The 111,453-nt window shown below is 53.6% G+C and overlaps 6 protein-coding genes across 7 annotated transcripts; 3 read left to right on the forward strand and 3 right to left on the reverse strand.

Moving 5' to 3' along the window:
* Positions 1 to 4,418: 4,418 nt before the first annotated feature.
* C14H1orf174 (chromosome 14 C1orf174 homolog) lies at positions 4,419 to 10,457 on the forward strand. Its single transcript, XM_068986434.1, has 4 exons — positions 4,419 to 4,509; positions 8,114 to 8,224; positions 8,979 to 9,452; positions 9,875 to 10,457. Exons 1-4 carry the CDS (start codon positions 4,495 to 4,497, stop codon positions 9,986 to 9,988), a joined length of 714 nt encoding a protein of 237 aa, XP_068842535.1. The 5' UTR covers positions 4,419 to 4,494; the 3' UTR covers positions 9,989 to 10,457.
* A 2,880-nt stretch (positions 10,458 to 13,337) lies between these two features.
* Positions 13,338 to 26,337, reverse strand: DFFB (DNA fragmentation factor subunit beta). Of its 2 annotated transcripts, none has more exons than XM_068986333.1 (7): positions 26,147 to 26,337; positions 24,443 to 24,569; positions 21,290 to 21,478; positions 20,446 to 20,525; positions 19,208 to 19,378; positions 17,848 to 17,948; positions 13,338 to 13,916 (listed from the first exon to the last, which is right to left on the reverse strand). In XM_068986333.1, exons 1-7 carry the CDS (start codon positions 26,267 to 26,269, stop codon positions 13,682 to 13,684), a joined length of 1,026 nt encoding a protein of 341 aa, XP_068842434.1. In that variant the 5' UTR covers positions 26,270 to 26,337; the 3' UTR covers positions 13,338 to 13,681. The 2 variants fall into 2 exon arrangements, with proteins under 2 accessions (XP_068842434.1, XP_068842433.1); XM_068986332.1 differs by having other exon boundaries at positions 21,290 to 21,530; positions 24,405 to 24,569.
* A 4,134-nt stretch (positions 26,338 to 30,471) lies between these two features.
* CEP104 (centrosomal protein 104) lies at positions 30,472 to 64,414 on the forward strand. The gene is made up of 21 exons (XM_068985993.1): positions 30,472 to 30,584; positions 40,056 to 40,229; positions 40,604 to 40,742; positions 41,818 to 41,880; positions 42,165 to 42,241; positions 44,797 to 44,965; positions 45,406 to 45,561; positions 46,336 to 46,563; positions 47,671 to 47,868; positions 48,517 to 48,684; positions 49,285 to 49,458; positions 51,048 to 51,224; positions 52,801 to 53,007; positions 53,446 to 53,553; positions 57,577 to 57,613; positions 57,826 to 57,892; positions 58,906 to 59,014; positions 60,354 to 60,492; positions 60,650 to 60,717; positions 62,852 to 62,942; positions 63,796 to 64,414. The coding sequence occupies exons 1-21, from the start codon at positions 30,472 to 30,474 to the stop codon at positions 63,909 to 63,911; spliced, it is 2,778 nt and encodes a 925-aa protein (XP_068842094.1). The 3' UTR covers positions 63,912 to 64,414.
* Positions 64,415 to 70,826: 6,412 nt separating this feature from the next.
* On the forward strand, positions 70,827 to 81,810 carry LRRC47 (leucine rich repeat containing 47). Its single transcript, XM_068986091.1, has 7 exons — positions 70,827 to 71,444; positions 77,260 to 77,712; positions 78,413 to 78,529; positions 79,068 to 79,183; positions 79,474 to 79,576; positions 79,809 to 79,898; positions 80,040 to 81,810. The coding sequence occupies exons 1-7, from the start codon at positions 70,827 to 70,829 to the stop codon at positions 80,286 to 80,288; spliced, it is 1,746 nt and encodes a 581-aa protein (XP_068842192.1). The 3' UTR covers positions 80,289 to 81,810.
* A 1,890-nt stretch (positions 81,811 to 83,700) lies between these two features.
* SMIM1 (small integral membrane protein 1 (Vel blood group)) lies at positions 83,701 to 87,355 on the reverse strand. The gene is made up of 3 exons (XM_068986530.1): positions 87,228 to 87,355; positions 84,890 to 85,016; positions 83,701 to 84,635 (listed from the first exon to the last, which is right to left on the reverse strand). Exons 2-3 carry the CDS (start codon positions 85,000 to 85,002, stop codon positions 84,509 to 84,511), a joined length of 240 nt encoding a protein of 79 aa, XP_068842631.1. The 5' UTR covers positions 85,003 to 85,016; positions 87,228 to 87,355; the 3' UTR covers positions 83,701 to 84,508.
* A 1,548-nt stretch (positions 87,356 to 88,903) lies between these two features.
* Positions 88,904 to 104,929, reverse strand: CCDC27 (coiled-coil domain containing 27). The gene is made up of 12 exons (XM_068985748.1): positions 104,744 to 104,929; positions 104,065 to 104,197; positions 102,807 to 102,917; positions 102,122 to 102,279; positions 97,322 to 97,501; positions 96,557 to 96,649; positions 95,857 to 96,286; positions 95,514 to 95,644; positions 92,444 to 92,521; positions 92,004 to 92,216; positions 90,588 to 90,692; positions 88,904 to 89,047 (listed from the first exon to the last, which is right to left on the reverse strand). The coding sequence occupies exons 1-12, from the start codon at positions 104,927 to 104,929 to the stop codon at positions 88,904 to 88,906; spliced, it is 1,962 nt and encodes a 653-aa protein (XP_068841849.1).
* Positions 104,930 to 111,453: the final 6,524 nt, after the last annotated feature.

Below are 111,453 nucleotides of genomic sequence, written 5' to 3' on the forward strand. Positions count from 1 at the left end.
GGTCATAGAGTCAGACATGACTGAGCCACTTCCACTTTCATAATGATACGGGCTTCCCTGGTGGCTCAGACGGTAAAGAATCTGCCTGCAAAGCAAGAAATGTGGATTCAATCCCTGAGTCAGAAAGATCCCCTGGAGAAGGAAATGGTGACCCACTCAGTGTTCTGGCCCGGAGAGTCCCATGGACAGGGGAGCCTGCAGGCTACAAAATCCACAGGGTCACAAAGAGTCAGACATGACTGAGCAACTAACATTTTTCACATTCTTTTCATGACACGCAGCCATCGTGATGATATTGTACAGAGTATTTTCAGAGCCCTAAAAATACTCTATGCTCTGCCTACTCATCTGTCCCCTCCCCAAGCCCCTGGCAACCACTCATCTTTTCACTGTCTCCATAGTTTTGCCTTTTCCAGAATGTTATATTGTTGGAACCACACAGTATGCAGCCTTTTCAGATTGGCTCCTTTCACTTGGTAAAATGCATTTAAGGGTCCTCCTTGTCTTTTCAAGGCTTGGGAGCGCATTTCTTTTTAAACAGTAAATAATACTCTATTGTCTACCGAAGGACATCTTGGTTGCTTCCAGGTTTTAGCAACTGTGAATAAAACTGACATAAACATCATGTGCAGGCTGAGTGTGGACACAAGCTTTCAGCTCCTTTGGTTAACTACCAAGGAGTATGGTTGCTGGGTCGGATGCTAAGACGCTGTCTGGGTTTGTTGGAACCTGCCCAGCTGTTTTCCAGTGGCTGCACTGTGCTTCAATCCCTCCAGGAACGAATGAGAGTTCTTGCTGCTCCATGACCTACTGAGAGCTTTATTTTTTTTCATCTTTCTTTTAAATACAAAGGGTCAGGGTATCAGAGACAACCCCTCATCATATAGGCCAGCATCTGCTGGGAGTAACTAGACACACTCCAGATTAGGGGTGGCCTCAGATAATGAACCGATGGACTACTAATCAGTGGAAAATTCTCTTCTGATTTCTCGCCTGCCCTGTGGTGTTCATAAAATGCAGACACTGAGCTATGGACACACAGGTGTTTCAGCAGTGAGACTGTGTCTTCATTGAGAAGACAAAGTTTCCTCGGAATCTTCCATCCTCAGCTTCTTCTGATATGTCACACCACCATCCATCTTTTGTCCAGTGCTTCCCAAGTCCCTGCCAGCATGTCCCAGCCATGGGCCAGGGTCCTAGGACATCATTGTGAGCAAGACACAGTCCCTGCCTTCAGGGAGCTTGCGATCCACCTGGGGGACCAACCAATGAGGACCAGCATCCTGCCATCATGAGACACCCCTCTCAGTGCTTCTAACCCTGACAGGGCAGTGGGTACAGCTGTTGAGCAAGAAAAAGAGACACCAAGGGCACCGAGGAACCCAGAATGATGCTCCGAGACATGATTTTGGTTCCGTGTTCTCTGTGCGCCCTCCAGGATGGATTACATCCCGACATGGCAGCTGGGGAGGTGGGGGAGAGCAGAGAGTCCAAGCACGGCTCCTCCACCAGGGCAGAGCCTCAGTGAGGGTGACCCTCTGCCCAGGCGGGGGCTCCTGTGTGATTCATCCTGGGGAACATGAAAAGGGCTTGGGTCCTGGGGGAAGAGGTGACTCCTGATCCACTCCCACTCTCCAAGGAGTCTTACTCGACCCCGTGTGGGTCTGACATCCCAGCTGCTGCCCCTGTGTGGCTTCTCCCTGTGGCCTCTTGCTCCAACACAGACTGATGGGTCCTTGTGTGATGACTCCACCAGTGCCCAACCCCCTGCAGGGCCAAAACACTAAAAGGCAGGCTCCGTATGAGCTCACCACCACTGCCACACCAGGCCCAGCTTGGTGCCGGCCACGAGAGGAGCACAGCAGACACATGGAGTGAGCAAGTGCAGGAGTGTGCCATGTGGTGCTCCAAGAGAGGGCCAAGCCAGCTGGCACTGTGTCCTGGAGCAAGACTGCATGATGCTAAAAAACAACTGGCAGGCTGACTTTCAGTGGTTAAGACACCAAGCTCCCAAAGCAAAGGGCACAGGTTCAATCCCTGGTCGGGGAACTAAGATCCCACATGCCCACATGGCATGACCAAAAAAAAAAAAAAAGATTGGCAGACTTAATTTGGGGGTTTGAGGGGGGACATTTAGTAATGTCCCCCAACCAAGACACTGAATCTGAGTTGAGGTTTAAGGAATGAATTTGCTGAACACAGTGGGTGGGGGCTGGGGAGAAACTTGTCCAGGTAGAAAGAACAGAGCGTGCAGGGTGGGGGCACACAGGGGAGTGGGGTGCACAGCACAGCGGGAGCGGGGGAAGCAGGGCTAGATGGATCCAGATGGGGGCAGCGGTGGGCAACCTCACAGGGGCTCCTGTGCACTTATTCAACCAACATTCTTTGAGCAGCCACTGAGCCAGGCACTGTGCTGGGCCATGCAGGTCAATTAGGACTGTTGGTCTTCATCCTAGAAGCGGTGAGGAAGAGCTGAAGAGCATTAGCAGAGGGGCAGGTCACCATGGATCAACGACCATTCTGGCTGCCAAGGCAAGAGGAGAAGGGAGACCAGAAACGTTCACTGAGGGACTCGGGCAGTAAGGGCCTCGGGGTCAGGCCTGAGCGGCTGCTGGGCGGCTGGAAGTACCACTCACATAGACTAGGGGCAGGAGCGTGGTGAGGGAAAAGCTGAATGTGTCAGCAACAAGAGCCCAAGAGCACCTTAGGGAGGTTAAACCAGGGTGACACTGAGAGGATGTGGTCCAGCTCATCTCAACTGACATCAACCATAACCACCTGGAGCCAAACCCTAGCTTGTGACCATCAACCCCAGGTTAATGAGAACTCAGAGCCCTAAAGGAGCCTTAAGTAAAACCACAGAACCTAGCTTATTATGAAACCCACTCCAGTGAAAATGGGACGTTCATGCTCAGTCCTGTCTGACTCTTTGCAATTCCATGGGATTTCCACTGAAGTGGGTTGCCATTTCCCTCTCCAAGGGATCTTTCCTACCCAGGGATCAAACCTCCATCTCTTGTGTCTCCTGCATTGGCAGGGGGAATTTTTACCACTGTGACATCTGGGAAGCCTGAAAATGGGACAGGTTAGGTATTTAACACTGTATCACTTTGCTTCTTTCTTAGCAGCTGACAGTGATTATGTTAGCTTCCTCTTCAAATGGATTTCCTGCCAGTCTGCATTAGTCTTTTTTCCCTTCCCTGTGCACCATGGGGAACAACTCGGTGAGAAGCAGGGGACTGGGAAGGAAGATGGACAGGCCAGGTGGGTTAGCTTGTGCAGGTGTGTGCAGTGTGTACTCTAGGACTTGATGCACTGCCGAAAGCAAAGCCCCAAGTGCAGTCTATGGGAAGGGGCTCCCCCTAATTAGCAAAAGTCAGATTTCTAAAGACGGGACAGTCTGCAGGGCTTTTAGGAGGATCCTGAGGAACCCTGCTTTTTATGTACTAAAAACGGGCATCGACTGTTTTTCCAGGCTTCGAGGGTCATTCCGTCAGAGCAGAGCATGAAACCTTTGGCAGAGCCAGGGAACCACATGAGTGAGGGTCCCTCAAGCGGTACACACTTCAACCTTTACACTTTAAGTGCAAAACCTAATGTTTCTGATAAAACTGCCTGATGTAAATGTTCTCACCTGTTAGAACAGTAATAACAAAAGTACACAGCACTGTCGTTTATTCTGCGTCCCTGACGAGAAGGTGGGCGGTTCCCGGAAGGAGCCTCCCGCGGGCACAGAGGCCGGTGTCTCCCGGCTCTGGAGGCCCGAAAACCCGGGGGACTTCAGCCACGTCCGTGGACCTGGCCCCGTGGCGCCGACGCCCGCGCCCGCGCCCCGGGACCCAGGAGGCAGGTTCCCGCCCGTCGGCCGCCGCCAGGTGGTGCGGGCCAGCGCGGGGGGCTCCACCCGGGATCCGGCGCGCTGTGCAGCCCCGGGCCCGGCCCGCCCCGCCCCCGGCGGCGGGCAGGGCGAACACGGCCGGGGACGGCCTCGCGGGCCCACTTCCAGAGACTGTGTAGCATCGCGCCCGGAGCCCAGAAGACAGGGCCGACACCGGGGAAATTCAGCTGCCCGACTCGCGTGAAGAGACCACCACGCAGGACCTTTCCGCCCACCTCCACGCACGTGGCCAGGGACAGCAACCAGGGTCCCTCAACCTAGTCGCCACCGCCCCACTTAAACATGGGGACCGCAGAAACTACCAGGGAGGTGCCTCTTATAATCATGGCCGCCGCCCCACTTAAACATGGCGGCTGGAGAAACCGCAGGGGAGGGCCCCCTCACAAACATGGCCGTCTCCCCGCCCATACGTAAAACGCCGACTCTGCTGGGTCACATACCTGGGGACGCCGAGCTGTGATTGGCCAGTCTTCTGGTGGCGTCACACGCCGCGGCGCGAGCCAAGGGCCGCCGGATCTCTTCTCCGGTGGAAAGGATCAAGCTGGGCGCGGGGCCTTGGCAGCGGGGCTGAGAGCGGCAGCGCGCCGCTCACACTCATGAGGAGCCGGAAGGTGAGGGGGGGCGGAGGCCGCGTGGGAGCTGAGGCTGAGCCACAGGACGCCTCGGATGGAGAAGGGGAGGGGTCTCCGCCTGTGTCTCGACCCCCGGAAGGGGTCTTCCAGGCCACGCCCCCCGGGAGCGGGGTTCTCCCAGGCCACGCCCTTGGGCGCCCCCACGCACACACCAGACACACAGACGCACGTACCCTAACCCCCCCGGCTGGGGGCCTCTGAGAAGCATGTTCCCAGACCAAGTTCTGGAATGGGGGGCTCCCTCTCCAGAGCTAGTCTGAAACCCCGATACTGCTGCCTGGCCCGGGGTCTGTCAGCCCAAGTTGGGGCACACGATGAGGGGTCCACCCCGGAGGGTGGAAAGAATTGAGGGGCTGTAGCTCCTGGTACTGGTTGCCGTCGGGCGGTCTAGGGCCCGGGACTGGATACGCCCTGCCTGGGGAGGTGGGCCTCTTGGGGATGGGAGCCGCACCTGGGCTCTCCTGGTCTGCTCTCCTTTTTATTGTTTGTACCTTTGACTCAGAAGTGGGTCTCCTGAAGACCCCATGTGGATGGCACTTTCCCAGTCTGACTTCCCTGACTTGTGATGGATTGTTTAGCTACGCCGCTTGGGGATTCCCAGGAATCCTGCAATGCAGGAGGCGCGGGTTCCATCCCTAAGTGGGTACGAGCCCCTGGAGGAGGAAATGGCAACACACTCCAGTATTATTGCCTGGAGAATCCCATGGACAGAGGAGCCTGGAAAGAGTCGGACACGACTGAGTGAGCTCTTGCTGTTTGCAAGATCTTCCGTAGTCCTTGACTTGCAGCATTTGTAGTGTTGCATCTGATTATAGATCTCTTTGCACTCTTCACTTGAAATTCAGCTATTTGATATTGCTGGGTTTGTACATTGTTCTTCAATAAATTTGGGAAGTTTTCAGCCCTTATTTTTTCCAACATTTTTTGTACTCCTTTCTTCCTGGTACTCCCACTACATGTATGATGGTTCATTTAGTGGTCTCTGAGGCTCTCTTCATTCTATTTCATCCTTATTTCTCTTTGTTTTTCGGTTTGTGTAATCTAGCAATCTATCTTCAAGTTCTCTTATTCTTCTGGTCCATATCTATTCTTGAGCATTGCCCACTCCAAACCCACCAGTGAATTTTTAATTTCAGTTATTGTAATGTTCAACTCCTGAGTTCCCATTTGGTTTTTTTATAATGTCTATTTTTTTATTGATAATCTCTATTTGATATGATGTCATTAAATCTTTAATCATGGTTTCCCTTAGTTCTTGAATGTGTTTAAAATGGCTAGTTTGAAGTTCTTTTCTGATAAATCCTGGATCTGATCACTGTCACAGGCAGTTTCTTTTACTTGCTATTATTCTAGTGTTTGGGTCTGCATTCCTGTTTCTTTGCATGCTTCCTAACTTTGTTGAAAACGACATTTTAGATACTATAGCAACTCTGGGTACTGTGTCTGCCACGCCCGCCCTGAGTGGTAACAAGCCATCTGAGGAGCGGTTGCACCCCAGTATTTTAAGGACTATGTAGAAAATACCTAGACGCACCTTGCTGCTACTGGAGGGCCTACACAGCACACGCCCCAGAACCGGGCAGGGTCTTGGCTCAGTCCTCCTGACAAGCCAGCAGGGCTTTCACGTGGTAACTCTGGTGGCAGAGCAGGGAGAGGGGCTCCGATGAGTGTGTGACCCCAGCAGGGTCCTCTCCCGAGTTTGAAGTGGGAGTGCTGCTCCTTTTAAGGTTGTTCAGCACGAGCAGAACCTAAGCAGCAACACTTGGGTGATGGCAGCTATCATGAGGGCCAGTCCATTTCCCCACACCCCACCTTGAGAAAGCCAGTATGACCCGGGATCGATACATTTGGAGTTGGACTCTTAACGGTGAGACCTACTGGTGTCATATCTGGGGCTGCAAAGAGCTCCAGTACCACTGTCCTTTATGTCTCAGTGCAGAAAAGAATTCAGCAAGAGCAAAGTGATGGATAAGAAGAGATTGTTAGAATGGATGCTTGTGCGGTTTACGAGTGGGTGGAAGAGTGGGTGCTGCACCCTGAGAAATAGTAGGCTTCAGTTTCATAATCAAAGGAAAAGTGGCCAGGGGGAGAAGAACTTTGTCTTTCTTGAATAGACATCGTGCTTCCATCATCAGCTCCTCCTCCAGGCTGGGCAGGGGAGTTTTCTTGTCCCTATATGGTCAAGGAAGGTCCACAAATTATTGTTTTGTGTGTTCAGAGAGCACATCCTAGGGATCGTTACCTTACTGAGCTCACTGGGCAGGACGTGGGGCTCACGTCACCACTGTTTTATTGTTTGAGGGCATGTCTTATACTTCTGTCTCATGGTTTTGTTGCTAAGCAAGCCCGCTTTCTCAAGTAATTGCTAACTTAACAGGGGTCTCCCATATTTTTTCCATTTACAATCTCCTAGTGGGATTCTCCGGAGAAGGCAATGGCAACCCACTCCAGTACTCTTGCCTGGAAAATCCCGTGGACGGAGGAGCCTGGTAGGCTGCAGTCCATGGGGTCGCTAGGAGTCGGACACGACTGAGTGACTTCACTTTCACTCTTCACTTTCATGCATTGGAGAAGGAAATGGCAACCCACTCCAGTGTTCTTACCTGGAGAATCCCAGGGATGGGGGAGCCTGGTGGGCTGCTGTCTCTGGCGTCGCACAGAGTCGGACACAAATGAAGCAACTTAGCAGCAGCAGCAGTGGGATTCTCCAGGCAAGGATACTGGAGTGGGTTGCCATGCCTTCCTCCAGGGGATCTTCCCAACCCAGGGATCGAACCTGTGTCTCTTAGGTCTAAGGCTCTGCGGGTGGGGGCGGGGCAGGGATGGGTGAGAAGCTGCTATTAAAGGTTTCTCAAGGAGCTTGTGTGATTTCTGATCTCTCCTCTCCACTTTGGCACGTGTTGCTCCCCATCCAACCGGTCTGTGTTTCCAGGTCTCAGTTACTGTAGCTTGCCCTCCACGACTCCCTTCTCCCTGTCACCCACCTCTTTCACTTTCAAGTTCTCACTTGAGCTTTCGTGTGTTGTTTGCTAAGTGCCTGAGTGTCCCCATTCTGCAACAGAGAAAGCAGTTAGTGAAGAAGCTGGTGAGACTCGCATAAAGCGCGGTCTCATCTTCATTTTGACAGACGTGCGGGTTGTTGGCTCCAGGGAAGCTGAGGGAGGCCCGGGGCGGGAACTCCCTTGTCATCTTTGCTGCTTTTCTGAAAACCTAAAGTTACTCTTAAATAAAATGATTGTAAGCTTTATTGTTTTAATTAATCCCTTCCTTGTTACTAGAAGACTTAATTTGCCTTCTGAGCAAGGTGGCAGTAGGGTGGTTTGTCAGCATCGAGATCTGTCCACCAGCAGCTGGAGCACCTTCAAGCTAATGGGATTGGGACCCCTCCCCTGAGATTTCAAGGAGGGGGCATGGAGGGGTATCTTTTGGTTTTTTCTCTTTTTATCAAGAACTCGGGACACCCTGTAAAAGTTCGAGAACCTTCTGAGCAGGGACACAGGCTGCCGTCTTTCCACAGTCACTAAAAACATGGGCGCGGGAGGGGCCATCTCCGGGTGTCTGACTGGCTTCTGGTCTGGCCCAGCTGGCAGGTGGAGTGCGGTCCTCAGCGCGCCTCCGAGCTCGGAGCTGCTCAGCTGCGTCAGCCTCAGCCCAGGACACCCACATCGCCACGTCTGCCCAGACAGCATGTCAGGTAAGCCTCACCCCTCGGAGACAGGACTGGGCAGAGTGTCCACCTTCCCACGAGACGCGTTGCGTTAGAAAGCCTGGGGCAAGGCCAAGAGACCAGCATGAAGGTCATGGTGCTGGGACCGTGGGAGGACCCACCTCAGGGCTTGTGCTGCCCTCTGAGGGCAGTGGGCTCAGCGGCCTCTGCCAGACAGCCTGAGTGACATGGGCATGGGCTGTGCTGCTCCCCACTGTGGGCAGGTGGGGAAGGAGGGGCCCCGTGTCTGCCGTCCAGGGTATTGCAGGCCTGGCAGCCAGGCAGCCCTGGCTCCTGGAGCTGCTCCCTGAGCCACAGCCTGGGGTCTGGCTGGACTGTGTCTCACAGCCGCACCGGCCTGTATCTCCCAGGGCACTGCTCCTTAAAGCTGCGCTGAGTCAAGTCCCATTCTTGTGCCAGGACACAGAGCTGTCTCCTTGGAACCCGCGTCCCAGCAGAGACAAACAGAAGCTGGTTCTTGGGTTGTCGTTTCACTTGTCACAACACCCTTCCGGGGACAGCACTGGGCGTGTCTGGAGTCTTTCCCAGCCATCCATCTGGACACTGCCCCTTCACTGGAAACAGTGAAAGGACCCTGTCCTCAAAGCTGTGGTTCCAGCAGGGACACTGTCGGCCAGGAGCAGGACGATCAGCCTCCAGGGTTGAGGCATGTTAATTATATGCCATCTGCTTCGTATCCCAAGACATGTCTGGTGTCCCCTTGCATGTTCTCTCCTGACAGACTCCCTCATCACACAAAGCCACCGACAGGCGGACGTCCAAGAAGTTCAAGTATGACAAAGGTCATCTTGTGAAGGCAGAACTCCAGAAACACCGGAGTGACAGCGCTGCCACGCCCTCCGAGACCCCGGGTACACACGACCCTCTGGCGTCAGCCGAGGATGGGGCATCGCTTCTGGGAAACGAAGCTGGTGGCTCCGCTCCCCAGGGGACAGCTGGTCCCCTCCCAGGGCGCTGCGGAACCGAGAGTGATGCCAGCCCGGCAGAGACTGAGGACGAGCCGCTCCCACCGAGACATGGGGCTCCTGTGGGAGGAGAGTCCAATGGTGGCTGCCCCGCTAGGGACGGGGTGGCGCTGGACCTGGAGCAGGGCCCCGCGGCCCCACTGCTCATGGACGGCAGCGCCCTTCTGGACGACGACAGCAACCAGCCAATGCCTGTGAGCCGCTTCTTTGGAAACGTGGAGCTCATGCAGGTAAGGCCAGTGCTTCTCCCCCGCTCAGGATGGGCATCCCCAGCAGACTGCGTGCTCGGTCCTGACCTCGGTCCACATGTGTGCACCCTGCTCGGTGCAGATCACACACAGTAAGAACTGTCACTAGGGAGGAGAGAGCAAAACAGGTGCCAATTTGGGGCCCCACGCCCCTACGTCTGAGAACTGATGCCCTGGTGAGCGCAGGTGTGGGCAGGCCTGGCCCTGTGTGAGTCTGGGCCCTGCTGTGCAGTGGGAAGTCATGGCTGTGGCCTGTGGTTTTCTGGGCACCTGCCCACACTTGCCGGGCTGGCTCCTGCCTTTAACCTGCTGCCTCTCCTTCCTTCCATCATGCAGTGGGGAGTTGAGCCCACAGTGGCGGCTGGAGCCAGGGGGCTCATGCCAGGTGTTTTCTTCCCTCCAAGGACCTCCCGCCAGTGTCCTCCTCCTGCCCTTCCATGAGCAGACGCGAATTTAGGAAAATGCATTTCAGAGCCAAAGATGACGACGAGGATGACGCCGATGGTGCGGAAACGTAGCGGGTGAGAGGCTCACGCTGGTTCTCTGCACGGCTAGTACCACTGACAGTGATGATTTTGCAGATTACGGGGTTTATTCAAAACACATCTCCAAGAGGACGTGCTCGTAATCAGCACTCAGCGCTGACCCACACAGGTGGGCAGTCCCTGCGGGAGGCTGGTGCACAGGGGCTAAACGTCCTCAGGTATAAAGCTGCTGTTTCCACAGTGATGTGTTTTCTCCCATCTCTACACGTGGTGGTGGGTTGAGCCAACTTCTCTCATAAATGAGAGACATCTCTGTCAAGAAAACTCTTCACTCAAGCTCTCTACTTTTGATAACATGCAGGTTTAGTTTCCATAATCAAAATTTGATCATTCTTATGACTGATTCAATGCCAGTTCTTAAAGAACTCTCCTTTATTTCCATACACAAAGTTTATGTTTACCTTGGACATTTAGCAAAATCCATATGGAAAAGAAATAAAATATATTTTGAAAATGCTTTTAAGGAAGTTTTCTGTCCCTTGAGCTGTATCCCTTCAGTGAGAAAGCTCATTCTGTCCTGTCTTCTCTGCTCAAGGCTGGCTTGGCCCTTGGGTCCATTCAGCAGCCGGGGGTCGGGGGAGGGGGTGGGGGTGGGGGCCCTGGGTACAGCCCCCTGAGCTGAGAGCACAGGGCTGTGGACTGGAGAGGACACAGCCCCTCTGGTGAGGTCGTGGGGTCTCTGAGGAGGCAGGTGTTGGGTGCGTCCCTCCCCCGTTTGGTGGGGGGCTGCTGTCTGGCGAGGCCATGTTCTCTGTGGTGCAGGGTTGCCGGGCACCGCTGCCCAGCTGAGCTAAACTGCCAGGGTCCTCGTGTCACGGGGCACCTAGGTCACATCCCTCCCAGTGGGCTCTGGAGAGGGATGGGGACTGCTTGTCTGCCACCACCTCCTGTCACCGGCTGCTGGCAGAGGACACCAAGGCCAGGGACAAGGAAGGCGTCCAGGAGGAAGCCTGTCCTGAGTGATGGGCACAGGAGGGGAGTGGCCTGCAGTCCCAGAGGCCGAGCTAGGTTTTCATGAGCAAGTAGCAGTCTTGCTCTTTCTGGGCTGGTAGACACTTCTGGTTCAGTCATGATGGCCGCTAGACCGCATCCCCCTCAGATGTCCTATGAACCACGTTTGGGAGCAAAATGTAGTTGAAGTGCCCAGTGAGGCGCCACAGTCCTTGACAGTCCACAGTGCTGCCCCGAGGTGCCTGTCGCTGCAGCCACTCTGCCTCCGTGTGACCGCTGTCCCGTCGGCAGCCGTGACGGCCCCTGCTCTAAATTGTTCTGTGATTTACTGATGACAAACTGCTTTAATGATGGGACGATACTGCTTGTGAGGCACTGTGGCAGCAGCCAGGGAGAGTAATTTACAGGTATTCTGCAAGAATGACTGTTGTAACTGCAGCGCTGGGGTGCCTGGGGGTCGACCAACTTGCTTCCGATTTCAGGGGACTTTACGTTTCACCCACACTGGCTCCCAGGAGAAGCGTCACCCCTGCAGGACATGTGCCTCCTCATGTTCCCACCAAAATGCAAAATGTCACCTTTAGTCTTGGAAGCCCAAGGTCTGGCAGCTTACGGTCCTTGGGGAACCTGGAGAGGCTCCTCCCCAGCCCCTCAGTCTGCCCTGTCAGCCCCAGGCAGCGTGTTACAAATTCTGAGCCTTTCTATCTCTAACCCATGGTAGATAGTATGGTGGGTCGTCCTGCCTACCCCCTAGCGCCAGTTGGCACCCCTAAGTCACAGCTGTGGTCTCTTGTGGCGACTGGAGGGTCACACTGAGCACAGGGAATGCCCTATGGACTCTGCTGGGTGTTGGAGGTGGCAGGTGGCAAGTCTGTCTGTGGCAAGTCTATGTCACCAGAAGAAAACTTGCGCTGTCCCTGTAAAGAGGCGGGGGACCACTGCGACGCATCTAGGGACCCTGTTCTGTACTCACACGTCCAGAGAGCACACCAGCCCAGGGTGACAAGCAAAACAGGAGAAACACGGATCAGGCCCGGGACGAATTAAAGTTTCAAAAGGCACATTACAGTGCATGTTAAATTGCTCTAATTGTGAGTAATCTGAGGGTGCATCCTGCCCAGGGTGTCTGGGGTGGGTAGAATAAGGAGGCGGGTCCCGAGGAAGCTCTGTGGAGCTGCTTTCCAGAAACGTCAGGAAGAGGCTGGAATGAGTGCACCCCCACAGCGCAGGGTGTTGGGGAGTTGCGGGGGGCAGTCAGTGGAGCTGGAGGGACCAGGGCTCCTGGGTGTGGTTGGGACTCCACTGCACAGACATGACCGCCGCGCTCTGGGGCCTCTGGCCCCTCCCACGTCCCCACTTCCCATCAGACCAGGTCAACACCAAGAGGTGACACAGCACGTCTCAAATCCCACACAGGACTGGCACTTTGTAAAGTGTGCAGAAGGACTTCCCTGGTGGCCCACTGAGACTCGAGTTCCCAATGCAGGGGGCCCAGGTTCCAGCCCTGGTCAGGGAACTAGATCACACATGCCACATTTTTAAAGTTCTTTAAAAATAATAATTAAAAAAATTAAGTGTGTGTATGTTTCAGTGACATACATAGAAAGATTTGGGTCAGTTTTTTAAGTCGTTGACCCCTTATTTTTCTCATTTTCGTCATTCTCAATGAGGGCAAACTTTTTTGACGTGTATTTTTAAAAAATCTTTATTGCTTTGTGATTATACAATAAGTATAAAAATTTAAGTATTATAAAATATGACTTCAAAAAGTGAATTTTTAAAAATTATGAAATAAAGGATCATTTAAAAATCTTTAAGTATCATAAAATGCATGGTTTAGAACATTGGTCCTTTGTGATTCAGTTGCACCCCACTCCACCCCCCAGGATTCCTGCTGTTCACATGCTTTGTGTCCCTTTGTGACAGGCTCTGCATGACCAGCATGCGCTTGTGATACACACTCATGTCACACTGGACATGGCCAAACCACCTTCCTCGCCTGTACACTCAACAGCCAGCTTCCCACATCTCACAAAACGCCTGAAACTGCTACAGTGTTTTGCATTAGGTAGATGTGTTGGGTTGAATCATGAAATTAATCTGACCATTTCTGACCCATAAAAACAGCAATTTCCTCTGGTTCAACGTCATGCCACAGTCAGCTCTCTGGACATTTGGAGGGTTTCCCACTGTTTGCTGTTGGAAACAGTACAGCAGTGGATATCCTTGTATTTTACCCAAAGAGTCACAACTCTTTCAGCCATTCAGAAGAGGCCTGAGGAGGGGCGCTGCATTGCCTGGGGAGTGGAGGCCCGTGGAGCTGGAGGTTCCCCGAAGCCCGCCCAAGTGGCCAGGCAAGGGTGGAATCTACCTGATGAGGGACACTGCACTCACACGGGTGAAGCCTCAGGGCCACCACTCCTGACCCCGGGCATCCTGGGAGCCCCTAGACTTGTCCTCTGGCAGCTGAGCTCGCGGAGTTCAGAAAACAGCTTCAGAAATGTGCTCCAACAAGAGTCTGTAGGACGATGTTATCAAGTTTTTTCCAAAAATATTGGAGTGGCCAAAAGAACCGAGACTTCACTGGTGGTCCAGCAGTGAGGACTCCACTTCCGACGCAGGGAGCACGGGTCCAACCCCTCGTCAGGGGGCTAAAGTTCCCCCATGCTGTGTGAAGTAGCAGCTGTTGGAAGGATGCCAGCACTCCGGGGCGCGTCATGGGCGCTGGCGGGCAGGCCGCTTCCTCCGCGATGCCGCTGGGGTGCAGTAGACCCTGCTGGGGTCGCAGTGGAGTTTGTGGGTGGTCTTCTTGTGGCAGGCGATGTGGACTAACTTGAGGTTCTCCAAGGTGAAGAGCAGGCGGTAGAAGTACTCCCAGTCCACCTCTCTCCCCTCGGCGGCATGGACGGCCGCAGCCAGCGTGGGCACGACCGCACGCTTCTTTTCTATCCTGTAGAGCAAGGTTAGGAATGTCATCTTCTGTCCTCACAGTGCCCCCCCCCCACCTGCCCCCGTTCAGCTAGCGCCTCATCTTCTGCTAAACTACAGAGATGGGTGGACATGGTGTCTACTCAGCTGAGCCATCAAACAAGATTTGGCTGCATCCAGGAGAGACAGGTGGAGAGGGTGAAGCTCTCCAGAGGAGCCGCCCTTGGATCATCCCAGCCGGAGGGGGGTGGGCACTGGGAAAGGGCTCACCCACCAGCCACTGACGCGCTGGGGACACCCCTTCACAGACTGACAGGGACACCATCGCTGTACATGGCCCCCACCCACCGGGCCGGCCATCTCACATTGTAAAAAGTACATGGTGCGTAGTTAAAATACCGAGAAGTACACCGGAAAAAATGAGAGTCAAGCAGAGTCTCATCACATAAACAACAACATTCTGACTTCCTTGGCTCACACTTTATCTATGTGCAAATTCACTAAAAATTTACAAGATGATATATGAACATTTTTTAAATAGAACCTTACAAACAAAGCTATAGTCACCTCCAACTACAGCCTTTAATCTCACTTCCCAGAGACAATCCCTGTTACGGGTCTGACATCTGCCTTTCCAGACCTCATCCTATAATCATCTGCAGACACGTGTCCATTTAAAACAACCATGACGTCGCTTTATGTGACCCAATTTCACGTATAAACAACAGTTCATAAGACCTCACGGCACCCAGTGGAGAAGCTTGTACACTGATAGATGGGACCGGAAACAGCGAAGCTGGGGGCTGGGGGCCACTAAACTGGCACAGAGGGCCCTGTTCCCATGACACAGAAACGCTGAGCACCAATGAGTAAGCATCTGGGAATAAAAGAAAGAAGGTGGCTCCCTCTGCAGACACAGAAACCATGGCTGGACCACAGGACTGCGCTGCACTCCACAGCCCCGCAGGGGTTCCAGTCCTGGTGGGGTCCCAGGGGCCTCGAAAGCCAGGTGGGGTGGGGCTGAGACCCCCTCCCTGGCCATTAGTAGAGGAAGAGAGAAGATGCCAAGGGTCGAGGTCTTCTAGAAGAGGAAGGAAAAGCCTCCGTATGAATTACCAACCCCAACTACTGGTTCTGTGGGTCAGCCTGGCCCACTCTCAGGGCTGTGCTCTGCTGGTGGGCTGGCTGGGGGCTGGCCCTTCTCCCCACAGGGTCTTTCATCCTCCCTGCGGGTCGGGTTGGGCTTCCTTGAGTGGTGATGGTGGCATTCAAAGAGGATGTACCCATGTGCGAGCCTGCACCGGGCCTCCCCGGCTCCCTGTCTGCTGAAGCAGGTGGCCAAGTAGGTGCAACGTGGTGGTGGGAAGGAGGCCCGAGGTAAAGACACCCACAACTGCTGGGCACAGGGCGCCATCAGCACCCTGTGAAGCTCCAGTCACATGGAAAACCAGGCCCTCAGCCCACCTCTCACGCAGACACACATCCAACTTCCACACATCCCACCACATACCGCTGCAGGTGGTATGGAAGCTGCCAGCAAGGAAGCAACATGCAGTTATCTGACAGCCTCCGACTGAGCCTCACCACACAGGCAAAGGATGGCAGCTGTCAGCTCAGATGGGCCCGTCTCAAGCCCGTGGGAATAAAAGCAATAACATGGCCAGTGGGACAGCCCTCAGACCAAAGGACATGTCAAGGTTGACAGGACGGGCCAGGAGTGGCAGATCAGGTTAAATCCAGCCGCGCATATCTGAGGCCACGTGGATCTGAGTCCACCAACACTCACACCGCCACCATGCAGGCTCGGAGGAGTCATGAGTGGCTGCGGCATTGAACAGGCACCAGGAGAGGCAGCCAGGAATCCAGCAGCGACTGAAGACATATGCCTACCTCTACACCTGGCTCAGACGGCAAAGAATCTGCTTGCAATGCGGGAGACGCAGCTTCAATCCCTGGGTCAGAAAGATCCCCTAGAGGAGGAAATGGCTACCCACTCCAGTATTCTTGCCTGGAGAATCCCACGGACAGAGGAGCCTGGGGGGCTAGTGGAGCCTGGTGGGCTACATACAGTCCACAGGGTTGCAAAGAGTCAGACACAACTGAGCAACTAACACTAACACCAAGCAGTTCACAGAGCCGCCATAAAATCGCAACGGAAATGGCAGAGCCCTTAGACCCAAATAAAAATACAGTCACCCAACTCACAGCAAGTGGCTAAAGCGGACACTGACCTGAAATGTGTGTGTTAGAGGACAAGAGAGATGCAAAGTAACTGATAAGCAAGACAAACACCTCTAAAATAGAACAAATGAAAAATAAAAGGCAAATGAATGGAGTTAAAGAAGAGGCCGAGGACAGCTCTGAAGGGAGGGAGGGAAGTGCTGGTTCCAGAAGGAAGACCTGTCACAACACGGGGCCCTGGGGGGGTGCCCTTGGGGGTCCAGCCCCATGCTCCCAGGGGCCCCTGCTGCAGGGAGCAGACCTCTGGGCCCAGAAGCCCTGCCCCCCTGAAGCCCACCTGGACCCCTGCCCCGCCACCCAGCCATCACTCCCAGGACAGGCTGCAACCTGGTGCACGCACCCTCGTGGTGTGAGGGGGCCTGAGGGTGGGGGAGGAGGGCAGACTCTGGAAGCCAGCCACCGCAGCCGCATCCCAGAGCCCTGAAAAGGCCACCAACTGGGACAAGGAGCCTGCACACCGTCCAGGAGGGCGGACGACGTACACTGCATTGAGAGTCGGTTACTCCTCTGCGTTTCACTATTTAAACACATGGCTTCAGCCCCACCAGAGTCAGGGTGGGCCTGCGGCCATATCTCAGGAAAAGAAGCCGATGTTTTCAGACCCTGGCTGCCTCCTGGTCAAAACCACATTTTAAATTAAAAGCCAGTATGTGTATCTATGTGGATGTACATACGTTTAGAGAAAGAGCGGAAATGTAACCGTCGCGTTTCAGGAGACGTGCCCCTGGCTCCAATGTACAAGCCCAAACCGTAAAAACGTACCCTCAAAGAACCAGTGTCCAGGATGTAGAAATAATTAGGAGACCAAAGCCAGACAGAAAACGAGCAGGGGCGGCAACAGCAGCTTCACAGAATACGAATGGCCAACAAACTCACAGACAGCCCAGCTTCCTAGTAGCCAGGCAAACGACCTGTGACCAGAGAAGCTGCTCCCCACCCAGCAGGCCAGGAGCACGCAGAAGACCCGACACCAAGGGGGACAGGGCCGGGGCCCGAGGACTCTCCACTCTGCAGGGCAACCTGAGACTCATGGGGGCAGACGGCGACGCTAGGAGCTAGCGCCCCATGCAGGCGAGAACCCGAGGATATCTTTATGGGGAGCTCTGCCTGCAGGTTCCTCCGTATCTGTGCCTCCTTCGTATCCGTGGATTCAGCCAACGCGGATGGAGAACTGTAGCATTTCCTACTGAAAAACCTTGTGCGTAAGTGGACCCGCGTGATTCAAACCCCATGTTGTTCAAGAGTCAACAAGAAAAGCGTCTTGGTTAAAATAGTAAAATTTTCCATTTCTTTTTTTGAATGAGCTAACATACACATAAAAGCAATCCTGCCACCCAAGACGCACTTACACTAGCTAAAGCAGGAAACGCCCTGCACATCACCGCCCAGTCCCCCTACCCCCAACCCTGGGACAGGCAGGGATCCCACCAGTGCCAAACTGACTGGGCCCTCGGCTGCCAACCACCGGCTTGGCCCACTGGTGGGTGCTGGGGGTGGGCGAGGGGACGTGGAGGGCTGCACTGGTATGGATGGGGGCCTGAGCCACCGCACTGAGTGACACCACCACGCAGGTGACAGTGGACATCCGGGGGTCTGTGGTCCATGAGCCGGGCGTGTGGAACACCAGGCAGCCATCAGCTCCGGAGCCCGGGCAGGGCCAGGCCAGCAGGCGCCCTGCAGTCTGTGCCCACACCCCCACCCCACACACTCACACGTGGTCCAGGTTCCAGGTGCTGAAGAGCACACGGCTCTCCCGGTTACTGTAGGGGTTGATGGAGTGTCTGGAGGTACAGTCGTCCACATCAAAAGGACCCTGGACAGAAGAGAAGAGGTGACGTCCCCGAGGCCAAAGAGCCGCACCCCCAAGTCGGAGGCACCCGAGTCGGGGGTAAGGCCCTGTACATGGTCTGTGCTCAGGAGGCAGACACTCTGTCCTGGCAAGGCACCCCGCTCCCTGGTGACCCCAGTGATGCACTGCATCTGCGGAGGGGACCAGTTAACCCGTCAGCCGCCAGGAATGCTAGGCTCCCTACTGTGTACCTCCTGTGCCCCCAGCCCTCGCCACGCCGCTCCATCACACAGCTGCTCCCTTTCTGCCTCCTCCATGGCATCCCGGCATTTCCCTGTTACTTGCACAGGCTGGGCCATGCAGACGTGCTAAAGTGTCACCTCCCCCTGAAGCCCCAGCTGCACCCCACCCAGAGACCCGGCCAGTATCCTGAGGGCCCCCACAGCCTCTCTGCAAGAAACCCACCACCCAACTCGCTGACAGGCCTTCGACCCAGAGCCTGCCCAGACCTGGGTAGAGGTGCTGATCACTGTCCCCGCCACACATACCGCCGGGCTCAGGAACACTGCCCGGGAGGGAGTGGTCAGGTGAGAGTGACGTGAAGCCAGGTGGGAAGGAGCAGTGTCTGGGTGCTTAGGACATCACCTTTGGAAGGGGCTGCCTGAGGGGGGACAGAGGCACGGGGGGCTACAAGGGGAGACTGGCCCACTGCCAGTGGCAGGGAGGGGCTTTCACTGGAAGTGCTACATGCAGCTCACGTCCACCCACACCTTGCCTGCGAGCAGCTGTGCACAGCAAGCAGTGCCCCTGCGCTGTCCCCACGGCTCAGAAGGCTGCTGCCAGCTGATGCCGCCCCGCCAGGGCGCCAAGCTCTACCAGCGCCGACATGTCGCGTCCGGCCATGACCCTGAATCCAGGCAGGCTCTCTCATCCGGGCTTTCCCACAGGGCAGACCACGCATCAGCCACCACCCAAACGCTTCCCTCCTCTGAGGCCAGGACAAGGTCTCTGCTCACAAGCAGTTGTGTCCTGACCCCTCCCTGCATGGGCATCATGGGAACTCATCGGGAAGGCAGGTTCTCAGGCCCCATGGAGCTGCTGAACAACAACCCCGGGAGGGGCCCAGCCGTCCTCACAAGCCCTCCAGGGGTTCCGACACCACTGAAGTCTGGGAACCACTGGTGGGGCTGACCATTCCCTCACCCTGTGCAAGCTGGCTCCCAAGGGCTGCCCCAGCTCACCAGGCCTTGGCCAGGCTGGCCCAGGAGACACTCATGACTCACCTGGCAGGAGAACCAGCCTTCGGGGGTGCAGAGCCGGCGGCCGGCCTTTGCCCCTCGGTCGAAGTAGCTGCTGTTGTACTGGGCGGCCTGGAGCTTCTGCTGCATGGACCCCACGAGCCGCAGGTACTCCTCACGAGCCTCTGTGCCCACCAGGGAGGCGCCAGAGGTTACCTGGAGAGGCAGGAGCATCCCTGAGCACTGGCCACACACCCTAAAACCCACCACTGCCCGGCTCCCAGTCCCCTGAATGCCATGGCCCTCAAAGACCCTGCCCCCTGGGGTCCCAGCAGGGCCCTGAGGTTGGGGGGGGTGGTCTGAACTCTGCCCCCTGAATTCCCAGCAAGGCCCTGAGATTGGGGGTTCTGGATCCTGCCCCCTGGAGTCCCAGCAGGGCCCTGAGGTCAGGGGGTTAGAGCTCACACCCACCATAACTGTCTGACTCTGGGAAGTTCCTCTGAGCCCATGAGACGGAGCTTTGGTCACAATCAGATAAGAAGCTCAAGCTCTAGGCACACTGGCTGCTCCGTCTCCCGAGCGCTACCCGTGCTTCACGGCAAGAAACCGGAGAAAAAGAGTGCAGGTGAGAAGCGACCTCCACATCACCACCCACTGGAGTGCAGGTGAGGACTCGCACCCATGGGCCCACACTGAGCACCAGGCAGAAGCAAGGGGACCGCCTGGCCCAGTGGGAATGACAGCAGGACAGCAGACAGGTCATTGCAGAATGGGGCTGGCACCCAGCGGGGTCTGTGGATGATGCCCTGGAGACACCCATCAGCCAGCCTGGGAAGAGCACTTCACCAGCAGAAGGAGCCTGAGGGTGGCTATGGTCAGCAGGGGTGGAAGCAGGGATGAGGGGGAGCTGGGTCAGGCCCCAGGGCCTCAGATACCCCAGCCCTGAGGTTTCCTCTGTGCTCTTAACAGAGCACATGTGGGCAGTTCTGCACCATGAATGATAAACTCTAGTCCAGGACACACAGCCGGGAGCAAGGTCAAGGTGTGGGGGTGGCGGGTGGTCTGCAAAGAATGGAACATGACACCTCCTGGCTGACGTCCGACCATGAGGTATAGGAGCAACGGCAGGGGGCTCCCGGGGCGAGCAACTCAGTGCTGGCTCACGTTCACCTGCACCCACACCCACACCAGCCCTCACTCCTCTGACATCCACGCCGGTCCTGGGAGCCAAGTCCCAGAGGCAGAGCCGGCTTCCTAAACCTGCCCAGCACACCAGGACCTACTTCTCTCAGATAGCTCCGGATCCGGCTCTCGCAGCTGTATCTCAGATAGCCAGACTTGCTCCTAAAACGGGACTCCAAGCCTGCCGGAAGGAGAGACAAGACGCCTGGAGCCTGGGGCTGTGATCTCCTGGGAGGGGCGGACAGCAGGGCTCTTGACTCGGCTCCATCTAGAAACATTCTGACGGGAACCTGCTCCTTCTGCAAAGGAAGTCATCTCTGGTCCACCAGCACAGAGCACCTCAAATGCCACTGGGGAGCCGCTTTCCCAAGGGGGCTGCTCCACCTGGCTCAGAAGACCAGTCCAAGGTTCAGGTGACTAGATAAGGAAGACATGGTCCACCCATGAGATGAAATATCACTCAGCCTTAAAGAGGAAGGGAGTCCTGACACCTGTCTCCACACGATGAACCACGAAGAGGTTATGCTGAGTGAAGAAGGAAGATGCATGAGCTCACTCATACGAGGTCCCTGAGGAGTCATATTCCACGGACAGGAAGATGGGGGACCAGGGGCAGGGGAGAGGTGGGGAGTGATGCCCACTGGGGACAGAGCCTTAGTTTGGGAGGATGAAAACCTCTGAGAACAGGTGGCAGGGCTGCTGCACAACACTGGGAATATATTCAATACCAGCGAAGAACTACATGCCCCAAAAATGGTGAAGATGGTGAATTTTACTTCATCACGATTGAAAAATAAAACGGCCAACTCCAGGGCTGCCTGGACCCTGGCCCTGTGCTTGGGAAACCCCTGGATCTGGGAACTGACGGAGACCCTGGGTCTCAGAGAGTCAGTCCCAGGGAAGCCCTCCGCACCCGCTCCCTCCAGGCCAGAATCCATGAGGTACCTTCAAACCACGGCGGGTCCTCGGCCCTGGTCTCGGCCGCGATGTTCTCGCTGACGGTGCCCAGCAGGTCGGCCAGCAGCTTCTGCCGCAGTGGGGCCTGCTCATCCGAGAGCAGCTGCCGGGCGGCCTGGATGACACCCGCGTGCGGCTCCTGGAACACGCTCAGGAAGCGGCTGATGTCACTCACGACTGCCACCGAAGAGGACAAACAGAGAGGCCACCAGGCCTTAGAGCACGGCCTCTGGGAAATCGCCTCCTTCCCCTGCCCCGACAGCCACCAGCCCAGTGCTCCAGGCCTGGGGCCTGGCCCCCCACATTTAAGGTGGCAGTGGGGAGGACAGATGGGGAGAACACGGGAAATGAAACACACCAAAGAGAGTTGCTGCCCTTCCCCGTCGGCCTCGCCTCCTCCAAGTGAAACCACCTGGTCTTGGGCCCTCACTTGAGACCTCAGGCTCCAGCTCATCCCTTCACTATCCGGCTGTCTCCCCACCTTTCCACACGCACCCAAAAGCAGCCAGCCCTCCAGGTAAGCGTGAGAAACTAAGGGCTTCGTCCTATAAGCAGAAATCCAGACCCACACGAGGAACAGGCCCCACAGTGGCTTGGGTCATTTCAGGGACTTGCAGCTGCTTGGAGTTCAAACATCAGTACGATCCACTCTCCACAGGCTAAGCAAGAAAAGCCATGTCATCATAGCAACTGGTGCAGAAAGACAGAGAAAATCTTCAAGACCTAGAGCTTGTCAAAGGAGTCTCAGACTGAACCGCAAAAGTATATGTACAGAAACATAAAGGGGCTTCCCTGATGGCTCAGTGATAAAAAATCAACCTGCAATACAGCAGATGCAGGTTCAATCCCTGGGTTGGGAAGATCCCCTGAAGAAGGAAATGGCAACACACTCCAGTGTTCTTGCCTGGAAAAGTCCATGGACAGAGGAGCCTGGTGGGCTATATAGAGCTGGACATGCCTTAGTGACTAAAATAAGAACAAAGAAAGATAAAAAGGGACAAGAAGGACTTCATCAAAAGTAAAAATTTCTACTCCATGTATAAGACCTGGTTAAGAAAACAAAAAAGATGAGCTACAGAGAAACTATCTGCCAACCACACATCTGACAAAGACTCATGTCCAGAATGGACCAGGGGAACCCGCAAGACTCAAGCAGGAAAAATACCCAACTACACAGTGGACAAAAGATGCTTCGCAAGAAGGTTTACAGATGGTAAATTGGCCCAGAAGATGGCCAACACCATCAGCTGGCAGGGACATGAGAATCCAGACACCACCACATGCCTGCCGGAGTGGCTAAAGCAGAAACAGCGGCAAGGCCAAGAGCTGGTGAGGCCACAGGCACCTGCTCCTGTCCTTGTTGTGGAAATAAGCCAGGACTGCAACTCTGGAAAGCAGTGTGGGGCTGCTTCCTTTTCTTGGTAACAACGTTATTCAGATTTAATTCTCTAGAAGGATAAGGCCCGACAGAGGAAGGATGCTCGCCACACCATACATGTCACCTTCACTGCTGCCAGCAAAGTCCCAACCAAGGGCCGAGGCCACATCCACATTCCTGTCAGTCTCTCTCTCCCCATCCTTTCAGCAGAGGGGGCAGGACCATCTCAGTCCTCGGAGCTCTACTGCCTTCCCATAGCACCTGAATTGGAAGCCCCTTTCTACAGGGGCCAGACGACCTTCCTGGGGGACATGCCTGGCCAGTGGCTTACGGCTCCAGCAGCACTTGTCAACCAGCAAAGATTCCACTAAAGACCCACCTCCAAGGGCACTGGCTCCAATAAGGCAGTGCCAACAGGAACCTGAGGATGGATGGATGTCCACAAACCCGACAGAGATCAGACACTAAGCGTAGAGTCAGTCGCCTGCCCGTCCCTTAGAAAACAGATTAAGGAAATGTTTGCCAACTGAGACACAGGGAGTCGTTTGGATGTCTACATAAGTTAACTTGAATTTGATGCTGACTAGAACAGCCTGTCTGTGGTAGATCATACATACGGTGTGCATCTGCCTCAATTATTAAAGAAAAGGTGCACTGACCAGAAGTAAAGAATGTCCATGTTAAAAGTAAAGATTGGGGAATTCCCTAAAGATCCCATGGTTAGGACTCTGAGCTCTCACTACCAAGGACCGTGGTTCAATCCCTGGTTGGGAAACTAAGATCCCACAAGCTGTGCAATGCAGCAAAATAAGTAAATAAAGTTTAAATGCCCCTGTTCCTGGGACGCCAGTGATGGTTACTCCTTTGATGGGCAAGACTCTGCCGGTGCCAAGGCCATGCTGACGCTCTGTGCACATGCTGATCTGCTGTTTCTGAACCCTTAAAGGAAGGCATCCCTGACTTGTTTAACAGTCTTTGTCCTGAAGACACAAAACTGTGCTGAAAACCCTGCTTCTCCGGAGCAGATCCTCGGAGTGATCTTAGAGACTGTCTTCTGGGCAACAGTCCTCAGTTTGGCTCAAATAAAACTTTTTTATTCTTATTATTGACTGTTTATTGATTAGTTTGGTCAACAAAGCCCAGTAAACAGGACAACCTTGCTCTCTGGCTCTGCTTCTCCTGTAAAACTGGGCAGCCTCCGAATCCCAAAGCCCACTCTCTGCCCTTAGGAGTTACTGCTGCTGCTGCTAAGTCGCTTCAGTCATGTCTGACTCTGTGCAACCCCATAGACGGTAGCCCACCAGGCTCCCCCATCCCTGGGATTCTCTAGGCAAGAATACTGGAGTGGGTTGCCATTTCCTTCTCCAATGCATGAAAGTGAAAAGTGAAAATGAAGTCGCTCAGTCGTGTCCGACTCTTCGCGACCTCATGGACTGCAGCCTACCAGGCTCCTCTGTCCATGGGATTTTCCAGGCAAGAGTACTGGAGTGGGGTGCCATTGCCTTAGGACACCTCAAATGAACATAAATAAAACTAAAGGAATTTCCTAAAGAGACACATACAACAACAAACTGGACAGGTGGGCTCCTGGCCAAGAAGATGGACAACTGCCATCTGAGTGAGCTCTGCCTCCGGGGGCTTTTTCCTTTAGGGACCAGAGCACAGGGACCCTCCTTCCCAGGGCTGGCATCCCCTAGCAGACCCTCTGCACCTCCACGACCACACCCACTTCCCCATCAGTCTCCAAGATCCCCAACACTTACAGCCCTGCCAGGTCTGGCCCGCAGTGAGAAGCACAAGCTCTGAGTTGTCAGGGACACTCCGGAAGTAATCTCCAGTCAATTCCGTGCCATCCTCATAGAGACACAGGCGGGAACCAGGGACGGGGAGCTGGGGAGAAGACGGAGGTGAGATCGGGGTGGGATGCTCACTTCCTGGGTCTTAGGGGGGCCCAATTTTGGGATGGCCAATCTTGGGCTCCCATCTGCAGCCCTCACAGAGAACAAGGAGGAACCATGTTGTAAAGAATCCTGCCAGAGATGCAGTCTGCACGTAGGGAGCATGTCCATCCAGGGCCCCTACTGTAGGTTGTTCTAAGACTTGGAAAGTCACAGAGATGAATATACACTGGTGACCCCTTTGCAGGATTCACCACCACTCAGACCCTTTCAAACAGAGCTCCCCTAAGGGACTTTAAAATCCAAGCCTGTTTCCAAAAATGACGCTTGACTGCTTGCACTAAGCCTGTAAATGCATCCCCATCAATGAGGCACATGGCCTGACAGGTGTCAGCATGCACTACCTATGGCTCAAGTCTCTCCCTGGCACTGATTAATTAAGGAGAACCTTACTGAATAGGACTCACCTCCTCTGTCTACAGAAGTGTGACCAGTTCACGGGACTATGAACCTGCTGAGGTTTACTCCTTTGCCACGCCACATTGATCCATTTTATAAGTTTTTATACCCAATTCCTTCCCTTCCCCCATGCCATGCAAGTACACACACACCCAGCGCTGGTCTAGGCCCAGTGGAGGAAGTTTAGACAAGGGTAGGAAGGATGGCTGAAATCCCTAGAACAGTAGTGCCTAAGGGCCATGAGAGGCCTCAGAGCCTGACCCTTCATGTTACACGAGGGAAACCAAGGCAGGGAGCATGTGAGCCATGAGCTGATGGGCACCAGAACCAGGTCCCTGGGCATCAGGCCAGAGCTGTCCCGAGCCTGGCAGTCAGAAGGGAGGAGAGCCATCCCAGTTCTCTACAAAGTCCCCCTGCTCTGACCTGGCCCAGGCACCAGACAGGGCACTAGGGACTTCTCCATAGCACAGGAAATGAGGATCTCTGCAGCTCAGACGTCTCCTACATCCCTGGTTTGGAAGTACAAAAGCAGTGCCTCTAATTCTCCCCAGATATCTCCCAAACAGGTGGGCTCCTAAGCGCAGGGGCAGAGGCTTCACTCACTCTGCTGAGACCCAGCACCAGGACCCAGAAGCCTGGAAGGACCCCAATCACAGCCCACCCCCTATCACACACACACCCCTCCCCGCAGTGCCCACACCATCAGCGGCTCGGCTAAGAGACTTTGGGTGGACCTAGTACTGGGTTGGGTTTAAACACCAGCCTTTCCTCGGTGGCTACAGCAGATTACTCAGTCCCTCCGAGTCTGTTTCCTCATTTGTGAAACGCGGTGGGAGCATCCAGTTCAGAGCAGAGCACCTGAACGCCACCAAAGCCCAGGACAGAGCCCGGACAGAGCCCAGGGTGGGGCACGTGGCCATCGGCAGTGGTCAGGCTCAAGCTCTCTGCCCAGAGATGGTGGACAGCGTCCTCTCCCACTGTCAGGACTCGGAGGCCTACTGTGTGGCTTGGGGCAGCCTGAACTCGGCCAGTCCCGACGCCGCAGGACGATGGATCAGCACGGTCCCATCCTGCAAGTGGAGGCTCCCACCCCGCGGCCCCACGGGGCACCTGCAAGTGTTGGCACCCCTTCCGCAGCACTTCCTCACAGCTCCTGCCCGCCACCCCAAACTTCTTCTCGCTATGCAGGGACCGCAGCTTGAACGTCTTGGGCTTCCGGAGCACCGCCGACATCCTCAGAAACTCTGGCCCCGCGGGCGGCACCTGCTCGGCGGATCGCAGTGGTCTCCACTCCAGGTGGTCTCCACTGGGAGAATCAAGGCCACGCGCCGCCCTCGGAAACTACATTACCCAAAAGGCCAGGAAAGCGGCGGCGTGCCCCTGCCTTGTGCGCAGGCGTCGCCGCCGGAAACTTCATTACCCAGAAGGCCGGGAAAGCGGCGGCTCACCCCCGCCTTGTGCGCAGGCGCAGCGCGACGGGGGCGGGGTCGCGCACGCGCGGCGGCCCGGGCGGGCCCGCCTGGTTGTCATGAGAGCGGCGGCCGCGGCCCGGGCGATGGGCGCTGGCCGCCGCGGCTGCTCCTCGACTGCCACCGCCACTGCGGCTCGGGGGTGCGGGCCGGCCCGGGGCGGCGGTGGAGGCGTTGCCTGAGCTCCGCAGAGGGTGCGGCGCTGCCGAGGGCCGGCGGAGATCCTGAGTCTTGCGAGTGTCCTGACAGGTACTTGAGCGGGCCAGGGCGGGACCGACGTGCGGGGTTTGGAGCGGCGGGGCCGGGTCCACACGGGCCTCCGTGGGCGCGGCCCGCGCGCTGCGTCACCGCCCGGGCGGCCCGCGGCGCCTGCGCTCGGTTCCTGCGTTGGGCGGCTGCGCGAGCCCAGCGACCCCGACTCCGTGCGGGCGAGGTGGGAAGGAGTCGGCTCTTGAACCTCTTCTGCTCCGAGGACTCTCTGCGGCACTTGCGAACCTTGAGGTTGCTGCACCAAAAGCCATTTAACTGTGTGCCATTTACCATAAACCGTTTAACTGTGTACTAACATTTTCGTAAGAAAAAAGTGAGTACAAGTTTGTCTCCTAAGCCTTGTAGCAAGACATTTGGAAGTTGCTGAATTGTTTCAGCGTAACGTAGCTATCCAATTTCCCTGGTGCAGAGTGAAAAGCTGACTCCGCAGGGATGCCGGAGATGGAGCTGGCGCTGGTTGTGGGGAGAGGACCTCCGCACCCGGCTAGCTGGGGCCCGACCGAGCTCCGGTTCCCCCCAAAATGTTAATGATGAATTTTGTAGTTCCTGATATTAGTGTCCTCAGTGACACCCCAGGTCTCTTACAGAAGACTTGAAGGATTATGCGGAAAAGATTCTAGGGTACAGGGTGGAAGGAGGTGGCCGATAAAAGAATCCTTTTCAAATACCCAAACCGAGGTAATAACGTTGCCTCTGCCATTCCTCTTCACTTCTCCTACCTGGCTCCTAGATTCCAGGGCTGTGTTTGGGATTCATTGAAGCCGCATTGTATAGTGGACACAGCCTTTATTCCGATTTAAAGGGCCCCATTTCTGAGTCTTAGCGCCATGGCCGAGGGTATTGGTCAAGATCAGAGACTGGAGCTTGAGCAGCCTTAGGACAAACCCTGCCTGCGTGGCTTCATAGCTGATGATCCTGGGCCAGGCCTCTCTGTGCCTCAGATTCATCTCTACATCAGGACTGTCAGAACTGTCATGAGGGTGTAAACGTGTATCTGCATGGAGACACACGGTGTGAGGATGTCGGTCTGTACGCACATAGCAAGATGAATAAATAGCATTTCAGATCTGCAGAATTTCAGGGTACATAGTCACACTCAGGTGAGAATATTGAATAGATAACCTCTTTTGTTCAAGGTGGGATAGACAGTAACAGCACCTTTAAAGGTGCTGGAAGGATGTGGGGAATCCCCAGCACAGGGCTCTCACTCTGAGCTTCAATAAGTTTGGCTGGACTTTAGAATCTACCACAGGAAGAGAGGGTTAGAAAGGCAGATTGGGCTTGAGTAGGGTCCCTCAGGCGGGGCAGTGCTCCAGGTCGAGAGGCCTGGCCACTGTCTTAAGAGGGGATGTATTCAGTCATCCTTCCAAAGGTGGGGCCAGTGACACTTGGCACAGAGGGTGGACTTAGAAGTAGATGGGCTGGGGGAGGTATGGAGACTGATGGGAAAGTCAGCCCTGGCTGTGAGCCTGAACCCTAGTGCGTGGGAGGAGCTGCAGGCTGGGCGAGACTGGTGCCCGTCTGGCGCTGGAGCTGGAACACAGGCCACGCTCTGCAGTTGCTGTGGATTATGTCACACACGTCCATTTTCTGTGCCTGCATTTCATCAGTTTCTGGGTTAGTTTGATGTTCCTCTACTATCCTGTGACATCCTTCAGCGAGCTTTGTATACCAAATGACTGGGATTTTTAATAGTGGTATCTCTTTCTGTTTTTAATGCATTTGTTCATATAGTCCAAGAAACCTTAGCAAGTGCCTCCCAGTAATTAATTTGTCGACATAGTCCTTTTCAGGGTATCAATAACAGTCAGAGGAGGATCCAGATCCATCCCGAGCACGTTAAAACAAGCGTGTCTTACGTGGGGTGTGCTCATGCGTCACCGCCTCCTGAAAATCTCAGTTAATAGTGTGTCCCACCCCAGAGAACCTTCTGGAGAAGCCTTTATCCTCTGTGTTTTTGAGGGCTCTTGGTTGCATACTGACCCTTCAGCCAAACTGGCCAACTGCAGAGCATCGACGGCCTTAGTAACTGGGGAGTCAGTGGGAGTCTGTGAGTCCTTTGGGCTTTAAGTCCTGATGCTTACAAGGTGGGGGTGCCTGCCTCTCTCAACACTGCTTCCCCATGTCAGCCCCACCCCCTGCCCAGAGCTCCCCGCTACTCTAGCAGCCACCCTCCTCCCAACTCTTACCCCCTACCCCTGATGCTGTGCTGCAGCTCAGCCCCTGCAGCAGAGTCCTGGGACTGAGCAGCTTGGTCCTGTTCTCATGGCTCCTGAGGAGGACGTGGAAGTCTTGAACTGGCCGAGCTGGGAAACATGCCCCACAGGCAGGGGCTGAGGGGTGCAGGGTGTGGGGAGGGCGGAATCATGGAGGGAAATAGGGATTGCGGTGCTGTTTTCAAAGGAATGGGCAGAGCTGGACATCATTACAGCCACGCTCAACATGATGGTAGGTAGCTGTGAGCCAAGCCAGGTGCGATTTTTTTCTCCTGAGAGAAAAAAATCATCCAGGCAATACTTACCCATCTCCCCACCGCTGGCCACACACCCTGGCTCCAGGAGCACGGTTGTGCACGGAAGGTTCTGTCTGTGGTTCTGCTCTCCCTCTGCTGGTCAGCGTTTTCATGTAGCAATGATTATGCTGTTGATTAAACGGCCCCCTTTCCCGCTTATCTTTGTATAGCTGTTTAACACACTGATTTATTAGTTTTCTAACTAATTTGAAAGACTTTGTATTCATATCTTAGCAAATGACCTTGTTTTTCAGAGTAACACAAACTGGATGAATTAAAGCCACAGAGATACATTCTGGAGGCCAAAAGTCCAAAATCAAGGTGCACGTGTGTAGGGCCACAGCCCCTGTGCAGATCCTCCTGGCCCCTCCCAGCTCTGATGTCCAGGTGGTCCTGGTGCATGTGCAGGGCCACGCCCCCTCTGCAGATCTCCTGGCCCCTCCCAGCTCTGGTGTCCAGGTGGTCCTGGTGCACTTGTACAGGGCCACAGCCCCTCTGCAGACCCCTTCTGGGCCCTCCCAGCTCTGGTGTCCAGGTGGTCCTGGTGCACTTGTACAGGGCCACAGCCCCTCTGCAGACCCCTCCTGGCCCCTCCCAGCTCTGGTGTCCAGCAGGGCCACACCCCCCTCTGCAGAACCCATCCTGGCCCTCCCAGCTTAGGTGTCTGGGGGTCTTGATGGCCTTGGCTTGTAGGTGTGTTGCTGCAGCTGCTTGGCCCTTGTCACTTGGCTCCTGTCTGTGTGTGTCCCTGTCTCTTTACTGATAAGGACACAGTCGTGTTGAAGCAGGGCCCTCGCTACTCCCATAAGACGTCCTCTTAACTTGCACACTGTTCCTAGATGTCCTGTCAGTGGTCCTGGGAGTGAGGGCTTCAGAGCGCTTTGGGGACACAGTGCAGCCCACAGTGCTGCTCAAGCTCTTTGGACATGTTAGTGTATTTGGGAAAAGTCATGGTAACTTGAATGATACTCTTAAGTAATATCAGAGGTGCCTTAGAAATTACATAATGGGAACTAGACTGTTTCAAAGCAATGGGACAGTCTGACTGGGCTGTGAATTGCTTATGTGTTAGCGAGGCGAGAACTAACACATAAGTGACACTCGTGACGGTGTCACTGTGTGCCCCCGAGCCCCCCGATTTTGAAGCCATCTCTCCTGCTCTCGCACACAGCCTGGCTCACAGAATGCCCCACAAGATCGGATTCGTCGTCGTCAGCTCATCTGGACACGAAGACGGCTTCAGTGCCCGGGAACTGATGATCCACGCACCGACCGTCAGCGGGTGGAGGTCACCAAGGTGGGCGGGATGAGGGGCCGTGGAGGGTGGGTCATCAGGGGTACGTGGACTCTCTTGGTCTAAGTGCTAATGTTGTTACAACTCAGACACAGGACCATGCAAGTGTGGGGTTGTGCTGCCGCCTCAGCCATCTAGTTACATGCTGGACTCTTTTCTTTCTATTTTTAATGAAAATTTGTTAAAACTTTTCCTCTATAACTTTACCCCACATTCACTTAAGTGTGCACATACAGAAAAGTAGAAGGAGAACTGCCTGCACACTCCGCCCCCCACCCCCCTGCCCCCCACACACACCCAGTTCCCTGCTTGAGGGCCAGTCTGCATTCTCTGTGCTGGGTGGTAAGGATTTTGCATCTCACTGCTGTTGTGTAACATAGGACCTCAACCCAGAAAGTCTCTTTAAGATTCCTCTGGAATGTTTATTTGTACACCTTTAAAAATGCTCGTTACTTGAGTGATGTAACACTAGTGAGTGTTTTTCAGAAACGTATTCCCGAGAAGCCTTCTTTCTTCCCCAAAGGTGGGGCAGAGTTGGTTATTGGGCTGCCCTGGGGCTTGGTCGGGCTTCCTGGATGTTGTCAGCGTCAGCCGCCTGAGGCTGCTCGCCTCCAGGGTCTGCGCTTCTCGAGCCTAGTGTTCCAGGTGCCAGGAGAAGGCTGACTGTTGCTCCTAAGTCATGAGCGTGTGAATCTGTGTGACATTTACACTCAGTCATGTGCTCGTGACTTACATTTACTCAGGAGGTATGTTGCTGAAAAGTTGAATGCAAATCCCATTTAAAATTCAGACGCATTTTCCTCTCGGAGTTTTTAAGAAATGATTATGTAAAACAAAATTTAAAGTAACGTGACAGTTCCAAATTGTATGACGGTTCTGACCCACGACCCTGGGCCTGAAGGTAGCCAGCTGAACAAATGAAAGGACCAGGGAATATCAGGTGAAAATTTTTTGCAACCAGTGCACTTGCTCCCTGATTTTGTGTAATTGGGTTTCTACCTCTCCTGGAACATTTTTCCATGTGCAGTAGGCGGTATTTGCTGTCGTTCCAACACCTCCTTACTCAGCAAATCGGTAACTGGGGAATATGTACTCTTTAGCCAGTAAGTTAAGTGATCGCCACTGGGTGGCTACTCCTGTGGCTGTGGAATCGGCCAGCTCTTCTAATGGTGGGAAGAGGTTTCTAATCATGTTCGTTGGCACCTACTCTGATGGGAGGAGAAGGACCCTCCCTACAGAGGCAAACCCAGGGTCCTCTACTGTGCCTCCGAGAAGCTCCATGTAAGGCAGCTAAGGAGGTTTAATGGGGTGGACCCATTGGGGGTGGGGGGGTTTATTTTGTTATGAAGAGAAAGTAGAACAGCGAATATAGCAAAAGCGCACTGTTTTTTTACACTCCAGCTGTGGAGACGACGAGGTGTCCAAGCACAGGGCCATTACCAGGACTTCCACATGTGAAAGAGTAGCCAGGAGGAGATGTAGGACCCCCTCCTCAGGAGCAGCATTTGTGGACTCGTTTGTCCATATCAAGGAGTCATTAGCATCATTCAGCCAAGCCTCAAATACGACGTTATCACATAGTGAGAGTCTTCCTAAATACAGGGGTATGACAGCCAGCTTACACACAGTCTGACTCGCGTCGGCTGCTCCAGTGTCGTCTGCATGTATATCCAAGAGAGCTTGAATTAAGCCACAGAACAGGGGCACATGGATTTCGTATTCTCACCTTATAAGAGGGCCCTACAGAACAGTTAGGTACAGAGTGGCATTGGGATTCCAGAGAAGGTACATACAGGGTGAGTAAGGGGTCGCTGCTGTCATGGACAGGTCGTTTCTGGTGATAACTCCAGCAATCAGAGAGCACCCTTCTTTCACAGTAGATTGGGAAATGCATACACAAGTCTGTCCAAGAGAGAGAAGGGGAAATGAAGTAAGAAGCAATGGTGAGAAAAGGGCATATGGGCCTGGCCAGTCTTGGCCATCCGTCTCGTCAGATGTTGTCTGCTTCCATTCCTGGAAATTGGTGCTTTCACATCACCACTCGTTGGTGTGCAGGGCCATCCACTCAGGGCTTGGTGCTCTCTCTAGGTGTGACGTGAATCCAGGAGCTTAGCCGCACAAGGGTTGGTTAGCAGTACCTGATGGGGCCTTTCCAGTGAGGTTGAAGGGAGTCCTTCTGGGGTGTCTTTTCCAGAAGGTGAGATCTCTAGGCTGCAAGGTGTGACGCTCACAGCAATCGTCTCCCGGGAACCTGCTGTGAGAAGGCTATGCTATTAAAGCACGATCACTGTCAGTGGGAGCAGTAAGGCTCGTGCAGTATTGAAGCACGTCTCTGTTTATCAGCTGTAGGTCAGAAGAGGCAGGACTGGCTGTCCTGGGCATCCTCTGACCATCTCAATGGGTGAGTGTTTGAGTTCCCAAAGGGGTTGATCTGGGGGTTTATAGGGACCAACAGCGATGCTTTTGGCCAAGGTATTTGGAAGGTCTCTAGAAATGAAGCTTCCCTGATGGCTCAGGCAATAAAGCGTCTATCTACGATGTGCGAGACCCGGGTTCAATCCCCGGGTTGGGAAGATCCCTTGGAGAAGGAAATGGCAATCCACTCCAGTACTATTGCCTGGAAAATCTCATGGACGGAGGAGCCTGGTAGGCTACAGTCCATGGGGTTGCAAAGAGTCGGACATGACTGAGCAACTTCACATTCATGTACAAACGTTGCCAGTTGGGTCTTAATAATGTCATTAATGCATTAGATTAGCCCTGTGGATTGAGAATGGTAAGACAGTAAAAGTGTAAAACCGACCAGACAGCACAGACACACCTGTCCAAGTGTTCAGCTACTGAAGTTCAAGGGGTTCCCCAGGTGTAGATGGTCTTTTCTAACAGGATCTCAGTCACAGAAGAAGCAGTAGCCTTTCTACAGGGGAAAGTTTCAGTCCAGTGAGAAAACATGCAGCTCATAACTAAACATGTTTATGTCCCTGAGATGGGAACAGCTGAATAAAATCCCTTTGCCGGGCCTCACATGGCCCATGAGCAGTTTAATGCAGTGCAGACAGGCTTTCCTGGATTAAGTTTCAGACAGATGAACAAGTAAGGGGGTCGCTTTTCACAACCTTATTAATATCGTCCCTCCAATACTGGCTCGTGAGCTCTGTCATTTTTGCCAGTAGACCAGTGGCATCATGCGTGTACAGTGGGCAGTGATGGGGACTCTGGAGCTTCTGCTAGGACCAGATTGTGGTTTGGCCCAAACCAAGAGTTCTCTTTTTTATCAAGCCAACAGTTATTCAGTTCCCAATATTGTTTTTCCTTTTCTGGGGCCAGTTGTTGGGCATTTCTAGTCAGTGTTCCCAAATTGTCCTCTGGGGCACATGGGGCTGTCTCTTTGGACCACGATAGAGGTTTAGCCAGAGGTTCCTTTGAGAGCAGCATTTTGGCAGAAACGCCAGCAAGGTCATTTCCTTTTACTTCCAGGGAGTCGAGTCAGGAATGCCCAGGGACCTTGACAGCAGCCAGAGCAGGTGGCATGAGTATGACATCTAATAAATCTCAGACATAAGAGCCATTTTAAACTTTATTCCCATCAGAGGTAAGTCAAGCTTGCTGTTTCCATATCGTCCCAAAGTCATGGGCAACTGCACAGGCATACAGGCTCTGAGTATGAACGCCGGTGGTTTTGCCCGTGGCTGCACCACGAGCTCCAGTGAGAGGGTGTGCTTCCTCCTGTTGGGCTGAAGCAGCCACGGGTATCGGTGCTGCCTTGACAGTTTCAAGAGGCGCTGCGACAGCAGCCCCACGTGGTGATGCCTTTTCATCCTGTGAATAAGAACCTTAGTAAACCATGGAAAATCTGCGTTGGTCAGAGGAGTCTCCTGTAAGTTACTACAGAGTCAAAGGGGATGTGTCGGTGTGAGCCGTCTGAAGGAGTTTTGTCGGTGAAGCGGGAGAGGAGTAGCAGGGGTGAGGTTATTACAGCAACAGTGAGTTATTCAGGAGCAGTCAGAAGGAGTGTTTCCCAGGAAGTGAGACGGCTAGCAGGCCAGCATGGTGAGGATTCGGGAGAGCTCAACTGCACAGGCTACAGAGATGGTTAGAGGAACCCGGGGATTAGTTTTTGTTGCCCGGAGTGGCTCTGAGACAAGGGGGCTGTCCCCATGGCACAGGGTCCAGCTGTCGGCCATATACCCGATGGGTCGATGATGGTCCCTGTGTTTTGGGGCAAGTACTCCAAAGGTATTCCCCTCCCCCTCATGTCAGAGAGGAAGAAAGGAAACTGAAAGCTGGGATGTCCAAGGGCAGGGCCCTTATTAAACTTCTCTTTAAAGCTCCAAAGGCAATATCATCCTGATCTCCACAAATAAAAGGACCAAGTTTGTTGGTTTTTAGAAAACATATAAGGGCTGGGCCTTAAGAGGGAAATTTGGAATTCAGTTTTGACAGTAGCCAGCTATCCAGAACACCTTGTAATTGGACTGAGTTTCAAGTTTGGGGAAGTTGAGAATACCGTGAACCTTCGGGGATCTAAATGTAGCCTCATTCTAAGATCAGGTGCCCTAAATACTGAATCTCAGTTTGAGCAAATGGCAGTTTTTCCTTAGAGACCTGGTGTCCCTTTAAAAGGTTTAACAAGTGAATGCTGTCTTCCTGTGAAGTTTTAGAGGAGAGCACAGAAGCAAACCGTCCATATGTTTTAACAAAGTAGGGCCTACAGAAAACTTGATTGTCCAGATGAGCCTTTAAGGTTGGAGAAGTAAGGGGGACTTTCAGGGCCTTCCCTGGTGGTCCAGTGGTTAATCTCACCCTCAGGAAGCAGTCCACAGAGCAGTCACAGGGTGATTCTGCTCCTGGTAGGAACGGATGCTGGTCTTAGATGGGTTTAGGGACCACAGGGTGCCAGGGGTAACGACATTGTGGATTCCAGAGATTCTGGACAGACCTCCATCCTCAGCCATTGCATTTCTCATGGGCGAAACAGAATGCTGCAGGGACTGATATGAGCGAGCATGTGGCCCTGGCTTTGAAATCTTCTGCTATGGACTTGATGCCTCTAAGGACCTCTATTTAATTATAAGGTATTGATTAATTCTGGGGAGAAGTTTTGAGGGATATGTTTAAATATTAATGTGAGAACACTGGATTCTGTGAATTTCAGTTGGAGATTTTTCATATAAGGAGAGCAATAGCCGATCCAGTGGTGACCAGTGGTTAGTGTCCTTGAAATCAGCTCTAATACATCTGAGACCGAGCAAGTAAAAGATAGTGGAGGTCATTCAGTTCACCTGGTTGGCTATTTTGATGGCCAACAGTTCAAATTCTAGACCTGTTTCTCCTTTCAGGAGAAAGAAATTCCAGGATGGCACTTTCCTAAGAAATCTCTGCTCCTGCTCGAATAGGGGTGAAAGAACTGAAGGAGAAAAGAGTATGTGTCTCTCAAATGGCCTGAACGAAAGGGAGCAGGTTCCAAGATGGGAACCTTCTGGGGTTCATTAGACATCCCCCGCTTTTTCAGCTGTTCAGCACTCTGAGACAGAAGCTCCCTGAGAGCAGTGGGCTGAGCACCGAGAGTGTGGCTCTGGTCATTGAGGATACAGATTCCTTCCCAGTCCAGAGGGTGGTTTCTCCAAGCCAATTAGGAGGTTTGGGAAGAATCCCTGTGGTTCCTCAAAGCCTGGTGCTTGGGTTAGCAGGACATGGAAAGGTTGTTTGGAGCATGGAAGGCGCCTGCAGTGCTTAAGCCCTAAAGGTCTTCCCCCCACTCCCCACAATGTCCTGGCTTTTTGCAGTAATAGCAGAGACTAGGGTTTTTTTGTTTGTTTGTTTGGAGGTGTGACGGGGGCTCTATTTGTTGAAGATTAAGGATGTTAGTGGCTTTCCTTTTGGTTGAATCATCCAGGGCTCAAACAAGCTGATCTACCAAAGTAACCAGACCTGGAGTGGACATTGTTTTCCATTCTATTCTGGTCCTTTTAACTGAAAGAGAATCCCCATTCAGCCCATTCATGAATACAAAGTTGGAGGCAACCCAAGTGGATTCAATATCCAAAAGAAGACCCGACATTCTCAAGTCAACTATAGTGGTCGTGAGCAGGGTTTATAAGTTTCTGCATGCAAGCCTGAATTTTGTTCCAATCATCAGGATTAAGAAAACCTTTGGAAACTGTTCAGTGAAAATTTCTAGCAAGTTCTTGGGTTTCCTGCTGTCAGTCAGCATCTGTTTCTCCAAATCCTTTTCAGGATTTTCCCATCAGGCAAGTTTCACGCAACGTCAGTCCTGACGGACATAAACCTGAGAAGCTAGGTTGCTAAGTTCAGAAGTGTACTGGACTCCTCAGCAAACACATGGGGTTCCTCAGTTCCTTTGGGAACATCTCTGACTGTAGCTCAAAGTTCTCAGCTTTAGTCCAGGGACCATTAAGAAGAACCCAGGGGTTTAGCATCTGGACCCCTAGAAGGCTAGGCTTTCAAGGGGCAGGATTTAAGTTCAGGGAAGGGAGAAATGGGGAGGGTTTTGGAGAAAAAGGAAAGTTCAGCCAGATGGGTGGGGGGTTGCAGAGGAGTGGAGGATGAGCAGAGGGGGAGGGAAGGTGGCACAGGGTAGGGGGAGGGACCTCAGAACCCATCTTGTCTTCTTTCAATTGCTTGTTCACCCCCACTATTTCTGCTTTATTGACTGTGCCAAAGCCTTTGACTGTGTGGATCACAGTATACTGTGGAAAATTCTGAAAGAGATGGGAATACCAGACCACCTGACCTGCCTCTTGAGAAACCTATATGCAGGTCAGGAAGCAACAATTAGAACTGCATGTGGAACAGCAGACTGCTTCCAAATAGGAAAAGGAGTACGTCAAGGCTGTATATTGTCACCCTGCTTATTTAACTTCTATGCAGAGTACATCATGAGAAACGCTGGGCTGGAAGAAGCACAAGCTGGAATCAAGATTGCTGGGAGAAATATCAATAACTTCAGATATGCAGATGACACCACCCTTATGGCAGAAAGCTGTTGCTTTAGGGGTTAGAATATACATCCTTAAGTTTAACAGTCTATTTTAAGTTGATACTGAATGAATTCACATGTGATGTGGAAACCTGCAACTTTGATGACTGAGTAATATCCCCTTGTATACATGTACCATATCTTCTTTATCCGTTCCTGCATCTTGGCCGTTGTAAACAGTGCTGCAATGAACACTGGGGTGCATGTATCCTTTTGGATCATGTTTTTCTCTAGGTACATGCCCAGGAGTGGAATTTCAGGGTCGTATGGTAGCTCTAGGTTTAGTTTTTTAAGGAACCTCCATACTGTTCTCCACAGTGTCCATACTAATGTACATTCCCACCTACTGTGTAGGAGGGTTCCCTTCTCTCCACACCTTCCCCAGCATTATAGTTTGTGGATTTTTTTGATGATAACCACTGTGGCTGATGTGCGGCAATGTCTCATTGTAGGTTTGCTTTGCATTGCTCCAATGGTCAGTGGTGCTGAGCATCGTGCGCCTGTCGGCCGTCTGTATGTCCTCTTTGGAGAAAGGTCTGCTCAGGCCTTCTCTGGCTCCATTTTGCATGGGGTTCCCCTTCATTGCTTTTCACAGTGTATTGTCCTTTCTTGTAATCAGTTTGAGGGGTAGTGTTGATTCATCTGTAAACTCTCAATAAGCTACCTTTGAATAGCTAAATCATAGCCTTTTTTTTTTTTTTTTTTTTTTTGGTCGCACTGCATGACTTGCAGGATCTTCATTTCCCAACAGGCATGGACAGGCATCAAACTCTAGCCACAGCAGTAAAAACGTCGAGTCCTAACCACTGTACCACCAGGGAATTCCCATAGCTTTTTTTTTTTTTTGGAAGGGTTTTAAAATACACAATTTCAAAATTTTGTCAGTAGTCTTAGTTTTCCTTAAACAATTTTGTAGTTGTTTTTTTTAATAATAAAGGATTTTTTTTTCACACAGATTACTGTGTCCCTGTGTCTAGAATGGTCTCACCACCAATTATAGTGTCTGTGCCCTGCATTGAGAGACAGTAAACATCTTAAATGTCTACAGCAGTCTTGGCCGAAGGGGATTCGAAGCTCGAATTGCTAGGTTCCCCATTTCCTGGCTGTCCTGTCCCACATGGGTCTCTTTTAACAACAGTGGCAATTTTGAAAACTCAGCATTAGGAAACCCCAGGGATCTCACCCCCAGAATAAGAGCGTTTTGTCCATCGTCACTGGCCCCACTTTCTCAGTCAAACACAGAAGTGCCCAGAGCCCCATAAGCTCAACCTAGCATTCCTCCCTGTGCACTCCTTCTGTCAGGACGGGCAGGAGGCTGGCAGGCGGGTCGGGGAGCTGGGCGGGGAGCATGTTCATCTGTGTGGTGTCTCACGCCTCTCGGGATGCGTGTGTGCAGTGTCAGGCCACCTGTGAGATGCTCAAGTTCAGGCTCAGGGTGGTGTGTGCTTCGGGTTCCTCCCCGAGGGGAGGTTTTCAAAGCCATGGGGTCGGGGGGATGCCCCACACACGGTGAGTCTGCACAGGAAAGGGAGCCTGGAACCCTATCCAGGGCATAGACAGGGCAGGAAGGGCCAGGTCAGGACCGGCAGATGCAGGTCGGACTCAGCCTCATGGAGGTCAGTGGTGACCTGTGATGTTGGCTGAGGGGGCAGCTAAGAAATGAGATGGGGCCCAGAGGGCGGGGATGGGTCACAGGAGGCTCCCCGGGCCACCTGGCGTGTGTGTGTAGCTGTCTGGAGGGGTGTGATGGGGCGGCTGGGAGGAGAGGCGGGAGAGGGGCAGGCAGGCCAACCGCCAGGTCACTGCTGCGCTCTCAGGCATCGTGACGTGTGCTGGAGGGGCCCTGCCTCCTGCCCCATCCTCAGGACTTCCCTGGCTCCAGTAGCCCCTGGACACCTGCTGCCGGGTACGCCCAGCCTGGCCTGCTCGGCACACGCCCCTCCCACTGTCAAAGCCTTGTGTTGTCTCTCTGGTCATGACCGTGTACTGCGGCGTGAGGTTTCTGACAGCTGTGTGCCTTCTGAGCAAAACTGATGCTCCAGTGGGGTCAACCGTAGGCTGCTCCTCCAGGCTGCTGAACGAGCGTGGGTGGCACTCAGGACAGATTGCTCATTGCCCACTCCACTCAGGACTCTGTAAAGCGAGGGGTTTTCTCAAGTGTGTGGGTTCCAGTGGGAAATCCTCTGGCTCACTTGGACAGCCTCTTGTTTATCTCGTGTGTTTATCTCATGATAAACTTTGGGTTTCATTTCAAACCACAAACTAGCCACTCCAAGTTTGATTCACTCTGGGTGCCCAGCAGACCCCACTCTTGAGTTCCAGCTGTGACTGGAAGGCTTTGAGGGGGCTAGGTCCGGGGCCCTTGCAGCGTCAGAAAACATATAGCCGCCCTGTTACCTGGACATGTGGGCGGGGACCACCTGAAACCCTCCTTGGTGATCCTGCAGGAGAAACAGGACTGTGCTTGCTTTCAGGTTTTGCCAGTTCCCACAGGAAATCGTTCTTCAGATGGTGGAGCGATGTCGAATAAGGAAGCTGCAGCTGCTCGCGCATCAGTACATGATCCCCAGCAAAGTTGAGTTCTACATCAGTGAGAGCCTGCCTGAGTACTTCACCCCATATCAAGCAGAGCGGTTCCGGAGGCTTGGGTAAGGGTGAAATTTAGCCTGTATGGTGGGATGTCTAGCCTGAACAATTCTGCCTCAAAGTGGGTAAACACTGCGGCATCCCCCTTGCCGTGGCGCTTGCTCACACGCTCACATCTGGGTCCAGATCTCACAACTTGTACACACCTGCTACATGCCGAGCATGTTCACTGAGTGGCGTTCCCGCTGATCGGTCGTGTTCAGGCTGCATATCAGATGCAGAACTGTTTAGAATTTGACTTCTGGACTTTGCCCAAGGTTTTTTTTTTTTTTCATTCCAAGCCTAGCTTTCCTTGAAACTTGTGGAGTTCACTGGGAGCCAAGGGCAGCACATTTCTGCACTGACGTGGTTCCAGAGTTGTGTTCTTTTCTTCCAGCTACGTGTCTCTCTGTGACAATGAGAAGACGGGCTGCAAAGCCCGGGAACTGAAGTCAGTGTACGTGGATGCAGTGGGGCAGTTTCTGAAGCTTATCTTTCACCAAAACCACGTCAATAAATACAATGTGTATAACCAGGTGAGACGCATGGGCCTGCCCCTCAGTGGTGTCTCCCTTCATAGAAGAACCTGGACTCTTCCTTCAGGGTGGTGTCTTTGGGGCAGTGCTAGGCTCTCTGGAGCTGTTCCTCCGATTCAGAGCCACCAGTCCCGTGTGGCCGTGTGTGCTGGGGGCGTGACTGGTCCACGGGCATGGGCTGTGTGTCACCCAGACTTGGTAACCAGATGAGACATTTTGGATGTATTAAGTTTAAATATATTGTTACAATCAATTTTATCTGTTTCTTTTAAACTTTTTTTTACTCTGCCAACTAGAAAACTTAAAATTATCTATGTGGCATCGTATTTCTATGGGACAACACTGTTCTAGGTATACTTTTGTAAGGTAAATCCCTTACAAAAAAAGGTGATTTCATGTGGCATGCAGTCCAGAATCTCTCTGGTTCCCTTTCTGTTGCTTTGGCATAATGAACACAGTGGAAATCAGAGGTGTCAGAACAGTCTTGTTAATTGAAGCAGATGTTTATAACACTCCTTGCCCCTTCCAGAGGCACCCAAGTGTTCCAGCCAATCAGAGTTTATGCTGAGCAGGTGAGCTGGAGGAGGGTCTGAGACATCAGGTGCCTTGTCCATACATGACAGCAGAGTTCTGAACCGTCTCTTTCCTCTACTTCATCTCCTTGTCCACCAGGAGTTCCTTGGGTTTTAGCTCAGCCTCAGTGATTCTCGAGGGCAGGGGGGCATGTCATGGGAGAATCACTGCCCTGGACAAACCGAACTGTGTTAATGTCGGTTTTCATTCATTGTCTAACTTACCACCATCAGGTAGATATGATCCCATTCTTAACTCAGGTGGATGTTTCAATATAAGGCTGCATTAAAACTTTGTTACTGTTTTAACATCCTTCAAACATTAAAATAGCTACTTGGTTCAACATGAGAATATTAATAATTCTGTGTTAGCATGAGATTTTGCATTAGTACATTTAGATGTACATCATCCGATTTGATGACAGGATGAATCAGAGTATTATAAAGGGGTTTAGTCCTATCTAACATTTATACTTAATTTCTGTTGGTGAATTCTCTCTTAGGTTGCTTTGGTTGCAGTAAATATCATTGGAGACCCTGCAGACTTTGGCGATGAAACCAATATTGTAAGTTTGGGAAGCCTCCTTCCTAAAGAGAGACATTTATTTCTAACAAGGAGGGGTCATTCATTTTTGTCACAAAAGTGTCATCCTATAAATTCTCACAGAAGTGTCCAGTGACCAGCTCACAGGTGATTTTTCAGCAGCTGTTGTTTTAAACTTTCCTTTACTCGAGAAGTTTAGTTGTCCCTCCAGCAAACGGGATCACCAAAGCCCCTTCATATCACATCATCTCTTTGTTTTATGTTGTTCCTTTTTCCTCTGAGATACTAAGCAGAACTCCCCCACAGACCTCCAGGGAGAAGCTGATTGATCACTACCTGGGGCACAATACAGAGGACCCAGCTCTTGAAGGAACTTGCTCTGGGTAAGAGCCCCGCCCGCCCCAGGCCATAAACTTCTGTGACTTCCTCCCTGGAAGCCAGCTCTGAAGGACCCTGGACTCGGGGGCTCCAAAGTGCAGTCTGGAGCTGAATAAGCCACTGATGGGATTGTCGTAAATACACTGCAGATTAAGGTCACCCTTCTGTTTAGCACATCTTCATTCAGCACCCTTCAGAGAGGACTTCATTTCCTGTGTGGTTTGGTATCACCAAAGAAAAGAGCCATCAGCCGTCCTTTGATGTTTTAGTGGCACAGGTAAATTCATAGACGGAATAATTGACCAAGATTGTCAGCTACTGAGCTTCATCTTCCCTCTACTCAGAGCTTCAGTCCTTAAGGGAGTGAGACCTGCCCATCTCGTCAGGTTCTCCTGAGAGCCTCTCTACACTCTGCATGCATGCAGTTGTGCAGACTCAGCCATCGTGCTGCCTCTTTAGCAGGTCAGGCTTGGAGGGCAGACCTGAGGGTCCAGCTCTTTCTCCCTGTGTCCCAGCACCTCTCTGGGATCAAGTCCTCAGCACCCTGCCTAATACCACCCAGCCTAAGTAGAGAGGAATTCAAAATGACACCCAGGGCCCCATCTCTGACAGCAGCTCCCCAAGAGTGAAAGGATAAGATGCTTAGAAAAGATAAGATGCCTCGATGTCAGTAGGTGGTATTTGCCTGTGACCTGTGGTGTATGTGGCTCCATGCTCACGCGCACATGGTCGGAACAGCCGGCTCTTCTGTTTGCATCAAATGTGGGGTCAATTCTCCGCCCTGTTGCTTGGAGCCATGCCGATACCAGTCATGCGCCCAGCAGACAGTGAACCCGTCCCCACAGAGCTCCCCAGCCCCTACAGGCCTAGGCTTCATGGTTCCTGCAGCCCGAGCGAGACAGGGACCAGGGTCGCCTCAGGTAGTGGTGTGCGTGGTGCCTTGGAGTGGAGGCCGCGCTTACAGTTTAGTGTGTAAGAAGGCACAGTGCAGAGTGAGACATCCCACCTACACAAGCCACGCGGACGCCTCCCCTTGTCAGGTGGGCATGAGGAGCACGTGGGGGAGGCGGGCACTGACAGCAGGTGCTGCTTCCTTCAGCGTCGTGGTGGCACCACCTGCAGCTCTGCCCTCGTGAGCAGAGATGACCAAGCTCACTGACGGCTCAGTATCTCTGATAAAAGCCCTCTGGGGAATGGTGACTTCTGTTTAAATCAGTTCTTCAAGTTAGCCACAGGGGACAGCAGACCTCGGCTTCCTGTCCTGCTGTGCCCCCACCCAAGGTTTTCCTGAAGGTGAAGTGAGGTCTTGACAGGTCACGGGCAGCACCTCAGGCTGAGTGCACAGGTACTGCTAGGGTATTGTGGGTAGTGGGCACTGCTGACACTGGGTGTTCCAACATCATCTCGTCCTTTGTAGGGTTCTATAGTGGAATGGAGTGTTGGTTTCACCTCTGGAACTTCAGGGCAGAGCAAGTTAGATTTGAGAATACGGTGTGTATTTAGATAAAAATAGTCACCGTGACCTTGGGGACATGGAAACATGCTGCTGGTCAGTCCTCACTGAGGTTAACAGAGATGCCACGGCCACCATGCCTGCTGCTGTGCCCACCAGTACCTGAGTCAAGGCATGCGGAAGCAGGATGATTTTGAAAGGGGACATGGTCCCCTGTCCTGCTTGAATTTATTAATCAGCTAAACTTATGACAGATAACATCTTTACTAAGTTTCCCAGTGTATAAGGAACCCCGAGTCAAAGTTAACAGGAAGTGTCTGTCTGCGTCTCATGGCACAGATGGGGAGGTTCTGAACCATGTCCCTAACTCTTCTGTTGAGGAGTTAGATCGGTGTCATGGTTCTAGACATCAGGCCCAGGAGCTGCTGTCCTGTCATAGAACTAGGAGGAAGGAATGGAGATAAGAGTTCATGCAAAACAGGTCACTCAGATCACGTTTGGGTCATTTATTCCAGGAAGGATCTTTCTGATCTGCAGAACCGGATGGTGTTGTATAGTTGGACACTTTGAAGTACAAGCCCAGTGGTAGCATCTTTAACGCTTGTCACTGTTACTGTGGCATGAAATGGGCAGGGCCAGGGCCTAGTCATGGCCGGCTCTGATGTTGGTTTCCCAAGGCTCCAAATGATTCATGAGCGGACTCTCACGCATTGGGCACAGTGCTGGACACAGTCTGCATTTGAGATACCTCTTGAATGAGTGAGTGAGAGTGAATGTGAATGAGTGAATATGAATGAATGCATGAGTGAGAGAGTGAATGAGTAGGGAAAGAGTTGAGTGAATGAGTGAGTGAGTGAGTGAATGAGAATGAACGAGCAGGTGGTGGATGAATGAGTGAGTAAGTGCATGAGTGAATGTGAATGAGTGAGTGAATGAGAATGAACGAGCAGGTGATGGATGAATGAGTGCGTGAATGAGATTTGTCGGCAGGAAATGCCATAGGAGCGGGGGCTGTCTTCTGCCATCTTTAGCCCTGAGTGTGGGGGGAGTGCCTCCCCCGCAGTATCACATAGATTAAAACTGGCTCTAAAATATTCTTTCCTGTAGGAAGTCTGATTACATCTCTCCACTAGACGACTTAGCCTTTGACATGTACCAGGACCCAGAAGTGGCACAGATCATCCGCCGGTTAGATGAACGGAAGCGCGAGGCCGTGCAGAAGGAGCGCTATGACTACGCCAAGAAGCTGAAACAAGCCATCGCTGACTTGCAGAAGGTACTGCCTCTGGGAAACAGCTCCTCTGCCGCCCATGATAGGCTTTTTGTCTGATTACCCTGGCACCTGCCCAGAGAAGGGGCCAGGCCTCAGAAGGCCACAGCGTTAGCGTGGCTTCAGGGGTGTAAGCAGATGAGAGAGACCACGAGCACATAGTCCTGCAGAGCCCTCCTCAGGGCCGCATGCCATCTGAGGCAGCAGGAAGCTGAGATGCTTAAACTGCTGTGAGCTTGCCCCAGCGTTGCAGGCGACCCGAGCAGGCTGTGAGGCAGCCTGAGCATTGCAGGCGACTGTGGCCAGTTCCTTCCATTCCCGGTGTCATTCCCCCATCTCCCAGACATGAGGCTGGTTGCCCACACCGTCCTCAAAGCGTTAACTTTGAAACGGTCTCTGCACTGGGCGTAAGTCTATGAAACGAGAGCTGACGCTGTGTGCTCCAGGTGGGGGAGCGCCTGGGCAGGTATGAGGTGGAGAAGCGCTGTGCCGTGGAGAAGGAAGACTACGACCTGGCCAAGGAGAAGAAGCAGCAGATGGAGCGCTTCCGCAGCCGCGTGTATGAGCAGCTGCAGCTGCACGAGCTGGTGGATGCCGAGCTGGTGGGTGGGGCCCGCAGCAGGACCTGAAGTCGGGGGGCCGGGAGAGCTATCCTCCGGATCCACACGGGTGGGTGTGCAGGAGGACTGCAACAGTGGAAATGGGGGCAGGTCAGCGGGGCAGCCTCCCAGCAAATGGCTGTGTCTCCGGGTGGCAGCCCCACCCTTGTGGTCCTGGGGAGCACAGGGAGGGGGGCCCCTGACAGCTTGGGCCAGTAGGGGAGGGTCCTGTGTCGAGACCCATGTTCCAGGCCAGTAGACAGCACGGAGTGCAGGCTCTGGCTGTCCCTGCTGGCTCCTGGCCCCACTCCACCCGCCCCACTCTGTGGTCTCAGACTCATTCCTCAGCCTCCCTGGGACTGTTTCCCCATTGTATCCATGGCAGTGAGAACAAGGAACCTGAGATGTGGTCGTCTGCCCAAAGCACTTTCCGCCAGTCCAGCACATGACCACAGCTGAGTCCGCTGCACTCGTTAGAGTGACATGAAGTAGTCTGCTCTGCAGACACACAGGGACCAGCGCCAGCCGTGTGGGTCCAGCCCAGGTGCCCCTGCCCACCTGCAGCCTCCACGCTGCAGCGCCCACTCTGGGCAGCCACCAGCTTTGTTAGTGTCCCTTGAGTGGTCCACACGGTAACTTCAGGCAGTCGGGGGCCATGACGTGGGCCTCGTTAATGCAGCTTCCACCTGTGTCTTCCCAAGTCAGTGCTCCCCTGGGGAACGAGGCGGGGTCTGTGTGGCGGGGACCCTGGGAGCTGAATAGCCCATTTTCCCCCAGATGAGAAGGCCTCTCGACCTGCCCCTGCAGCCCCTGGCCTGTCCCAGCAGCCCCCACCACCAGCCGCCCATGCGCTCCCTGCCACAGCCAGAGGAAAGGGTGACAGAAAACCGGCTTGCGGACCCTTTCCTTCAGGAGAAGCCTTCATCACACTGCCTGGACGTGTCTTCTCAGCGTCCCACAGTGGACCAGCCACCTCCCGCCACTGACCCCTCTCCCAAGACCCACGTAGGTAACTCAGGTTCCCGCCGTGGGCAGGCATAGAGGCCCTGTGTCTTGTGGGGGCTTTCCTGGGGAACGAGTGTATTGGGGAACAAGAGCGGGGGAGGCCCCTTCCCCGCCCTGCATCCAAGAACACTGCCCATGACTGAGACTCTGCCTCCTCTGAGCCTCTGCTGGCTCTCTTTGCAAAGACATGCTGCAGTGTGGGAGAGGGTGTTTCTGGGAATGAGCGAGGTTCCCGCCCTGACGGGACCTCAGCAGAGCCTCAGGACAAGTCGGGTACAAGGCTGTCCCTGTTAGAGCTGCCTGTGTGGCAGGTGGCAGAAAGCCTGTTTCCAGTGGGTTACTGGCATTTATAACTGGGAGTCTAAGAGTCCACATGGGTTTCAGGGTGGGTTTGACTCCTATCTTGTGGGTCCGCTTTCTTGGTTCTGGGTGCCGTCTCAGTGGGCTGGACCTGTCCAGGGTGCCTCAGCTTCTGGTCTGTACATCATGCCATCGGGGAGGTTGGGGAGGGTGGTTGGCATCAGTCCCACTCTGAGCCCGTCCCCAGGCCCCAGGTTTACCCTGGTTAGACCGGCCTTGTCACCTGGCAACCTCATTGCTCATGTGGGTCACTGAGGACAGGCCACAGGGGGCCTCTGCGGAGGGCTGTAGGTTTGCAGGCTCTGGACAGGACCCAGGGCTTCCGTCACCTGTGTTAGTGCAGGGCTGCTGGACAGTGGATGCATTCAGAGGAGGCTTGATAGTTAGAGGTCAACTAATGAACTGAAAAAATACCAGAGGTCTTTCCAGAAGAAGAATAGAAAAACTTTTACTCTGGTGGTCTGCTGGCAGGTGAAATCTCTAGTGGTAAGCAGTAATTGTGGCAGAATCTAGATGGCTTGTTGAGTAGGTCTGTAACAAGCTCAGAAGGGAATAGAAACTCCTGTCTGATTTTTTCAGTTACACCCAATTCATAAATTATTCTAACCTGACGAGACTGATACATCAGCAAAATACCGTCGTTCAGACCAGACATGTCCCAACCAGGCAGCTTATGGGTGTAGACGGTGATCAGCAGGCGAGGGGGGACCCCACGCTGAGCCCTCTAGCCGCCCTGTCCTCCCACAGCCCGAGTCCCTGCCCTACGATGAACGGCCTCTCCCCGTGACCCGCAAGCAGCTCGGGGCAGCGGTCTCCGAGGCAGAGAGGAGAGACGTGCTCGGCGACGAGGCTCGCAGGGTGGACGCCGCAGGAGAGCCAGAGCCCCTGACAGAGAAGGCCTTGCGGGAAGCCAGCTCCGCTGTGGACGTGCTAGGAGAGGCCCTGGTAAGGAAAGAGGCCAACGTGGGAGGGGTGGGTGGCTCCGCAGGGCTCCTGGTCCCCTGCCAGTCCCACCCTTGTCCTCACCGTCCAGTGGGAATGTCCTGATGATCAGCCATCATGTGGGACAGCACGAGCATCAGCTCGGATTTCAGGTCTCCTGATGGCGTCCCTTTGAGCCTGGCCTTTCTTTCTATTTATTTTTCTGCTTCAATTATTTGCCCACGCACTGCAGCGTGGAGGACCCTAGGGATTGAACCTGCATCCTCTGCACTGGGAGGTGGACTCTTAACCACTGGACCACCACAGACATCCCAGCCAGGGCCTTTCCTTGGGCTTACAGGTTCCGGCCCCAGCTCCCGCCTGGAGCACTGCTGGCTCCAGGGTCGAGGACAGCAGAGCAAAGAGAATACTGGAGCATCACTGGCCTTGAAAAGTTCTCTTGCTGGAGCTTTTAATACTGTCCATGTTTTAATGGACATAGACTTAAAACTTTCCATGCTAGGAGCAGTATTTCTCGAAACCCATGTACCCAGAGCGTGGATGTTCGGTGTTTAGAAAAGCTGTGTCTTGTTGAAACAAACCAAAGCCAGGGGTGCTGGGGTGGGGACAGGGCCAACCGCCCACCCTGAAGGCCGCCCTCTGCCCTCCCAGGTGGCCGGAGCCTACTCCAAGACATGGTCGCACCGGGAGGATGCGCTCCTCACCCTGCATAAGCAGCTGGCGGACACGCCCGTGGGAACCCCAAAAGAGGACCTGAAGAGCATGCTGAGGGCTGCCGTCTTCCTCGTCAGGAGAGCCATCCGCGACATCGTGACCCCAGTGAGTCCCGCCACCCCGCAGGGTCCCCCATGTCTGCCGAGAGCTGCCGGGCCGTCCCCTGGAGGTCAGGGTACCCTGGGAAGCAGCCTGGTCCCTCACTGTCATCACCAAGCACGAGGTCACTAGGGATGAAGACCTTGAGTAAGAAACCCGGTCGCCAGGGAGCCTGGGCTCTGTTCCCATGGGCCATGCCCTCTAGCCCTGTGTGCGCAGAGACCTGGCCACCATACTGTTCACGCTATGTTCACTTGTGTGATCTTCCTGACACCTGAGGAGCTTGGAGTTACCGGTGAATTTTCCTAACTCTGAAAGGGCCGTAAGAATGAGTCTGCATTCACACAATACCTTACGCAGTTCAGCAGAAACGTCAGACCCTCAGTCTCACGGGGAGGTGTCGGAGACCTCGTAACACACGGAGATGAGCCCGTGCCCTCCGTGTGCAGGGAACTGTGTGCACAGCAGTTGGCCGTTTTCAGTCCTTCAGACAGCGTGTAGTTTTCAGCGTAACGTTCCTGTTGATTACTGAGAGTAAATTTCATATTTCTTTTTAGTAGAATTGAGTTAAGAGTGGCTTATCCGGGTTTATCACGTTTTTCTTAGGTCTTTCAGGCATCTTTGAAACTGTTGAAAATGATAATTACACAGTATATTCCTAAACACAAACTGGGCAGGCTTGAGACGGCTCACTGTGTGGAGAGGACGATTCCTGTCTTGCTCACGAGAACTGGAGACTCTTCTGCTCGCCTCCGGGTTATGGCTTCTAATTTTATTCAGGTACAGATTTCCCCGGGATGTTTGAACCCGTCGATAATAAACACATAACCGGAGATACTTGGCTTTCTTAGTATAGTACCTTACAAGGTCCCATCTGTTCAAGCCAGTCATAGGTTATGCCGCGTGATTCACCGTCATAACTTCCTTCTCCTCTGACCCAGAGAAATGCTGTCTTACTTGGCTACAGTGTACAGTTTTTCTTTGTTTCTCTTCTTTAACATAGGCTTTTAATTTTTTTAATAAATAAAATATATGGAGAGCCAGACCAGAATAGAAAAATGGAGTTAAAAAAAATAATAAACAGGTCACAGTCTTGATGAAGTGTTTTTATTCTTTCCACCAACACGCCTCCTCTCGCCTGGGCACTGGAGCCAAGGCAGACGTGAGCAGCTGGGAGTCTGGGGCCCACGCTGAGCCAGGCAGCACAGGAGAGTGCTTTACCCTCTTGTCCGGAATCCTTCTGGGCCAGGAGACCTCAGGTTAAGGTGCAGGGTGTCTGTGACCTCCTCCAAACGTGAACCCAGTGCCATGAGCAGGCTGGCTTTCTAGGGAAGGAAGCCAAAACTTCCATAGTTTCTCCACCAGGAAGAACTGCTGATCTTGTTTTATTTAACTAACTAAAACGTTCAGGGAAAATGAGTGAGTGGTATTATTTGGGGGAACTCTTTCAAAGGATACATTGAACGTGCCCCTAATTGTTTTCAAGCCCCATTCACCTCTGGGACAGCAGTGATGCTGAGCGTCCTCTGCGTGCAGGCGTTCCCATACTACACCAGCTTCCGACGGCCCACGCCGTTTTCTCCACGTGGGTCCCTGTGTGCACGGCATCTGTGTGTCCCAGCAGCCCCCTGCTGCTCTCGGGGGCTCCCCTCCCTCCTCCTCCTTCCCATTGGTTTCCAGCCACTCGTGGGCCCAGAGGCAGAGCCATGGTGCTGCCAGAATGAGAAGGTGTTTGGGTGGTGTGGCCACAGGCCTGCAAAAAACAGACTTCTGTCACAGCTCATGTTTCATCAATATTTTATCATTTCTTGAGTGTTTTCCTTTAATATTTTATCACTTTTTCTTTCCTTGCATCTGGCTAGTTAAGTGATGAATATCTTAATTATAGAAAGACTTGTGTGGAGACAGTAGAGCGTGTGGAGGCACTTACCCTCTTTCATCTCCACCCATCAGGGATCAGTTCATCTGAGTATGTGCCTGTTACACGCTTGGTTAAAATTTAAAAATACTGAAATGGAGGTTCTTACAGCAAGACTTAATTTCTTTTAGAATTTTAGAAATCAGAAAATCTTTTTATTAAGGTTGTGAGATCCTAAGAAGGGAAACTAAGGTTTTAATCACACTTTCTGTAAAGCTTTAATTCATCTCTAAGTGATCATGATTCTTATTTCTGATGATTCAGGCTTTTGTTCTTAATTGTTATCATATCTTAAAAAGAATAGGAGCTTACAGACGAATGAATTTACTGTCATTTGTCACTGTCATTTTTTATTTCCCATTTTTTTCCCTCAGTGTTTCCTTTGCGGCTAGCAGTAAGTTACCCCTCGCATTTTCCAGTAAAACTTAGCAGATGCTGTTGGTCTCTCTAGGAGATAGCCTTGTTTAAGGAAGTGAAGTCTCTCCAGGTCATCCCATCTTACCTGGTCCAGCCGCTGAAAGCCAACTCCTCAACTCACCTGGCCATGAGCCAGATGGCACTGCTGGCGCGACTGCTGCGGGACGTGGGCACAGAGGGTGCGGGCTTCACCATGGACAGTGTGATGCGGGTGAGCGCCCTGGGGTGGCTGCCACAGCCAGGCCCGAGCTGGTGGCTGGAGCACGTGGGTGCCTGGGGAGTGCTAGCTGCAGATCAGTGGGGGATGGGGTGGAGAGGCATGGTTTCAGAAGGTCCCTGCTTCCTCTGACACATGTGGGCGCTGGAGCCTGCAGCACTTTCTGCTTCGCCTGGTGAACACAGAACAGGAAGGGGACCCCAGATTTAAGAGTGGGAAGAAATGCCAGGGTGACTCAGTGATAGACCCCCCCACCCAGGGCAGGAGGACCTCGTGGGAGGTGACAGACGGGAGGGAGCACAGATGAGTGGGCTGGGGAGGTGGGGGGTCACCATCCCAGGTAGGGGGTGGTGGGTTCCTTGCAGTCAGAACATCTCAAGGTTCTTACAGGGATTGAGGGTGACAAGGTTCGGGGTAAAACCTGGCTGTGCTGGTGGAGACAGGAAGTGAGGAAGCCCAGCCAGTGAGAGACCGATGCCTGAAAGGCCATTATGTGAGGGAACGTTGGTATGTTGTGATAGGTTCATGTGATCCTAAAGCACTTAGGATGGATGGATCAGATCCTTTCAAGGTCACACACAGATCCTGGAAAAGAAACATTAAATAAGAAATAAAGTGTCAGGATGATAAGCACGGTGAGCCACTTATGTACGCGTGTGCTCAGTCATGTCCCGCTCTTTGCGACCCTGTGGACTATAGCCCACTGGGCTCCTCTGTCCATGGGGACTCTCCAGGTAAGAATATAGGAGCGAATTATCATTTCCTCCTCCAAAGGATCTTCCCAACCCAGAGATCAAACCCACATCTCTTGTGTCGTGCTTTGGCAGACAGATTCTTTACCACTGAGCCACCTGGGAAGCCCATTTATGATGTCAAACAAAAGCCTGTGTACACACACACGGCACATAGGCTGTGCAGCTAATGAGAATGTCTGGGGGTTGCATGTCCTCCAGCTTCAGGGACTGATGCCTCGGGAGTGGGAGGGGGCAGGTGGAAGGAGCAGGGAGCTGGAGAGAGTTCCAAGGGGTCTTGTGCAGTGGTCCTAGCATTCTGTTTCTTAGAAAGAGCTGAAACAGACACACCTTGTAATACTTAGTTTATAGGAGGATATAACTTTAAAACTGCTATTTATTACCTGAAGTAGGAAAGAGCAAGACAATAATTGTATACACAAGTTCCAGTATAAAATAAGTGAGGGAAACCCTGCATCTTAGTAGCTGGGATTCTGTGGGTAACGTCTTCTTTATTTTTATAGTGTTTTTATATTGCCTCTATGTTGGGGCTTTCTTGGTGGCTCAGACGGTAAAGAATATGTCTGCACTGTGGGAGACCTGGGTCCAATCCCTGGGTTGGGAAAATCCCCTGGAGAAGGAAATGGCTACATGGCCACTCCACTGTTCTTGCTTGGAGAATCCCATGCACAGAGGAACCTGGTGGGCTACAGTCCATAGGGTCGCAGAGTTGGACGTGACTGAGCGACTTAACACTTATGTTTCTTCTATGCCAGAAAAACTAAACGTGGCTGTTTTCCAACTTGAGTCACAAGAGCGCGTCCCGGCCCTCTTCTCAGTTTTCAGTGCAGGCCCTGGAGCACAGGGTGCGAGAGGTGCGGGAGGCGGCCGTGGGGATGATCCTGGACCTGTACGCGCAGCACCGGGCTCTAGTCTTAGAGTACCTCCCGCCCGACGACAGCGCCACCCGCAGGAATGTCCTCTACAAGACGATCTTTGAGGGGTTTGCCAAAATAGACGGCAGACCCACAGATGCCGAGATGAGGGTGAGTTAACTTTCCCAAAGTTATGATTTGACCCCATGTTTAAGAAGTAATCTGGTGCCAGAGTAAACTGATGCATGTTGCAAGGAGCTGCATGGACAGGGGAGACACTGGTCCTGGTTCCTCCACTGTGTCTGTGAACAGGGGTGATGGTGGCCTCATGTGAGGACATCCTCAGGTTTATCCATAGGAGACATTTAGCACATGTCCACCAACTAGGCTCCAGTATAAAGTAAAGCATTTTATATTTAATTTAAAAAAAACAGTAAACATTTATTAGCTGAACCTGGTGGATCTTTCTCTTAATCATAGGTATATTATTCAAATGTCTTAGTAAGCATTGTAATGTATAAGACAGATAATATATGTGCTATAGCTTATCACTCAGTTCCAAAGGCTACCCTGAAAATCACTTCTAATGGAAAATCTTTCCATTACCAGGCACAGAAAAGAGCTGCTGCTGAAGAAGCAGAAAAACGAAAGAAAGAAGAAATCAAAGCTTTGCAAGGGCAGCTGGCGGCCCTAAAGGAGATGCAGGCCGGAGTCCAGGTTGGCAGGGGTCTCTGTCTCCCACCCTCGTGCTCTTGGTCAAAATCCTGTGAGCAGTTATTTCCTTACTTAGATGAGCAGCGAGCTTGGTCTGCTTTCCGTGGGATTCTGTAAACAGACACCTTTATCCTTTGTTGTTTCTTCAGTGAGTTCAGGGGGAAATAAAAGGAATCCCCTGCTGAATCATCTGCTCTTCGTTCCCATCGGGGATGAAGCACACTGCTGGCCTGGCTGTGTTCAGAGCAGACAGGACACTTGGGACTGCAGGAGCTTGGTGGGGGTGGGGGTAGGGGGGCGGATGGGGACAGGTCCCCCACCCACAGGTCCTCACCTCCTTCAGAGGCTACGGAGAAAAATAAGCTTGACTCGAAGGTCTGCCTTCCTTATGCAGAAAACAGAAGGTTTCAGGCAGACGTTCCCATCAGGAAGCCCTAGTCCCCATGCACAGGGGATCAGACGGCATTTGGTCCCATAGAAACGTGTCCCTTCTGAAGGGCCTGCCTCTGATTTACACACGTGTCCTCGTGTGCTCACTTCGTCAGCACATACACACACGTGTCATCACCCTGGTTTTCAGGGTTACATCCTTCAGGTGACAGTAAGAAGGCAAGGGCATGGGCATCTAAGCTGGCTACACAGCCGAGGACTCCTCAGTTGTGGCCACAGCCGGTCTCCTGGGAAGTGCTCTGACCACCGCTTTGTAAAAAAGAATAATAAGTGGCTAAGAATGGTGGAAAAAGCAAGAGAGTTCCAGAAAAACATCTATTTCTGCTTTATTGACTATGCCAAAGCCTTTGACTGTGTGGATCACAATAAACTGTGGAAAATTCTGAAAGAGATGGGAATACCAGACCACCTAACCTGCCTCTTGAGAAATCTGTATGCAGGTCAGGAAGCAACAGTTAGAACTGGACATGGAACAACAGACTGGTTCCAAATAGGAAAAGGAGTCCGTCAAGGCTGTATATTGTCACCCTGCTTATTTAACTTCTATGCAGAGTACATCATGAGAAACACTGGACTGGAAGAAACACAAGCTGGAATCTAGATTGCTGGGAGAAATATCAAGAACCTCATATGCAGATGACACCCTTATGGCAGAAAGTGAAGAGGAGCTAAAAAGCCTGTTGATGAAAGTGAAAGAGGAGAGTGAAAAAGTTGGCTTAAAGCTCAACATTCAGAAAACCAAGATCATGGCATCTGGTCCCATCACTTCATGGGAAATAGATGGGGAAACAGTGGAAACAGTGTCAGACTTTATTTTTTTGGGTTCCAAAATCACTGCAGATGGTGATTGCAGCCATGAAATTAAAAGACACTTACTCCTTGGAAGAAAAGTTATGACCAACCTAGATAGCATATTCAAAAGCAGAGACATTACTTTGCCGACTAAGGTCCGTCTAGTCAAGGCTATGGTTTTCCTGTGGTCATGTATGGATGTGAGAGTTGGACTGTGAAGAAGGCTGAGCCCTGAAGAATTGATGCTTTTGAACTGTGGTGTTGGAGAAGACTCTTGAGAGTCCTTTGGACTGCAAGGAGATCCAACCAATCCATTCTGAAGGAGATCAGCCCTGGGATTTCTTTGGAAGGAATGATGCTAAAGCTGAAACTCCAGTACTTTGGCCACCTCATGCAAAGAGTTGACTCATTGGAAAAGACTCTGATGCTGGGAGGGATTGGGGGCAGGAGGAGAAGGGGATGACTGAGGATGAGATGGCTGGATGGCATCACGAACTCGATGGACATGAGTCTGGGTGAACCCCGGGAGATGGTGATGAACAGGGAGGCCTGGCGTGCTGCAATTCATGGGGTCGCAAAGAGTCGGACATGACTGAGCGACTGAACTGAACTGAACTGAAGAATGGTGAAAAGGAAAGGAAGCGTGGCAGAATACGTGTCAATATGCCTGTGACAGAGGGTGGCAGTGACGCTGGCATGTCATAATCCATGAGAAGAGCAGGAACACACCCGCCTGGCGGGAACAAGGAGGAGGCCCATGCCCACGAGGGACCTTCCTGGACAGTCAGCGGCCCCTGAGGCCTCCTGGAGCAGGCCAAGCTGCTGCTGCTTTTTCCCAGCACGATGTTGATACAGATGAAGAAACCGCGCAGAGAGCTAAGTGCTCACAAAACTTTTGAGCGGTCAGGAGCTGGAGGTGGCCGAGCTCCGCCCCTTCCATCCTATAAAAGCACAGGCTCTGGCCACCGTGGCCCCTGTCACAGTGCCTGTGGGGGCTTGCTGAGGTCACAGGCTGTGTCCCTGTGGTGTCTGTGGTCACAGCACAAGGGTGCCCATCCCCCGCCTCCCCGGAGCACCCTCACTGGCTCTTCTGTGTCCTTCAGTGTTTGCTGAGCACTTGCAATGCACCCACCCTTCCTGGGCTCCAGAGGTGCCCTAGGACCACACCGCATGGGCCCCTGTCCTTGTCCTGAGATGACTGCTAATGGCGTCTCACAGGAGAATAAGAATTTTTTTTAGTTTTTATTACTGTAAAATATATATAAAATTTACCATTTTCACCATTTTTAAGATTACAGTTCTGTGCCTTTAAGCACATTCACCTCATGTGTAACCACCACCACCACCCGCTGTCTCCAGAACTTCTGAGAATGGCAGAATATTTTTAAATCGCCTGATTGCTCATGAGTTTTCGGGAAAAGATGTAAATCACTAATCAGTTTTCTAATCTGTTCAAAGCATAGATGAAGGTAAAATTTGTAACTAAAATTTCACTTTTGGCATAATTTGTTTCCCTGCAAAATGTACTAACCCATCATTACCTAGAACCCATCTATAAGTTTACCTTCTCTAGATATGTGTATAAATCATGTGAACCCCATTTGGAAGTTCAATGTCAATCTATTAAGTCTGTCCCTAGCCCCAAATAGTGTTTCTGTGTGGTTTTTGTGTTCAGAAATGAAGTCTGAGAGAAGTTCCTTACTGTCATGTAAACTGTGATTTTTACTATCACAGTAGACAGTGTCTATACCGTGCACTTAAGGCCACGGGTAAGGGACAGGCTCATCCCTGTTCTCCAGTGAAGCTGCAAGCACTCGTGAGACACCTTTCCCCTGGGCCAGGGCAGCAAGCAGCCCAAGCCGGCGGGTCTAGCAGCTTAGATCGAGCAGACTGGCCGGTGCAAGAGGAAAGCCTGGAGTGGGAGGAGCTCCTGGAGGCTGACGCGGAAGCCACCAGGGCTTTTGAGCAGAAGTGAATCCCTTAGTAGGGCATGATGGGTCCCTCTGGCCCATGTGCTTGAGGTGGTGACAAGGGCAGGCATCCAGGTGTGTGAAAGCAGAGCCTGCGGGCTGGCTGATGGGCTGTGACCAGGCCACATGGGGAGCGGAGGGAGGCGTGACGTGTCCAAGTTTCCTGACTGCGCTGGGCTCCATGCCAGAGGCTGCGAGGGCACGGGCATGGGGGGAGCACAGGAGGGCGGGGGCGTGGAGCACAGGGCGGGGGGCTGGGTAAGTCACGTTCACGTGACATCAGAGACCTGAGTACGTTCTGAGCAGCAGAGAGGCCAGCTGACAGGACAACCATCCAGGTCATGAGCACAGAGGTGGGCGTCCAGCCTGGAACTGGACAAGGGCACCCTCAGGATCTGTACAGACAGACAGCGGGTGGACTGAGTCCCAGAGGAGCGCGGGGCACCCTGGGAGCCCAACTAAGAAGGGCCTATAGGAGCGGGCTGGGGAGCCATGTGCCACCTGGGAGCCCACAGAATGTCCCACGGGGGACACCATTAGGGAGCAGGTGACCCAGAGGAGAGTTAAGTGGCCTTGACAAAGACTGGTTTCCATGGAGACAGGGCAGGAGCCCTGAGGGAGGGGCCATGGGGGAGCAGGACAAAGAAGATGGTATAAGGTCAAGTGTGGGCGACTCTTGGACAACTGTGTTGTTTGCGGATGAAAATTCTGCCTCAAACCCTGAGGTCACACTTTGAGGATCACACTGGATTCTGGATAGACTCTCATAGGCACTGCAGCCGCCTGACCTGAGCCTTCTGTCTTTGTGTTTTAGGAAAAAGAGAGTGAAGCTACGAAGGCCAAGAACCAGGGTACGTAGAATGTACATCATGAAAACTCTGCATTGAAACCACCGCTGTATATTCAACAAATATCTTCATCCCAGACGCTGCAGAGCCAAGTGTAAAACATTGCCTGTTACTAACTTGTACTTCTAAACTGTATTTCATATCCAGCTGGTTACTAAAACTTTGAAAGTAGTTTTCTACAAAAAGTTACTTAAATCGCTTTCTAATTTCTTTAGACACTCAAGAAAGGAAAGTGGCCGGACCAAACGCTCCAGAAATTCCAGATAACCACTATTTAGACAAGTGAGTAGAGCCACCTCTGAACCCGCTGTAGGGTGATGAGAGGGACCAACCATGAAAACACTGTGAGACAGATAATATTCTCCCCGGCTCATTAGGGTTCCGTGAACTAATTTGCTCTTTTCAGTGACTTCAGGAGCTCAGAAAAGGCCTCCAAACCAGGCAGCATCAGCTCTGAGTCAGGATAACCTTCCCTCTCTTCCCCGGCAGAAGCAAGCAGCCTGTTTGTCAAAAGGCCTGTCACAAACTCAAAAAAATTTTTGATGTTTTATACTGTTGATTTATGATGTGTGAATTTCTGTTGTATAGCACAGTAACTCAGTTATACATGTGTATACATTGCTTTTCAAATTCTGTTCTGTTATGGTTTATCACAGGGTGTTGAATATAGTCAGCCTCATTTTACAGGAGCAAACTGCTCCTGTGCAGTGGCCGAGACAAATCTACAAGGAGTTTAAGGGAAAGGTCTTGGTCTGCTCAGGGCTTCCCTGGTGGCGCAGTGGTGAAGAGCTTGCCTGCAGTGCAGGAGACACAGGTTCAACAAGATCCCCTGGAATAGGAAACGGCAAGCCACTCCAGTATTCTTGCCTGGAGAATCCCGTGGACAGAGGAGCCTGGTGGGCTACAGTCCATGGGGCCACAGAGGCAGACACTACGGAGCGTGCACGCAGACACGCACACACAGACGGACACACACAGGCTACTCTTTTTGTGACCTAAAATACCCTTTCTACTTGATGACACTGACAGAACTCAGAGGGATCCTAAGCTCGTTTATCTCATACACCCACATGGTGAAGACTTCTTTTACATCTGTAATAGGGAGCCATCCAGCCCTCCCTGAGGACCCTCTGGTGAGGTGTGGCCCTGCCTCCAGGTCCAGCTGCAGCCCACTCGGGACAGTGACCGTGGCTACTGGCTGCGGTCTGGAGGTCACAAAGCTCCTGCGAGCCGGCGGAGCGGGGATAGCCAGCCTAAACCTGGGCCTCACTTCTGATCTTTCTGTCTCATTTCAGTTTATGTATTTTTTGTGGGGAGAGGAGCGAGTCCTTCACAGAAGAAGGCCTGGACCTCCATTACTGGAAGCACTGCCTCATGCTGACGAGATGCGAACACTGCAGACAGGTCAGGCACAGAGGCCTTAGTGTTTTCAGAGGAAAGCTGTGGGGAAAATCATTGAATGTAAATCACTCTGTTTAGTTGGGATTGATTTTTCTTACTTTTTAAAGTGTAACACATGTATAAGTGTATTCAAGCCATAGGTGTTACAGCTCCTGAATTAGCACAAAGTAGATACCTCAGTGTAATCACCACCAGGACACATACCCCACGGACCCCACCCTTCACTCCTCATTGTCCTCATTCCTGCTTCTTACTTGTTGAGTTTTATAGAAGTGGAATCCTATGCTGTGTTTGGGGTTTGTTTACGGCATTCCATTGTCTGAATATACAGTTTATCCATCCTTTCTCCTGTGTGTGGTGGGGTTGAGACTGTGAGGAAGAGCGTTGCTGCAGCCTCTCTTGTGTACATCTTCTGAGTGTGTGGACGCACCTTTCTGGGTGCATACCTCGTGGGGTCACGGAGTGGGCCCTCCCTGCAGAGCCGTGCCACCCGCCGTGTGCCCCATCTCACTTTCCTGATGAAACTTAGGGGGAGCCGCATCCCCTGTTGGCCTGCTGTTCCCCTCTTTGCAAAGCACTTCTGGTGTCTCACCTGGCTTTTGAATTGGCTGTCTCATCATCACTGATGTGTAGTCATCTCTGACACACTTGGATGCGCGGTGCCCACTGTGTCCAGCATTTTCGTTGACGCGCGGGAGCTTTTTGTTTTAATGTTCTCCTCCCTGTTGGTCCCTTTCAGGGCTAACACTTTTCACGTCCTGTTCATGCAGGCTTCCCCCACCCCCATCGTTCATCTCCTGTGATGGAGCCTGCCCTGCTCAGACAGAGGAGAAGAAGCAGGAGAGAACCCCTCCCCATCTGTCCTCAGGGTTTTCTGGCCTGCAGAGAAAAGCACAGAAGACAGATCCCACTCTGAGAGCTCCTCTCTCCTGAGCAGTATGCCAGTCTGTGGGGTGAAGCTCTCTGGTGCATACCAGCTGCTCCTGGCAAAGGTGTCCCAGTGGCGAGAGGGTCTCTTCCTGTGTTTCCAGCATATTCTTAGAAACAGCCAGGAGCCAGGATGGAACCGCAGGCCTCATGTAGAGCCCCTGAGCTCTTCAGGTTCAGGTTAGGGTTAGGGTTGTGGGGTGAACCCTCACGTCCCCTCCCCGCCCCAGCCATGGCCTCTAGATGCTCCTGGCATCACATGACAAGCACAGGAGCAGGGAAGGGGTCTTCAGCAAAGTATCCTAAATGACCATGGAGGTGACAGGCAGGCGTCTGGCCCAGGAAGCAGCGCTCTTGCAGGGGCCGGGACAGCACCACCTTGCACTTAGCCACGTGGCGGGTCCTCTCTCTGCAGGTGGTGGAGATTTCCAGCCTGACGGAGCACCTGCTGACCGAGTGTGACCGGAAGGACAGCTTTGGGAGATGTTACCGCTGCAGCGAGGCTGTTTCAAAGGAGGAGCTGCCCAGACACGTCAAAACCAGAGACTGTAACCGTGAGTGCCCTCGGACCTCGAGACCCCAAACTGGGCCATCCCCGGGGGCCCAGCCGCAGGGCTGGGGGTCAGGCCCCGCGTCTGCCAGTGCCCCTGGTGCCGCATCCACGGCCCGCAGGAGTAACCAGAAATCCTTGTCTCGTTCAAATCCATTCAGCCGCCAAATCAGAGAAGTTGGCAAACCGGTGTCCTCTGTGCCATGAGAACTTCAGCCCCGGAGAAGAGGTGAGGGGTGATGGGGAGGGGGCTGACGTGGGACGGGGGCTGACATGGGGAGGGACTGGTGTGGGGGAGGGAGCTGACACGGGGTGGGGGCTGATGTAGCGGAAGGGCTGGTGTGGGATTGGGACTGGGGGAGGGGCTGAAGTGAGGATGGTGACCAGACATCTCAAGGGTCGGTATCGAGGCTGCTATAGTGCTGGGCCAGCGCAGGGACAGGGTGTCGGGAAGAGGTGGTTCTGGAGCGCTGTCTATGCCACGCCCCCCACCCCAGAACATCTGTGAGCTCTCAGAGAGGCGGCTCTGCTCTCCTGGCCGTGGGTCTGGCTGTGTGTGGGAGGTACGTGAAGGCTTAGTCCTTCCCTTTCCATTGTCAGCTAGTTTTCAGAATAACTAGCTGTGTGCCCAGCATCTTCTGGCAGTAGCTTGTTTGTTTGTCTGGATCTTAGCAGCATTGTGAACCCACGGCTTTAGGCTCTGGGAGATGCTCAGCTGTGTGGGCATCACAGTGCTTCACGGTGTGTGAATGAGCCAGCCTCTGGCCAGCGGGGCCTCTGCAGATGAGCGCCTGGCACTGTGAGTGGGCCCCGGGGACGCAGAGCCTCCTGGCTCCAACCAAGCCTTCCCTTCCTGGTTCCCTTCACTGGAAATTACCTTCCGTGACCCCCTCAGGTGCTCTGTGGTTGTGAGCCAGTACTGTTCTGGGCCTCTCTACAGACAGAGCCAGGAAAATGTTGAGATAAATCCATGTAAAGTTCACGCTAACATTGCTGCTTCAGAGTCTAAGCTGCAGGGTTGCTTTAACCCAATGGGTCTCAGGACAGAGTCTCTTTCCATCCTCCCAAGAATTAGCTCCCAAAGCCCCCAGAGATGCCCATCAGACCATCGCACAGTGGGCCCTTCTTGGCCCCAGAGCCCCTGGTCATTGTGGGCAGGGCGATGCTGCTGGCCGTCCCAGCTCCTCTCGTCCCTTTCGTCCCCTTGAAGGTGTGGGCTCCGGCGTCTGCTTCAGGGCCCTGGAGTCGCTCCACTTGCTGTGCCACCGGCTGGTAACAATTCAGCCTCATTGTTTCAGTATGTTCAGGTCCTGGCAGTTTTCAAAATCAAGTTCTGCAGTTATATAAGGCACTTAGATGGTTCTGAAATCTGTAAAACGAGGCCAATTCAGAGAAGACCAAGCAGAAGCTGCCAGCCTGCCCCTGCTCCTGCTCCCTATCCCTCCTCTTACAGAACAAGCGTTTTTTAATGGCTTAGCTTAATTTTTTCCTTAAATGTAGGCAGCTCTCAAATGTGCGCTTTTCTCTCTCCCTGCTCAGCTTGAGAGGTTGGGTGGCTGTGTGCTTAGTTGTCATCACCTTGCGCTGCCACTGTCGTACATGACCAGCCCCCTCCTTGTGGAGACCAGCCGGCCCCCTGCTCTGAGCAGTGCTGGCATCTGCAATGACCTCCGCCCCTCTTGCCCCCACCACCACTCCAGCTCCGGCCTGGAGGGGATGGCACCTGCCTCAGGCCACGTGGTGCCTCAGGCCACGTGGTGCCTCAGGCCACGTGGTGAGGCAGGAGCAGGCTATGCTCCTTTCCCCTCTGTTTCATCTATATTTTCTTCACCAGTCTCCACCCGCCAAGAAGCTTGAACACCCCTTATTCTGTCACGGTTTCTGCGGGTCAGAAGTCCAGGCACGGCCTAGCTGGGTCCTCTGCTCGAGATCTCAAAGCACTGCACTTTCAGTGTCGCCCAGGCCACACTGTCATCTGTGGGCCCAAGTGGAGGAGGAGACACTTCCTGGCCCATTGCCTGCACTGGCAGCACCTTTTTCTTACTGGTTGTAGGACCGAGGTTGCTGGCAGGACCTCCCTTAGCCCCTTCCCCCCACCGCATCATCACATGTGTGTGACAGCAGCCTCAGCACGTGGTGCTCAGCTGTGCAAGGGTTGCAAGGCATGTGACGTGCGGGCCAGTATCTCAGAAGCTCACAAGCCACGGGTGCTCTGGGATCACTGTGCTCAGGGGCTCAGGGCAGGACACACACAGAGCTCAGGAACCCCCTGAGACTGCCATGCATAGTAACTGCCTCTGGTTTGGTCATCTTGGTGGCCCCTCTGGTGGCCTGGTTGTCACAGTGCATGCCTCTCATTTCAGGCGTGGAAGGCTCACCTCATGGGCCCCGCCGGCTGCACCATGAACCTGCGCCGGACGCATGTGCTTCACAAGACGCCCGTGCTGCTACCGGGTAAGTGTCCACGCAGTCTGGGCCCCGTCCCTGGGTCCCTGGCAGGCAGGGTCATCATGTTGCAGCGCTGGCTCTGGCTGAAGGCCCTCCGTGTGACCCTGCTTCTCCCAGACTCCGTGGTGGTGCTCAGGGAGTTGATAGTGGATGTTCACAGGCACACTCAAGTCTTGGTGTCCCTCCAGACCACCCACACCAGTGTCCAGAAACAGGATCTGCAGTAGCAGACCACAGATGGCACCACAACCTGATTCCTAAATCAGATTTGGTTACTTTATGTCAGATTTAGAATGCCTTACAGAAAAGTTTGTATTTTTCATTAGAAAGTTATTCTTGACCTGAAAGAGTACTGGATACCGGACTTTTATTTTGGGGGCACGTGATCAATGAGACCATGAGGAGCCATGCTCAGTCAGTGCAGGCGGGCTGGCTGGACGGCTGAGGCGATGCTGTGCCTCGCGCGCCCCACACCGTGAGTGAGAACCGCGATGCTGGGGAGCCGCTTCAGCCTGGAAGTGGGGCCTTGGCCACATGGCTTCTGGCTTCTCATTTGGGAGCCGAGATTTTGAACTTGAAAATGAGGTGTATGGCTTGGTCCTTCCAAGCATGCGTCAGGCTTCTCTGGCTCTTCCTTCTTCCTCTTCTGCCGTCACACGTGTGTCCTCCTGGGTAGCCCTGCCGCCTGAGGGCTGGTGACTGCCGTGTGCAGTGCTGACCCCCTGGTAGGTGCGTCCAGGCCCCTCATACTCCGCTTCTCCCAGTGTCTGGTGATACCTGTCACTCACACCGTCACTGGGCTCTGTGCCCTGGCTCACACGTGTCCCCTGTGCTCTTTGTGTCTGCATGTCCACTGCAGGTAAAGGCCCGGCCGCCACCAGGGCAGGGACCTCAGGAGCCAAGGTGGGAAGCAAGATCCCCACCCCGAAGGGGGGCCTGAGTAAAATCTCCAGCAGGACGTACACGAAGCGATGACAGGACGCAGCGCCCGCCTCCAGAGGAGCCGCACAGCTCCCATGACGTGGCCATGTCTCCTCCGAGCATCCCTAGATGTGCTGACCCCCACTTTGCCCCAGCTGCCCCAGGCTCCTGGCCGTGCCCGTCCCGAGTGCGGTCCCGTCTCCTGTGGCTCCACTGTCTGGTCTCTGCCCTCCCGGCCCGGGGTCACAGAGGGAGACGGCTCTGCCGAAAGGGCAGCACCGGGCAGGCGCGTGTAGAGCGACCTCTCCACAGACGCTGGGAGTGATTTCCATAAAGTCCTCGCTCCCGCTAAACCTCTTGCACGTGGGTCTCTCACAGCGCGGGGGATGGTTCACAGGGCTCACGGGGCCAGGATGGGACAAGGTGGGCTGGTGCCTGCGAGTCACCCTGTGCCCCTCCTCCCCAGCTGCGACTCCTCCCCTCAAGGTCAAGGAGCCATCAGCCTGCAGAGCCTGCAGCAGCATCAAGTAAGGTCAAGGTGGAGAAGTAAGGCCGCTGCCCAGCCCCCTCAGTTCTCACCTGCAGGTGCTCTGAGCACAGCCCACCTGACACCACCACCCCCACGCTGACCCCCACCCCAAGGGGATCGGAGGTTAATGCTGATGGCTTCACAGCAGGCCCTTCCTCAGGGGGCTTCAAGTTCTTTACGTGCATGAAGCCCTAAAAATATATGAGACATTCCCTGATGCTGCTGCACTCACCTGAGCAGGTGTCAGTCAGAAAGGCCCTTCCTTAAGCCCCTGGGGCAGATGGAGTGACCCCCACCCTGTGTAACTTTCAGAGGAGCCTCCGAGTCTCTGCCCAGCCCATCACACGACCCACTGAGATCCGAGGAAACTGGAAGTGTATGTTCTTTTCTCCAACACTTTATACCGTACTTTAATAAAAGCCAAGTAAAATGATGAAACCAAACCTCTCCTCACCAGCCCCCAACCAACCCAGCCCCCTCAGCCTGTGGAAGTGGCTTGCCTGGCTTCAGAGCCAGGTAGCTGTAGGGAAAAGCCAGAGTTTGTCCAAAACGTGCTTGGAAAGGCCATCTTCGTGTCCAGGCCTGTGGTCCCCAGGTGCCCAGCCCACTAGAGACCCAAAGAAGGTAGCCCTGCCCTCCCTGCCCGGCCATGTGCCCAGGGGTACACCTTCCTCCTGAGTGTGTGACAGGTAGTCTTCCAGGATGCCCACTAGAAACTCACGGAACTGATGAAATTTGTTCCGCACAGTTAATGTAAGAAGTTTCAATTCCATACCATGTAAAATAACAACAAAAAAAACCCTAGTAGCTCCTTGAGCAAGGTGCTCCCTGGGTGAGTTAGTGGCAGTGGACCGGTACTAGTCAGCCTCTGGTGGACTGACACTTTATGTGGGTGACTCAAAATCCTGAGCCAGAGTAAGACTGACAAAGAGAGTTACCTGCAAAAATACACGCTATTAAAGAATTCTAAAGTATCGGGGGGAGAAATAACAAAAAACTGTACTCGATAGAGCAGAGTACGGACACCAAGGTAATTATAAAGTGATTCTTCCTGGTTCAAAAAGGTGTTGCCATGACCTTCTAACCCATTGCTGAAGTACCCATGAAACACTCCTTTAAATAAAACAAGAAAAGTTAACCAAGAAATTACCCTTTTCTCGCCAATCAAAGCTTTTAAGAAACATACATGTAATGTTTTCTGTATATTGTAAAGAAAATGTTTATAAAAATACTTAATTTTTAGTGATTGACAAAATTAATTGCATTTAAAACAGGTCAATCTTGCTGATTACAGAAGAATCATGTGTTTATGTTCAAATGATTCCTGGCAGTGATCAGTGGCCATTTAAAAGGTTTCCAGTTATATGCTATTAAGGAACCAAGAATAAAGGATAAAAAAGTAAAAAGGAACTGTAAGCTGCCTTGGCCATTCATAAATATCTAAACTTGGAACAGTAATTAATAACTGAAATTTCATTCATGAATATGTTGTGGCTATTTAACAATATTTATTTTATTATTTTCATATTTCAGAGTATTCTAATTTAAAAGAATTATCTATAAATTTGGCATTAGAATACAAATGTAAATACTTTTAATGAAAATTTGCAACTTTTTAATGTTTTGACATAGTTTTCTATTTGTCTTTATTTCAGGTACCAAAATTATAAAACATCTAAGTAATATATTTTTATTGTTTCAGGGCTTAGGGGTGAATTCACCCTGAGCATGTGAACATAATAAAAAGATTACTAAATGTTCTGTCCCTTTGAAGACTATACTTGAAAAGCTTATGGTTAAGTTACATCTTCTGTAAACATGCAGGGGTGATGCAGCCCCGAGATGCCACTGAGTCACTGAGGTTTGCTAGGCAAGGGGCAGGGGGCACTAAGTTGCCAGGACAGCGTCTAGTTCCTAAAATAAGTTATTTGTGGGTTTGCTGCTGAAGAAGCTAATAGACTTTAAGCTTCACATAAATTAGAAATAGTGACCAATTTTATCCTATGGGATAAAGAGAACATTTTATAAACACTCTAGTTGTGCTCCCATCAGAGGTTCATACCTCTTAATCTCTTCCTGTGTTTTTTTTATTCCTTTTGAAAGAGGGGATTTTTACCAGCCAACAAGGCTATTTTGCTTTTCAAATAAGTAAAACAGTATTTTCTCTGCTGTAGACTGGTTTTAAGCTTTTACTAGTTTTGATTTTATGATTGTTTCCATTTTGAAGTTACAGTTTTTTCCATATATATATATACCCCCACTGCTGCCACCACCAGGGGCAGGGAAGCCCTGGGTGGAGGCTGCGCCTCCTGGATCTGGGGTCAGGGCTTAAGGCAGCGACCCCCTAAGCTGCTGCGTTGGAAGCAATTCTGTAGAGGTCCTGTGCCCCCACGTGGGTATTCTGGAACGCTCTGAAGACCTGCAGGGCAGCTGTTCTCACCTCCACTGTAGGCAGGGAGACTGGCTCGGTGCCCAAACCTTACACCTCTGTGCACCCTGGAACGGGGATGTGGGCACAGGTTCCAGGCAGTGGAGTCCAGATTTGCTTGTCTCTGCCTCGGTCCCCCCCTGCAACAGAGCTGAGAGGAAGGTGCTAACAAGGCCCCCACCTACCCCCGTGCACACAGCAGATCCGCCCAGGCAGCCTCCACTCCTTCAGCTCAGGTGAGGAAGGTGCTGAGCCCACGGCGGGGATGGGGGAGACTGAAGGCATGGGGCCATCCACCTGCCCGAATGGCCTTGAAATGGCTCCAGGCTTCTTTCTGGCCCAAGGTACCTGGGGATGCTTCCCGGTGGGGCGGAAGCAAGCCCCCCACCCCCCCAGCTTCAGGATGAAGGACACCACAGCCTCCACCCCACCCCCACCCAAGTGTGAACACTCAAGTGCAGGGGCAGTGTGCAGGCCCCTCCCCATCAAGAGGTATCCCACAGGGCAAGTGGAGAGTGGAGTCAGATACTGAAAGGGTGATCTTGTGAGCAGGCAGCCTGGGTCTAGCTCATCCCCGTGACCCCTTTCACGGCCCTTATCCTGAAGGTTGAGGGCTCCCCAGGAGTGGCCCACAGCCACCTCCACACCAGTCATCTGGCCGTGCCTTCACTATTAGTGCCTCCTGGTGTGCAGAGACCAGTCCTGGAAATGGAGGGGAGCGGCATCCCATCTGACACTGGGGCGACTGTTGGCAGCACTGTGAGGTTTCTGAATCGAGATCTTCCTTCCCCTGGGGGGTAAGGACACAACGCTTGGGAGTGCCGTTCACCAAATTCGGGGATCCTAAGGCTGGGCCAGAGGCAGGAGGGCAAGTGAGGCTGGCGCCCAGGGCCTCCAGCCCCCAGCCTCAACCAGGGCAGGGACATGGGCGGGGACCAGGGTATGGACAGTGATGGAACCAGGACTCAGGCAGGGAAGGGGATGGAGAGGGGTCTGGCTGGACTGGCTGCCCCTGCAGGCTGACCCAGCAGCTGGGCCAGGCTGGGGAAGGTGCAGCCATAGCGCTGGGGTCTGCTTGCACCATCCCCAGGATCCACCTCGGCTGTCTTCGTGGACTCGCCACAAAGGCATGGGTCCCTTCATGATGGAATCCTGAGTCCGGCGCGTCTAAGCTGTGCACACGGAACCATCCTGTGGTCTGCCATGTGCAGCTCAGCGCATGCTCTCCACACGGCCATCTGCTCTCAGCTTATCTCACAATGCACTATTCTCTCTCCTGGGGATGGTGGGTGGCGGTGTCCAGTGTCAGCTCCTATACACCTGTTACTACCCACACTGCCTATCAAGACGGCTTGTGTTAGCACAAGCTGTCGCACAGCCACCTAGAAACCTACTCCAGGAAACTAAGCAGGCGAGAGGACATGCAGGTCCCAGGAACCGAAAGCCACTGATACTAAGCATGTATGTACAATCTTCCTAGAAGTCACTGAGGAGACCGAATGCTCTTCTAGGTGTGGCTGCAGCGCACGCGGAGGGAAGTGCCAGGGTGGACGAGATCTTAGGGGCCTCCCCTCACCTCTCCTGACCTTGGGACAGTCACCGCCTGTCCTTCACAGATGGAACTGGTCACAACGTGACGAAGACAAAAACGTGTCTTTCCTGTGTGGGGTTACAGGGTGACAAGGGTGAAATCAGTGCAGCACAAAGGCTCTGCTGGAAATAAACACGGTATATTCACAGCAGACTTCCCTGGTGGCGCCATGGTAAAGAATGTGCCTGCCAGTGAAGGAGATGCCAATCCCTGTGTCCTGAAGATCCCCCGGAGGAGGAAATGACAACCCACTCCAGTATTCTAGCCTGGAAAATCCCCTTGGACAGAGGAGGCTGGTGGGCTACAGTCCATGGGGTTGAGAGTCAGACATGACTCAGCGCGCGCGCACACACACACACACACACACACGCACACACTACAGTCCATGGGGTTGAGAGTCAGACACGACTGAGCACACGTGCACGCACACACACACACTACAGTCCAAGGGGTTGAGAGTCAGACATGACTGAGCGCACATGCACGCACACACACACACTACAGTCCATGGGGTTGAGAGTCAGACACGACTGAGCGCGTGCGCACACACACACACACTACAGTCCATGGGGTTGAGTCAGACACGACTGAGTGCGCGTGCATGCACACACACACACTACAGTCCGTGGGGTTGAGAGTCAGACACGACTGAGCACGTGCGCGCACACACACACACACACTACAATCCATGGGGTTGAGTCAGATACGACTGAGTGCGCGTGCACGCACACACACACACTACAGTCCATGGGGTTGAGAGTCAGACATGACTGAGCGCACAAGCACACACACACACACACACAGTCATTCAAATGTACTGAAACACCAGAGAGCAGACAGCGCACAAGAGCCACCCACACACAGATGACTCACACAGACCCAGGCCTGGGCCTGCACCATATACAGGAAGTGCAAAAAAGCAGCAAAGCTACAGTGTCCGGGAACAAGGGGGTGCTGCAGGGACTGGTGATCATTGTTTTCTTGAGCTTCATGACGGCTACACAGATGTGTTGCGTCTGGACTAAATCCACTTATGCTGTGTGCACACTTTTCTGGAAGTCCATCACCCTTCAATACAATGTTCAGAAATTTCAAAACAAAATAAAACTGGCAATTCTGCTGGGGTGAGGGGCTAACAAAAACAGGAGCAGAGAATAGTACAGTCGACCTCAGCACTATTCCTCTCACCCCCTCCTCCAAACATTTCCGGCCCGTGGGTCCAAACATAGGGAAACTGTCTGCTCCCAAGCAGCCTCACAAACTTGCCTGCCCAACAGAAACGCCTGTGGAGCGTGTAAATCCCCACACCCGAGCTGCAGCCCAGACTGCTAGGCCAGCATCTCTGGACAAGGGGGCTGGTGCCTCATTCATTTCTAATTTCCTGGTGACTCCAATACACAAACCACTAACCTATAAAGAAAAAAAAGTGCACAAGGTGCTTGTTAAAAACAGCAAAGACGACTTATTTGACGCTTGCGACAAGGGAAAGTCATCTCAACTCTGATTACAGGACGGCTGGGGCTTTACAGGGCTTCCCGGGTGGCGCAGTGATAAAGAACCCACCTGGCCAACGCAGAAGTTGAGGCGCAGGTTCGATCCTTGGGTCGGGAAGATCCCTTGGAGGAGGAAATAGCAACCCACTGCACTGTTCTTGCCTGGAGAATCCCATGGACAGAGGAGCCTGGCCGGCTACAGTCCATGGGGTCGCAGCATCAGACACGACTCAAGTACACACGCACGGGGGTGATTATAGCCACAGGGCAGGGAGAGGGAGCCAACAGATGGGAAACTACCGAGATGAACTTGGTTGAGTTTGAAGGCTAGAGGACTGTGCCACCCGGAAACGTGTACTTCGGTACATTGGCTATTCTGAGCTGTGTGCCCCTGAAAATCAGTCAATGCAGGGAGAGGCTTGTCTGAACTTCCCTTCTTGCCTAAACAGCCTCCCAAAGGAACTCAGTCGTCCGAGACCCCCGAGGGACTAGAAGGAACAACATAGCCGGTGTCACACGGTCCTCCCGCCCGTCGTCTTCTAAGGCCTGTTGCTCTCCTCTAAAAGCCACTCATCTCCTCCCCCTTCGCCCTGTATATGGGCGTTTAGCCCGGGGAGTCACGACGTTCCCGGGCACCTCCCCCTGGCAGTGAGGCCGACGGGTCCTCTCCGGTCTTTCTTAGGGACTCGGTCGTCCCCGCTGCTTCCCGACAGCCTCGCGGGTGGGAGGGCTCGACCGGCGGCCCGATGCTCCAAGGTCCCACGCCCACAGCCAGAACCGGGTCCAAGGCTCTACCCGACTCCTTTAAGAAGCTCGCGGCGGCGCTCTACCGTCCGCGCCGCTCTCGATGGCGCCTTCCGGCCCAGACCGGAAGTTTCACCGCTTGCCCCGGAAGCGCACCGGCCGGGGCTGCGGGAGCGGCGGCGCGATGGCGGCGGCTGCTGCGGTGTCAGAGGCCTGGCCAGAGCTGGACCTGGCGGAGCGGGAGCGACGGCGGGAGCTGCTGCTGACGGGGCCCGGACTGGAGGAACGAGTGCGCGCGGCGGGCGGGCGGCTGCCTCCGCGGCTCTTCACCCTACCGCTGCTGCATTACCTGGAGGTGAGCGGCTGCGGGAGCCTTCGCGAGCCGGGCCCAGGCCTGGCGCAAGGCCTCCCGCAGCTGCACAGCCTCGTGCTGCGGCGCAACGCGCTGGGGCCCGGCCTGAGTCCAGAGCTCGGCCCGCTGCCCGCGCTGCGTGTGCTCGACCTTTCGGGCAACGCGCTGGAGGCGCTGCCACCGGGCCAGGGCCTAGGCCCCGCCGAGCCGCCGGGCCTCCCGCAGCTGCAGAGCCTCAACCTTAGCGGCAACCGGCTGCGCGAGCTGCCGGCCGACCTGGCGCGGTGCGCGCCGCGCCTGCAGACCCTCAACCTCACCGGCAACCGCCTGGACGCCTTCCCCGCCGCGCTCTTCCTCCCCGGCGCGCTGCCGCTGCTCAGCGAACTGGCGGCGGCTGACAACTGCCTCCGGGAGCTCAGCCCTGACATCGCCCACCTGGCGTCGCTCAAGGTCAGCGGGGCGGGCGGGCGAGCGGGGCGGGCCCTCTGGTAGCCGCGGTGGTCGATCTTCTCCCGGTGTTGAGCCGTTCCTCCTCGGCCAGGAAGGGCCATCGCAGCGTCGGCACCGCTGGGAAGCCAGTCCACCCCCAGGTCCCTTCCCACTCGCCTGACCTCCATCCTCGGGTGGTCTCGCGGCTCTCATCACATTCTGCTCACAACTGGGCTTTAACGCTTAACACTTTGATTGTGTTTCTTGATTGCCAACTGGATGGGCTTCCCGCTCAGGTCGGAAGCAGGTCAGCAGCAAGGACTCATTGCTAAATGTTTGTATCTCCAAATATTTGCGAAAAGACAGTGAGGTAGCTCTGTGCGCGGGACCTCCCAGACAGGCAGGAAGCTGTGAAATGACTGGAATTGCATAAGGCCCCTCGTGTGATCTCACAGGATAGTTCACTTGATCCCAGCAGCGACTTTTCAAGGCAAGGGTTGTTATTCCTCTCGTACAGGATGCGGGAAGGATTGCCCAGAGTACACAGCGAATAGCTTGCAGCATTCTTTAGACTGTTCTGTCTAGGGACTGCTTGCTTGTTTTATTTATCCAGGGACCCCAGGTCAAACAATGCTGGGCTCATAACTAAGGCCTAGTAAATCTATTGAGGAAGAGACAGAAGGGCAGAGGTTGCGGTACCATGGCCTAAGTCCAGTCTAGAGGCTGAGTCTCTTGTCCTTAAAGAGGCAGGCCTCTGTTTCTTTCACTTGTTTTCCATCCCTTTTGTGCAGTCTTATCAAATGTGTATGCAGTTTAGCAACTGACCTTTTTGCAGCGGGAATTGCTCTTGAGATGTTGCCAACTCATTTTACAAATGTCTACGTGTCAGGATTGAAAAGCAGAGACATCACTTGCTGACAAAGGTTGGTATAGTTCAATCTGTGGTTTTCCCGGTAGTCATGTAGGGATGTGAGAGTTGGATCATAAAGAAGGCCGAAGAATTGATGCTTTCAAATTGTGGTGCTGGAAATGACTCTTGACAGTCCCTTGGACACCAAGGAGATCAAATCAGTTAATCCTAAAGGAAATCAACCCTGACTATTCATTGAAAGGACTGATGCTGAACCTGAAGCTCCAATACTTTGGCCACCTGATGTAAAGAGTCAACTCATTGGAAAAGATCCTGATGCTGGGGTGACAGAGGATGAGATGGTTGGATGGCATCACCGACTTGATAGGCATGAGATAGTGGGGGACAGAGGAGCCTGGCGTGCTTCAGTCCATGGCATTGCAAAGAGTTGGACACAACTTAGTTTCTAAACAACAACATCATTGTGTCAGGATAGAAGTCTGTGTGTGGAGGGTCACGAGAACAGAGTGACGCACACTTGCTGGTGTTTCCAGGAAGGTGCTCAGGAGGCTCCTGGAATGACTCCCAGACACTGGTTCCCAGGGCTGTAGCTTCCCTAAGAGGCTCGTGTGACACATGGTGTAAGCCCTTTCTGTTCCGTCACCCATCTCCTCTTGATTTTACAGAAGGTAAAGGTTTGTTTCGTTTCTTTAATGTTCTCTGTACCTCTGCATATCTGCCCAGTAAAGTCATCTTTGTTGTGCCCAGAATGCCCTCACTCAGGTCAGAGAGAATGTCTCACTGCTCCACCTCCAGGTTCCTGGCCCACCTTGTTCCCATTTCTAGACTCCCATCCATCTCTGTTACATGAAGAGGCCGTTTCTTGGAGAGCATCACATCAGAGCTGCTGGGAATCTGCTTGGACTTGGATGTCCTTTGGGAGCCTTTTCTAAAGTGATCCCTCCCTGGGGGAACGGCTGCTCGGACTGGGTGAAGCAGAGTCCCTCCACCTGCTGGAGCTGCAAGGACACCGGTTTTCTCTGTCCTTCCTGCACTGTGGGGGGACAGCCGAGCTCAGAACCGGAAAGTGTGGGTTCAGTTCAGCGTCTTGTAGTAGCGCCCTGGGCTCCTGCCCGTCCCCTCCCCCATGAAAACTGTGAGGGAGACCCTGGTGTCATGAAGAAAGCATGGTGACAGTGCTGGTGCGTGTCTTCTGTGGCTACATAGCCGTGCCAAGGTTGTGGCTTAACACAACAACAGCAGTTTTCTTTGCTCCCAGTCGTCCGCTCTGGGCTGGCCCAGCTGGACCAGCGCCTCTTGGCTGCTGATGGCTCGTGTGGCCGCCGTCAGCTGCTGTGGGCTCAGCCTGGGCTCAGCTGACACGGCTGACTCCTCTCCGTGTCATCTCGGGACGTCTCCCGCCCCAGCCAGATGGTCTGCCCTCACGTGGTAGCTCAGGGCTCCGGAGCCGGGCCTTCTTGAGAAGCAGACACGGACCCCACAGCCCGCTGAGCCCACTGCGTCCTGCTGTTTCTGTAAGCAGAGCTCAGTTGGAGTCGTGGGAGACGCACCACATGGATGTGGACACCTGGAGGGGCCGCCAGAGTGACAGCACACAGCCCCTGCTTGTCCCACTCAGCTCCCGTCCACAGAGGGCCCCTGCGAGCGCTTTGGTGTCCACTCACCTGGGAGTCGTGCACCGGACCCTCGTCTCCACTACAGCCACGGGGGCAAGGAGGCTGCACAGAGAGCTGTGCTCCCTTTCCCGGCCCACACTGCCTGGAGAGCCCAGCTTCCTCCTTGGCCCAGCCTCAGGGCCCCCAGCCAGGCTTCTCCCCACCGGGTTCCATTACCCATGGACTCAGCCGCTGGACTGTGATGAGCCAGAGATGGACCCCCACACAGCACTCTGCCCTGTCAGTGACCGCTCCCCAGACCCGTGGCACTCCCGTTGGGGACCGCTGGAGGGATGGGCAGGACACACATGCCCCCAGCTGTCCTGGGACAGCACATTTGTCAGCTGAAGGAGCACCGTGTCCAGGGTTTGTCCCAGTCCTGCCAGTCCCAGTGTCACTCACATACAGGACTCCTCCCAGAATCAGCTTCCACAAAGAAGTGTCTTTCCATCTTTTTATCAGTTGATGCTGGAGATGGTGGGTCCTGGGCCCCTCAGCTGGAGCAGAGGGATTCTTCCACACCCCCAGGGATAGTGTGTGTCTGTGGTCTCAGCCAGGAAGTTAGGGTCCTTACCCTGCAGTGTGGCCCATCAGTGGTCAAGTTGTAGTCTAGGATGAAGACTGGCCGTGCCCAGCCAGTGTCACCTACAGGAAGGAGGGAATGGGTGGGTGTCCTGGGAAGATGCTTTGAAGGGGGTGCCTCCAAGTGCACTTAATTCTTCCCTTGCTGATTATGCATTTCTTACCTTCTGCCCTCCTGTGCAATTGAACTCCCTGTGTGGATGTTACGTCTGGGTTTCTCCCATCTCCTGGAGCCCCAACACTGACCCCCCATTTCCCCCCAAGCCTGCTCCCCGCCCAGCGCTCCTGGTCCATTTGGGAAACCTGTGGACTCCACTCCACATCAAATATGCGGTTTACGTGGGGCTGGGCATGGCACATGGTGCTGCTGGGGTCAGTTTTTGCTTGTTAGTGGTCTCCAAGCCCCCAGAGACCTAGCAGCTGCCCAGTCCCCTCCTCTGCCCAGGGCCTCAGGGCATGTCCTGAGCTGCCACCACTTGTTGCTCAGAAATACCCAGTGTTACTGATTGTTGCCCTGTGTGACCCCACCCCAATACCACTGTGCCTGCCCTGTGGAGACCACTTCACCAGGCTGCTGGCCTGGCATAGCTCTGTTAGGGCTGGGGATCCCTCCTGCCCCCATTTCTTGCTGGCGCCTCCCCTGCTGCTGTCTCAGGGCCTTCTCACCACGGAGGCAGATGCATTCCACCGTCAGCGGCTGTGGTTTCAGGCCACAGAGGTGCCAGTGGAGTCCACGCTGTTCGGCCAAAGCCCGTCTGGATGGTACAGGAGACCCCAAGGCTGGACGTGCAGGTCAAACCTGACTGTGACACAGCAGCCCTTCGCTCCTGCTCACAGCCTCCCTGCGGGCACGGGGCCCAGCTCATCTGGCCCCAGCCTGGCTGAGTGTGCACGTGCAGACACAGTCTAGGTGACCCTGGCTAGTCCTCCAGAGCAGGCGTCTTCTGATGCAGGGCACGTGGGCTCAGCACTGCCCAACTGCGGGACAGGGGCATCGCCATGTCCTATTGGGTGGAGGTGGCGGGGGGCAGGGTGTCACAGGGTGGCCTGGAAGGGCCACGTTTCAGCCCATCTGCCCACCTGTCCAGTCTTGCCCACATGGAGGGACTGCCCAGGAGAGGCAACACTGACTGCTGAGGTAACCTGCAGCCCAGTGACTGCTGAGTATTCAGTCCCTGGGGACACTTGGAGACTACACTGGGCTCACCTTTTCTGTTTCCAGGTTGAGTGCAGGATCAGAGCCTGCTTGGCAGTTGCTCCCTTTTCCCCAGGCCTCTGGTCCTGCCAGGGGGAGGCTCTTGTGTCGCACACCCACCTGCCATGGCCCTCCACACTGCTGTCCCGGCCTCGCTGCAGCCTGACTGCCGAGCCAGAGGGCCCCAGACAGGAGTGATAAAGAAGGGTCCGTTGGTAACTTGGGGTTGCCTTCTGTGTAACCACAAGAAGCCCCTGCCCACCTTCCCAGCTGGTGACAACCCTGCCACTGGCTGTGGGTCTTTGGGGACCATTGTGTCCCAGTCAGGACCAGGACTCCTCGCAGGCCATGCTGGTGTGAGTGCTGCTCCCTGAGTGTCCAGAGGAGCCTGCCCGCTGGGTTGTCACTGGGGCTCCGCAGTGCTCTCACCCAAGCACTCCGTGGTCCTCAGTCCTCAGGAGGCCCCTGCCACCCATCACTGTCTCACTTTTCAAAGACCAGGCCCCTGTGCTCGCTCCAACTAAACCAGGCCAGCAAGCTTCTCCCCAGGCCACCCTGTCAAGTCCCTAAGCCCAGGTCAGGTGTAAGCAAAGCTGTGCAAAGTCTTGCCAGAGCTCCCCACAAGAAGCCATTTACTTGCAGGGCTGGATGGCCCCTGGGACAGTGGTGTGGCCAGTCTCCTGCGAGGGGCTGTCCTCTTTACCACCAACTGAGTTGTTCCTCACCTCCCCCACCCCCAGGGCATAGGACCCCCTGCCCTCCACCCACCGCCTCTTAGCCCAGGTCAGCGACACTCATGACTGCTTCCCTCATCCTCCTGTCTCCTACGGGCCTCCTGATGCACAGACAGCAGTGGCCCCCCGACTCCCTCCCACATCACAGCAAAGGGCCCAGAGACCTCCCAGCATTGACGTAAACGCACCATCACAAACGCAGGGTACAGGAGGATCCCCTGTGTGCTGGAAACGCCACATCTCAGCGTGGAGCGCAACGCTGTCACTCATGCTCTGTTCTCTCTCTTCTGCTCATTCACTTACAGACATCTTGGGGCTTCCCTGGTGGCCTTGCAGTGCCAGGGGATGTAGGTTTGATCCTTGGTCTGGAAATTAAGATCACACATGCCATGGGGCAACTAAGGCCACCAAATAAATATTGAAAATGATAAAAACACTATCACTATTTTGTGGGAAATTTGTTTTTCATGTGAAGTTCCTACTTGTTCTTAACCAAACATTCCCCTCCTTCCTTGCTTTTTCTTCGCCCTAACCGTCGACCTGAAACTGTGCTGTAGTTGACAACCATGAGCACACAGTGGTCAAGCAGCATTTTAGAGAGGTGACTGGCAGGCCATCCACACCTCCCCTCGGTGGACAGTCCACGTTGTCCATACTGGACACCGGGCCAGGGGCAAGCATGGCGTGTGCTGTGTTGCTGATACAGGGCAGACGGTCAATGAGGGTGGGCCTTGGCGCCTCTCATGGCCCAGCAACAGGCCAGAGCTGGGGATCTGATGTGTCCCGGTCTCCCTCACAGACGCTGGACCTGTCCAACAACCAGCTGAGCGAGATCCCGGCAGAGCTGGCTGACTGCCCAAAGCTCAAGGACATCAACTTCAGGGGGAACAGGCTGCGAGACAAGCGCCTGGAGAAGATGGTCAGCGGCTGCCAGACCAGGTCCATCCTGGAGTACCTGCGTGCCGGGGGCCGGGGCCGGGGCCGAGGCAAGGCCGAGGGCCCCGACAAGGAGGAGGGCCGGCGGAAGAGGCGGGAGCGGAAGAAGAGGGAGAGCGGCGAAGGCGCAGACGCTGTAGTGGACGAGGCCAGCCGGCTGCTGCTCCGGGTCCTGCACGTCTCGGAGAACCCCACCCTGCTGACCGTCCGGGCAAGCCCCGAGGTCAGGGATGTGCGGCCATTCTTCGTGGGTGCCATCGTGCGAGGCATGAATCTGCGGCCTGGGAATGCGCTCAAGCGGTTTCTGTCCTGCCAGGTGGGTGCCCACAGCTGTGTGCGTGGGGCGGGGAGGATGGGCCGTGGGCCTGGCGTTCTTGGGCGTCACTCCTGCAAAGCGCCTGGGTTTCCTCCCCTGACCCGGCCTGGGCCTGGGCCTGGGCGGGTGGGGAGAGGCCTCCATCCTGAGTCTTTGAAATGTCACTAGTACACTCCTGTAGTAAGGGACACACTTGATCTCACATGAGATAGTATTAGGACTGTCAGCTCTCGCCAGCACGTTATTGGGTGAGTTGCTGAGTGTCTGTGACAAGAGGAATTTGTTGTCTTTATGTGACATCTGCCCAGGTTTTAAAGTAAACAGCACATCCTTGCCCGTGGGAAACCCCAAGCATGATTGCGTGGCTGAGGCCACCTGTGGAAGGCCGTGCGTTCAGGGAGGGAGCCGAGCCAGGACCTGAGATTCAGGCTGGTTTTTCTTGTGAAGTCACACTTGTGCTTATTCACTCATAAACTTAGCTCGAGATGGATCCTTGGAAGTGTTGAGCATCGTGTAGTAAGAGTTGGGGAAAGAGAAAATCCTGCTAGTAAGTAGATAACAGTTCTCTAAGGAAGGCTCCACAAGAGAAACAGGTGGCTGGGGAGGTAGAGAAAGGAGGCAGCAGGTGGGGCTGCTCTGGAGGCCAGGGTGATGGGGGCCTCACACGCTGAGCGCTGCCGCCCTGGATCCCCTGCTGCAGACGAAGCTGCACGAGGACCTCTGTGAGAAGAGGACGGTGGCCACCATCGCAACCCACGACCTCGGAGCTGTCCGGGGGCCTCTGCTCTACACCGCCCGCCCGCCACAGGACTTCAAGGTGAGGCTCACAGCCCAGTGTGCAGTCTCAGTGTTCCGTCTCTGACTTTAGAAAAGCATACGTGTGGACGATTGTCAGAGCATCCTGGTTAGAATGTGACCCTGCTCTGCTGCAAGAGGATAAGGCAGGCTGTGTCAACAGTTATTTTCAAAAGTAAATTCATTAAAGGAGGTGTGATTTGAAAGTGATTCCTTCACCTGCTCATTAACGTAACCAAAACTGCTGTTTACATCCCAGTTGCAAACCCCCTGATCTGGGGCTGGCTGCAGTGTGTGTTGTCCTGTCAAGGTCCTGCTCCTATTCTCTGTTCCTACATGAGGCATTGCGGGCCCCAGCAGAGGAGGGTTCCCCAGGGATGGCTGCCTCAGAGCCACAAGCGTGGGGATGCACTTGTGCCTTAAGGGGTTTCAGGTTCAGCCCCTGGGGTGACCTTTGAAGGCACGTGTCCACACGTGGCGTGGAGGGAGGGCTCTCAACCAGCTGGCCCTCTGGCTGGGACCCACAGCACCAGGCCAGTGTGAAGCTCTCCCCCTTGTAGATCATCCCCCTGGGGCGCCGGGAGGTCAAGGCCAAGGACCTGGTGCGACAGCTGCAGCTGGAGGCCGAGGAGCACAGGAAGCAGAAGAAGCGGCAGAACGTGTCGGGCCTGCACAGGTTGGCGAGGGGACTCTCACTCCTCCCGGGGATTCACTCTGGGGGCGCTCACACTGTTAGCACTGCGTCTCCTGGCTTCAGAGAATCAGTGCCGGCAGGGGTGTCATCTGGGGAAGGGTGGCCATTGGCACATCCACTAAGTGCCTGGGGACAGAGGCCAAGGCAGGGGACAGCCGGGCCCACCGGCTGGGATTGGGCCCCTTGGAGGCCCAGGGAACGTGCCCTTGCCCTGACAGAGAGCCCCCTCCAGCCTGCGTTTACACCGAGCCTGAGACTGTGTGCTCCACCAGGTACCTGCACTTGCTGGACGGGAAGGAGCACTACCCCTGCCTCGTGGATGCAGACGGCGATGTGATCTCCTTCCCACCGATCACGAACAGCGAGAAGACCAAGGTGGGGGCTGCTGTCAGCATGAGTGTTTCTGAGGCCACGTCACGTGTCTCGTTCACCTGCATCGCTGCTGGCGTCCGTGGCCGCCCACGACTCACCGTGTGCACTGCGCTCCTCGGGGGGCCATGTCTGGGTCCATGTGCCACAAGGGGTTTTCTGCAGGAGACATCAGAGCTGAGGCGTCTGCTTGTGATAACTTGGTTCTTTCCTGAAATCTTCCCAATTTCTTTTTAAGATTAAGAAAACCACAAGTGATCTGTTTCTGGAAGTGACAAGCGCCGCCAGCCTGCAGATTTGCAAGGATATTATGGACGCACTCATCCTGGTGAGCCAGCCCTGCCCCACCCTGCGCATGCCACCCACCAAGGCACTGGCTCCACGGGACTGATGGCCCCATCCATGGCCCTTTACCACGACTTCCCTGGGTTGGCTTTTCTCTCTCGATTAAGATCTTTTTCATTTGCAGAAAATGGCAGAAATCAATAAGTACACTCTGGAAAACAGAGAAGAAGGCTCCCTCTCGGACCCCGAGTCTGACGCCGTCTGTGGACACGGATCGGACCCCAAGGCGACTCCAGGCGCCGAAGCGACAGGGAGCACCCCGCTGGTGGTGGAGCAGGTCCGGGTGGTGGACGAGGAGGGGCACCTGAAGGTGGTGTACCCATCCAAGACGGACTTAGACTTCACCGCTGCCCATGTGACCGTGCTGCGCTGATGGCCAGGCTGCCACCTGAGGCTCCCAGTTGCGCCATCCACCGCGCCAGCTCCTCGGGGCTTCCGTGGGGTGGTATTAAACAATTCTTCACCTCGGTGTTCTTAGGATATACGCACCCTCTGTTTAGTTCTCCATCTGGCCTGCTGTCGGGGGAGGCCACAGTGTCCGCCTTCACAGCCGGAGTGACTGCCAGCGCTCTTTATGAAGTCACTCAAATGTTGGAATTAACTGCTCACAGGGTTCTGCAATCATGTAGACACACAGTGAATCACTGTATTCAGGGGGAAAAGGAAACCATAATTGGTATGAATGTTCAGCTCTAGGTTGAGAAGCTGAACCCTGTGTGTGTTACTGAGCTGCACAGTTATTTTTCTACGATTCAGGGTCTTTTAAAGTCCTCTGGCGCCAGCACTGCAGCTTAGAGACAAGGGGCAACGTCAGGGTCTCCAGGTGCCGTAAACCATCATCTTTTTATAAAAACATTTTTTTAATATGACCTTAGAATTGGTCCAGTCATTCTTCTTACTAGTGCTGCTGGATGCTTTGGGGGCGGGCTGCAGAGCCTGCCGGTGAGTGACAGCCCTCCCACTGCACTGGCCAGACCTGGGGTGGGGTGGGGGTCGCTCTTGTAAACCAGCACCACCAGGTGTCACTCCTGAGTCTGGAGGACAGTGCGCAGGTTTCCCGCCACAAAACAGGCTTCCCGGCGTGGACAGGGCGGTCAGCCATGCTCACCTCGAACCAGGATGAGCTGATGGTGCCTGGAGAGATGTGAGGAGCCTGACACTTGGAACCACGGGGCATGTGCCCTGAGAGGCTCAGCATCACCCAGCCTTCTAGGTGATTCCAGCTCCACCTGGCAGTTCTCAGACTTCACTGCTCCAGGAGCAGCTGGGACGGGACAGTGGGACCCACCAGCTTCCCCATTGTGGAGTGACACCGTGGCTTCTCTGCTGTTTGACCTGCGAAGGACAGTTAGTGTGTTTTGTCAGAAGGACAGTTTTGGGGAGGCAATAGCGAGAGCCCCACCAGACCCATGTGCAGCCATCAGCAGCAGAGAGGCCCACACCCCGCACACAGGGCCTGCCGCACAGCCATGTGGGTTTCCCAGGGCCCAGCCAGCCCACCTGGAAGGATGTGGCAGGGCTGTCTTGACACCCAGCCCGGCTCTGCAGTTGCCAGCATGACTGCCAGTCGTCAGCCCTGGGGCAGCCACACTTAGGCAGGCAGAAGAGGGCGCCCGTGACTGTTCCCCAAACCTACCGGATGTCTGCCTGGTGCCTCCACGTTGTCACTCTGTGACCTCTGGCTGTCAAGGCTGCTGACGCCGTGGCTGGGATGGGCGCGGACATCACAGCAAAGCCCTGCAGGGAGCTCTAGGCCAGGGCCACAGCCAAGCTGCTCCCTTGGCTCCCAGCTGGCTTCAGCAGCCACATGTCACCAGATCTGGGGCCTCCCTGATGGTGGGGAGGCTGCCAGCCCTCCGCTCTTCTGGGGCAGCTTGATTGCGTGTGAAGTTTGGAAACATTTAATGTACAGCAGGAAAACTCTGATCTTTTTGTCAGTCCAGCCCTCTAATAAAAAACGTTTGATAAGAACATCTGGGCTCCTTCCTGGTGAATCCTTCCCAGGATTTCTGGAGGAGGGTGTGGGGAGTGTCGGTGGGAGAACTGAGGACCAGGGCCCCCCTGGCCACAAATAGCAGGACACAGTTACCACCTGTCACAGGGGCCTGGCCCAGAGAGGCTGCTGCCCTCAACCCCACCCCGGTCCTGGGAACCAGCTCCTGTGGCAGTGCGCAGAAGACCCCCACCCAGGGACAAACATGAAGGAGTCAAGTTACTGGGACCCCAGCAGACCACCCCAATCCTAACCTGCTGAGGGAGGGGCCAAGCCCTTCCCTTCTCCCTACTCCCCCAGGGCTGCCGGGACATGGCCTCCACCCTGGCTACGGAGTCCATCTGGGGCCCTGGGCAGAGGGGTGGGGTTGGGGGGAGGGGTCTCAGGTAGCTCATGTACGTGTGGGGGGGGGCGGGGTGTGTGCCCTGTGTGTCCCTGCCTGCAACCCCCACCATGGGCCAGGCACCCAGTGCCAGCAGAGCCCAGGGGCCGAGGTCACAGAGCATCCATCAGGGTGTAAACTGGTGGCCCCAGCTCTCCATTCTGAGACCCACTGGGTCATGGGGGCACACGGGGTAGGGCTGGCCAGACCCAGGCCAGACCCAGGCACTGTGTACAGCTGCCTGCTGGCAGCCCCTGCCCACCTCCCTGCCTTGCCCTGGGCAAGACACTCCTGTGCATCAGCAGACTTGCTTCTGTGGTGGAGGGAGGGGGCTACCAGAGGAACATGGCCCTGGAGGCTGCAGGCCATCTCAGAAGCCAGGGAGGCCAAGCCGGCCTCAGAAAGAGGGAGTAGGGTGCAGGGGACAGCCAGGGTGACTCCTCCCTTCTGTCCCGCACCGTCGCCCCGCTCCTGTCCAAGGCTACACCAGGCCTTGGGAGGTCCAGCCCCTGTACCCCTGGACTGGACTGCTGACCACTTAGAGCCCAGGGAGGCCACCCAGCCTAAATCTGCCAGGCTGGTGGCCCCTGCCCCTTCCCCACAGTCCCCGCCCCAGTGCTAGTCCTGAGATGGCCGGAGGGGACTCCCAACTGGGGCATCAGAAAGAGGCCAGACAGGTGTGGCTCAGCTGGCGGCCCCTCCCCGAGTGGTGGGTGGGGATGGGGGGGGGTCTCTCTAGAGATGGATGCTGAGGCCCCAGAGGCCAGGGTGCTGAACAGACCCTCTACCACAGCCCCTTACCCTGCTTTCCTACCCCCTGCAGCAGGCCTTGCTGAAGCATCACTGCTGGGGGAACCCCCGCCCAGCAGGGAACTCAAAGCCAAAGGGTCACCTGGGTGGTGCAGCCCCACCTCATGCTCACCTGACCCAGGCCCGCAGCCAGTCCCGTGGGGTCTCGGCCCTCCCTGGCTGCTCAGCCTCCGATACCCAGGTCTGCTGAGCCCATGAGGGTCCTGACTGTCCTTCATCTCCTGCCTTCAACTCTAGGGTGAGGACACTGTCCTAAGATGGTGTTTCTCACAAAGGTGCCCAGAACAGGAGGGCCCAAAGGCAGGGAGACGCTATCCGTGGTCAGGAGACACAGGAGTAGGCCTGGCCACATATGGAAACTCAGCCCTGCCCCATGTTCTCACCTCCTGCCAGAGGGCCTGGCCAGGACTGGGTGCATCCCAAGGCCAGAGCTCAGCGAGAGGCCTCCCAGCCGCTGTCCAGATGCCCTCCAGCCAGTTTCACATCAGTCACGCCTCACTGGGGAGGCCCACAGGAGACACCATCATCCATGTTTTTGTTCAACAGACATTTAATGACCACCTCCGAGTGCAGGGTCTGGGCCTCCCACAGGGTGTAGGTGGAAGGGCCAGGCTCCTGCAGAGCCCACCCGGTGGGGTGGACAGCCCCAGGGAACACGCCCACGTTCCTGGAGGGACAACACAGCAGTGGGTCTTGGGCAAGGGCCGAGGCCCCCTTCCCCCTCTGCCCAGGAAAAGACTCAGCCCCTGGGGAGGGTGGATGGACAGAGAGACATACATACCCCTCCCCTTAGAGGCATCCTTCCACAGCGGGAGTCAGAAGAGCTAGAGAGGGGAGGAGCTTGCAAGGCGGGACACAGCCCCACCGGAAGCCCACCCAGGGAGGACCCCAGTAGGGAGAGAAGGGAGGTTTGGGGGCCCTGGGCTGCAGGGTGTCCTGCAGTCAGGTTGGGACTGGTCTTCCAGTCACGTGGGCCCCTGGGTGGGTATGCGCCAGGCATGCATGTGTGTGCTCCCATGTACCTATATCCCTGTTTGGCTGTATGTCTGTGGGTGCCTGTGACAGCTGTGCACACCGGTGTCCATGCAAGTCCCTGGAATCTGTGCACTGGTGCAAGGAATGCCTGTATACATGGCGAGGGGCTGTGTATACACGGCGGGGCTGTGTATACACGGGGTGGGGGGGCTGTGTATAAAACAGGAGGGGCTGTGTATACACGGGGGGGCTGTGTATAAAACAGGAGGGGCTGTGTATAAACGGTGGGGGCTGTGTATAGACAGTGGGGCTGTTATACAGGACTCTGGGTACACCATGGTCTGTGTAGGCAGGTGGGTCCATGCTCATGGAAGGGTTCTCGCACACAGGGTGTCCCTCCAGCCTTGCACCTGGGGGTGTGTCTGGGCAGCGTTTACTTGCACTTGTGCACGTAGTAGCCAGTGACGTAGCCCAGGATGAACACGACCCAGAAGAGGGCCATGCCCCCCAGCACCTTCATGGCGATGCCCAGCTTGCCCGAGCACAGCTTCTGGTAGACCCTAGAGTGAGAACCGCAGGCACGTGAGCCCCGGGCAGCCCTGACTGGAGTGGGGATGGGGGCTGGGGGAAGAGGAGGAGCAGGCCCCGGCAGCAGGGCAGCCTGGGCACTCTGAACTCAGAAGACAGGAGGGAGCAAGTGAAGGAACAAGTCAGGGAAAGTGTGGCGCCCGGGTCTGCGGATGTGGTGGCTGCCAGGAAGGACAGGAGGGGTCTGCATAGAGCGAGGTGGGGCCCCTCTTTCCTGGCCCCTCACCTCTGCCAGCCTGAGGCCTCCTCTGTGCTGGGCCCGCTGGCCACATGGACTTCATCCGGGTGGCTGTTCTCCCACCTGCTGTACCTGATGCTACTCTCCTGGGGCTCCATCATGGGGGCACAGGGTTCTGGTGGGAGAGACAGAGGGTAGACTGAGGCCTGTTCTACCCCCAGGGGGCCAGTGGTCAGGTTCCATGTGCCATTGCTTTTAGGGTGAGGGTCTGCCTGGGGGTGGGGCCAGGGCAGAGGTTCACTGAGGTGGGCTGGCTCCTTTGTGTGCTCACTCAGTCATGTCCAACTCTTGGCGACCCCATGAACAGGCTCCTCTGTCCATGGATTTTCCAGGCAAAAATACTGGAGTGGGCTGCCATTTCCTCCTCCAGGGGATCTTTCCAACCCAGAGATCAAACACACATCTCCTGCATTGGCAGGTGGATTCTTTACCACTGTGCCACCTGGGAATTTCTTCCCACATCCTTTCATCTGGCTTTAGGGATGCGGAATGGTTAGGCCACTTGCCCAGGGTGACGTGGGAGGAGGCAAAGAGGGAATTCCAATAGTCTGAAAGTCTGCCAAACCCTGCCCTCAGGAATGTGAGAGGCTGTGTTTCCACCAGCTTGCTCCGCCCTGGGGGTCAGGCAGACACAGCTGCTGCCACCCTGGAGGGCCCTTGGCTGGGGTCAGGTCACCAAGCCTGATAACAGCCTGACCTCCTCCCATTCCTGCCAGATAAGGCCCCAGAGCCTTCCCTGGAGGCTGGGAGGCAAAGGGCTGGCGCCTGCAGAGTGGCAGGCCTGAGGGCAGCTGGTAGGGCTTGGCAGCAGTGGCAGTAGCTGTGAATTCTGGCCTGTCTCCTCCCTCACCTACTGCTATACCCTGCTGGTGGTCAAGGGGCTTGAGAGCCCCCTCACTTTTAGAGGCCTGAGACTTTGCTGCAAAAACCTGACCTGTCTTACAGGTAATCTGGGACACAGAGGCTTAAAGGCACAGTGAGCCACTTAGCAAGAAGCCAATCCAGAAATTATGAAAGCAGGCGGTTCTGAACCCACTTCAACCCCCTCCAGGTTCAGTTCAGTTCAGTTCAGTCGCTCAGTCGTGTCCTATTCTTTGCGACCCCATGAATCGCAGCACACCAGGCCTCCCTGTCCATCACCAACTCCCGGAGTTCACTCAGACTCGCGTCCATCGAGTCAGTGATGCCATCCAGCCATCTCATCCTCTGTCGTCCCCTTCTTCTCCTGCCCCCAATCCCGCCCAGCATCAAAGTCTTTTCCAATGAGTCAACCCTCCAGGTTGCCCTTTCCCAAATCCCAGACTCAGAGGATGAAGGAAGGGAGCTTGTCTCAAAGCCACAAAGCCTGTTCTTCCCGTGGGAGCCTGTGCTCTGGGGGCAGCCATGCAGGCCAGGTCTCAGGCCCCAGGGAGGCCAAACATTTGTTGACTGTGGGTTCTGCTTTCCCACGGTGTGTCCAGCAAAGGGGCTCTGAGCCAGCTCGGTGTGCTACCTAATGTCCACCCCTCCCTCCTGTGGCCAGATCCCCTGTCTTGTTCCAGGCTACAGTGTCCCAGCCCCAAGCGATGCTCATGGGCTAAGACAAGTTTTGATTGCTGCTTTGTATGGCATCACCGACATCAATTTAAGCAAGCTCCGGAAGTTGGTGATGAACAGGGAAGCCTGGCATGCTGCAGTCCATGGGGTTGCAAAAAGTTGGATACGACTGAGTGACTGAACTTAACTGAACTTCCCATGACACCTGCATACGAGCAAGGTGAGCAGCAGGAGCAGGAGGCTTTTGCTTTTGTGAAAGAGAATAGCCACCTCCTTCTCTCTTCCTTGATGTGATGGCTGGAGCTGAGCATCCAATTTGCAGCCTGGATATCCTGCAACACTACCCGGTGGTGCTGAGTCTTCAAATGCACACCCACTGCCCACCTGTGGGTTTCTTGGTGTGAGGATGGCCAGCCCAATCTGCTCCAGCCTGGCATAGTGGGGTCCTGGTGTTTGTGATAGAACGGGTTCCTGACTGATGTGGACTGTGGCCCTCAAGTCAATCTGGCTGGACAAAGCCACCAGAAGCTGCTGATGTGCTGGAGCCAAGGTCTGAAGGCTTCGCTCACTCATCTGTAGCAGCCTGACCAACCCACACGTGATGGCCACAGTGTCACAGGACCCTGGGGCTGTGCTGCCTGGCAAGGACACCTGCTAAACCCTAGAAGCCTCACTCCCATGGGTACCACTGCCTCTTGGGAGTGTGTGGGGACAGTTCTGGGCACACAGGGACTGTACATACATTAAGACCCCTTCACCCCAATGCACTTCCAAGGAGCCCACCGCTTACAAGAGGAGAGTCTTGACGTCAGGGATTGAAGCCTCTGTGATCCAGGAAGATGGTTAGAGCTCAGGCCAGTGAATCTCACCTCCCAGCTCGCAGTTTGGGGTCTGGGGAGTCTCAGAATTCTCCAACCTTCAAGAAAGAAAAAGAAAAAGTGAAGAAGAGCAAGAGTAGGGAAGGGAAAGGGGCTCTGGGGCGTCCCAAGCGGCCAGCAGGAGCTGGCCCGGCAGTTGGCCTCGGGGGTCTGTGGGCCGGGGGACCATTCAACCCCGCCCCCACCCCAGCTACTCCACTTTTCCGGGCCGGGCGCTCGCAGGCCAGGGAGACCGCGGCCCCGAGGGCGGGAGGCTGTAGAAACCAAGCCCACCACCCCCTCCCACTGGCTACTCGAGGAAGCTGCACTCCGACCCCGCGTCTCACCTGGCCCGACAGCCCCCAGCCGCTCCGCGCCGCAGACGTGTCCCGGGCCGGAGTCGGGCGGGGCTTAGAGGGGGCGTGGTCGGGTGGGTGGTGGGGCCTGAGCGGGGGCGGGGCCGGAGGCGAGGCGGTGGATGGTGGGATCTGGACAAGGGGCGGGGCGTTGGCTCGCTGGGTGGGGCCTAAACGGGGAGGTACCTGGGGCCGTGGGTGGGTGGGTGGCCGCAGGACTCCTAACACAGGGATGGGCCGGGTGGAGGAGAGGGGCGCTTCCCGGGGGCGTGATGGGGGCGGAGCAAGCCAGAGCCCCAGGCCTTCCAGGAGTCGCGTTCCTCAGGGGCCGCAGGGGCCGCAGACCGCGCCGCTCCGCGGTGCCCAGACGCGGCCGGGATCTCCGGACTCTCTCCCCACTGTCGCAGTTTCCCCGCCGGGAGCCGGGCTCGAGCGCAAAAGCGGGTCCCGGGCGCGCCTGCCGAGCTAGAACCGAGGCACTAGGCGATTCGAGGAAGCTCCCGGGGCGTGTGCAGTTAGGCGCCGGTCTTCGGGGGCCTTCTGCTCTCTCGGAGAGGCTAGAGGCCTGGGCCCGGCGGCCATGCACCTGACGCCCTCAGCGGGCGGGCGCTGCAGTAACGGAAGGATGCGTGGGCAGGTGGAAGTGGAGAGCAAAGGGAAGAGGCAGAGGACCCGGTCCACTGAGCACGTGTTTGTGTGCGGGACACAGACCTCTGCGTACAGCACAGACAGGCGAACCTGTGCTCTGCAGAGCTGTCATCACCAGAGCGATGGACGGTCAGAGTAGTGCGCAGGCCGACCCTCCTCCTTCCGCAGGGGCGCAACAGCAGAGCAGTGCCCCTGCGGGGCACCCCAGCGGGAGAGCCGCGCAGGTGTGTGCAGCTGGCGTCAGAAAAGGACCCCTGTGGGGGTGTGAACCAAATGCGGTGGACAAGAGCCCAGTTCAGGCCTCCTACACCTGGGACCACCAGAGGGCACTATATTCAGTGTGGGGTGTCCCCAGGAAGGGGCTATGGGTGCAAGCTGCTGTGCTGACCCTCAGTGAGCTGTGGAATGGGAAGGGGTGTTCATGTAACCCAAGCTCCCCTGTGTGTCCTAGTGAAGGAGAAGGTGAGACCACGGCCAGCAGCAAGTGTAATTCTGAATCAGAGGGCCAGGGTGGGGCCACAGGTTGGGGAGGGGGTGATGGAGGGAAAAGGGGGCACCCAGGGGACACCCAGGCTGGGCCCTGGCCTCTGCTGTGCTGGCTGCACCTAGGGTCTGAGCTGGGCCTCCTTGGAGCTTATCTTCTTGGACTTGCTGGGTGAGGATAAGACCTCCATCTGCTGCAGCGGGGGCACCTTGACTCCCTTCTGTTTCAGCTGGTTGTAGTAGTCCATTCTGTCTGAGATGATCCTCTAGAAAAGACACCCGGCAGTGTCTGCACAGGCCTTGCCCACTGCTGGGACACCACCCTGTTCTTCCCGAGAAGGGCCTGCTGCCACAGTGCTGTGCTGGTGAATATTTACAACCTTTCCAGGAGGGATTAAAAAAGCTCTGTTTTGTAGCATTTGCCAATTTCTGTGCTGAAACCACTCCCACCAGGGCTGATCCAGCCAACAGGGTGAAGTCAGAGAACTCAGAGCTGGGTAGAGATGCCCACCATCCAGGCCAGCTCACTCCTAGAGCCTGGACCAGATCCACTTCGTCCTCCGGAAATTACCAGGAGCCTAGACTCCCAGAGACATCAGAGGCTGTCAAGTTTGACCCTCAGGGCAAAGTCTCTTCTACCTTCTGTGCAGGAAGGCTGCCCTGCCCCCTCCTTAGCCTCCTTCCTTCTCTCTGGCCTTTCGCTGGTTTGTGCGGGTTGGGGAGGAGCAGGTGCTGGCAAGGGAAAGGGTTCTTCCCTGACTACTGGTGGGGGGTGATGACTCCTTCTATCCCCCTCCCTCCCTCCCTTCCTCGTATCCTCTCCCTCACTCTCTTTCTGCCACCCCCATCATCTCCTGTCCCTCCCTCCCTCTCAAAACCTCTCTCCTCCTTTCTACCCCCATCTCTCCCCTTCCTGTCTCTCCTTCCCCCCTCCACCTCCTTCTTCCCTTGCCCCAAACACTAGCAGTCAGACAGAGACCTTTCCCCAGGTCTCCATGCAGGGGTCCCCCTCTGCCCTGAGGACTGGCCACCCTACAAGGGTGCTATTAACCAGGGGCCCACCCAGCCTCACAGAAGAAAGGAACCAGGCCCTGGGGACAAATGGGCCAGTGGCAGGTCACAGGTAGCTGCTGGGGTCAAGGGCCGTGCTATTGGAGAAGGCTTGGAAGGCAGGCACCCTCTCCCTGGTACAGAGGGGGTGCTCTAGGGCTCAGCAAGTCAAGTGACCAGCCTACAGCTGCGAAGCCAAGGTCCCGGGGTGGTGGCACTCCTGCCAGCCCCAAAGCCACATTATTTCTCCTAAACCTCCCTGCCCCTCTGAAACCTCTGCTTGTTGGTGAGGAGCTGGTGTGGGCTGAGGCCAGGGAGGGGGTCCATGCCAGGCTCCCAGCTCAGCAGCGATTCCAACTGAGGCCATGCTGAGATGCTAAGAAGCATCCCTGGGGGAGCTGGGCTGGGCAGAGCCTAGGGCTGGGCTCCCGCTGCAGGAGAACCCAGGACCCAGTTGTTTGGCTCCCTCCCTACCATACCAGGTGGGTTTTTGGCAGCTGCTGATGGTTGCTAAACACTGACAGCAGCTCCAGGATGTTGTTCCCTAATCCCTTAGGGAAATCTAGTCCCTTCTGCCTGAGCAGAGAGAAAGGACCATGCTGGGGTCACGGTGAAAGCATGACACCACCAGGACAAGAATGGGGGCTCCTAATCTCCCATCCAGGCTTATCCCCTCTGCTCCCAGCTGCAGATGCAGGAGCTCTGGCCTAGAGATGGGGCCCTGGGGACAAGGAGGCCTCTGAACACCGTTTATACCTGCAAGCCTTCCAGAATGTCATTGTCAGAGATCTCAGTGGCCAAGGACTTGATCCCTATGGTGTTGAAGGTGGCCTGGATGATCTTGTTTCTCAGTCTTTCGAGCTGTGAGCACAGAGGAGAAACAGCCAGGCTTGCCTTGAGCAGGGAGACAGTGTTCTCCACACCCGCTGCCTCTCTGAGGTTCCAGAGGAGGTGGACCTGTCTTCAGTTCTCCTGCTTCAGGAGGTGGAAATAGCGTGCGAGTGGTCAGTGTGGTCTCCTGCGAGCTGGAAGGGACCTGATCAAAATCCAGACCCAGGAGACCTAACACCAAAACCCAAAGTCTCTCTACCACACCACATTTGTTTGCTTGTTTCTTAATTGAAAAAGCAAAACCTGCACATGGTCAAAACAAAACTCTGAATGACCCCCCAGGCTGTCCTCCATCCCCCAGAGGCGCTTTAGCCACAGTCTCCCACTGACCCACAGCAGACAACCTGCAGACTTGGCCAGCCCTGCGATGGGCATTATACTCCCGGCCCATCCTCCTTCTCTAAGTGACCTAGAAGTGCTCCATGCCGTGGACGTCTGCACTAACAAGGCATTACCCAGGAGTTAAGCAGCTTGAACCACTGAGCCTGTCTAGTCTTTGGCAGCCATTGGCAGCCTCATGCATAGCAGGAGGCCGGCCCCAGCAGGAGGGAGAACACAGCTGGTTACAGCCAGCACTCTTGGTTGGCCAGTGGGGAAAATTTCATTTCAAAAGCCTTTGCACTCAGGGCCTCTACCTTTGCTGGTTTTAGATTCTAAAGAAAGTCAACTCTTGACTGATGGTTTCCTCCTATGCCTTTGCTCATATCTATCAGGGGCTCAGAGTGAGGACCCGGGACCTCACACCCCAGCACCGCCTCCGCACAGCTCTGGAACCTCGCATGGGCTGTTCGTTGTCTGTGCTGCAGGTGCGAGGACACCAGTGGTACCCACGTCATGGCTTTGTTAACGGGGTTGAATGACTTTAATAAATGCTCAGAACAGCACCTGACCCACCACAAATGCTCTCTAAGTTATAAATAGGCAGCATCATTACTACTACTTCTCTCCCACCTCAGAGCCTCCCTGGCTGGCCACCACATCCCTGGGTCTCTTTCACAGCACAACTCAAGGGGCTCCTCCATAAAGGAAGCCCCTGCACTCAGCTCTTTCGGGCCACTACAGCTGACCAAGATAACCATATCACACCCTCGCCCCCTCCTCCACCAGTATTTCTGGACACAGGAAGAGGGAAGCCCAGAGCACTTGGTGCACGGTCCCCAGGGTGGCAGTTTCCAGGGATGGCAGTGGTGGGCAAGGGCCCCTGCAGGTCTTCAGGAGGCAGGAGTCGGGCGTACTCCGGCCTGAGCACTCTCTAGGGCCGGGAGGGGGAGCCAGGCTTACCCTGGCCTGGGTGTATTCCAGGGCCTCGCGGGCCTGCTGCTCTGCCTGCTGAATCATCTCGTTCTTGTTCTGCATCTCCTCCTGGAGCTGCTTCCGCCTCTGCAGGTGGTTCTGGCTCTGATTCACCTGGGCCTGCAGCTGGTTGACCTTGGCCTCCAGCTCCGAGATAGTCTGTCCCTGCTTGGCCAGTTCACTCTCCAGCGCTGACACTTGCTGGGGGGTGGGGAGCAGTAGGTCCACTTGCCCACCTCTTCTTCCCCCAGAGGCAGCCACCTCTCCCTGAGTTCCTCCAGCCAGCCTGGCTCTGGCTGTGGCCAGTTCCCCAGTGGGTGTCCAGGGCCCTGGATTTACTGAACAGGGTACTGTCTGAAATGAGGGGCCCCCACCCAGCTGACTCTCTCTCTGCCGCCATCAGGACCTGTGGCTGCCCCCCAGGGCACCTGTCTGAGGAGGAGGTTGTCTTTCTCGATGAGGCCCATGGTCTCCTGATACTTCTTGTCTTCCCGGAGGTTAGAGAACTGCAAAGCAATGGGGGTTCGCTCAGGGGCTGGTGGGGGGAGAGAGATGGCTGCCTCCTTGAACCTTCCTCCGTGAACCTCAGTAAGATGAAGGGAAGCATCAGGAATTTCTGATGAAGAGGGAAGGGAGGAGGGGAAGGTATCAAACACACTTTGGAAGCTGGGAAGCAGAGCCAAGGAAGCAGATTCCCAAGCCAGCAGCAGGAGAGCTGCAAACAAGCCCAGTTCACAGGTCCCTGGAAATCTCAGAAGTGGGGGGTGGTGCCGGGCTCTTCTGGACATGGAGGCCGACACAAGGAGGAACATCATATCAGAAATCAGGAGCCTCAGACTCAGCCCTGACCAGGAGATGCTGGGCACCTGCCCTCTTTTCCATCTGTCAGGAGACTGGAGGCCCCGGGGTTGGGGGGCGGGGGGATGGGGGAAGAAGAGGATCTCTGGTCTGGGAGATGCCAGGCCACGCAGTGGAGACTCCTGGCGACAGATGCAGGGTGTGGGGCTGAACATGGAGACAGCAGCCTCTGCCCTACTTTGTTTGAAACACCAGCAGCTGGACTATTACACTTAGGCAAGGAATTCTTCCATTTTCCCAGATTCCAGGAGAATCCGAGCAAGCCAAGGGGAAGGAGCCAACGACAGGACCAATGAACTAAACTTCCGTTGATGTACCCAAGCACAGTTCTCTGCCGTGAAACACAAAATGGTCACCCACAGTTTGAGAGACTCCAGGCAGCTCTGACCTTGGAGCAAAATTCTTGAAGGAGTAACAGAAACTGAAAACAGACTTACAAAAGGAGCTTATAGGAAATAGAAACAGCACAAGCAGTCAAATCCCTTAAGTATCTCCCATAACTCTCACTTAAGCTGTTAAGGAGGTCAGACACATACCCCCATTAAGAAATAAAACATGAGTGTGCTTCTAAATAAAAGGGAGTGGGGAAGGAACATTCAGAGAACCAAAGCAACGTCTTAAAAACTAAATGAAACAAAGTTAAAACTCAAGAGGAGGGTTTCCCTGCTGGCTCAGTGGCAAAGAATCTGCCTACATGCAGGAGATGTGGGTTCGATCCCTGCTCTAGGAAGATCCCACATGCTGGGGAATAATTAAACCTGTGCGCCACAACTATTGAGCCTGTGCTCTGGAGATTGGGAGCTGCAACTACTGAATCTCATGTGCCCTACAGCCCGTGCTCCACAACAAGAGAAGCCACCGCAATGAGAAGCCTGCTCACCGCAATTAGCGAGTAGCCCCGGCTCGCTGCAACTAGAGAAAGCCTGTGCAACAATGAAGACCCAGTGCAGCCAAAAATTAAATAAACAAATAAAATTATTTTTTAAAAAACCTCAGGAAGAGGGCTGCTGATAAAGTTAAAGAAATCTAAAAGTAGAACAAGAAGACAAGATAGTGAAAGGAACAGACAGAAGGAGAAAGAGACCCAAAGAGGAGGTCTGCTGGCTGATTGATGGGGTTGCCAGAAGGAGAGTTCAGAGAAAGCAGAGACAGGGACTAACAACTATGTAAACAGAGAACAGTTTCAGAACTGAAGGACACAAGTTTCCAGCCGGCTACTGAGTGCCCAGGACAAATGAGAACAGACCCTTAGTAAGGTCTAGCTATGGCAGCTTCCCTGCAAGAATCTGCCTGCAATGCAGGAGACCAGAATTTCATCCCTGGGTCATGAAGATTCCCTGGATGAAGGGAATGGCAACCCACTCCAGTACTTTTGCCTGGAGAAGAATTCTGTGGACAGAAGAGGCTGGCAGGCTACAGTCCATGGGGTCGCAAAGAGTCAGACACAACTGAGCAACTAACACTTTCATGGAAGCTTCCGAATATGAAGGATAAACATGGGATCTTGCAACTTTGCAGAGAGTAACCAACCACCACCAAGACCTACATCATAAGAAAGCTCAAGAATCAGGTTGAGTTTGTGCTTCCCTCTAGGAACCCTGGAAGCTCAGAGACATGAAGTGATGCCTCCACACTGCTGAGAAAAAGCAGTTGCCAAACTGGAATTCTGTTCCAACCAACTTCTGTTAATGTGTAAGAACATTTGCATAATATGGTATCTCCCAAATTTTACCTCCACTCCTCTTTCTCAAAAAACTACTGAAGGATGTGCTCCAGTGAAAATGTGGGGGTAGACCAAGAAACAAAGATGTTGATGGCAGCAGCTTTAAAAAGTGGTTTATGGATCTTAACACTGTTTCACAAGATTTGTGTTTCTGTCATATATCACAGGCCCAATAACTGTCTTAGTGATATAAATGCTGTGTCCACTCACTAATGCTGTGATCAAATAGTATTGGGAGGGAGCTGAGTTCCTGGGGGTGGGAGGCAGGGGAGGAAAGAGGGAAGCATTAGATAATGCCAAGATGGAGAAATATCTAGAATGCCTTATAAGCATGCTGTCTAGAAACGTGGAGAGCCAGTCGTCAAGGATTAGCTAGAAGAGTTGAAAGCATTTGTCTTGGGGAACAGGCAAATGAGAAAGAAAAGGGTTGGACTCCTGTCTTACATAATAAGCTTGTGGAATTGCTTGGTTCCTAAAACTATGTAGTTTTATGCATGAAAACTTGGATAAAAATAAAAACTAAAAGTACTTCAGGGAATTCCCTGGCCAACCAGTGGTTAGGACTCTTTACTTTCACTCCCCAGGATGCCAGTTCAATCTCTGATCAGGAAACCTGCGATCTCACAGGACACTCAGCATGACCAAAAATAAAATAATAAAAGTACTTCACGAGGACTTAAGGTCATGGTGTTCTCAGTCCTGGGACCACGGAATGGGAGATGCTTGAGAAATGGCCAGAAACCTAGTGGTCCAGGAGACAGAGATGACCACTGGGGCCAGAGGGCAGCACAGCTTAGAGCATGAAGTGCTGTGAACCCCAGGCCCGCCACTATCAGCTCCTGAGTCCAGTGTCTCTGTCAGGGGGTGGGGGCGGGGATGGATGGCACGTGTCCCAGCACAGCAGAGGACACTGCCACCTTGTCAGACATGGCCTGCAACTGTTTCTTCCGCTCCCGCAGCTCCTTCTGCAGCATCTCATTCTCCGTGTTGATTTTCAGCAATTGCGACTCTTGGAATTCCACCTGTCGCTGTAAAGACTTGATGGCTCCTGCAGATGAGAGCAAACAGGGAGGAGGGGGCCAGTCACTGTACCATCCCTAGGGCTCCGCGGAGCTCCAAGCTGAGGGCTGGCTGCCTGCTCCCATCCCAGGGGTCCAGTGCTGCCCCCGCATGGTCCCAGCCAAGAGGGACCCAGGGCAAAGTGAGCGGTCCTTGGCATCCTCGCTGCGGCTCCCACCTCAGCCTCCTCTGGCATCCCACCTGTTGCCAGGGAGTATCTGGTCCCGGTGATCTCAAGCTGGAACTGGAACTCCTGGATCAGTTGCTCATACTCCTCCAGCTGGGCTATCAGCTCCTCCTCAAAGGTGTCGTCCACAAAGCCGCCCCGCCTCCTGGCCGCGGCCTCCTCCTGCTGCAGCTCCTTCTCCTCATCCAGCTCCATCACCTCTTCGTCCTCCTCTTCCTCCAGCTCCCTGGCCCCGTACACATCCTTCTCCTCATCCTCGTCCTCCTGCACAGTTGCCATGACCACCGCCTCCTCCTTGTTTCTGTTCTCCTGCAGAGTTTCCCTCCTGCTGGCTCTAGCCTTCACCCCCTTGTCCGCTGCCCTCTTGGCCTCCCCTTCCAGGTGCTCTTCCTCCTCGTAGTCACCTCCTTCCAGCTCCTTGCCTCTGTCACACTCTTCCTGCAGCTGGGGGAGGGGAGGGGATGCTGGACAGGGCTACAGGCACCCCCGGGAGGGAGGCTTGAACCTTCATGGGGGCATTGGGAGGACAGTGCTGCGGGGCCGTTGGCCAGCTCCCCTCGGGTTACATCTCCAGGAGCCGCCCCACCACCCCTCCCCTGCTGTGGCTGAGGGCTCAGCCTGAGTGAGGGCCACCAGGTTAGCACAGCACGTGGGACACTGTGGCCTGAGCCTCTCCCAGGCAGCCTGGCAGACCGGGCTCTGGCCAGCCCACACCTGCCGCCAGGGCTCCACGTCCTCCTCGTCTCGGAAGGTTCTGAGGGTGCTCTGTCTCCCCTGCAGCTTCGGCACAGACTCCAACGGCCGCTCCTGCGAGATGCCCGCAACAGCCTCAGGGTTTCAACTTGGGCCTTCGGCTCCCCCAGGGCCCATGTCGCTGAGACCTGTCCTCCCACAAGGGGGCCCACCGTTCCCTGCTGGGGTTGCCCTGTCGATGGGCAGGGGGCCGTGCTGTGTAGGTGATGGCCCTGGGGGTAGCCCTGGTTAGTGGCCCAGCAGTAACAAGCACACTGTTTTGGAAGTGTTCGGGAGGGCCAACCTCAAACACGCCCGCAGGTCACTGCCCCCCACTGCCCGCTCACTGACAGCCCCTGGGAGGCTGGGGCACAGGGGGACACAGGACCATGCTTCCAGGCTCTCCAGACTCCTGCTGCCTCCCTGCCCACCAGTGCCCCACCATCGGATCGGTGTCTGGGCAGCTTTTTCTGGAGGTGTCCAGAGGATCCAGCAGGGGTCTGAAGCCCCCCACCCCCACTTCATATGTGTACCCGGCGTAAACGCAGGCTGTATCCTCAGATGAGAAAGAAACCAGTTCTCAGACCAGGCGACGGCCGCCGGATCCCCACCCTGCCCTGCCTCCTCCAGTGCCCACCCCACACCTGGGGTCCAGGGGAGCAGCATGCCATCCCTACGTTACAGTCAAGGCCCTGTCCCAGAGCCAGACCAGGCCAGGCTATCCGCAGAGCGCCCGCCACTGCTCACCCGCAAGACATGGCTGGGCGCGGCCTCCTGGCTCTTGCTCTTCAGGAGGCATTTCAGCTGCCTCCTCAGGGCCTCCCTCTCCTCCTGGAGAGCCAGGATCTCTTCCTCTCTCTTCTGAGCCTGTGCTTCCAGCTCCGAGAGGCGCTGGACTTCCTCCCCTAGCGCCAACAGGCACTGGTCCTGAGGAGAAACGGGGAAGCCCAGGGGGCCACTTAGCCACTCAGACGCCCCTGCTGCACCCTCCCTTGCCCCACCCCGCCACCACCCAAGAGCAGCAGCTCCGGGCCTAGGAGGACCCTGTGACCCCAGCCCAAGGTGAGCGGCTTCTTGCATGCAGCCCCCTCCTGCTTAAGGGCCACCCTTGCCCGGGATCTCCTGGCAGCCTCCCCTCCAGGCTCTGGTCCCAGTCAGTGCCCAGGTGTGAATGAAAGTGAAGTCGCTCAGTCACGTCCAAGTCTGCAACCCCATGGACTGTAGCCTATCAGGTTCCTCCATCCATGGGATTTTCCAGGCAAGAGTACTGGAGTGGGTTACCATTTCCTTCTCCAGGAGATCTTCCCAACCCAGGGTTTGAACCTAGGTCTCCCACATTGTAAGCAGACACTTTACCATCTGAGCCACACCTACTAACCAGCACTACCTGCCAAAGACCACTTCCAAGCAGCTTTTCGGGGCTGGATCTAGTGCCTTTCAAAATCTCAAAACCCTCAATCATTCCAACTTGAAGACCAAATAAAAGTGTTTTTGGACAGTCACTGAGAGAATTTGTCATAATCAGAGCTGAACGACTGACAGAAATACAACGGGGATTCTTCGAGCAAGAGGGAGATGGTCCCAGATAGAGTCTGAGGAAAAGATAACTAGGAGGTTGTCCAGATGTCTAAGAATTAAGAGATAGGTTTCCGTGGAGCCCGTGAGTCAAAGAAGAAGCCACACAAGAAATTATGAGATATTTTAGACAGAATAATAACAAATACTTGGACATGGCATGACATGGGGCGAAGCAAAAACTGTGATTAAGGGCAAATTTATAAGCTTTGAATGCAACAATTAGGGGAAGCAATGGAATATCAATGATCTAAGTATCCATCTCAAGCATTCAGAAAAAAGAACTGGAAACTTCACTTAAAGTATATAGCAAGAAGGGAATTCTTAAAAATCAGGATAAGAATGTGTGATATAGGGACTTCCCTTGTGGTCCAATGGCTAAGACTCCATGCTCCCAATACAGGGGGCCCAGGTTCCATCCCTGGTTAGGAAGCTAGATCCCCTGTGCCACAAGTAAGACCAGGTGCAGCCTAATAAATTAAAAAAAAAATTTTTTAATGAATGAATGACATAGGGAAACAGAGAAAAGGGGGAGGAGAGGAGGATGAAGCAAATCGGCAACATTTTAACATTTGGAGAATCTGGAGGGTATATGGGAATTGTTTACACTACTAAGTTAAAATAGTCATAGAGGGACTGCCCCAGTTCCAGTGGTTAAGAATCTGCCTGGCAGTGCAGAAGACATCGGTTCAATCCCTGGTGGGGGAACCAAGCTGGCTTAAAACTTAACATTCAAAAAGCTAAGATCACGGCATCTGGTTCCATCACTTTATAGCAAATAGAAGAGGCAAAAGTGGAAGCAGTGACAGATTTTATTTTCTTGGGCTCCAAAATCACTGCAGACAGTAACTGCAGCCAAGAAATTTAAAGATGCTTGGTCCTTAGAAGCAAAGCTATGACAAACCTAGGCAGCGTATTAAAAAGCAAAGACATCACTTTGCAAACAAAGGTCTGTATAGTCAAAGCTATGATTTTTCCAGTCTATGGATGTGAGAGCTGGACCATAAAAAAGGCTGAGCACCAAAGAATTGATAGTTTCAAAATGTGATGCTGAAGAAGACTCTTGAGAGTCTTTTCTTGGACAGCATGGAGGTCAAACCAGTCAATCCTAAAGGAAATTGACCCTGAATATTCATTGGAAGGACTGATGCTGAAACCCCAATACTTTGGCCACCTGATGTAAAGAGCTAACTCATTAGAAAAGACCCTGATGCTGGGAATCATTGAAGGCAGCAGAAGGGGGTGACCAAAAATGAGATGGTTAGATAGCATCACGAACTCAATGGACATGAACTTGAGAAAACTCTGGGAAATAGTGAAAAAAAGAGGAGACTGGTGTGCTGCAGTCCATGGGATCACGAAGAGTCAGACACGATTTAGTGACTGAACAATAACAACAAATGTGTCCAGAACAGAAGGAAGTCCTGGAAGGCGATGCTGGTTTCCAGCAGGGGATGCTAACTTTGCAACACCACATACATGCTGCTGCAAGTGATGTGGCCTACAACAGGGCCGAGGAAGACAGAGGTGAAATAAAGAAGACCCTGAGGACACAGTGTGAGCCCCTGGAGACAGCCCAGCCTGCAGTCCTCCCCCTGGAATTCCCTTTCCTGAGAGGACTGCAGAGAGCATCCTCTTATGTATGTCTGTATTCAGTTCAGTTCAGTTCAGTTCAGTTACTCAGTCATGCCCGACTCTTAGCGATCTCATCGACTATAGCATGTCAGGCCTCCCTGTCCATCACCAACTCCTGGAGTTTACTCAAACTCATATCCATTGAGTTGGTGATGCCATCCAACCATCTCATCCTCTGTCATCCCCTTCTCCTCCTGTCTTCAATCTTTGCCAGCATCAGGGTCTTTTCAAATGAGTTAGTTCTTTGCATCAGGTGGCCAAAGTAATTGCAGCTTCAGCATCAGTCCTTCCAATGAATATTCAGGACTGATTTCCTTTAGGATGGACTGGTTGGATCTCCTTGCAGTCCAAGGGACTCTCAAGAGTCTTCTCCAATACCACAGTTCAAAAGCATCAATTCTTCAGCACTCAGCTTTCTTTATAGTTCAACTCTCACATCCATACATGACTAGTGGAAAAACCATAGCTTTGACTAGATGGACATTTATTGGCAAAGTAATGTCTCTGATTTTTCGTAAGCTGGCTAGGTTGGTCATAACTTTTCTTCCAAGGATCAAGTGTCTTTTAATTCCATGGCTTCAGTCACCACCTGCAGTGATTTTGGAGCCCAAAAAAATAAAGTCTCTTGCTGTTTTCATTGTTTCCCCATCTATTTGCCATGAAGTGATGGGACCAGATGCCATGATCTTGGTTTTCTGAATGTTGAGCTTTAAGCCAACTTTTTCACTTTCCTCTTTCACTTTCATCAAGAGGCTCTTTAGTTCTTCTTCGCTTTCTGCCATAAGGGTGATGTCATTTGCATATCTGAGGTTATTGATATTTTTCCTGGGAATCTTGATTCTAGCTTGTGCTTCATTCAGTCCAGTGTTTCTCACGATGTACCCTGCATATAAGTTAAATAAGCAGGGTGACAATATAAAGCCTTGACGTACTCCTTTCCCTATTTGGAACCAATCTGTTGTTCCATGTCCAGTTGTAACTGTTGCTTCCTGACCTGCATACAGATTTCTCAAGAGGCAGCTAAGGTGGTCTGGTATTCCCATCTCTTGAAGAATTTTCCAGTTTGTTGGAGAAGGGAATGGCAAACCACGTCAGTATTCTTGCCTTGAGAACCCCATGAACAGTATGTCTGTGTAACTCTATCTAATTATATCCTCAGGCTATTTTCCAAAGGTGAAATTGTTGATGGTATCAATGCTTTTTAAATCGTGAAATCTACAAAAATTAAAAAAACCAAATTGTGAAATCTGTCATAAAATTAAAGGTACAGTTTCGGGAATAAAGATAAAATGAATACTCATGGACCCATATTATCAGGGCTCACGAGTCCCCACTGTGTGCTCATGACAAACCACCCAGCATCTTATGTGACTTATTTCCACAGCTGTTGTTAGTGCTTCATGAGCTTAAAAAAAAAAAAATCTGTAAAAACCTGAAACTGACTCTAAGAGACTTTTTACGTTGACAAGACTGGTGGAGGGAAAAAGAGAGAAGACACAGATTAGCGGTCAGAAAAAAACAACCAGACAATCTTCTTCAGAATCTTCTCCAGACACCAGAAGGATACTAAGAGAGTCTTGTGCACAGAGTGAGGCTTCTAGATTTGAAAACTGACATGGCTTGGACACCTTGTTAGAAAAACGTAGCTTTCCAAAACGGGAACAAGCAGGAAAAGGAAATCTGAATATTTTTTAAAGGAATTAATTTAAAAACACACACACACACAAACCCTGTAAGAAGTCACCAGGCACAGATGACTTCAATAATGAAATCTTCAGAATTTAATAAAGAAACAACAACCAGCTTAGGTGAATTCTTCCAGAGAATCGAGAAAGAAGGAACGCTTCTCAACTTTTGTTGTTGTTACTCAGCCAGAAGACTCTGACCCCAAAAGCAAATAAGGGGATGACAAGAATGGTAAATTACAGGCCAGCCTCCCTCACAAACAAGGATGAAAAAGATGATATCATGGTGAATCAGTCCATAGGCAGATCTTTGCCATCCAACTGATTGTTATTACTACTGTGTTAAGGAATACAGTCTCCCAAGTGGAATGACTGGGTTAAAAGCCTATGGATGCTGAGGGTCTTGACACATGGGGTGAAGCTGTGTAGGAGGGGGCAACATCTAGGCCAGCCTAAACTGCTCCCCATGGGGAAGAAGACAGATAGGAACCTGGCCTGTAGAAGCCATGAGAGAGGTCTGAAGGTCAGTTCAGACTGCATCTGGCCCAGAGACTACAACAAGAGCCCCGAGGGCCAGGCATCCCCTCTGGCAGGACGCAGAGCCGGGACAAGAGGACCAGGATCTGTGCCCAGGCTCCATGCCTGGCCATACCTTCTCATGGATGACGGAGATGTACCAGGGTACCCGCTTCCTCGGGTAGCTCTGCCCCAGGTCGGGGCTGCTGGGGGTCGGGCTCAGCACGTGGGACTCGCTCTTCTTCCGCAGGTAGTTGAACTCACAGGCACTCTTGCTAAGGGGAAGGAGGCCGCCTGTCAAGAGGGGAGGTGGTGGTGGGACGGTCACACTCTTCCTGTGCTGAGCGGCCCTGGATCTTCTATAACGTCCCTCTTTTGAGACTCCCCCGGAAGCCCTTCCCTGCCCAGCTGGGCTCCTCTCCATCTCCCCGTTGTCCCACATTCGTCCCCACCACCCCCAGCCCAGTGTGCATAAGCAGCATCCGAGCCCCCTTCAGGGTCCCAGAGCTGGAGTCAGGGCAAGATGCTGCCTGTGCACAGGGGGCACTTCTGAAGTGAAGCAGACTTCTGGGGGTGGAGTTCATCTCTGGGTAACCAGAAGTATGTGTCTGTAGGAATGGTGCCTGGGTGTCCCTCTACTCAAGGACAGATGCATCCCACGGCCCGTGTGAGGAACACTGGGCCAGGCAGGTGGTCCTGGGAAGGCAATTCCATGGGGCACCATAGGAATGGAGGGAACAGGGGCCCTCAGGGCTGGGGTGCCAAGGAGAGAACCCCATGGGCCATGCACACCCCCAGTGCCCCGCACGGCCCGCCCTCACCGTCCACCTTCACATCCAAGCCTTGCTGGCCGGAGAGTGGGTTCTCGGCCCCCTTCCAGGTCTCAGAGCCGATGCCTGTGTCTTCAGGCAGAGACAGGGTCGTGGCTGAACCTGGAGGATGGCAAATGGAGGACAGTTGAGGCCAAGTCTCCCCAAGACCTCTGGGCAGGGACTCATATTTCCTTCAAAACAGTGGGTGGGGTTCAAGGTGCCTTTTCTCGGTGGAAGCACAGGACTGGACTACAGGACCGAATGGAAACGTGGTTCTGTCCCCCTGCCCACCTGGCATGTCCCCACAAACGGATCAGGTGCAACTTAGACTCTGTAAATCAGTGCGCCTCTTCCCCAGAGGACGGCCCCTGTTCCTCCTGTAAAACTGTCCCCTCAAAATCTTGCAGAATGCCCTTCACCCCAAGCGTCAGACCCATGTCCTCTAGGCTGGCACAAATCAGATGGTGGCGAGTGCACCAGGAGCAGTATGTGGGCTCTGCCCTGGACCCAGGATGCTCTGTGTTCCCCCACCCTCCCCAGACACCCCCACCCTCCTGGTCTTGGAGCGCTGGCTGCTTTCCAAGGCCCCCCGCACTGAGAAAGGAAGGCTTAGAGCCTGACAAGTCGGGTGAGACCCCACTTTTGCCTGACTGCCACCTGAGATCCATAGAAAGGACCCCAGCTGCTGGCTACAGGCACTCAGCCTTGATGTCGGCACCGTGAAGATATGTTGTGTGTCAGAGAACAAAAGCAGCCCAGGCCCTGGAGCGGGAATCTGGGATGGCGCCTGGCCTGATCAGCACCACTGGGTGACAGCTGAGCACCTTAGTTGCCCTCTCAGAGGCTCTTGACTGAATCAGAGCACTGTGGGATTAGACAAGAGGCTGCTGAGGCTCCTTACAGGGCTCGGTCCCTAATGACCCACCTTTGGACCTATGGACCTTGTCACTGAAGCTTCCAGAGTCTTCACCTTCTCCGCCCATGTCCCAGCCCTACTGAATCTTGGTGATTGACAGTCAGAGAGAGTAAGTGGGCTGGGAGACCAATGATACAAATGTGCCCAGTGGAAGGAAGAAGGACCTTCCCTCCTTCCCTTCCCCGAGGAGCAACCCCAGCCTTAGCTGAGAGCCAGTTTCAGAAGCAGCAGCTGCGGCCACCGCACATGCCCCCTTCTCTGGCCACACCCGCAGGCTATCCTGGACTCCAGCAGGTGGGTTAGCTGGAGTGGGGCTGGGTGTGCACACAGGGCCCCATCAGACACACTCACCATAGTGGGTCATGGACGTGGATCTGGTGCTGAACTGGGGGCAGCCGGGACGTGTGAGGAACTTGTGCCGAAGCTCCTCCATTTCAGACATGAAGCCACTGTCCTGGGGGCTGGCGTTCTGGTTGAAGTCTCTCTGGGGAGTGGGGAGAATGAGACCAGCAGGAAAAGAGGGACCCAGGAAGCCCTCCACCCCCTCCACCAGTGGAGCTCCAGGACCTGGCTCTGTGTGCCAACCACGCAGGCTGTCTCTTCCCCAAAAGCTGGCCGCTCGATGAGGGCCGTGGGAGCCCTGCTTTGGAAGTTGCAGTCAGCTGAATCTAGAGCTGCTGTCCACTTAGCAGGCCCCTGGGAAGTGGGGCTGGCTCCCCAGTCTCCCCCCGCCCCCCACCACATGAAGTACCTGCATGAAACTTGCTGCCTGCACTTTCTCTTCCTTATTTTCTCTTCCCCCTTTCCCTCCTTCTTAAAAAGGCCCCTAAGGAAGGCTCAAGGCAGACACAGCATCTTCTCTCCCAGGCCCCATCCACCCCCAGAATCTCCCCATCTCAACCCACTGCCCGAGCTTATTCAGGATGCCCCATCGGCCCTCCACCCTCGAGGCCTTTGATCCAGCAGAGAAGCACATCATCTCCAGATAACCGTGTGTGGCTGGGCCGTCCCTGCTCCCGAGACCCCGTACCAGCTTCTTGTAGTAGTGGCAGATGGCCTGAGCCGACTTGCTGAGGGAGCGCTTTTGTTGGCGGAGTTTCAATTCTGGGGTCTGTTCGTCCCGGCTGGCCACCTTCCGGAGGACAATCAGGCCCTTTTCTATCAAGTTGGGCACCAGACTTTTCTTCTTGGGCCTGCTGGCTCTGATGGGTAACATCATGAGCGTGGAGCGAAGGACCAAGATTGGTCGCCTGAAGGATGACTTGGATCAATCCTGTGGGATTTGGGTCTGGAGCCGAGGGGGTCACAGCCCCAAGCGTGGACATGCAGGTCCAAGCACAGGTGGGCAGAAGACCAGCTTCTCAAGCTCCATGTCCTAAGGGGTCCTGGGAGCAGTGTATGGCATCACAGATGTCTCCATAGAGACAGGACCTGTCATCTGTCTTAATTTTCTACTGGGAAGGGGAAGAAGAAGCTGCTTCCACTACAATATCAGGATGTTATAAGCACAGGAAAGTGCCCTGACACACTAGCCACCCATTCTCCTGTTTTCCTTTTTTCACCATCCTTACTTAGTATTTCCCCTTATTTAAAAATCTGACACTGCATCAATGGCTCTGATGTGAAATTTTAACTTTTTCAGTTAAAATCCATACTTTAGACATATTATTATTTTTTTTTTTTGGCCACACTGCTTGGCATGTAGGACCTTAGTTCCCAGACCTGGGATCAAACCCACAACTCTGCCTGCTGCCAGCAGGGGCTGGCATATTCCAACTCCCTGAAGGATGGATTGAAAGAATGTAGGCTCAAACTACAGTTTTTTAAAAAATTAAGATTAAAAATCACCAACAGATTGAGGCTACATTTTTTCAGCCCATCCTTCAGGGAGCAGCAGGCAGAGCTGTGTTTTTAAGCAGCCTCACTCTCTTTCAAGGGAACCGAGGTGTCGTCCCAGAGTCCAGTCCCCTCTGGGTCACCCCATGTGTCCTACAGCTCAGCATGGTCTTCACTCCCGCACCATCCACTGGTCTGGCCCAGCTCAGAGTTTCAAAGGAAACTGGAACACTGTTTCGAGGTCTCCTGCCTGTTTCAGTGTCACGCATTGCTGCTCTTTCTCCAGTCCACGCGAGGGACATGTCTAGACATGAAGCTCCAGGTTCTGCGTTTCTCAGAAGGTTGAATCTGCCATCTTGGTTCCCACTCCTGACTGTTATCTTGAGTCTAAAAGGAGAGGGTCCCTCTTGGAATCAAGAGGCTCTGAGAGCCAGTAGGGGCCCGTGTGCCATCCTGGAGGCGCCTGTAGAAACAGATGTGGCAATGAGAGCATGAGGGGCAACACTGCAAAGGCTCTGGTGCCTGTCCCATGTCACTGGAGATACAGACAGTACAAGGGTAATCCTGCACCATGAAGATCAAATATTGGTCATTCCCAGAGGGTTACGTTCATGCTTTCTTTATGTGTGTGTGCTCAGTCCTGTCCGACTCTTTGTGACCCCATGGACTGTAGCCCTCCAGGCTCCTCTGTCCATGGGATTTTCTCAAGAATACTGGGGTGGGTGGCTATTTCTTTCTCCAAAAGATCTTCCTGATTCAGGGATTGAACCTGGGTCTCCAGTGTCTCTTTCATTGCAAGCAGATTCTTTTTGTTTGTTTGTTTTAATCTAAAATCCAGACTTTATTTGTTTTTGCCAGATTTTTTACCTCTCTTTTTCCTTTTTTAAAACTTAATTTATTTTAATCGGAGGCTAATTATTTTACAATATTGTGTTGCAGGAAGGTGGACCTCTTCCAGAGCCCGAAACTGGGCTCTTGTCTAACACTCAGAAACAAATTGTCTGAGGAGACACAAGTGCTGACAAAGCAAGAGATTTTATTGGGAACGGGCACCCGGGTGGAGAGCAGTAGGGCAAGGGAACCCAGGAGAACAGCTCTGCCATGTGGCTCGCAGTCTCAGGTTTTATGGTGATGGGATTAGTTTCCGGGTGGTCTTTGGCCAATCATTCTGATTCAGAGTCTTTCCTAGTGGCACACGCATTGCTCAGCCAAGATGGATGCTAGCGAGAGGGATTCTGGGAAGTGGACATCCGGACACACGGTATCTCCTTTCGACCTTTCCCGAACTCTTCCGGTTGGTGGTGGCTTATTAGTTCTGTATTCCTTATCAGGATCTCCTGTCATAAAACAACTCATGCAAATGGTTACCATGGTGCCTGACCAGGGTGGGCGGTTTCAATCAGTGTGCTTCCCCTAAGGACTGCAGTGGTTTTTGCCATACATTGACATGAATCAGCCACGGGTGTACATGTGTCCCCCACCCCAAACACCCCTCCCACCTCCCTTCCCATCCCATCCCTCTGCATGGTCCCAGTGAACCGACTTTGAGTGCCCTGTTTCATGCATCGAACTTGGACTGGTCATCAATTAGACATATGATGATATACAGGTTTCAATGCTATTGTCAAATCATCCCACCCTCGCCTTCTCCCACAGAGTCCAAAAGTCTGTTCTTTATATCTGTGTCTCTTTTCTGTCTCGTATATAGAGTCATCATTACCATCTTTCTAAATTCCATATATATGTGTTAGTATACTGTATTGGTGTTTTTCTTTCTGCCTTACTTCACTCTGTTTAATAGGCTTCAGTTTCATCCACCTCATTAGAACTGATTCAAATGCATTCGTTTTAATAGATGAGTAATATTCCATCGTGTATATCTACCACTACCACAACTTCCTAATCCATTCGTCTGCCAATGGACATCTAGGTTGCTTCCATGTCATAGCTATTGTAAACAGTGCTGCGATGAACATTAGGGGTACACATGTCTTTTTCAGTTCTGGTTTCCTTTGTGTGCATGCCCAGCAGTGGGATTGCTGAGTTGTATAGAAGTTCTATTTCCAGTTTTTTAAGGACTCTCCACACTGTTCCCCATAGTGGCTATACTAGTTTACATTTCTACCAATAATGTAAGAGGGTTCCCTTTTCTCCACACACTTTCCAGTATTTATTGTTTGCAGATATTTTGGTAGCAGTGTAAGCAGATTCTTTGCCCACTGAGCCAATGCTTTCTTTGGAATCTATTAAATTCTTTCCTAATTTCTTCTTTTTCTGTTTTGGTATCTCTCTAGCACTAGTGTCTTAAGTCTGTCTGTTGAGTGGTTCAGCTCTGGGGTAGGGGCAGCCTCCATTCCACCCTGCTTCCATTTGTTGCTGTTGGGTATAGTGTTTTATGTAGAGCAATTTGATAAAGGAAACCCATGGTCTTATTCAGATCATCTTTCTCTCTCTCTCTCTTCTTTATTTTTATTTTTTGGCTGCACTGTGCAGCTTGTGAAATCTGATTTCTCTAACCATGGGCCAAATGTGGGCTACAACAGTGAAAGTGCTGAGTCCTAACACCAAGGAGTTCCTCAGATCCTCTTTGACTTGCTGACTTTTACCCCTATCATCTGCTGAGAAAAGATTATCAAAATCTTCCAACTGTGGTGCAGAACTATTGCCCCCTTCGGTTCTGTAAATTTTGCTTTATGTGTTTAGGAGATCTATTACTGGACACATATGCATTTAAGATGGTCATCTCTTTCTCATGAGTCAATTACTTATCTTAATGAAAGATCTCTCTCTTTTATCTTTTTGGCCTTAAAGTCTATTTTATCTGATATCTCATAGTCACTCTTACCTTCTTATGCTTCTATTTCATGGCATTTCCCTGCATCCATTCATTTTCAATCTATTTGTGTCTTATATTTAAAGTGTATTTCTCATAAATAGCATATGGTTAGCAAGAGAGTTCTAGAAAAACATCTACTTTTGCTTTATTGACTATGCCAAAGCCTTTGACTATGTGGATCACAATAAATTGTGGAAAATTCTTCAAGAGATGGAATATTAGACCACCTGACCTGCCTTCTGAGAAATCTGTATGCAGGTCAAGAAGCAACAGTTACAACTGGACATGGAACAACAGACTGATTCCAAATCGGGAAAGGAGTACATCAAGGCTATATCTTATCACCCTGCTTATTTAACTTATAAGAAGAGTACATCATGCGAAATGCCAGACTGGATGAAGCACAAGCTGGAATCAAGATCGCTGGGAGAAATATCAATAACCTTAGAAGTGCAGATCACACCACCCTTATGGCAGAAAATGAAGAGGAACTAAAGAGCCTCCTGATGAAAGTTAAAGAGGAGATTGAAAAAGTTGGCTTAAAACTCAATATTCAGAAAACAAAGATCATGACATCTGGTCCCATCACTTCATGGCAAATAGATGGGGAAATGATGGAAACTGTGACAGACTTTATTTTCTTGGGCTCCAAAATCACTGCAGATGGTGACTGCAACCATGAAATTAAAAGATGCTTGTTCTTTGGAAGAAAAGCTATGACAAATCTACACAGTATATTAAAAAGCAGAGACCTTACTTTGCTGACAAAAGTCTGTCTAGTCAAAGTGATGGTTTTCCCAGTAGTCATGTATGGATGTGAAAGTTGGACTATAAAGAAGGTTGAGCATCTTCTTCTGAATTGTGGTGTTGTGAGAGTCCCTTGGACTGCAAGGAAATCAAACCAGTCAATCCTAAAGGAAATCAGTCCTGAATATTCATTGAAAGGACTGTTGGTGAAGCTGAAACTCCAATGATTTGGCCACCTGATGCAAAGAACTGACTCACTAGAAAAGACCCTGATGCTGGGAAAGATTGAAGGCAGGAAGAGAAGGGGAAGACAGAGGATGAGATGTTTGGAAGGCATCACTGACTCAATGGACATGAGTTTGAGTAAGCTCCAGGAGTTGTTGATGGACCGGGAAGCCTGGCGTGCTGCAGTCCATGAGATTGAAAAGAGTGCAACACAACTGAGCGACTGAAATGAACTGAACTGGGGCTCAGCTGGTAAAAACCCAACTGCAATGCAGGAGACCTGGATTTGATCCCTGGGTTGGGAAAATCCCCTGGAGAAGGGAAAGGCTACCCACTCCAGTATTCTGGCCTAGAGAATTCAATGGACTGTATAGTCCAGGGAGTCATAGAGTCAGAACTGAACTGAGAGTCTCTTAATCTTGATGAGCTCCTCTGGTCCCTTTTATGTTGCCTCAAGTGGTTTCCTAGCTGCTGCTCCTCCATTGATTAGCAACAGTTTGAATCTGCCCTTTGAAAGTCAGGGAAGGTCATGGAGGCTGGAGTCTTGCCTGCGAGAAATGGTGGACAGAAAGGCCCGGGAGCCACACAGGGCCCTGCTTGGCATCAGGAGTGGAAGCCAGAGTGGCTTAGTCAGGAACAGCAGAGGCCAGATCCTTGGGGCCTGTGCTCTTCGTGATGGGGAATGACCATTGGGACAGTGTCAGAGATCTGGGCTGGAGCTGTTGCAGGAAGGGAGACCCCTTTAAGGGACCAAGAGTGGGCTCTTGCCTAACACTTGGAAATGAATTGTCTAGGAGACACAGAAGCTGACAAAGCAAGAGACTTTATTGGGAAGGGGCACCCAGGTGGAGAGCAGTAAGTAAGGTAAGGGAACACAGGAGAACTGCTCTGCCACGGGCTCACAATCTCCAGTTTTCATGATGATGGGATTAGTTTCTGGGTTGTTTTTCTTTGGCCAATCACTCTGATTCAGAGTCCTTCCTGGTGGCACATGCATTGCTCAGCCAAGACGGGTGCCAGTGAGGAGGATTCTGGGAGGTGGTCGGACACGTGGTGTCTCCTTTTAACCTTTCCTGAACTCTTCCAGTTGGTGGTGGCCTATTAGTTCCGTGTTCCTTACCAGGACCTCCTATCTTAACATAACTCATGTGGATGGTTACTACTACATGGTGCCTGGCCAGGGTGGCCAGTTCCAGTCAGTGTTTCCCCTAACACAGCCAGAACCCCCAGTGGCAGCTACAACTGCCCTGGTCTCCCAGGTGATGGTCTCATGTAGCAGAGTCACTTTCCCAGTTCTGAAAGCCAGGAGTCCAAGACCAAGATGGCAGGGCTAGTTCCGTCTCAGGCTGTGGAGGAGGTGCCTCCAGGCCTCTCACTGAGCTCCAGTTCCCTGGGACTCCTTGGCTTTGTCGATTTAGAAAAAATTGTACAACGTGAGAGCTGTGAGTGAAGTTATATTTGGGGTGAGATGAGGACTGCAGCCTAGGAGACAGCACCTCAGAGAGCTCTGAGAAACTGCTCCAAAGAGGCTGAGGAAGGGGAAAGTCAATATATATGCGATTTTGGTGAAGGGGGAGTTCATGTTATCAAGCACTTATCTTTGCAAAAAAGTTTTCTGTGAGTCACAGGGAGCTGATGTCACCACAAAGGGATGTAGTGCTTTGCTAGTTATGAGGATAGGGCTCACAAAATACCTAACTATCCGAAGACCTGTTCTGCCAGTTCTTCCCAGAGCCCAGAGTGCCTCATTCCTGCTCTCCACCTTGAAATCCCTTCAGGGCGTGTTGAAGGTCAGCAGCTGCAGCGGCACATGGCTCAATCCTTGCAGAGGTTGATGGCAAGTGCCAGTGTAGGTGACAGCTTGTTAGAAGCATCACCCTGTCTTCTGCTTCATCTTCACGTGACACCTTCCCGTGTGGTGTGCCTGTGTCCACACGTCCCCTGTTTATAAGGACACCAGTCCTATTGGACTAAGGGCCTGACTCCAGTGTGACTTCACTTTAAGCCAACCATTTACTGTCTGCAACGACCCTGTTACCTAATAAGGTCACATTCACAGGTCCTGGGGGTTAGGACCTCAACACATGAATTTTTTA

Source organism: Capricornis sumatraensis, chromosome 14, assembly GCF_032405125.1.
Source record: "Capricornis sumatraensis isolate serow.1 chromosome 14, serow.2, whole genome shotgun sequence".
In the NCBI taxonomy this organism is placed as follows: Eukaryota; Metazoa; Chordata; class Mammalia; order Artiodactyla; family Bovidae; genus Capricornis; species Capricornis sumatraensis.

Bases quoted from the DNA above. Each gene is read 5' to 3' on its own strand.
- C14H1orf174 (XM_068986434.1), top strand. The intron at 8,225-8,978 runs GTAAGCCTCACC...CTCTCCTGACAG, and splicing joins CTGCCCAGACAGCATGTCAG to ACTCCCTCATCACACAAAGC. The intron at 9,453-9,874 runs GTAAGGCCAGTG...CTTCCCTCCAAG, and splicing joins GAAACGTGGAGCTCATGCAG to GACCTCCCGCCAGTGTCCTC.
- CEP104 (XM_068985993.1), top strand. From the start codon at position 30,472: ATGCCCCACAAGATCGGATTCGTCGTCGTCAGCTCATCTGGACACGAA. The intron at 47,869-48,516 runs GTAAGGAAAGAG...CTGCCCTCCCAG, and splicing joins ACGTGCTAGGAGAGGCCCTG to GTGGCCGGAGCCTACTCCAA. The intron at 48,685-49,284 runs GTGAGTCCCGCC...CGTTTTTCTTAG, and splicing joins TCCGCGACATCGTGACCCCA to GTCTTTCAGGCATCTTTGAA.
- DFFB (XM_068986332.1), bottom strand. From the start codon at position 26,269: ATGTCGGCGGTGCTCCGGAAGCCCAAGACGTTCAAGCTGCGGTCCCTG. The intron at 21,531-24,404 runs GTGTGGTCGTGG...GCGATTTCCCAG, and splicing joins GGAGACTGATGGGGAAGTGG to AGGCCGTGCTCTAAGGCCTG. The intron at 19,379-20,445 runs GTAGGTCCTGGT...CTGCCTCTCCAG, and splicing joins TCCGGAGCTATCTGAGAGAA to GTAACCTCTGGCGCCTCCCT.
- LRRC47 (XM_068986091.1), top strand. From the start codon at position 70,827: ATGGCGGCGGCTGCTGCGGTGTCAGAGGCCTGGCCAGAGCTGGACCTG. The intron at 77,713-78,412 runs GTGGGTGCCCAC...CCCCTGCTGCAG, and splicing joins AGCGGTTTCTGTCCTGCCAG to ACGAAGCTGCACGAGGACCT. The intron at 79,577-79,808 runs GTGGGGGCTGCT...TTTCTTTTTAAG, and splicing joins CGAACAGCGAGAAGACCAAG to ATTAAGAAAACCACAAGTGA.
- SMIM1 (XM_068986530.1), bottom strand. From the start codon at position 85,002: ATGATGGAGCCCCAGGAGAGTAGCATCAGGTACAGCAGGTGGGAGAAC. The intron at 84,636-84,889 runs GTGAGGGGCCAG...TTCTCACTCTAG, and splicing joins GAGGCCTCAGGCTGGCAGAG to GGTCTACCAGAAGCTGTGCT.
- CCDC27 (XM_068985748.1), bottom strand. From the start codon at position 104,929: ATGTTACCCATCAGAGCCAGCAGGCCCAAGAAGAAAAGTCTGGTGCCC. The intron at 95,645-95,856 runs GTGGGATGCCAG...TCTCATCTGCAG, and splicing joins CAGATACTCCCTGGCAACAG to GAGCCATCAAGTCTTTACAG. The intron at 92,522-95,513 runs GTGGCAGTGTCC...ATTGCTTTGCAG, and splicing joins TGCAGGCCATGTCTGACAAG to TTCTCTAACCTCCGGGAAGA.